Source organism: Saimiri boliviensis, chromosome 11 (genome assembly GCF_048565385.1).
Source record: "Saimiri boliviensis isolate mSaiBol1 chromosome 11, mSaiBol1.pri, whole genome shotgun sequence".
NCBI classification, from domain to species: domain Eukaryota; kingdom Metazoa; phylum Chordata; class Mammalia; order Primates; family Cebidae; genus Saimiri; species Saimiri boliviensis.
The window spans coordinates 10,578,591-10,714,334 of record NC_133459.1 but is presented as its reverse complement, the minus strand read 5'-3'; the positions used below and the strand labels follow the sequence as shown (position 1 = coordinate 10,714,334).

Here is a 135,744-nt window from a genome sequence, read left to right as displayed (position 1 = left end):
CATTTTGGGACAACTGTTAAACCAGTACTGTTGAAGACTTGCTGTAGGGTGTAGCAGGGAGATCCCGTAAGCGCAGAGGCGGGAGCAAAAGGCCTCAGCCTATTTCTATATAAATAATGAAGAAAAAAGCAACTAGAAATATAACCCTAGTAGTTATTAGTTATTCATCTGTGATCTTAGTTATTCATAGGTGATCTTAATTCTTTTACTAATGCCTCTCAGGTCGGAAGTGTGAACCCGGGGTGATGGTGTGAAATGAATGACGCGAAGGCAAGATGCTCTAAGCCCTCTGTCACGCCCGCTGGGAAAGCGCCTGCTGTTTAGCCAGCTAGGGAAAGAGATGTCCAAAATGGCCGAGACATCTCCTTCTTGGGGAAGTTTGGAGAAAACTCAGCTTCTCCAAGCTCTTGCGGTAGGCCTGACGGCTGTCAGGGACACCGGCAGACATCCGGGGGCTTAACTGTCTCTGTGTGGTGCTGTGCTTCAGTGGTCACGTTCCATGGCTACTCTCACGTTCTACTTCTGCACCTGGTTCCTTTTTTCTTAGAAAAGATAATCAGTCATAGTAATATAAGTCTTAATGTTTTACTTCTTTCTTGATAAGTATGGAAAAGGCGCTGATGCATTATGCTCCTTACTTCACTTCGTGTGCCAGAAATTCCTGAGCCCGCCCGGCGCGGTGGCTCAAGCCTGTAATCCCAGCACTTTGAGAGGCCGAGGCGGGTGGATTACCAGGTTGAGAGATCGAGACCATCCTGGTTAACATGGTGAAACCCCGTCTCTACTAAAAATACAAAAAAATTAACTGGGCATGGTGGCGCGTGCCTGTAATCCCAGCTACTCAGGAGGCTGAGGCAGGAGAATTGCTTGAAACCAGGAGGCGGAGGTTGCAGTGAGCCGAGATCACGCCATTGCACTCCAGCCTGGGTAACAAGAGCAAAACTCCGTCTCAAAAAAAAAAAAAAAGAAAAGAAATTCCTGAGCCCATACCTGAATGACACGTGATGTACTTGACCCTATCACTGCCATGCCCTATCCACCCTGTCCCCAGTCTCCGACCACCAAGACCACGCCCTACCTACCCTGCCCCCAGATTTGCAACTCAATAAAAGTGAGAGCATCCTGGCATACGGGGCCACTTGTGGTCTCTGAGGGGTAGCAGCGTATCCCTGGGCTCAAACTCTCCTTTCTCTCGCGGCGGATCCCTGGGCCCAAACTCTCCTTTCTCTATCTCTGTGTCTTGTGTCTTTTATTTCTACAATTTCTTGTCTTCGCACCAGCTGGGAGCGGCTCACAGAACCCTGTAGGGCTGGACCCTACAGTAGGGTTATTGCCATGGGGTGAGGGTTTGGGCCCAACTCGGAATACAACAAGGACCAAGGTTGGATTTGTTAAATCAAAGAGCAGAGTGAGGGAGCCAGGGGGTGGAAGATTCCTAGGGGGATACATCAAGGATCCGGGAGTTCTCCCTAACTTAGCAGGACTCTTGCCGAAACTGGTTCATGCAGGCTCAGGCCCAGCAAGGACAGGCAGACACAGAAGTTCAAGGTCGAGGGCTAGTCAAGGGGAGGACTCAGAGGAGTGCAAAAATGGTTTGGTCTAGGAGAGAACAGTGCCTGGCGAGTAGTAAATGGGCAGGACACACAAGCTTTTGTTGCTATTATCAACACACAAGGAGGCTGGGCAAAGTAGCTCAAGCCTGTTATCCCAGCACTTTGAGAAGCCAAGGAAGCTGGATCACCTGAGCTGGGGAGTTCGAGCCAGCCTGGCCAACATGGTGAAATCCTGTCTCTACTAAAAATACAAAAATTAGCAGGGCATGGTGGCGCATGCCTGCAGTCCCAGCTACTCAGGAGGCTGAGGCACGACAATGGCTTGAACTAGGAGGCTGCAGTGAGCTGAGATCATGCCATTGCACTCTAGCCTGGGTGATAGAGTGAGACCTTGGCTCAAAAAAAAAAAAAAAAAAAAAAAAAAAAAAAAAAAACAACCTGAGAAGCCAAATTGATAGGAGCCCACTTTAATCAACATACCAAAAGTTTTAGAAAACTCTAGCTGAAAAACTATAAGAAATTCCTCCCCTAATTGTGCATGAGGAAAGAAAGGGCTATCTCCTGCCTCACCTAGCCCTTCTCTTAAAGATTGTTGCACTGGGCGCCGTGGCTCAAGCCTGTAATCCCAGCACTTTGGGAGGCCGAGGCGGGTGGATCACGAGGTCAAGAGATCGAGACCATCCTGGTCAACATATTGAAACCTCATCTCTACTAAAAATACAAAAAATTAGCTGGGCATGGTGGCGCATGCCTGTAATCCCAGCTACTCAGGAGGCTGAGGCAGGAGAATTGCCTGAGCCCAGGAGGTAGAGGTTGCAGTGAGCCGAGATCGCGCCATTGCACTCCAGCCTGGGTAACGAGCGAAACTCTGTCTCAAAAAAAAAAAAAAAAAAAAAAAAAAAAAGATTGTTGACCACCACACCCCCAACCACACCCCAACAAGAACATTAATCCGCCCTACCTCCAGGCCCTTCCCAACATCACCTTTCCTTTAGAGAACATCAGCTTCTGTTAGTATCACCTGGGTATGGACACCTTCAGGGTACACCTGAGTGCTCGGTCTTGCTCCTAGGATGGGGGAAACCAGGTGGGAACCCACAAAACTGCCTGGGTGAGTCTTTGGATAACATCAAGACCCAGACCGAGCACAGTGGCTCATGCCTGTGATCCCAGCACTGTGGGAGGCCGAGGCGGGCAGATCATGAGGTCAGGAGTTCAAGACAAGCCTGACCAACATGGTGAAACCCTGTCTCTATTAAAAATACAAAAATTAGCCAGGTGTGGTGGTGGGCGTCTGCAATCTCAGCTACTCGGGAGGCTGAGGCAGGAGAATCACTTGAACCCAGGAGGCAGAGGTTGCAGTGAGCCGAGATTGAGCCACTGCACTCCAGGCTAGGCAGCAGAGCAAGACTCCACCTCAAAAAGAAAAAAGAAAGAAAGAAAAAAGATGTATATATTTATAACTCAAGACCCATAGTCTCTTAAGATCCAAAGAAAGGGTTTCTCTGGATGGGTGAGGAGAGTTTTGCAGGCTGCAGGGCCCATAAGCCTAATTTACTGCCCCCTTAAGAGGCACAGATGCCCCCAGTCTAGGGGGAAGGGCCATCCAACAACTGCCATTGTAATGAGGAGTGGGTTAGAGAGCAGCCAGATGGCTACATCCAGTGTGATTTAGGACTGGATGCTATTATTGTTACTTCATTATTGATAATTAATTATTGTTATTAGTAAAGTACTTAGAAGAGTGTAATTTCTCAGCAAGTGGTCAATACTAGAATATTATGTTGTTATTATTTATCAGTTTTTTTTTTTTTTTGAGGTGGAGTCTCACTCTGTCGCCCAGGCTGGAGTATAGTGGTGAGATCTCAGCTCATCACAACCTCTGTCTCTTGGGTTCAAGCGATTCTCCTGCCTCAGCCTCCTGAGTAGCTGGGATTACAGGTGTGTGCCACCATGCCCCGCTGATTTTTGTATTTTTAGTAGAGATGGGGTTTTGCCATGTTGGCCAGGCTGGTCTCAAACTTCTGATCTCAGGTGATCCACTCACCTCAGCTTCCCAAAGTGCTGGGATTTCAGGCATGAGCCATTGCACCTGGCCTGATCAATTTCCTTTTAAAAAAACATTTGCCATATACTCCAGATTCTAGAAGGATTTAATCCAAGACTTTAGGTATATAATAAAATTGTGATCACTTTGTAAGGAGAAAATGCAAAAACAGGCCAGGCGCAGTGGCTCAAACCACACCTGTAATCCTAACACTTTGAGAGGCTGAGCCCAGTGGATTTTTTTTTGAGATGGAGTTTCGCTCTTGTAACCCAGGCTGGAGTGCAATGGCGCGATCTCGGCTCACCGCAACCTCCGCCTCCTGGGTTCAGGCAATTCTCCTGCCTCAGCCTCCTAACTAGCTGGGATTACAGGCATGTGCCACCATGCCCAGCTAATTTTTTGTATTTTTAGTAGAGATGGGATTTCACCATGTTGACCAGGATGTTCTTGATCTCTTGACCTCGTGATCCACCCGCCTCGGCCTCCCAAAGTGCTGGGATTACAGGCTTGAGCCACCGCGCCCGGCCAATTTTTTTTTGCTATCTGGGCTCACTGCAAACTTACCTCCCGGGTTCAAGCAATTCTCGTGCCTCAGCCTCCCGAGTAGCTGGGATGCCCACCACCATGTCCGGCTAATTTTTGTATTTTTTTTTTTTTTGCAATCTACAAACACTTTATTAGCAAAAGGAGTAAGTGCAGCATGAGAGAAAGAGAGGCTTTTCCTTCCCCTCAAGGGTATCTTCGCCGCTTCCCAAGGGGCAGGTCAGCATGGAATTTTTGTATTTTTAATAGAGACGGGGTTTCACCATGTTGCCCAGGCTGGTCTCAAACTCCTAGGCTCAAGTGATCTACCTGCCTTGGCTTCCCAAAGTGCTGGGATTACAGACATGAGCCACCATGCCCCTTGCCAAAGGAAGAATTCTTGTTCTGTGTCTGCCTCAGGTGAGAGGAAGGGGCTGGACACAGGAGGTCAGGAGGCAGTCACAGAGACCTTGCTTTTGAGACCTCCAATCTTCTTTAGTTCACAGTACTTAGCATGCTAAAGCGCCAGATATTGGGGTGACCTTTACTGAGCCCCAACAGTAGTTATTGTGTGACAGTGTGAAAGTGCTTCATAGTGGGCTGGGCATGGTGGCTCATGCCTATAATCACAGCACTTTGGGAGGTTGAGGCAGGTGGATCACTTGAGGTCAGGAGTTCATGACCAGCCTAGCCAATGTGGTGAAACCCCGTCTCTATTAAAAATACAAAAATTACCTGGGCATAGTGGTGGACGCCTGTAATCCCAGCTACTTGAGAGGCTGAGGGAATTGTTTGAACCCGGGAGGTGGAGGTTGCAGTGAGCCAAGATTGAACCCGGCATTCCAGCCTGGGCGATGGAGTGAGACCCTGTCTCAAAAAAACAAAAAAGAAAGAAAAAGAAACTGCTTCATAGTAAATGCTCACAACTCTATGGCAGGTCTGTTCTTATCCCTGTTTACACTAACGCGATTGAAATCAACACAAGTGAAGCATCTTGCGCTGCTGGAACTGGGGTGGGACCCAGGAGGCCTGGCTCCGGGACCCTGACGTTTAACCACAGAGCAGGAAAATCCAGCCAGAGCTGAAATGAGAAGGATAGAGCGAAGCAAGGAGGGGAAGACATGCTGGATCAGCAGGCAGCACAAGGCTGGGTCTGTGGAATGTCCCCGTGGCTCAGACACTGACACTGTATTCATCTTGACCAGCTGGAGCCAGAGGCAGAGGGAGGAGGGCATGAGAAGACCCAGCTGGCTGGGCGGGCTGGGCCGGCTGGCAGGGAGGGGATGGGAAGCCCGGAGAAACAAAGAAAGTGAAACTGTCGGTGTCCTCAAAGGAGCCCGAGTTCCTGCCACGACCTATTCTTGGCTATGGAAGGACATAACAGACCCCCACGTGGCATTCACAAGGCTTTGGGTCATATATTGAGTGAGTACAGACACTCCCCAATTTACAATGCTCTGACATGATTTTTCTGCTTTCCCACGGTGTGAAATCCATCTCTGTTTGGTAGAAACCCTATTTCCAGTCTCCACTTTAACTGTTCTGTTTTTCACTTTCAGTATTGTGTTCAGTAAATTCCACAGGGTTTTCAGCACTTTATTATAAAAGAGGTTTGTTTTCATGATTCTGCACAACCACAGGCTAACGTTAAGTGTTCTGAGCATGTTTAAGGTAGACTAGACTTAGCTGTGATCTGCATTAGGTTAGGTGTAGTCAATGTATTTTCTTTTGTTTTTTGTTTTTTTTGAGCCAGGGTCCTGTTCCGTCACCCAGACTGGAATACAGTGGTGCAATCTTGGCTCACTGCAGCCTCCAACTCAGGCGTCCCCAAACTTTTTACACAGGGGGCCAGTTCACTGTCCCTCAGACCGTTGGAGGGCCGCCACATACTGTGCTCCTCTCACTGACCACCAGTGAAAGAGGTGCCCCTTCCTGAGGTACGGCGGGGGGCCGGATAAATGGCCTCAGGGGGCCGTAGTTTGGGGACGCCTGCTCCAACTCCTGGGCTCAAGTGATCCTCCCACCTCAGGCTCCCAAGCAGACGGAATTGCAGGCTCACACCACCATGCCCAGATAATTTTGCTTTAAAAAAATGTCTTTTGTGTGGGGGCGAGTTCTCATTATGTTGCCCAGGCTGGTCTCAAACATCTGGGCTCAAGCAATACCCACTCCTCGGCCTCCCAAAGTGCTGGGATTACAGGCATGAGCCACCTGACCTGGCCTGAGTGCATTTTGGATTTACTGTATTTTCGATTTAGGATGGGTTTATGAGGATGCAACCCCATTGTAAGTTGGGGAGCACCTGCACACTTTTGGAATTCAAGTTTAAATTTTTCACAACCTGTCTGTCTCAGTCAAGTTTGATATTTGTATCTTCAATAAAGAAACTGACATGTAGGATAGATTCATTCATTCATTCGTTCATACATTCAGCAAATAGTTATTGAACACCTACCTGGGCAAATACCTGTGAGTGAAAAAGCCACACATGCCTGCTAGAAAGCGGAGCCCTCAGGCCAAGTATAGTGGCTCATGCCTGTCATCCCAGCACTTTGGGAGGCCAACGCTGGTGGATCACCTGCGGTCAGGAGTTCAAGAACAGCCTGGCCAAGATGGTGAAACCCTGTCTCTACTAATAACACAAAAATTAGCCAGGTGTGGTGGCACACGCCTGTAATCCCAGCTACTTGGGAGGCTGAGGCAGGAGAATCGCTTGAACCTGGGAGACAGAGGTTGCAATGACCTGAGATCATGCCATTGTACTCCAGGCTGGGCGACAAGAGTGAAATTCCATCTCAAAAAAAAAAAGAAAACAGAGCCCACCGCAAGAAGCCTATCAGAGAAGGGCCCTTTACTGGCACAGGAATTGTCAGTGGGATTCTGTCTAGAGCCCCTTCCTGTGATGTTTCCTTTCAGCTTGTCACAAACACACTGACTCTGTGTTTCTGGCCTAAGGCCTAAGGCCCTTCAGGGCTGGGGAAGGCCTGGGTGTTTTGTTGGGCGGTCATTGTCCTTCCTGTCTGGACACATTCTCTCAGGCGCTGAGGGCCAGCTACCATGAGCAGCAAGGCAGAAAACGGAGGCAGGAGAGGGGGAAGGAACCCAGTGGAACAGGATTGGAGTCGGGTGGCTTGGTGGCTCTGCTGAGCTCCCAGACTTAATCTCCTGCCCTTCTGCCCAATCTCTGGTTGATGACAAGATTCTCTCTCTCTCTCTTTTTTTTTCTTTCTTTTTCCGAGGCAGAGTTTTACTCTTTTTGCCCAGGCTGGAGTGCAATGGCATGATCTCAGCTCACTGCAACTTCCACCTCCCAGGTTCAAGTGATTCTCCTGCCTCAGCCTTCCGAATAGCTGGGACTACAGGCACGTGCCACCATACCCGGCTAATTTTTTGTAGAGGTGGGCTTTCTCCGTGTTAGTCAGGCTGGTCTTGAACTCCCAACCTCAGGTGATTCACCTACCTCGGCTTCCCAAAGTGCTGGGATTACAGGCATGAGCCACCGTACCTGGCCAATGCCAAGATTCTCAAAGCATCAAATACCATTATGACTTGTTAGCACCATCGGCCATGTCCACACCCCATTCACTCACAGCTAGGAGGGAAATGTCCTGGGGGGATGTGGGCATGAAGGGACTCAATGTGGTTGGTTCTTCTATTTCCTTCTTCCTGTGTTTTCTGGAGGAGCCTGGACACTGCTGGGAGGTGTGAGACCCCCACTTCCCTGCTTTAGAGGAGACATCTGTTTTTTTTTTTTTAATTTTTATTTTTTTATTTTTTGGTAGCTGGTATGTAGCTAGGAGACATTTGTTTCTGTGACTACTTAAAACTAATGAGGGCTGATTCTGAACAATTTGTCCCGATGGCACAGAATTCAAACTTACAGCAGCATCGCTTGCTGACACTTATGGACCCCAGCCAGACTCCATAAATACTCCTCCTTGAGCTTTAAAACACAGGAAACCATGCCTAATGTTCCGACTACTCTGCCACCTCATCGGGGTCCTATGAAAATTACTGCAGGTTAAGAATGATCCTGGCCGGGCGCGGTGGCTCAAGCCTGTAATCCCAGCACTTTGGGAGGCCGAGGCGGGTGGATCACGAGGTCGAGAGATCGAGACCATCCTGGTCAACATGGTGAAACCCCGTCTCTACTAAAAGTGCAAAAAATTAGCTGGGCATGGTGGCACGTGCCTGTAGTCCCAGCTACTCAGGAGGCTGAGGCAGGAGAATTGCCTGAGCCCAGGAGGCGGAGGTTGCGGTGAGCCGAGATCGCGCCATTGCACTCCAGCCCGGGTAACAAGAGCGAAACTCCGTCTCCAAAAAAAAAAAAAAAAACAAAAAAACAAAAAAACAAAAAAACAAAACAAAACAAAACAAAAAGAATGATCCTGGCCAGGCCTTCCTAAACATGTGGCAATAGTGCCCTGTCCCTCTAGAGAGAGACCCCTGTGCTCAGAGAACCCATCAAAATGCCCCATGGAACCCTCGGCGATTGTGGAAAAGGCAGAAAAGGAAATCGCCTGTGGCCTGTTGGAGTCCAGGAAGCTGTGGTTGTGTTAGAAACCGCCCAGAATGACAGCGGAAGTAGGAGGCTGTTGCCCAAGAGGAAGGAGCGCACACCGTGCTACACTCCAATCCTCTGACCTACAATATTTCTTTCAACCCCTGCTGCATACAGCAGCAATCCTCTTATTTTATTATGTGTGTGTGTGTGTGTGTGTGTGTGCACGTTTGCGGGTGCAGGTTTGTGTGTGTGCGCGTGCACGTGTGTGCAGGTGTGTGCAGGTGTGTGTCCACGTGTGTGCAGATGCGTGTGTGTTCACGTGTGCCTGTATATGTGTGCGCACGCGGGTGTGGGTACGTGTGTGCACATGCATGCATGTGTGCCCACATGTGTGTACATGCGTGTGCGAGTGTGTCCACTGTGTGCATGTGTGTGCGGATGCATGTATGTCCGCTGTGTTTGTGTGGGTATGGGTGTGTGCACGTGTGCAGTTGCCTTTGTGTGTATGTACGTGTGTGTGTGTTTGTGGGTGTGTGTACACATGTGTGGGTGTGTGTGTGCATGTGTGTGCATGGGTGTGTGTGTATCCATGTGCATGTGTGCGGGTGTATATGCGTGTGCATCTCTGTGTGTGTGCAGGTGTATGTGTGTACACGTGCAGGTGTGTGTGCAGGTGTGTGTGTGCATGTCTGTGTATGTGCACGTATGTGCATGTGTGTGCATCTGTGTGTGTGCATGTGTGTGCGAATATGTTTGCAGATGTGTGTGCATGTGTGTGTGGTTGCGTGTGTGTGCACGTGCCCATGTGCATGCGTGTGGGTACATGTATGTGCGCATGTGCGGGTGTCTGCAGGTACCTGCATGTTCATGTGTGTGCATCTGCATGTGTGTGCATGTGCATGCTCACGTGCTTTCCTCAACTCTGAGTACCTTGTTCAGAGCTCACCTCCAGCCACTGTCCCAGGCCCTGCCTGGAGCGAGCCTCCATGTGTGCTGCCTGCTTTCTGCCTGCCATGGCCTGTCCTGCTGTGACATAACTGCAGGCTGCTTCCTCCTTCTCCATTCGTTCTTCCATCTTTCCACATGGATGCTGCTGGAATTCCAAAGGAGGCATTAGAGGGCTCTGGTGCATTTGAGTGGTGGCTCAGATACACAGAGGAGGCCTGTCGTGGCGTCTGAGCCCTATCTGCCGTGGGGTTTATCTTTGGTGTTTGCTTTCACTGCTCTTGGGCTTCACTGGCGGTGGCTTTCATGTCTGACTCTGCTGCAGGCTCTTCGAGGTCTCATCTTCCTTGCAGCGGGTCAGTGGCCATAGGGAGAGAGATGAGAAGAATGAGGAAGTGGGTGGAGGAGGGCAGGCTGCCTCCACTGGCTCTCTTTGTGTGTTGGGGGAGGTGTGATGAAGGGATAGGAGCAGCTCCGTTTAGCCATTTGCTGACCCAAGCAGGCATCCATTTGCATCCCTCCCCACCCCAGCCCACCCCAAATTGCAATTTCATGTCCTGACACTGAGTAGACCCTGCTCTGAGCCCACCATGGCATGTGTGTCCATGCTCATGACCAGGGTTGGCCGCTGCTACAATGAGGCTCAAGCTGCCCAACAGAGTGAGGAAGCCCAGAGCTTCATGACCCACCACGGTCAACTCTGCTGCACATCTAGGCACCGGGATCTGAGTTCCAGAAAGCTCCATGATGGTCAATTTCATGTGTCAGCTTGGGCAAGTTCTAGTACCCAGGTTTTCAGTCAAAGATGAAGGTAGGTGTGTAGGAAGCCATCTGTAGTCAGCTGACTTGAAGGAAAGAAGGGTACCCCTGAGGATGTGGTGGGCCTCATCCAATCAGTTGAAGGCCTTAAGAACAAAAACTGGTTGCTGGGTGCGGTGGCTGATGTGGGCGGATCGCCTGACGTCAGGGATTCGAGACCAGCCTGACCAACATGGTGAAACCCCATCTCTACTACTAAAAATACAAAGAAAAATAGCTGGGTGTGGTGGTGGGTGCCTATAATCCCAGCTACTTGAGAGGCTGAGGCAGGAGAATCACTTGAACCTGGGAGGTGGAGGTTGTAGTGAGCCGAGATCATACCACTGCACTCCAGCCTGGGCATCAGAGCAAGACTCTGTCTCAAAAAAACAAAAACAAAAAAACCCTGAGGTCTTGGGAGAAGAAATTCAGCCTCAAGACTGCAACATTAACTCCTGCCTGAGTTTCTGGCCTGCCAGCCTGTCCTACTGATTACAAACTTGCCAGTCCCAACAATCATGTGAGCCAATTCCTTAAATCTTTACATATAGTCATGCTTTGGTTAACACAGGGATACATTTGGAGAAATGTGTCCATTAGGCAATTTCGTTGTGCAAACATCATAATATTACACAGCACAAACATCGTAGTGTGTATTACACAAACCTAGATGCTGAAGCCTCCTATCCACCTAGGCTCTCTGAGATAGCCTATTGCTTTGGGGCCAAGAACCTTGCACAGTATGTTACCGTACTGAAGACTGCAGTCAACTGTGAGGCAACGGTGAGTATTTGTGTATCAAAACATATACAGATATAGAAAAGGTACAGTAAAAGTGTGGTATGATAATCTAACGAAGGCTGGGCACGACGGCTCATGTATCACCACGATAAGAGATGTTCTTCCTGGCGTAATCCCAGCACTTTGGGAGACTGAGGCAGGAAGTTCTCTGAGGCCAGGAGTTTGAGGCCAGCCTGGGCAACAGAGCGAGACCCCATTCTCTACCAAAAAAAATACAATAATTAGCCAGGCTGATTATTGATGCATGCCTGTAGCCCTAACTCCTTAGAAGGCTGAGGCAGAAGGATCATTTGAGCCCAAGAGTTTGAGGCTGCAATGAACCAGGATTGTGCCAGTATACAACCTAGACATAGAGGCAGATTCTGTCTCAAAAATAAAACAAAACAAAATAATCTTTTTTTTTTCTCAGACCAAAACAAAATAATCTTATGAGAACACTGATATATGTGTGATTTGTAGTTGATCGAAAAAAATTTTTTTTTTTTTGTGAGACGGAGTTTCGCTCTTGCTACCCAGGCTGGAGTGCAATGGCGCGATCTCGGTTCACCGCAACCTCCGCCCCCTGGGTTCAGGCAATTCTCCTGCCTCAGCCTCCTGAGTAGCTGGGATTACAGGCATGCGCCACCATGCCCAGCTAATTTTTTGTATTTTTAGTAGAGACGGGGTTTCACCATGTTGACCAGGATGGTCTCGATCTCTCGACCTCGTGATCCACCCGCCTCGGCCTCCCAAAGTGCTGGGATTATAGGCTTGAGCCACCGCATCCGGCGACCGAAATGTTTATATGGCACATGACAGCATATATACATATATGAGATATATAAATACATAGCTATTTTAAGACATATAAATATAAATATCCAGTTGTTTCTGTTTCTCTGGAGAACCCTGACTGATCCACCCCAGTGCAGCCACCTGCCCCCCCAACAAAGGGCTGTACCCGGCCACTGGAACAGAGAGCTGACACCCTGTGGCCTTGGGCTTGACTGACCCTAACCCCTTATCTCAGCACTGTTCTGACCCTTATTAGTAGAAATGGGTTCCAGTGGACATCCCAGGACAGAGGAGTTTGACTTGAACACGCACGCCCAGCATGCCTTTCTGTAACCTTTGACCCAGAAGTCAGCAGTACAGACTAGGGATCAGCAAGCTACAGGTCCTGGACCCAATCCGGCCCACTGCCCTTTTGTGTAAATAAAGTTTTATTGGAACACAGCTGTGCTCACTCATTTGCATGCATCTGTTTCTGTGTGATCCATGGCTGCTTTCATGCCACGATGGCAGAGTTGAGTAGTGGCAGAGAGGGCCTATTGGAGGGAGACAGGCGTTCATGGCTCATATCCTCGGAAGCATCCCCCGTGGGAGCTCCTCTAGCCACCTGGGGCTATGTGGGGAAGACTGGGAGTTCTCAGATTTGGTGCAGCAGTTCTCAGACTTGAGTTTCAACTGTGCAGATTCCCAAGCCCACGCCTAGAATTCTGAGTCAGAAGCCCAGGTTGGGGGTCTCAGAAACCTGGGCTTGCTCTCCACAGGATTCTGATGCTGGGGGTCCGATGACCATGTTTTAGGAAACCCTGGGATTTGGGAAGCCTGGTTTTCCCTGTCCTGACTAGGCAGAGAGACCCCTGCAGGGATGGACACCAGGCCCTTAGGGCGCCCCACCTTTGAGGTCAGCACAGCCCCCAGGGGTGTCTGGGCCCCACCTTGGCTTTAGGATCAAGGCCACAGGGAGATCTAACAGCCTGCCCGAGGAAGCCCTGGTCAGCAGAGCTGGGTGGCACTGGCTGGAACTGCCGCCACGATAAGAGATGTTCTTCCTGGCTCCAAGCCAAGCCACCCCCTCACCAGTTCACACCTTTTCCCAACCTCCACCTCCTGGGTTCAAGGGATTCTCCTGCCTCAGCCTCCTGAGTAGCTGGGACTACAGGCATGTGCCACCATGCCCAACTAATTTTTGTATTTTTAGTAGAGATGGAGTTTCACCATGTTGGTCAGGCTGGTCCTGAACCCCTGACCTCAGGTGATCCGCCCACCTCAGCCTCCCAAAGTGCTGGGATTACAGGTGTGAGCCACTGTGCCCAGCCCTCCTTTCTTATCTTGCTGGAGTCCCGTGTCTGCTCTTCCTTGCACTCAGCCACCCTGGCTCGGAAGGAAGCTGCTGGGGACCAGCCTGCTGCGTCCTACCTCAGAATCTCTTTGGAACCTCAGCTGCCCCAATCCTAAAATGGGTAGGGAGATATAAGTCTGGGACTCTGGCTGGATGCAGTGGCTCATGCCTGCCATCCTAGCACTTCGAGAGGCCAAGGCTGGCAGATCACCTGAGGTCAGAAGTTTGAGATCAGCCTGGCCAACGTGGTGAAACCCCATCTCTACCAAAAATACAAAAATTAGCTGGGTGTGGTGGCACACGATTGTAGTCCTAGCTACTCCGGAGGCTGAGGCATAAGAATTGCTTGAACCTGGGAGGCGGAGGTTGCAGTGAACCGAGATCGTGCCACTACACTCCAGCCTGGGTGACCAATCAAGACTCATCTCAAAAAATAAAATAAAATAAAATCTGGGACTCACAGTCAAGAGGTCTGGCTAAGGGATTTTGATGAGGACCAGGTGAGGGTAGGTAAATGCTCAATCCGGTGTGTTGAGAAGTCCTGAGGGGGACAGCAGGTTTAGAGTCCCCTCCAAATGGCCCCGTAGAGCTCACTACCACCACAGACAAACCATATGCTGGAGGAACGGAGAGACGCTGGGTGGGCTTATTAACAATCTTCTCTTTATTTACAGCTCAAGAGCACATGCAACATGACATCATGGGACCACAAGGGCCTGGCACCTCCCCCTCCCACTGCTGCTCCCGAACTTTAAGAGGAACTACAACGCCCCAGGAAATTTCCTAAGAGTCAGAAAACCCTACACTGAGGGTCCCAGGCCAAGGTGCTTCACTTCATTTCCTCCAAAAATAAAGACCAGCTGCAGCCCCGGAGCGCTGAGCCTCAGAGCCTGGGGTTTCTCATTGCTGGTAATTAGCTAGGCAAACCAGGTCTCAGATTTGCCAACTCACACCTGAATGCAAATACCCCGAGTTATCCGAATGCCCCTGACCACCCCACATTTCTGTTTGCCTCTTCACATCCTAGACCTGTGATTCTCAAACTCCTTCGTGCCCAAGAATGACCCGGAGAACTTGTGAAAAGCCAAATGGCTGGGTCCCAGCCCCAAAGATCCTGGCTCAGCACGATGGTGGGGCCCAAGATTCTGCATTTCTTTCTGTTTTTTGTCTTTTTTTTTTTTTTTTTTTTTTTTTTTTGAGACAGGGTCTTGCTCTGTCGCCCAAGCTTTAGTGCAGTGGCGCGATCATGGCTCACTTCAGCCTGGACCTCCTGAGCTCAAGCGATCCTCCCACCTCAGCCTGGAGAGTAGCTTGAACTGCAGTGTGCACCATCATGCCCTGCTAATCTTATTTTTCGCAGAGATGAGGTCCCCCTATGTTGCCCAGACTAAGATTCTGAGTTTCTACCAGGCTCCTGGGTGCTGTCGCCCGCCCGGGACCGTAATCTGAGTGTCTAAGGTCTAGAAAGCTTCTTGCACCCAGAAGCCTCCCGGCCATGGATCCTGCATCAGACCACTTGTTTTGACTTAGAATTCAGAAAATACACTCCCTGCAATAGAAGCCCCTGGTTCTGCAAACCGCCCTTCCCTGCCGACCTCCTCCCCAGGAAAGACACATTGCCTGTGAGAGTGAAGATTACCACGGAATTGGCAGGGCACAATCCCACCCCGTGAAACCCCCCAGTGAAGACCCACAATGCTTTGCTTCTCTGGCCTCTCCACTGTCTGTCCCAGCACAGTTTTCCTGGCTCTTCTGTCGTTTTATGAACATGTTCCGCACAGGTTTCACGTATGCTGTCTCTCCAGCTGCAAAGGGAACCCCACTGCAGGGGCCCGTGAGTCCTCCACCTCCATGTTAGGTTTTGTTGGGTGAGTTAAATGTGGCTTGAAATAAGGACCCACCTGCAGCAGCCTGCTTGTAGAAGGGGTTGTGGCTTTAGGATTTACTCTGTGGCTTGATCACTCCTCAAGGGGCTGTGAAACTGTCATTTTTCCTCAAGACTTGGCCCTCATGTCATTGCACGCTCAGCCTATTCCCAGCAAGATGGAAAACACTCTTGGTGTCTCCAGACGAACCACGGAAAGGCGGCCCTGTGGGAACAGCAGTGTGACTCTAGCCAGAGGAGCGCAGGGGAGCTCAGGCCACGGGCCCAGCAGCCATTGCTTTCCACTTGGCCTCCTGCTCAGCTCCCCACCATGCCCAGGGTATCTTTTTAGCTTCCTGCACCTATTTTATTGCAAAGCCAGTTACTCCTCCAGCCCTGCCTCAGTGCCTGGAATCTGCACATGCTGCTAAGGGCTGAGGCCAGAACAGTTTTCCAAACCTCTTTGACGATGGAAACCGCGCCGCCCTTTCTAAAGCAGCATCTCATGGTCCCGGTGTTCTATGGAACAGACTTTGGTGAAACAGCTTGAATGGTGACTTAGAAATGACCTCAGGGGGCCAGGTGCGGTGGCTCACGCCTGTAATCTCAGCACTTTGGGAGGCCGAGACGGGTGGATCACGAGGTCAAGAGATCGAGACCATCCTGGTCAATATAGTGAAACCCCGTCTCTACTAAAAAATACAAAAATTAGCTGGGCATGATGGCGCACGCCTGTAGTCCCAGCTACTTGGGAGGCTGAGGCAGGAGAATTGCTTAAACCCAGGAGACGGAGGTTGCGGTGAGCCGAGATCACACCATTGCACTCCAGCCTGGGTAACAAGAGTGAAACTCCATCTCAAAAAAAAAAAGAAAAAAAAGAAATGACCTCAGGGGCTGGGCACGGTGTCTCAAGCCTGTAATCCCAGCACTTTGGGAGGCCGAGGTGGGTAGATCACAAGGTCAAGAGATCGAGACCATCCTGGTCAACATGGTGAAACCCCGTCTCTACTAAAAATACAAAAAAATTAGCTCGGCATGGTGGCACGTGCCTGTAATCCCAGCTACTCAGGAGGCTGAGGCAGGAGAATTGCCTGAACCCAGGAGGCGGAGGTTGCGGTGAGCTGAGATCGCGCCATTGCACTCCAGCCTGAGTAACTAGAGCTAAACTCCGTCTCGGGGGAAAAAAAAAAAAAAAAAGGAAGAAAAGAAATGACCTCAGGGAATGTGATGGGTCATCGTCAAAGAATTCTGCATTCACAGGTCCGGCACGGTAGCTCACGCCTATAATCCCAGCACTTTGGGAGGCTAAAGCAGATGGATCATCTGAGGTCAGAAGTTCGAGGCCAGCCTGGCCAACATGATGAAACCCCGTCTCTACTAAAAATACAAAAATTAACCAAATGTGGTGGCACGCTTGCCTGTAATCTCAGCTACTTGGAAGGTTGAGGCAGGAGAATCGCTTGAACCTGGGAGGCAGAAGTTGCAGTGAGTCAAGATCGTGCCATAGCACCCCAGCCTGGGCAACATGAGTGAAACTCTGTCTCAATAATAATAATAATAATAATTATGCATTCACTACTCACAACACCCCTATGAAGGAAGAGTTATTATCTCCATTTTACAGATGAAAAAAATCAAGGCACAGAGACCTTAAGAAACTTTCCTAAGGTTGCCAAGGTGGTGAGAGGCGGAATAGGCAGATTTATCACCAGCTGCACTGCTACAGATGGAAGGGGAGAGCAGCAGTCCTCAGCCCCACCTGCACCTGGAGTTACCTGGGGGAAAATCTATGAAGCCAGACCAAACAAAACAGAAGCTTTGGGGGTGGGCCCCAGGCCTTTAAATGTTCCCACATGCCACATGCAGCCAAGGTTGAGAGCGAGTAGGCTTGAGCAGGGGTTAGCAAACTGTGGCCCTCGGGCCAAATCTGCCCACTGCCTGTTTTTGTGTAGCTGGCAAGCTAAGAGTGGTCTTGGCACTTTTAAATGGTTTTAGAAAATCAAAATATTAATATTTTGTGGCTGGGCATGGTGGCTCACACCTGTAATCCCAGCACTTTGGGAAGCCAAGGCAGGCGGATCACTGAGGTTAAGAGTTCAAGATTAGCCTGGCCAACATGGTAAAACCGCATCTCTAGTAAAAATACAAAAATTAACCAGGTGTGGTGGCACACACCTGTAATCCCAGCTACTTAGGAGGCTGAGGCAAGAGAATTGCTTGAAGCCGGGAGGCAGAGGTTGCAGTGAGCTGAGATAGGGGCACCGCACTCTAGCCTGGGCAGCAGAGCGAAACTCCACTTCCAAAAGAAAAAAAAAAGAATAAAAAGAGAATAATATTTTGTGACATGCGAAAATTATATGGAATTCAAAAGTGTGTCCATAAGAGTTTTCCTGGAGCACAGCCATGGATTCCTTACACACCGTCTGTCACTGCTTCGAGCTACGGCAGAGCTGAGTAGCTGTAGTGAAGATCAGACGGCCTGCAAAGCCTAAAATATTTATTTGGCTCTTCACAGTAAAAGTTTGCTCAACCCTGGAGTAGAGGATATTGGCTTCTGTACAAACAACAGAAATTTAAGATAGACCTAAGGAAGAACTTCCTGGCAGAGAGGTTGGTTAAACACTTGAGAGGGCTTTGGGATTCCCAGCTCTGGAGTTGAGAGGATTCCACCCACCCCATCCCTCTCTGGAAATGCCAAATAGAGACAACTAGGGCAAAGAGATCGGCCTTGAATTTCCAACCATGGAACGGCCCTGGCCGGCAGTGACAGTTACAGATGAAAAAATCAAGGCACGTGCATCTCCATGGATGATGTCCTAGGACCATCTAACAGCCGTCCCTAAGACATAGCAATGCTGGGTTTTCTTCCCACAGTACTCCTTAGGGTTCTCGCCCCACAGAACCAGCAGTCTCCAGTCAGGCACTTAATGTGAGGCACACACAGCATGTGGGTTGTCTGGTCTCAAGTACGAAACTATGAAACCCCATCTTTACTAAAAACACAAAAATTAGCTGGGCATGGTGGCAGGTTCCTGTAATCCCAGCTACTCAGGAGGCTGAGGCAGGAGAATCGCTTGAACCCAGGAGGTGGAGGTTGCAGTGAGCCGAGATCACGCCATGGCACTCCAGCCTGGGTGACAGAGTGAGACTACGAAACTGGCAGATCTCCCTTTTAAAATTTTTTAGTTTTTTGTTTTTTTGGTGTCTCACTCTGTCACCCAGGCTGGAGTGCAATGGCACGATCTCAGCTCATTGCAACCTCCACCTCCTGTGATCAAGTGATTCTCCTGCCTCAGCCTCCTGAGTAGCTGAGATTACAGGCACCTGCCAACCCCAGAGATGGGGTTTTACCATGTTTGCCAGGCTGGTCTTGAACTCCTGATCTCAAGTGATCTGCCTACCTTAGCCTCCCAAAGTGCTGGGATTTCAGGCATGAGCCTTCGTGCCCGGCATTAATTTTTGTATTTTTGGTAGAGACAGGGTTTTGCTGTGTTGGCCAGGCCGTTCTCAAACTCCTGACCTCAAGTGATCCGCCCACCTGGACCTCCCACAGTGCTGGGATTACAAGCATGAGCCATTGTGCCCCGCCATATCTGCCTTTCAGCTAGCCTGCTTTGATCTCCCAGTTCCCTTGCCCTCTCTGCTCCTCCTCGAAAGATTCCCATGCCCATCAAACTTGGACAGAGTCAGAACAAGCGTATTTAATTTCTTCTAGATCTGCCTGCTTTCCCTGGTGCCTGACCCCGACCCTGGCTGATTTTCCCAGTGCAGTAAACATCCCTGGCATCTTATGGGCGTGATCCAGGCCAGTGAGGAATTTGGCCAGGAAAGGCTTTTGTCATTTGCAACCTGGTTTGCCCTGGAACAGAGGGCTGGCCAGAAGTGAGATGCCAAGTATGGGGGAGGAGGGTTAAATGGTTCTCCTGAAGTGGCCTGAAGCCAGATCTGCTGGGACAGATGTTCTGGGTAGGCACTGTGGGTCTGGCCTGTTAGGGACAGTTAGCTTCAGATAGCACCTCATTTTCAGGGAGCCTCAACCTCCCAGTGGGCTCTGCTCCAAAAATATGGGGTGGTTTTGTGGTCCTGGAAATCACTACACTGTATGCAAAGTGGGTAAACATGGGCAATATGTGTGGGTTTTTTCGAGTCCATGCTTACATCAGAACCTCTAGGGTGGAAGCTCTCCAGAAAACTAACATGCCCATCCCAGGACTGGATGAGCAGGACCATAGGGATATAAAGTGCAACACGATTCTTTTCCCCAAACACTTCATATCCCAGGATGTCAGCTATCGGACCACAGGGATCAATCTGCCCAACTTATTCCTGCAAGCAAGTATGTGCTTAAGGTCCAGTTTTTGTTTTGTTTTTAAACATGATACACCTTTGTCCAGGGAAGGCAGAGAACTGTCAAGTTATTCCAGCCACAGAAGAAGGGACTACCAGGGTGCGAGCCTCTCTTGCCAAAAGGCTTGGTGGATCTGGAAGAAATTCTTGGTTGTGGAGAGGGAAGAACGTGGGCCTTGGAGCTGGAAAGCCTTGGCCCAGATTCAGTTCCTTGTACTTCCCGGGACCTGTCAGTGAGATCCCTGGACCAGCAGCATCGCATGCCTTGGGAGCTTGTTAGAGCACAGAGCCCAGTGAGTCGATGTGCGTGTGTGTGGTTTTTTTTGAGACAGAGTTTCACTCTTGTTCCCCAAGCTGGAGTACCGTGGTGCCATCTCTGCTCACTGCAACCTCCACCTCCCAGGTTCAAGCGATTCTGGTGCCTCAGCCTCCATGTAGCTGTAATTAAAGGCGTATGTCACCACGCCTGGCTAATTTTTGTATTTTTAGTAGAGATAGGGCTTTACCATGTTGGCCAGGCTGGTCTGGAACTCCTGACCTCAGGTGATCCACCCGCCTCACCTCCCAAAGTGTTGGGATTACGGGGTGAGCCACCATGCCCAGCCAGATATACATTTTTAACTGGACCACCACGTTACTCTTAGCATGTTCAGGTTTGAGAAGCATTGACCTGGGAGTCTGGACAAGTCACGTCAAACAACTCCAGCGTGCCTCAGGGTCCTCACCTGTGGCATGGTGATAATACCTACTTAAAAATGTCGTTGTGATACTTCAATGAGATAAAGTAATCCGGGGCTTAGCACTGTGCTAAGCCCTGGATTACACAGTACATAGGAGGTGTTCCATATTCCTCTCCTGCCAGTGGACCTACTTTCGGGGAGTTTAAATTTCTTTTCCACTCTCAAAAACGCCTCTTGGGTTTTGAACCTGAAGCTGTTGCAGTGCTGGAATCGGACAGTAGAGGGCACTCTCGGCATTTGCCATCACGGAGAACAGGACACGCGGGATGGAGGCTGCGTGGGTCCAGACTGTGGGTGTGCAGGTGCTGCGGGCCGGCTGCTGGGCGTCCATCCAGGTCGTTCGCGGAGCGGCTCCGCTCCTGAGGTTGAGTGTCCTGGGCCTGAGCCTGCAGCCTCAGCCATCCGTTCCCCTACTTGATCTCCCATTGCTAGTTATAAACAAATCGCCCAGCTTGTGCAAACTTCCTGGGCTCAGTCCCCAGTCCCGCGGGGTGCTAGACGTTGATGAAGGATCCCCGGTCGCCGTTGGCCGTCTCGGGCTCCACGCAGCGCCCTTTCCTCCGTGTAACCCTGCGGTTCCGGTGGAATTTGGCATAGCAGCGCAGCCCTGGGAGAAGGGAGGCAAGGAGGTCAGAGGCGCAGAGGGCTGGAGTCCTCCCATTTCTTCCCCTGCATGCTCTGGGGCCCGCCAGCTCTCTCCCGCCTTCTTTTTTTTTTTCTTTCTTTCTAGACGAAGTCTCACTCTGTCGCCCAGACTGGAGTGCAGTGGCAAGATTTCAGCTCACTGCGACCTCTACCTCCTGGGTTCAAGCAATACTCCTGCCTCAGCCTCCTGAGTAGCTGGGATTTACAGGCATGTGCCACCATGCCAGGCTACTTTTTGTGTGTGTGTTTTTAGTAGAGAGGGGGTTTCACCATGTTGGCCAGGCTGATCTTGAACTCCTGACCTTGTGATCCTCCCGCCTTGGCCTCCCAAAGTGTTGGGATTACAGGCGTGAGCCATCACACCCAGCCTCTCCTGGCTTTTTTATTGTGTCCTGCAACCCACCCAGCCTCCTCATGGCAGCCCCATTGAGCTTAAAAGACTCATTCCTCTGGGACGGGAGGAATGAACACGGAAGGAGCATGGAGAGGACTCAGGGCAGCGAAAATATTCTGTGTCACATGTAATGATGGGACATGGCATGCATTTGTCAAAACCCATAGAATGCACTGCAGTGAACCCTAACCTACACGATGACTTCAGTTAGTAATAATAATCTATCACTATTGGTTTGTCAAGCAACACATGTACCACAGGAGGCCAGGTGCGGTGGCTCACGTCTGTAATCCCAGCACTTTGGAAGGTGGAGATGGGCAGATCACTTGAGGTCAGGAGTTTGAGACCAGCCTGGCCAACATGGTGAAACACTGTCTCTACTAAAAAAGTTCAAAAACTAGCCAGGCGTGGTGGTAGGCACCTGTAATCCCAGCTACTCGGGAGGCTGAGGCAGGAGAATCACTTGAACCCGGGAGGCGGAGATTGCAGTGAGCTGAGGTGGCGCCACTGCACTCCAGCCTGGGCAACAGTGTAAGACTTTGTCTCAAAAACAAAACAAAACAAATGTACCACAGGACGGCAAGATTTTTCTTTTTCTTTTCTTTTCTTTTTTTTTTTTTTTTGAGACGGAGCCTTACTCTGTCGCCCAGGCTGGAGTGCAATGGTGCAATCTGAGCTCACTGCAACCTCCACCTCCTGGGTTCAAGCAATTCTCCTGCCTCAGCCTCCCAAGTAGCTGGGATTACAGGCACCCACCACCAGGCCTGGCTAATTTTTTGAATTGTTAGTAGAGATGGGGTTTCACCACGTTGGCCAGGATGGTCTTGAACTCCTGACCTCAGCTGATCTACCCGCCTCGGCCTCCCAAAGTGCTGGGATTACAGGTGTGAGCCACTGCGCCCAGCTTCAAGATGTTATTAATAGGGGAAACTGTGTGCAGGGGCAAAGAAGGTATATGAGAACGCCATAGTCTGTGCAATTTTTCTAGAAAACTGCTCAAAAAATAAAGTCCACAGGGTGTGATGGCTCACACCGGTAATCCCGGCATTTTGAAAGACTGCGGTGGGAGGATTGCTTGAGCCCAGGAGTTCCAGACCAGCCTCAGCAACATAGGGAGACTCCATATCTACAGAAAATGTAAAAATTAGCCAAGCATTGTGGCACACGCCTGTAGTCCCAACTACAGAAGAGGCTAACGTCAGAGGATCCCTTGAGTCCAGGAGTTTGAGGCTGCAGTGAGCCTTGATTGTGCCACTGTATTTCAGCCTGGGCAACACAGTGAGATGCTGCCTCAGAAAAGTTAAAAAATAAAATACACACATAAATTCAATTAAAAAGTCTATAATTTTGTAAAATTGAAAAGGAAAAAGTTTAGTAATCTTTTTAAGTGGCTTAAATTCTGCTCTTCCCTGCAAAACCTTCATGGCTCTCCACTGCTTTTTTTTTTTTAATTTTAATTTTTTGAAACGGAGTTTCACTCTTGTCACCTAGGCTGGAGTGCAGTGGCACCATCCTGGGTCACTGCAACCTCTGCCTCCTGGGTTCAAGTGATTCTCCTGCCTCAGCTTCCCAAGAAGATGGGATTACAAGCATACACCACCACACCCAGCTAATTTTGTACTTTTTTAGTAGAGATGGGGTTTCACCATGTTGGGGAGGCTGGTCATGAAATCCTGGCCTCAAATGATCTGTCTGCCTCAGCCTCCCAAAGTGATGGGATTACAGCTGTGAGCCACTGCACCTGCCCTCCATTTCTTTTTTCTTTTTTTCAGACAAGGTCTTGCTCTGTCTCCGGGACTGGAGTGAGTGGTAAGATCTCAGCTCACTGCAACTTCTGCCTCCTGGGCTCACGTGATCCTCCCTGCTTCAGCCTCCCAAGTAGCAGGTACCACAGGTGTGCGCCACCACACTCAGCTTTTTTTTTTTTTTTTTTTTTTTTGTATTTTTAGTAGAGATGGGGCTTTTCCATGTTGGTCAGGTTGATCTCCAACTCCCAGCCTCAGGTGATCCACCCACCTCGGCCTCCCAAAGTCCTGGAATTAAAGGTATGAACCAACCCGTCTGGCCTCCAGTGCCCACTTCTGTCTACACTTTCTAAAACAACTGCAGGACTCATTAGCATATTATTATCTTTTTTTTTTTTTTTTTTTTTTGAAACAGAGTCTCGCTCTGTCGCCCACGCTGGAGTGCAGTGGTGCTATCTTGGCTCACCACAACCTCTGCCTCCCGGGTTCAAGCGATTCTCCTGCCTCTGCCTCTGGAGCAGCTGGGACTACAGGCGAGTGCCACCACACCTGGCTAATTTTTTTTTTTTTGTATGTTTAGTAGAGATAGGGTTTCACCATGTTAGCCGGTCTCGATCTCCTGATCCTGTGATCCACCCACCTTGGCCTCCCCAAGTGCTGGGATTACAGGCGTGAGCCACCATGCCCAGTCAAGAGCATTTGTCTTTCAGATATACACATTAAAATATTCGCAGATGAGCGCCGGGCGCGGTGGCTCAAGCCTGTAATCCCAGCACTTTGGGAGGCCGAGGCGGGTGGATCACGAGGTTGAGAGATTGAGACCATCCTGGTCAACATGGTGAAACCCCGTCTCTACTAAAAGTGCAAAAAATTAGCTGGGCATGGTGGCACGTGCCTGTAATCCCAGCTACTCAGGAGGCTGAGGCAGGAGAATTGCCTGAGCCCAGGAGGTGGAGGTTGCGGTGAGCCGAGATCATGCCATTGCACTCCAGCCTGGGTAACAAGAGCGAAACTCCGTGTCAAAAAAAAAAAAAAAAAAAAAAAAAAAATTCACAGATGAAGAGAATGTAAGCTCTCAGGAGTTGCTTACAAATCATGTCAGAACAAGGAAAGTGGGTAAGAGGTGACAGACTGATCACGAGTTAGTATCTGCCGAAGCAGAGTGATGAGCAATGGGCGTTCATTAGACTATTCTGACTACTTCAGTATATATTGGAAACTTTGCAGAATACAAAATTTAAACTGGCCCGGTGTGGTGGCTCATGCCTGTAGTCCCAGAACTTTGGGAGGCCAAGGCAGGTAGATCACTTGAGGTCAGGAGTTTGAGACCAGCCTGGGCAACATGGCGAACCCCACCTCTACCAAAAATACGAAAATTAGCTGGCCTGGTGGCGCAGGCCTGTAATCTGAGCTACTGGAGGGGCTGAGATGGGAAGACCACCTAAGCCTGGGAGGCAGAGGTTGCAGTGAGCCAAAACTGCACCCCTGCACTCCAGCCTGGGTGTCAGAGTAAAACCCTGTCTCAAACAAACAACACCTGAAACTATTCCCCCCACTTTCCTGGCTGTGTCAGTTTGAGCATCATGAAGCTTTCTGTGCCCCAGTTTGCTTATTTGTGTCGTGGGGATCATCATAGCCCCTTTCTAGGGGTGACCATGGGGATTTCAGTAAAAAAGTGCTCAGCACAGAGCCAGCACACCTAGGCGAGGTGGGGGCACGGAGGAGTTAAAGAGGCAGCTGGTCAAGTGCATCCTTCCCAGGGTCATGCTGGGAAACCCACCCCACCCGTTATCACACTTGGAATGCCTCCCCTGGGATAGAATTTGGGTGTGAAAGCGGCGGCCTTCTGAAGCTGGATCTAATTTAAAGAGATGTGCTCCTCCCTCCTCCCTCCTCCCTCCTCCCTCCTCCCTCCTCTAGATAGTGGGAGATCGCGCCAGCTTGTATTTCAAAAGTTGAGAAAAGCAAATCTCAGAAACGATGCCAAGAATTGGGACTAAATGAGTTCACAGATTGGGAAGGCACGGATAAAGCTGTTCTTGCTCACGTCTTCAGCTCCCGAGGGATTCTCCCACCTACTCCCCCACCGCAGGCCCGCGATCCCCCCTCTGCTGGGAAAGCCTGTCCCCAACTCAGTGCAGAGCCAGCGTCGAGAAAGGGAGGCTTTGTGCTTCTCAGAGCCCGGGGAGCCCCCTGCAAAGGAGTCTGGACCCACCTTCCACACACATGCAGTCGTCGAAGCATTTGTTGTTGAGGCCTCGGTTGTGGGGTGTGCAGAGATGCTCCCGCAGGTCGCAGCAAGTCCCTGCCAACACAGAGACACACGCAGTCAGCCAAGCCGAGCCGCCCCTCCCCAAAGCCCTGCACTCGTTCCCACTGGACAAGAGATCCATCATCTCCGTGGCAGGCTGTGCCTGGCGGGGTGGGCCATCTGGTGTGCAAGGCGCCTGGGTGGAACCACAGACGGATGTCATGGCCAAGGCCCCCCAAGGGCTGGCGGCAGAGACCCCAGCTGCCTCAGCTAGGCAACTGATTGATCGTGGGAAGAGCGAAGGTGGTGTGACAGAGCGGACTGAAAGCTGGGGGCTGCCAGGTGTGGAGTCAGCTCAGAGCTGGGAGGGGTCTCGGGATCCCCGACACCAACGTCTTCTTTTGACAGATGGGGAAACTGAAGCCCTGGGCACCTGCCATGAAGCCAGCTCCCAGGCGACTGACCAGTCCGCCCAAACGCGGGCCTTTTCTTTGAGCCCAGGGTGAAAACAATAGTTTGGGAATGAAGCAGCCTGTCAGGGAGCCGGTGGTCTGCCTTCTACGATGCTAACTGCTGGTTTGGTTACTGTTTTGTGGAATATTCTGGTCATCTATCTAACAGTCGTGGTGCCATGGAGGTGTGCCACTCGGATCTCTCCCGGGGAAAGCGCTTGCTGGTGGCCTCCAGCTGGTAGCAGCTTCAAGGCCACCTTGGCCCACAGCAGGCTGTTCCCCACAGCCCCTGCCAATGACTGGCACGGGGTTTCTGGGGCCCCGGCCGTTTCTGCTCAGGATGGACCTTATCTAACAGGCCACTACTGGGCTGGAGCGCCCATCACACCCCCAAGACCTTGCATGATGTCTGAAGCATCCTCCGTCCGATCCAGCCTCTTCCCACTTTCCTCATTCGAAAGTGTTTTCCACCCCCAGCCCACCCCAAAATAAATCTTCAGCACTTTTTGTTTTGTTTTGTTGAGACAGGGTCTTGTTCTATCACCCAAGCTGGAGGGCAGTGGGACGATCACATCTCACTGTAGACTTGACCGCCCAGGCTCAAGTGATCCTCCTGCCTCAGCCTCCCGAGTAGCTGGAACCACAGGCACACACCAGCAAGCCCAGCTAAGTTTTAAAATTATTATTATTTGCAGAGACGGAGTCTTCCCGTGTTGGCCGGGCTAGTCTTGAACTCCTGTGCTCAAGTGATCCTCCCGCCTCGGCCTCCCATAGTGCTGGGATTACAGGCATTTGACACTACGCCCAGCCTCACACTTCTGACTTACTTCAGTATCTGCTTCCTGGAGGACCTGACGGACCCTCAAGGACTAAGGGTTTAGGGCATTAGTTCCAATGTCCGACTTCTTGTTTTTAGACTGTCTCCATGGGGACAGCTGCTGAACAGTGAGGATGTCACCAAAGCATCCTCAGAACACCCGGCAGTGCAGTGAGGGGACAAGGCATTAAACTCTGCCTGGTGTCAGGAGGAAGAGGGCGAGAGGATCATCCGATTCGAGGCAGTGTGGGGCTGTGGTGGACAGGCTTTCCAGCCAGGCTGACCCAGGTTGGAGCCACTTCTTAACTGTGTGACCCTGGGCAAGACTGCCCCTCTGGGGCTCCATCACCTGGCTTGAAAACTGGGTTGTTGTGAGTAACGTATTGTTGTTTATGTTTTTGAGACTGAGTTTCTCTCTTGTTGCCCAGGTTGGAGTGCAGTGGTGTGATCCTAGCTCACTGCAACCTCCGCCTCCCAGGTTCAAGTGATTGAATCTCCTGTCTCAGCCTCCGGAGTAGCTGGGATTACAGGCATGAGCCACCATGCCCAGCTAATTTTTTTTTTTTTAGTTGGAGTTTCGCTGTTGTTACCCAGGCTGGAGTGCAATGGTGCGATCTTAGCTCACCACAACTTCCGCCTCCTGGATTCAAGCAATTCTCCTGCCTCAGCCTCCCGAGTAGCTGGGACTACAGGCACATGCCACCATGCCCAGCTAATTTTTGTATTTTTAGTAGAGATGGGGTTTCGCCATGTTGGCCGGGCTGGTCTCGAACACCTGACCTCAGGTGATTCACCCAACTCGGCCTCCCAAAGTGCTGAGATTACAGGCATGAGCCACCGTGCCTGGCTGTGAGTAATGTATTAAATGAATTAATGTCCGATGGTAACTCTCAGGAAAGTGGCAGCTGTTGTTATTATTAATCATCCATGAAGGGTCAAGGATCCTCAGGTTCTGCACACATGGGAACCCCTACTCCCACCCAGGTTTCCTCCCAGCACCCAGCCTGGTGCCTTGAATGTGGGTGCTGGCTGGTACCTGGCAGGCAGTCTTGGTGATGGTCGCACGGATCCCCTTCAGCTGGTGATGTTTCGTTACCGTCACTGGAGAGCTTTCCCCGGTGTTTCTCTGGGGACAAGAAGATCTGTCATCAGAAGCTAGGGCCCAATAGAGCAGAGGTTGAGCACAGGGACTCAGGTGTTGGAGTGCCCATACCACCGCCCTACCGTGTGGCTTGGATAAGGCACTATACCCCTCTCTCTCTGCCTCAGTTTTCTCTCCTCTAAAATGGGCTCCACAGTACTATAGACCTAACAGGTATTTTCCCCCAGGGTAACGTGAGTGGAAACAAGGAAGTGTGTGGCACATGATAAGCACGTGACAGCATTCTACATTCCAAGCAGCGTTTCCACGTTGGACTCCGTGCTCTCCCTCTCCCCGAGTCCCAGCTTTGGACATCTGAAGATGAAACAGGGCTCACTGGGGCCCCCACCTCAGCAGATGGTGCTGGAGGGCGTCCAGGCATGGAAGGTGATGGGGCAGGTGGGCATACCTTTCTTCTTTGCAGAGGGCCAGCCATCAGGTTTTAAGTCTTCATAATCAGTCCAGTCGAACAAGGCCATGTCCAGCGTGGGCATCACCTCCCCGTCAGGCCTGGGCTGTGCCTGCCGGAGGCAGTGGAGAAGGCGGGTGTTGGATCCTTCAAATCCATGGATGCAGGAGTGTGGGGTGCCAAGGCCAGAGGCCAAAGGAGACACTTCTCAGAGGCCACCTCATCCTCTGCTGGGCAGCCTGGAGTCTCAGCCCGAGGACATAAAGACGGCTGTCTGAGGCTCCTGTTCCAACAGCCACTAGGGTCATTCCCTCCCTATGTCCCTATGCAGCCATTACTCAAGAGAGCTCATGCAGACACACACAGGCAAATTACCCACCAGGCCCTCTGAGGAGGGGCAGAGGCCACCCACAGGGTGGGAAGGCAATTGTGTTTTGGTTTTTTTTTTTTTTTTGAGACAGTCTTGTTCTGTTGTCCAGGCTGGAGTGCAGTGGTGCAATCTTGGCTCACTGCAACCTCCACCTCCCGGGTTCAAGTGGTTCTCTTGCCTCAGTCTCCTGAGTAGCTGGGACTATAGGCGTGTGCCACCACACCTGGCTAATTTTTTGTATTTTTAGGAGAGACAGGGTTCCACTGTGTTAGCCAGGATGGTCTCGATCTCCTGCCAATGTGATCCACCCGCTTCAGCCTCCCAAAGTGCTAGGATTACAGGCATGAGCCACCGCGTTTGGCAGTGAAGGCAGTCTTGCTTGCTCACAGTCTTTAAGCCCACAAAGAGGGAGGTGGGTGTAGCCCAGCCACTCACTGGACCTTCCTATCTCTTCCTCTCCCTGCAGAGGTTACCAGCTCTCCGCGGCACCATTGAGGCCACAACCAGGGCTCAGTCCCACTCACAGCCTGGGCCAGTGGCCCCAGGAATGCAGAAGGCTAGAGGTCATGGCTGGATCTATACACGGGCATGTACGGGCACGTGTGCGCACGAGGTCATGGGCAGGAGCTGCACCTTCTAGGCTGTTCTGCAGGGGGGCTTGAACGACGAGATGGATAACCATGTATTCGTGGGAAACTGTCTGCAGCTTTCTCACAATCTCAAGGGAGTGCAAGACCCCAAAAAAGGATAAGAAAGATCTGCTGCTGCCGAGCGCGGTGGCTCAAGCCTGTAATCCCAGCACTTTGGGAGGCCAAGGCGGGTGGATCACGAGGTCAAGAGATCGAGACCATCCTGGTCAACATGGTGAAACCCCGTCTGTACTAAAAATACAAAAAATTAGCTGGGCATGGTGGCGCGTGCCTGTAATCCCAGCTACTCAGGAGGCTGAGGCAGGAGAATTGACTGAACCCAGGAGGCGGAGGTTGCGGTGAGCCGAGATCGTGCCATTGCACTCCAGCCTGGGTAACAAGAGCGAAACTCCGTCTCAAAAAAAGAAAGATCTGCTGCTAAAAAAAGTTTTATTTATTTTGTACTTTTGTAGAGACGGGGTTTCACCATGTTGACCAGGCTGGTCTCACACTCCTGACCGCAGGTGATCTGCCCGCCTCGGCCTCCCAAAGTGCTGGGATTATAGGCGTGAGCCACCCACTGCATCTGGCCTATTTCTTTTTTATGTATTCTTATATATTATTGATCCTTTTAAATAATTGTATTTGGAAAACCTTTCAAAGCCACAGAAGAGGCGCAAGAACGATGCAGTAAGCTCCTGTAACCCCCTTCCAGAGTCACCGGTGGGGAGTGTTTTTGCCACATTTCCTCGCTTACTTTCTCTCCACATATTTTTTTCCCTTGAGACAGCGTCTTACTCTGTCACCCAGGCTGGAGTGCAGTGGTGCGATCATGGTTCACTGCAGCCCTGACCTCCTGGGCTCAAGCGATCCTCTCACCTCAGCCTCCCCAGTAGCTGGGACCACAGGCATACACCCTTATGCCTGGCTAATTTTTAAAAAGTTTTGTAGACACGGGGTCTCACTATGTTGCCCAGGATAATCTCGAATTCCTGGGCTCAAGTGACCCTCCGCCTTGGCCTTCAACAGTGTTGGAATTACAGGCTCACACCCGGCCCACGTGTCTTTGTTAAAGATCTGATGCAGATGGGTCCCAGTGGTAGCTAATGCTTATTAAATCTGGGTCTTGAGGACATGTTTTTTTTTTTTTTTTTTTTTTTTTGAGACGGAGTTTCGCTCTTGTTACCCAGGCTGGAGTGCAATGGCGCGATCTCGGCTCACCGCAACCTCCGCCTCCTGGGTTCAGGCAATTCTCCTGCCTCAGCCTCCTGAGTAGCTGGGATTACAGGCACGCGCCACCATGCCCAGCTGATTTTATATATATATATATATATATTTTTTTTTTTTTTTAGTAGAGACGGGGTTTCACCATGTTGACCAGGATGGTCTCGATCTCTTGATCTCGTGATCCACCTGCCTTGGCCTCCCAAAGTGCTGGGATTACAGGCTTGAGCCACCGCACCCGGCCAAGGACATGGTTTTAAAAATCATCACTATTGGCTGGGCACAGTGGCTCACGCCTGTAATACCAGCACTTTGGGAGGCCAAAGTGGGCAGATCACGAGGTCAGGAGATTGAGGTCAACTGACCAACATAATGAAATCCCATCTCTGCTAAAAATACAAAACTTAGCCAGGTGTGATGGCACGCGCCTATAGTCCCAGCTACTTGGGAGGCTGAGGCAGGAGAATTGCTTGAACCTGGGAGGCAGAAGTTGATGCGAGCCAAGATCACGCCGCTGCACTCCAGCCCAGGCGACAGATTGAGACTCCGTCCGCCCCCCACAAAAAAATTAAAAATCACCATTATTATGCTTCATGCTCCTCTGTATGCAGAAAGCTCCTCCCCAGGCCTCGCTGCTCTCCACGCAGACACCAGCGTGCAGAACTGCCACTTGTCTCCTTGGCTGTCCCTAGAGTGGCCCCCGGGACCACTTTGCCCTGGACAATGTCAGCCTCTTGTCAGGATGGAGCACCCGCCAGGGCTGGAGCTAGACTGGATGGGCAGCATGAGATCTGGTTTCAATCTAAGTTCCGTGGCCTCTTGCTCCCATGCCTCGGTCTCCCTATGTGCACTAAGAGGGCTTTCCATGACATGGGCTCAGGAACCCTTCCGGCTCCGAGGCTGTTTGGGGACCCCTTACCTGGGGCCGCAGGGAGGTGATGGGCAGGACCAGGGACTCTTCTGTGGCAGGTGCTGCCTCAAAGGTGGTGAGGAAGAACATGGTGGGGGCCAGGCTGGTGGAGGATTCCTCCATGGCCGCGTCCAGCGCCTGGGCTTCGGAGAGCTCTGCCTTCTTCATCAGGGAGCTGGGACCTCGAACCAACGCTCGGCCTGAGACACAGGGCGGGGAGCACAGGGGCTGCATCTGCTTGCTGCCTCGTGGCAGCCTATAGTAGAACCCACGTTTTATGCTGCAAACCCGGAGGCAGCAGGGACCATGTGACAAGGCCTTGTTTGGGCCCCACCCCTGCTTCCTACTCTTCTCAGGACGGGGAGATGGGGAACTCGGAGGAAAATGTCTTGGAAGAACTTACGGTGTCACTGGGGAGACAGCCCAGGGATTCTCCCTGTAAAGCAACATTCCAGCAAGTCCAAGTCCATGACTCGCTCTGTCCCCAGGCTGGAGTCCAGTGACGTGATCTCAGCTCACTGCAACCTCTGCCTCCAGGGTTCAAGTGATTCTCCCACCTCAGCCTCCTGAGTAGCCGGGATTACAGGCATGTGCCACCATACCTGGCTAATTTTTGTATTTTTGGTAGAGATGGGGTTTCTCCATGTTGCCCAGGCTAGCCTAGAACTCCTGGCCTCAAGTGACCTGCCTGCCTCAGCCTCCCGAAGTGCTGGGATTACAGGCATGAGCCACCATGCCTGGCCTGGCCTGAGGGGTCACAGCCAGTTGTCAGCAGACCAGGGCCTAGCCCGCAGACCTTCTCTGTTCCTGCCTCCTCACCCTATCAAATCTCCCAGGAGGCCCTGGAGCTGGGGGAGCAGGAACCCCCTGTGTGCCCTCCAGCCATTCTCAAGGGTGCCAGTGTCCTCCCCTGAAAGCTCACACAGGTGACCCCAGGAGTGGGAGGCTGAAAGTCGAGGCTGGGGACCACGACTGACCTCAGCTCACCTGGGGGGTTCTCAGTAGGCCTTGCAGGGAAGCCAGCCCCAGTCGTTTGCACAAGAAGGGGCATTGAGGCTCCGTTGCCTTCCTGCCAAAGAACTCTGCCATTGCGTTTGTGGCACTCGGCATGCCCCTAGAGGCAGTCTTGTCACATAGAGAGCTTGGAAGCCCAGTTCCTTGGCTTAGGGCCAGGCAAGGCTGGGAGGAGCCACTTGCGTAGAGCTAATGGGTACCGGGAGTGGGGAGCCTGGGCCAGCAGGGGGCAGGCTCACTCCCAGGGGATGTGGGGTAAATGTTAAGGAAGGTGGGAAGGGCTGGGGGACACCCAGATGAACGAGGCAGAGGCAGGAGGGGTAGGCAAGTGACGCCCCTTCTGGAGTCACCTGCGTCCGGGTTGGAGGCCACTGATTTGGCATCAGGAGGGAGCTGGGATGAACCAGAACAACAGGCCGGGCGCAGTGGCTCACGCCTGTAATCCCAGCACTTTGGGAGGCTGAGGTGGGCAGATCGCTTGAGGTCTGGAGATCAAGACCAGCCTGACCAACATGGAGAAACCCCATCCTACTAAAAATACAAAATTAGCCAGGCGTGGTGGTGCATGCCTATAATCCCAGCTACTCGATAGGCTGAGGCAGGAGAATCGCTTGAACCCAGGAGGTGGAGTTTGCAGTGAGCCCAGACTGCACCACTGCACTCCAGCCTGGGTGACAAGAGTGAAACTCCGTCTCAAAAAAAAAAAAAAACAAAAAACAAAAACAGAACAACAACTGCTCACGGCCCTGCCAGCTGAGCTCCAAGCATCCCACTAATCAAGTCTCTGCAACTACACTGAAGGTAGACGGGACCAGTGTCCTCACTTTTCAGAGGGGAAACTGAGGAACAGACAGATAACTTGCCCAGGCCCACACCCGAGTAAGTGGTGGAGACAGGACATGATCTCAGGCAGACCTGGCTTCAGGGTCTAGGCTCTTACCCCTACCCGATGCTTCAGAGTTGAGTAAGGAATACGCTTGGAGGGCATGGAACTGTTCCATCTCTACTCAGAACTTAAAGCAGGAGAAATTTAGGTCAGATACAAAGTAGAACATCCTGATTCAGGAGGATGATCTGCTGATAAGATAGATTCTATTGCAACACATCCTCCTCGCCTTCCCATGCTCCAACCCCAGGCTTCTCCCAGCCTCCTCCCCTTACCAGGTCCCTCTGGCTTCAGGGACACCTCTTCTCTCCTCTGAATGTCCTCCCAGAGACCTCACACCTCTGGCCCTTCCCTGCATCCTTTCCCGCTCCCCTTAGTCCACGGCAGGAAGCCCCCCCATCCCCACCCCTCCCAGCTCTCCAGCTACCTCGGTGCAGCCTCAGCCTGTCCCTGTGCCGCCTGTGCTCCCTGCTGCGTTTCCTGGCCCTCTCCCAACCTGGAGGTCGGTTCTCCTTCTCGGGGTAAGGCAATGCCAGCCCCAGGAGCAGGTCCTTGTCCCGCAGGAGGCCTGCAGGACTCTGCTCAGGCAGCGGCACCTCAGCCTCTGGCAGCCTGGAGGCCTGCTTGGTGGCGGTGACCACAGCCTCATCCTGGGCCTGGCTGGGTAGGCTTGGGCCCCACTCCTTCTTGCCCTGGCCCCGCCGGCGGTGGTGGCTGGTCTGAGGCGTCCATAGTGCTGGGCCTGGGAGGTCGATGTGATTCTCAGGGAGGTTCCGAGCAGGGGTCCCAGGTGCAAGGGCGCCTGCCAGGCTCAGCTCCAGGGGCAGCAGGAGGGCAAGGAACAGCATGGGGGCGGTGTGGATGGCAGACCCAGCCATTGGCTCCTCCCTGCAAGAAAAGCAGCACCATAAACACTCAGCCCCTCTTTGTCCCCTCACTCAAATTAAAGCTCAGTTTATCTCCACAGCCACTGAAGGGGATTTTGCCCCCCCGGGGACATGTGGCAACGCCTGGAGACATATTTTAGTTGTCAAAACTGGGGAGTGCAGTTGCGGGGGTGGCTCACGTCTGTAATCCCAGCACTTTGGGAGGCTGAGGTGGGCGGTTCATAAGGTTAGGAGATCAAGACCATCCTGGCTAACATGGTGAAATCTCGTCTCTACTAAAAATATAAAAAATTAGCCGGATATGGTGGTGGGTGCCTGTAATCCCAGCTACTCAGGAGGCTGAGCCAGGAGAATCGCTTGAACCTGGGAGGTGGAGGTTGCAGTGAGCCAAGATCACACCACTGCACTCCAGCCTGGGTGACAGAGTTAGACTTCGTCTCAAAAACAACAACAACAACAACAGCTGGACGTGCTACTGGCATGTAGAGGCTCGAGGCGGGGGGTGCTGCTAGATGCCCGACAGTGTGCAGGACGGCCCCCAAACCAAGAATCATCGAGCCAGAAAGACAACAGGGCCGAGGCTGAGAGCCCCCAGCTTCAATCGTGTCATCGACATTCCAGATTAGTCTAGAATTCCTTTCTCTGTACAAACCTCTGCCCCTTGCCAAGTTCCCTAGAAGGGAACTGAGTCCCTCAGAGCCCAGAAATCTGCCTCTAGCCCCTGAGACTTGACTCAGTGCCTAATTCCACACAAATGGAGTCAAAGCCCGTGAGCACAGGCTGTAGGCAGAACTCCCCTTAAGTGCTTTGTGTGGATTCATGTCACCTCGCCTTTTCAACAGCTCTCTGAAATGGCTCCTGTTATTTTCCCCATTTTTCTGAAGTGGTAATGAAGGCTCTGAGAGTCAAGTCACACCTAGTAAGTAGCACTGTGTCGTTTCTGTCCTGAGCCCTGGACCCCCGTGGCTGTCCCAGGATGACCTCACTCAGCCTTTTTCTTCTCCCACGATGAGCTCTGAGGCCCCAGAATGTTCTGACACTGTCCCTTCTTTGGGCTGAGAGACTTTGGGGACAGCTTTGCAGACTTGGCTCCGATCCCTGAAGGGTGGCATGAGCCAACCCCACCTGCCCTCAGGACAGCCCCCTCAGGGGACCCAGTGTCCTCCCTCACACTGAAGGGAGAAGCTGTAGCTTCGGGGACAGTGGGGGTGTCTTTTGGACTCTGGACACCCCTGGCCCCTGTATGCCACCCGAAGCGGCTCCCCCATGAACCCCCCTCCACTGCACCAGCCTCACCCACCCTGGACCTGGGCACCGGCTTAGCCGGGCTAATTGAATTTTTATGGCCTCTCACGTATTCCACTAGGCTGGCAAGGGTGCTTACACCATCTTTTCTTTGTGATTTGTGGTCGTATAATTGCCTAGGGCTGAGGAAAGGTTCATGGGCCTGGGACATTTCCCTGCTTCCCGGCGCCTCTCCCTGCGGCCCCCATGCTGGCGGGCCCACCCCTGTGTCACCTTAGCCCACCCCAAGAGAGGGTAGTAGGGCAGCGAAACTGCTGTGCCCTGGAAGCTCTGAGCAGGCTCACCCGAGGAGAGGGGAGGGAGGAAACACCTCCTCCAGCCTCTCAGCATCTGTGGTGGCTTCACCCAGCTCTGCCTCCATCCAGGCCTGGCATGTCCTGGTCCCCTGGGAGCCTGGGCCCCGGCCTCCGCTGCCCACAGCTCGGCTCTTCCTAGAGCCATGGGCGGAGACAAGGAGTTGACCATCACTCTCCATCTTGTCCCCTATCCTGGGATCCGCCTGAAGATCCCGGGTGAGGCTTGGTGAAGTGCATGGGACCGTGGGACCCTGGGACAGGCTTGTTGTGACAACCCTGTCCTTCGTCACACCTGCATCCATTCCTAAGGCCACAGCCCCTTCGCTTCAGTCCCTGCTACTGTCCTAGTCACCTCACCAGCAACGCAAGTCTCTGCCCCCCTGCCTTGCCTCCAGCCCTTCCCTAACAAGTGCCCCTGAAGCCGGAGCTCAGGAAGCTGGGCCTGTGCCCGCCTCCCCTCTCCCCTGCCATTCCTGAGGTGGGGGGAAGGGCCCACTTGAAAGCCCTGTCGGCCGGGCGCGGTGGCTCAAGCCTGTAATCCCAGCACTTTGGGAGGCCGAGGCGGGCGGATAACCTGAGGTCAGGAATTTGAGGCCAGCCTGGCCAACATGGTGAAACCCCATCTCTACTAAAAATAAAAAAATTAGATGGGCATAATGGCGTGCGCCTGTAATCCCAGCTACTGGGGAGGCTGAGGCAGGAGAATTGCTTGAATCTGGAGGTGGAAGTTGCAGCAAGCCAAGATTGTGCCACTGTACTCCAGCCTGGGCAATAGACTCAAAAAAAAAAAAAAAAAGAGAGAATTTATATCTCAGCCGATCATAAATAAATCTCCAGGATGTATGAGTGTGTTGTGAGCATCTGGCATGTGTGTGTGAGTGCATGTGTGAACGTGTGTGGGTGTGTTGTGATCATGTGTGAGTGTGAATAGATGTAGGTATGTACGTGTGTGTTGTAAGTGTATGTGAGGGAGTGTTAGCATGTGTGTGTGGGTGTGAGCATGTGTGTGTGTTGTGAGCATGTGTGAGCATGAGTGTGCAGGTGTGTGAACGTGTGAGTGAGCATATGTGACTGTGTGTATGTGTTGTGAGCTTATGTGTGGGTGTGTGAGCATGTGTGCTAGTGTGAGGGTGTGTGTGTGTGTGTGAGCTTATGTGTGGGTGTTGTGAGCATGTGTGATCGAGAATATGTGTGCGGGTGTGTTTGTGTGTGTGAACTATTGTGTGCGAGTGTGTGTTGTGAGCATGTGTGAGCGTGACTGAGTGGGCATGGGAGTACGTGTGAACATGTGTGTGTGAGCTTGTGGACTGTGTGTGAGAATGTGTGTTGTGAGCATATGTGTGTGCACAAGCGTGTTTGTGAGCATGTGTGTGGAGTATGTGCAATAGTGTGTGTGAGATGGAGGAGGGGCTGGGGGAAGCCTGCGCAGGCCCCTCTCTCCAACCCAAGGATTTGTACACAGCTCTTGGCACAGCCCAGCAGTGGAGGTGCCAGCCTGGCAGGGAGCCCCTCAGGAAACATGGGCGGCTACAGAAGTTGTGCCAAGGATCCAGAGCGACCAAGGGCTCCCATCCATTTCTGTCACTCGGGAAGCCAGTTGGAGGCTGTGTCACAAAGCACCAGGCAACCAGGCGGAAGGAGGAGGCAGCCCCCCTCTGTCTCCCCACAGCCCGTGGTTCTGCCCCCGGCCGGCCGGGTTGCTCACAAAGCCTGCGCTGCCCGCCCGGGTTTGCTCCCTGCAGCCGCAGCCGGACACAGTCAGCAGCCCGGGGTCGCCCTGGGCAGAGCTGCTGAGGGACGGCAGGAACATCCACAACCCAGAGACGGCCCCTTTCACTACTGAGGTCTGTTAGTGAATCATTAAAAACAAAAAAATTAAAGCAAAAGCAATCACAATTGTAGGAGCTGCTGCCCCGGAGCAGCTGGGAAGCCCAGGCCCTTCCCCGTTTCTTTCTTTCATCCACATCTCATTTATCCTCTCGACTGCCCTGTACATCAGGGAGACTTTTCCATATTTTTAAAGTGACGAAACCCAGGCTCTAGGGATTGGTGCGGGGATGTAAGCCACGAATCCAAGATGGCACAACTGGGAAGTGGCAAAGCCCATCCCAAGCCTGGGGTTCTCCTGGCACCCAGCACACACGGGACATGGTTCTTGTCCCCATTGCCCTGGGGCCACCTGCCTCCCCCACGCAGCTGCTCATCCTCGTGGTAAGAGGCATCTTTGTCCTTGAGTGCTGTCAGGGACCAGGAGGCCCCAGGAGCTGGGACACAGACACTAACCAGGGAGAGGAAGGGGCTTATCTCAAGCCTCCATTCTGCCCCCCATCCTAGGGGAGAGTTGGAGAGCTGTCTCCATCCAGAGGCCGCAGGAAAGCAGCCTCATCGTATGCAAACGAAGGCGATGAATCCAGTCTGGAGTCTGCTTTGATTCCTGGGCCCTCCCCCACAACAGCCTTGCATTTAGGGGCCAGGAGACTGGGGGGGATCCTGCCCTGCCTGCCTGAGGGACAACTGTGGAGCTTGGCCACAGGCTTCTCAGGACAGCTGTCGGACCAGCATTCCTGCTGTGCGGATCAGCCTTCCTGTTGCATATGGGCTGGGGGGAGCAAGTCACGGCTGGCCAATGTGGGCCCAATGGGAATCCTGGGTCAGGGATATCAGTGATGCTGGGATGGTGAGGGAAGATTATGGTGTGAAGCACACAACCCCCCACTGGGAGAACAGGAGCCCATCAACCTCCCTCCGTTTCCCCGAGTCTGCTCCTCATGTGCCAGAGACACATTGGTGCCACCGTATTTTGGCAGGAACGTTTCAGGGGTTCTGTAAGCATCTGATTCTAGCTTCACTTTAAAAATATATTTTAAAAATTATTTTGAAAACTGTAGTAAAAATAACAGACACTCTTGAATGCATTCCCTACCCAATTTGAACATGAGCTTCTGGTTCACTGAAGAGTATTCCAGGGATGTAAGGTGAGCAGTTTCAAAGACCGGCTGCCATTTGCAGCTACTTAATTGCATGCACCAGGATTTTCTGGACATGAACAATCAAAGCCAGTTAGAAGGGCAGCCTCGTATCCATGAGTGTAACAGATATCCATTACATTATTTTATATTGCTGAGAACAGCTTTTTTTTCTCATTGGTTTACTTGATATTTATTTATTTAGAAACAGAGTCTCACTCTGTCACCCAGGCTAGAGTGCGGTGGCACAATCTCAGCTCACTGCAACCTCGGCCTCCCGGGTTCAAGCAATTCTCTTGCCTCAGCCTCAGGCGTAGCTGAGACTACAGGCACTGTCACCATGCCCAGCTAATTTGTGTTTTTAGTAGGGACAGGATTTTGCCATGTTAGCCAGGCTGGTCTTGAACTCCAGACCTCAAGTAATCCACCTGTCTTGGGCTCCCAAAGTGCTGGGATAACAGGTGTAAGCCACCACACCCAGATGATTCATTTGTTTATTTAGAGATAGAGTTTCACTCTTGTTGCCCGGGCTGGAGTACAATGGTGTGATCTCGGTTCACTGCAACCCCTGCCTCCCGGGTTCAAGCAACTCTCCTGCCTCAGCCTCCTGAATAGCTGGGGTTACAGGCGCCTGCCACCACACCCGGCTAATTTTTGTATTTTAGTAGAGACGGGGTTTCACCATGTCTCTTGACCTTGTGATCCGCCTCCTAGGTTTAAACAATTCTCTTGACTCAGCTTCCTGAATGGCTGCAAAGCACCACACCCTGCTAACTCTTTAAGTCTTGTATTTTTAGTAGAGGTGGGGTTTCATGATGTTGGCTACGCTGGTCTTGAACTCCTGACCTAAGGTGATCCGCCTGCCTTGACCTCCCAAAATGCTGGGATTACAGGCATGAGCATCACGCCTGGCTTGAGCCACCAAACCAGGTGGTTTTCTTTAAAATAAGTAAATATTAGTCTTGGCTACTTGGGAGGCTGAAGCAGGAGGATCCCTTGAGACCAGGAATTTGAGTTCAGTCTGGACAACATAGTAAATTCCTGTCTCTAAAAAAAATCTTTTTAACAAAAATTAAACTAAGTTATTATTATTGTTGTTGTTATTGTTTTTACACTCCAGACTGGAGTGCAGTGGCGCGATCTCGGCTCACCGCAACCTCCGCCTCCCAGAGTCAAGTGATTCTCCTGCCTCAGCCTCCTGAGTAGCTGGGATTATAGGCACGTGCCACCAGGCCTGGCTAATTTTTGTATTTTTAGTAGAGATGGGGTTTCACTATGTTGGCCAGGCTGATCTCGAACTCCTGACCTTGCGATCCGCCCGCCTCAGACTCCCAAAGTGCTGGGATTACAGGCATGAGACACCGTGCCTGGCCTTAAACTAAGTAATTATTATAAATTGGGGCAAAGCAGTGATTGCACAGAATCTACATGGGAGAGGCCAAAGAGAGTTAGTTGGATGGCAGGTAGGGCTTAAAGTTGCGTCTGCATAAAATACAGAAAGTTTTGATTTGGGGAAAGGAATTACTGGTGGTGGTGGGGTGCGATGCTGCTTATAAAACACTGTTTCGTGGGTTTTCTGTATGGGATTATAGGTCAAATCTCATTTGGGAAAAGATTTGCACTACTCAAAATGTTTCTTTTCGGCAGGGAGTAGGCCCATTGAACCATGGGTTAGGTGGTCTCAAAGGCCCAGTCTCGTCTGCCAAGGGAGCCTGAGAATTTATGATCCATGAGGACCTGACTTCTCCATCTGTCTGTTTAACTGCCAGCCTCCTATGGGGAGAGGTGACAGATCATGTCTAGTAGGGTCTGGACTGAGCCGCCGGGGGCTAGGGACACAATCTCCTTCCCTTCTGGATACTCCCAGCCTAGCAGCTCTGTGGGGTGGAATTATCTCCCCAGACTCAGGACTCAGTAGTGCTGAGGACACATTTTGCTGAATGCAAGAATCATCTCAGATTTTATTTGTAGTTCCAGGAATATCTTAAGATGGCTTTTGTTTGTTTGTTTGTAGATGGGGTCTCTGCTCTGTCATACAGGCTGGAGTAGAGGGGTACCATCAGAGCTCACTGTAGCCTCAACCTCTCCAGCTCAAGCGATCTTCCTGCCACAGTCTCCTAAGTAGCTGCAATGGCAGCCACATACCATCATGCCAGACTAATTTTTTTCCTGTCTTTAGTTGAGGGGAGGTCTCCCTAAGTTGCCCAGGTTGGTCTCGAAGTCCTGGCCTCAAGTGGTCCTCCCAACTTGGCCTCACAAAGTGCTGGAATTACAGGCGTGAGCCACCGTGCCCAACAACTGCTTTAACTTGAAATTGATCTGCCCAACTTTTCCCTCTGTTACTCCTCATCACTCACATGGACACTTCCTGGAATGGCAGGAATTGGAGATGTTTGGTGCAGTCCCAAAGCCCCATCTGCTCTTAGCAGTGTGGCCACTCTGCAGTCAGCCCCAGCTCCAGTTAGGGCATCCTGGAGCCCCTGACGCCCTAGGAGCAGAGGTCTGTTTTCTTTAGATGGAGCTGACACCCCCAGGGCTGGAAAATGGGTAATTTTCTTGTTCAGTCAAAACAGTCATATCCTACATGAGAGTCGGGGAGCCACTGTGTGGATTCTAAATTCATTCCTGGGCTGGGCTCTTCCCAAGGTAAGCTGGGACAAGAGTGGTCTAACCCCGCTCCTGACCCCTCCCCACATCTCCTGGCTCGTTGGGGTAGGAGAGAGCCAGGTCATGCCTTAGAGGACGCTACAACTGTGAGGGGACCCAGCCCCTGCCCGCAGGGTGCTCTCAGTCTAAGCCAGAAGCAGCCCTTGCCCTGAGGACCCTCCTGTCTAGCAGAAGAGATACAGTTGCTGTCCTCAGGAACTTCCCAGTCTGATAAAAGAGGCACAGCTCTGGCCTTGGGAGGGTCCCACAACATGGAGCTTCTGATCTGCCAGCAAAGACACAGTCCTTGTCTCCAGGTGTCCCCACTGATAGAGGAGGCACGGTCCTGGTGAGAGGCCACAGGTCTAATGAGAGGTGGAGGCCCAGACATCACTGTTACAGATTCCAGCTCACAATGGCAGCCCAAACCCACTGAGCTGAGTCATGGGAGGCCCTCCCTGAGCAGTGCAGAAGCTAGACAACTTGGGCAAGGTTCTTAACCTCTCTGGGCCTCAGTTTCCTCTCTTGTAAAATGCCAGCTGTTGTGAGGATTGAAGAGTAAAGGTCTTTTTTTGGTTTTGTTTTATTTTTATTTTTTGAGACGGAATCTCATTCTGTTCCCCAAGCTGGAGTGCAATGACGTGATATCGGCTCATTGCTGAGATCTAGTCACTGTTCTAGGCCCAGAGCTTTCTTTACGTGTATTATTTAACCTGACCCTTTGATGTAGGTAATTTTTTCTTTCTTTTTTTTTTTTTTTTTTTTTGAGACAGAGTCTCACTCTGTCCCCCAGTCTGGAGTACAGTGGTGCAATCTCGCTCAAGTTCCACCTCCCAGGCTCAAGTGATTCTCCTGCCTCCACCTCTCAAGTAGCTGGGATTACAGGAATGCAATACCAAGCCCAGCTATTTTTTTTTTTTTTTTTTTTTTCCTGAGATGGAGTTTTGCATTTGTTGCCCAGGCTGGAGTGAGATGGCGTGATGTCGGCTCACTGTAACCTCTGCCTCCCAGGTTCAAGTGATTCTCCTGCCTCAGTCTCCCGAGTAGCTGGGATTACATGCCAACATGCCCAGCTACTTTTTGTATTTTTAATAGAGATGGGTTTTATCATGTTGGCCAGGCTGGTCTCGAACTCCTGACCTCATGATCTGCCCACTTTGGCTTCCCAAAGTGCTGGGATTATAGGCGTATGCCACCACATGCCCAGCAATTTTTTTTTTTAAGTAGAGACAAGGTTTCACCATGTTGGCTAGGCTGGTCTCAAACTCTTGACCTCAAGCGGTCATTTTGGGAGGCCCGCCTTGGCCTCCCAAAGTGCTGAGATTACAGGTCTGAGCTACCGTGCCTGGCGGGGGAGGAAAGGTTTATAGAGTGAACGGGACACAGCGAGGGTGAAATAACTGTAGTTGTTGTTACTACGGGAAAGGGAGACAGAGGGAGTAAGGTGGTGGGCGGGGGTGTATGTGGGTGTGTGTGGGTGTGTGTGGGGTTTGGGGGGGGCCGGGAGTTTTCTGGAAGCATTTGTACATCTGTGCCTGAGTGTGCAAAGGGGCAGGCGCAGGTGGCTGTGTCCTCTGTCCTTGGTGGGGGTGATCGATGGCAGGGCAGGACCGTCCTAGGCCAGCCTGGAGTGGACCATTGTCTTGGCAAATGAGGTTTGGCTTCCCCACAGGGGCAGCTCCATCTGCTTTTATTTTCCCATAGCAGCCTTGGGATTTCCCACCCACCCCAGGCCTCACACCTTAAAAAACCTGGGTGGGACGGGCTCCTCAGAGGCCTTCAGCTTTCTGCTCTCCTCGCCCAGTGCTCCCTGCTCACCTGAGCTGAGTCCTACCTCCTGCTACATTACAGGTACTTGCAGCGCCTCTTCCTCCTCTCTAGGCCATTTATGGGTGGAGGGAAGCAAGCCTCAGCCCCCACATTCCTCAAACTTCACTATCTTGGTACCCAGACCATTTAGCTCTGGCAGAGGCTGGTGTGGAATGGACAGACTCCTGGAGTCTGGCTCCAGCACTTAGTGGCTGTGTGACCCTGAGCAAGTCAATTAACCTCTCTGGGCTTCATTTCCACATCTGAGAAATGGATATGTTTGTTTGGGTATTAGCTACTGTTCTAGGCCCAGAGCTTTATATGCATTATCTAATTTGACCCTTTGAAGTAGATAATTTTTTTTTTTTTTTTTTTAAGGCAGAGTCTCACTCTGCCAGGTTGGCATGCAGTGGTGCAATCTCAGCTCACTGCAACCTGTGCCTCCCGGGTTCAAGCTATTCTCCTACCTCAGCCTCCTGAGTAGCTGGGATCACAGGCATGCACCACTATGTCCAGATAATTTTTGATTTGTTTGTTTGTTTGTTTTAAGTAGAGAAGGGTTTCACCATGTTGGCCAGGCTGGTTTCGAACTCTTGGCCTCAAGTGATCCAACCACCTTAGCTTCCCAAAGTGCTGAGATTGCAGGTGTGAGCCTGAAATGGATAATATTTTTTCAGATGATAATAGCAACAATGGCTGTGTAGGAACATTAAGACAATGACCCAAGGGACTTGCCCAAGGTCGCCTAGTAGAGCAAGTGATAGAGCTGGGATTCGAACCCACAGCCATCTGACTCATGGGACTCATCATCCCTGCTCCGTCACATTCCAGACTGCTCCTCATGCTGCCATTCAGTAACCAACACCAGTGCAGCTGCTGTGAGTCTAGCGTAGGTGGCATGAGCTGGGGCCTGACCCAGAGCCTGGCACAGAGTGAACACTTGAACACCGTAAGGCCCACAATGAGCTCCTTTCAGTTGCTCTGTGTTCTAGCAGGAGCCTCATCCCTCATAACTGCCCCTTCAAATCTATCCCATCAAGAGAAGTCATGGTGTTGGGGCATGGGGGGTTGCCAAGCTGGGACCTGGGGTGGCAGAGCCTCTAATAGCAAGGATTCAACCATCCTCTCACAGCCTTCCTCTTCCTGGGGACCATCGGCCACAGCGGCTCACCCCTGAGAGGAAAGGGAGGGCTGGAGTGGGGCAAACAGAGGGCCAGGGAGCTAGAGAGAGGCAGCTCCAACCCAATGGGCCAGAGCAGGGGTGCTCCTACGACCTGCCCCCGCCACACCTGCCCATGCCTCTGAGGGAAATTGCTGATCTTCCCAGGCTGTGTCGTCAGGGAGGCCGGGGTCCCTGCTCCGTCACCTTCCTGGTTGACACAAGCAAAGAAACTTCCTCCAGGTCCTGTAGCTGCTGAGTGATCAGCTAGGTTTCAAACCCAATCTGCATGGCTGGGGTGAGCCACTCCCTCTCTGGTCTCTGTTTCCGCCCCTATAATCAGGCACAGAGACCACCCGCATCTTCCAGAGTGACACAGAGCCTCGGTACAGGGATTTCCAGGCAACTTGCTCTCCCTCCAACTTCCCCAGCCAGCTCTACCCTGGCCTGACCAGCAGGACCCAGCAGAACTAAGCAAAACACTGGGCCTTTCAATGTTCAGTTCATTCCTGTGCCTTTGACCAGGAATCACATTCAATATAACAGGTGTGCACAGAGCCCCTACTGCACGCCGGGCACTGGGACCATAAGCAGAAGGGACCCAGCCCCCACCCAGGGAGGAGCAGACCCCTCCTAGATAGGGATCATTCGGTGCAGACCAAAAGGACAGAGAGGCAAGGGAGTGAGGAGGGCTTCCCACAGGAGGGGACATCAGACCTCCTTGGTCAGCAAGGACAGAAGGGCTGAAATCAAACATGGGGCAGGGCAGAAAGAGCCCTAGCAAAAGCTCAGAGGACGGGCAGTGGAGATGGTCAGCTCTCCATCGTGGCTGCCACCTGGGACGCAGAGGGGGCAATGCTAGGAGGAAGGCAGGACAGCGCTGGGCTGGGCTGAGGTCTCTGTAGTTAACTGAGTAGCCACAGGGAGCCACTGAGGGGTGTGGGTTGGGGGAAGGGGGTGAATTGAACAGTGGGGAGGAAGGCAGAGGAGGGGGTAGGGAGGAGCTGAGCAAGGTTCTGGAGCCTCTGAGTTGGCAGGGGGCAGAGATGGTACAAAGGGCCAGGTTTACCAAAGCAGGGCCTGTCTGCCAGGCAGGATTTCGACCAGGAGCCTGGATGGGAGATGTTGCGGGGATATCCGGTCTTTCTTGCCGCTAAAGAGAAAGGCTCCAGTTGCCAGCCCTGGCTGTGGCTGAAACCAGAACTCAGCCAGAGGAGCCTGGAACCTGCCAGCTGAGGGGTTTCCCTCTTCTGAACTTGCCTTCATTAAGACACTCAGGCCATGTCACTGCCAGGCTCCTGGAATGGTGTGTCACCTGTTATGACAACCTAGGCCATGGTCAGGGGGCTTGGGCACACAGCAGGTCTAGGAGCCAGCAAGACGATTCTCCAGAGGAAAGGAAATGGCCTGTGAGCCGGTGTCGCTATAAAAGACATCCGCCCAAGACCGAGGTTCAGAATTGGGGGTGAGTCATGGGACGCCTTCTGATGGGCAACACCAGCGCAGCCACACTGATCTCACTTCGAAAAAAGTGAACCTTTGGCCCTGATTGTTTTAACTGATTTTAGGACAAGCAAAGAGGAGGAGGAGAAAGAAGGGTGCTTGCAAGGGTGTGGACGCCTGTATGGGCACGAGGGGGTGATGGGGATGGGACAGGAAGTGTGATGGGGGAAGAGGCTGTGGCTGGGGGCTTACTCTGAAGTGTCTCTAAGCCTTAACTTTGAGATCCATTTCTGCCGAGTCCCCTATCCCCACCCCACCCCAGGTCTGTAGACTCCTCTCCCCTCCCCCACGGGCGTGCGAACCAGCACCAGGCTGCACCCCACTATTTCCACACACATCCCTTTAGGTAGGGACTAGCGCCATCCCTGTTTTGTGACAGGAACACTGAGACTCAGAGAGGTGCATTCCTTTGTCCAGGATCACTCTTAGAACCCCACGTGCCTGACCCCAGACGCATGGTACTGAACCGGTTCCAAACACCGTGTGTCACCGGGCTGAAGGTGGGCAGCATGGAGAGGGCACACTAGGCAGGGAAGGCCCCCGCGGGGAGAGGGAGGCCCAGGGAGCACCCAGCCCAGGAAGGCCAGGAGGACTTGGCGGGAAACCCCGGCCCTCTCTCATCTCATATCCAGGCCAGGAAGGCGGCTGAGACCTTTGGCAAGCGGACGGAGAAATGCCAAAAGCCGGTGATGGAGAGCGGGAGGGACAGAGCGGGAGGCCATAGGAGAAAGACCAGCGCCGTCGGGGGTGCCAGGCTGAGTACTGGCCTGGGCCCAGAAGGGAGGGCGCGGGGCCACCAGCGGTGCTGGTTCTGGGAGCACTCAGCGCCCCCGCCCCGGCCACACACCCCAGCCCCCAGGGCAGCCTCGATAGGGGCGGGAGGGCACGCCCTCCAGCTCTGCCCGGGGCTCAGGGAGTCTTCGAAGGCTTGTTCCTACAGTGGCGGACTGGGGTCTCCCGCTTGAGAGACCACCCGGAGAATCAGAGACAGAGAGACAAAGGGAGACTGGGTCCCGGAGAGAGAAGACTAGTGCAGAGGGGGCGAGTGGGTGCGAACCGGGACCCCAAGTGGGCGGCGAGGAGGCTCGGGAGGCCGGGTGTCAGAGCTTGGAAAAGTGGGCGTCCAGCTGCAGGTGGACGGACGGGGAGACCGGGAGTAGAGCCAGGGGCCGCGGGGAAACGCGGCGAGGAGCGGAGGCGGCTGAAGGACTGGCGCATGGACAGGTCCGAGGGCTGGGAAGGAAGCAGCAACCTCACCTCCAGCCTCGGGACCCCGCGCACCCCGCCCCTGGGCGCGCCAGGTAGCCCACCTTTGTCCGGGCTCGCAGCCAGGTGCGGCGAGAGGGGCGGGGCCAGGGGCGGGCCGAGGCCGTGCCTTACCTGTCCGGCCGGCGGGGAGGGGGCGGAGGGGCGCGGGGCCGAGCGCAGCCGAGGGCGAGTCGCGGAACGGGGACGGCGTGGAGAGGTGCGCGGGCGGCGGGAGGATGTGCCCAGGCTGAGCGGGGCTGGAAGGAAGGGGGGAGTGGGCGGGCAGGAGGGAAGGGGGCGGGAGCGCGGGGAGGGAACGGAGGAGGGGCGGCGGGCGGCGGGCGGCGGGCCCGACTGCCCCCAGCCGAGGGGCAGCCCCGGGGCCGGGCCCCGCGCGCTCCCGGCCAGCGCGCCCTCGCCAGCTGCGCTCGGCGTTCCGGGCCCGCTCCCCAGAGGCCTAGGCGCCGCCGCCGCGAGGGCGCGGGGCAGACAAAGGAGGCAGACAAAGGCAGGCGCAGCCCAGCGGCCGTGCGGGCACCGGGCGAGGCGGGCCCACTCCTCCCGGTGCGTAAGAGCCGCCTCGGCGCGGCCCAGGGCGCGTGGGACGGGAGGGGCTCTGGCAGCGGTGGCGCATCTGGAGTGGCCCCGCGGGGGGCGGGCGACAAAGGACCGCGGCGGGGTGTCCTCGGTGGACCCCAACAATGGAGCGAGGCTGCGCGCGAGGCTGCGGCCGCGTCTGGCCGGGCAGGGCCCGGGTCCGCAAAAGGATTATTCCGCTTAGGCTGTCAAAAGGGACGGAAGAAATGCCTAGGGCGGGGGAGGCGGTACTGGGAAAGGCTGGGCCTTTGTAGCCGCAGAAAGTGCGCAGAATGGGCGGGCAGGGTTCTCTGAGAGGTCGCTCCTGGATGTGGGGGTACAAAGGGTCTCCAAAGTGCTACCAGCTCACCTGGGGCGCCAGTGGCACACCTGTGCCCACTTTCCCGACAGGAAAGGGAGAAAGTCTCCCCAAGACACACACACACAGACACACACACAAACACACACACACGCACACGCGGCCCGCCTCACGCCACGCCCCGTCCAAAGCCTGTCTGAAGCTTCTCTGTCCGGTCCGACCTGGACAAAGCCAGCGCTGGGGCCAGCTCATCCATCACCGCGCGGGGCACCGTGTCCTGACGACCCTGGGAGTCTGGGAATGCTGGGTTATGGGTCCCGTGGCTCCCATAACTCACGACGGGGTCAGTGGGGCCACAGACTCTGCAAACATCAAAGAGCGATGGGGACGGACTCCCATACGTGGGTAGCAGCGCTCCCACCTGGGGCCCTGAGCTCGCCAGGTGGCTTCCATCTCGACTGTTTTCTTCTTTCCACAGCGTGTGGCAAATTATAACTTAAAGGTTTAAGAACACAGTTCTGCTGCATGTCTGTGTTCCTCTTCTGCTGCCGTCCCCTGTGGCCTCAGGCGAGTCGCCTAACCTCTGAGCTCATGATTACACCCAACTGTCAGGGTTCCAGGATTGAAAGCAGTGTCCTGTGTAAAGAGATCAAGTTTCTAAGGTCTGGAGCATATGAAATGCTCCCGAAAACTTAGCTGCCATTGTTACCGTGATATTACTCGCCTGGTGGGCGCCAGGATGGATTGATGAGAACACTGGACTGTTTATTCACTGGAAGGCTTGAGTCACCCATCCCGTAAATACCTGTTGAGCACCTACTGTGTGCCGGCACCGGAGCTACAGTAGTAAACAACATGGACAAGAATTCCTGCTCCGGGCCGGGCGCGGTGGCTCAAACCTGTAATCCCAGCACTTTGGGAGGCCGAGGCGGGTGGATCACGAGGTCAAGAGATCCAGACCATCCTGGTCAACATGGTGAAACCCCGTCTCTACTAAAAATACAAAAAATTAGCTGGGCATAGTGGGGCGTGCCTGTAATCCCAGCTACTCAGTAGGCTGTAATCCAGCCTGTAATCCCAGCTACTCAGGAGGCCGAGGCAGGAGAATTGCCTGAACCCAGGAGGCGGAGGTTGCGGTGAGCCGAGATCGCGCCATTGCACTCCAGCCTGGGTAACAAGAGCGAAACTCCTTCTCAAAAAAAAAAAAAAAAAAAAAAAAAGGAATTCCTGCTCCGATGGAGCTCAGATTCTAGTGAAGGAGACAGAAGATAAGTGAACAAATAAATGTAAATGATGTCAGGTGGTGATTAGTGTTGTGAAGAAAAGTAAAGGACATTACAAAGCATGAAGGGATGAGGTGCTGTTTTACAGAAAGTCGTTGGGAAGGGCCTCTTTGGTGGGGCAATTCTTTTGGTAAAGGAAAGGAGGTAATGAGCCATGTGATTGTGAGGAGAAGACTAATGCAGGCAGAAGAGCCAGTGCAAAGGTCCTGGGGCAGAATTGTGCTTGGTATATTTGGGGAAGGAGAAGTGTCAGGCTGGAACAGAGCGAGGTGACATCAGAGAGGGAGCTGGGATTGGACCATGTTGTTACTGGAAAGGGGTCCCGATCCAGACCTCAGGTGAGGGTTCTTGGATCTCACACAAGAAAGAATTCAGGGCGAGTCCATAGAGTAAAAAGTTTATTAAGAAAGTAGAGGAGGTATAAACTAGTGAGAAAAAAATAAAAGATAAAATAAAAAAAGAAAGGAGCCGGGCGCGGTGGCTCAAGCCTGTAATCCCAGCACTTTGGGAGGCCGAGGCGGGTGGATCACGAGGTCAAGAGATCGAGACCAGCCTGGTCAACATGGTGAAACCCCGTCTCTACTAAAAATACAAAAAATCAGCTGGGCATGGTGGCGCGTGCCTGTAATCCCAGCTACTCAGGAGGCTGAGGCAGGAGAATTGCCTGAACCCAGGAGGCGGAGGTTGCGGTGAGCCGAGATCGCGCCATTGCACTCCAGCCTGGGTAACAAGAGCAAAAACTCCGTCTCAAAAAAAAAAAAAAAAAAAAGAAAAAGAAAAAAAAGAAAGGAAAGCTGGGCGCTGTAGCTCACGACTGTAATCCCAGCACTTTGGGAGGCCAATGCAGGCAGATCACCTGAGATTGGGAGTTTGAGGCCAGCCTGACCCACATGGACAAACCCTGTCTCTACTAAAAATACAAAATTAGCCAAGTGTGGTGGCACACACCTGTAATCCCAGCTGCTTGGGAGGCTGAGACAGGAGAATTGCTTGAATCCGGGAGACAGAGGTGGCAGTGAGCCGATATCGCACCACTGCATTCCAGCCTGGGCAAAGAGAGTGAAATTATGTCTCAAAAAAAAGAATAAGAAAGTAGAGGAATAAAAAGAATAGCGACTCCATAGACAGCATAGCACCGAGAGCTGCTGGTTGCCCATTTTATGGTTATTTCTTTTTCTTTTCTTTCTTTTTTTTTTTTTTTTTTTAAGATGGAGTCTCATTCTGTCACCCAGGCTGGAATGCAGTGGTGCCATCTTGGCTCACTGCAACCTCCGCCCCCCAGTTCAAGTGATTCTCCTGCCTCAGCCTCCCAAATAGCTGGGATTACAGGCTCCTGCCACTGCACCTGGCTAATTTTTGTATTTTTGGTAGAGACGGGGTTTCAACATCTTGGCCAGGCTGGTCTTGAACTCCTGACCTTGTGATCTATCCGCCTTGGCCTCCCAAAGTGCTGGGATTACAGGCATGAGCCACTGCACCTAGCAGTTATTTCTTGATGATATGCTAAACAAGGGGTGGATTATTCATGCCTTCCCTTAAAATTTTTTTTTTTTCTTTGAGACAGTCTCACTTTGTTGCCCAGGTTGGTAGAGCGGCACGATATTGGCTCACTGCAATCTCTTCTTCCCGGGTTCAAGCAATTCTCATGCCTCAGCCTCCCAATTAGCTGGGATTACAGGCACACACCACTATGCCCGGCTTACTATTTTTTATTTTTAGTAGAGACAGGGTTTTGCCATGTTGCCCAGGCTGGTCTCAAACTCCTAACCTCAGGTCATCTGCCTACCACAGCCTCCCAAAGTGCTAGAATTACAGGTGTGAGCCACTGTGCAAGGCCTTTGCTTCCCCTTTTTAGATCATATAGGGTGACTTCCTGACATTGCCATGGAATTTGTAAACTGTCATGGCGCCGGTGGGAGTGTAGCAGTGAGGATGACCAGAGGTAGCTCTCATGGCCATCTTGGTTTTGGTGGGTTTTGACAGGCTTCCTTACTGTAAACTGTTTTAGCAGCAAGGTCTTTGTGACCTGTATCTTGTGCTGATCTCCATTCTCACCCTGTGACTTAGAATGCCTAACCATCTGGGAATGCGGCCCAGTAAGTCTCAAACTCATGTTACCCTGCTCCTACTCAAGATGGGGTCGCTCTTGTTCGGATACCCCTGACATTACGAGCCTGCAAAGGCCACGGCGTGGGCTTGAGCTGTTTAGCGGCGCCATGAGCAGAGCAGAGACATGATCCGACTTAGGTTTTTAGCAGGTTTGCTGATTCCTAAGACTGGGAATAATTTACGGTGGGACAAGGGTGAAAACAGGAGACCAGCTAAGAACTGCGGCAGAGAAGAGACAATGGTCACCCGGGCCTGGGTGAGGGGGCAGTGGGCAGTGGGCATAATTTGAGTCATTGAGGATAGAGCCGTGGCCCAGCATTCATGAGCCAGGAGTGAAACCTTGGAGTCTCTGGATGAAGTGCTGCTGCTGTGACTGTCCCCGGGCTGGGTGATCTTTCAATGTGCTTGGACCTGGGGTGATACAGTAGGCAAAGGTGGATGTTAGGAGAGGCCTGGACTCCTATCCCATCCAGGTTATGGCAACTTTGGGGCCTCCGTTTCCTTGTCTGTAAAATGAAGTACCTGAGGCCGGGCACAGTGGCTCATGCCTGTAATCCCAGCACTATGGGAGGCTGAAGTGGGCAGATCACTTGAGGTCAGGAGTTCGAAACCAGCCAGGCTAACATGGCGAAACCCCGTCTCTACTTAAAAAAATACAAAAACTATCTGGGCATAGTGGCGGGTGCCTGTAATCCCAGTTACTCGGGAGGCTGAGGCAGGAGAATTGCTTGAACCTGGGAGGCAGAGGTTGCAGTGAGCTGAGATGATGCCACTGCATTCCAGCCTGAGTGACAGAGGGAGACTCCACATCAAAAAAAAAAAAAAAAAAAAAGGACAGATATTTGAGTGGCCAAAGTAGACTCCAATATTCATCAGCTGATGACTGGATAAGCAGATGTGGTGTGTCCATACACAGGAGTATTTAGGTCTACAAAGGAATAAAGGTTCAATACATGACTCAACCTGGATGAATCTTGAAAACATTATGCTAAGTGGAACAAGCCAGACATAAAAGACCATATTTTGTATGATTCCATTTATATGAAATGTTCAGTATTGGTAAGTCCAGGTCAGGCGCAGTGGCTCATGCCTGTAATCCCGACACTTTGGGAGGCCGAGGTGGGTGGATCACCTGAAGTCAGGAGTTCGAGACCAGCCTGGCGAACATGGCAAAACCCTGTTTCTACTAAAAATTTAAAAATTAGCCAAGCATGATGGCAGGTGCCTGTAGTCCCAGCTACTTGGGAGGCTGAGACAGGAGAATCACTTGAACCCGGGAGGCAGAGGTTGCATTGAGCTGAGATTGCACCACTACAGTCCAGCCTTGGTGGCAGAGAAAGACTGCATCTAAAAAAAAAAAAAAAAAAAAAAGCCGGGCGCGGTGGCTCAAGCCTGTAATCCCAGCACTTTGGGAGGCCGAGGCGGGTGGATCATGAGGTCAAGAGATCGAAACCATCCTGGTCAACATGGTGAAACCCCGTCTCTACTAAAAATACAAAAAATTAGCTGGGCATGGTGGCACGTGCCTGTAATCCCAGCTACTCAGGAGGCTGAGGCAGGAGAATTGCCTGAACCCAGGAGGCGGAGGTTGCAGTGAGCCGAGATTGCGCCATTGCACTCCAGCCTGGGTAACAAGAGCGAAACTCCTTCTCAAAAAAAAAAAAAAAAAAAAAAAAAAAAAAATTAGCTGGGTGTGGTGACACAGACCTGTGGTCCCAGCAGCTATTGTGGAGGCTGAGGTGGGGGTATCACTTGAGTCCAGAAGGTTAAGGCTTCAGTGAGCTGTGATTGCATCACTGCATTCCAGCCTAGGTGACAGAGTAAGGCTCTGTCTCCAAAAAATAAAATTCACAAATAAAAAAATTGGACAGCCCATAGGTCAGAAAGTAGATTAGTGGTTTACGAATTAATGTACCTGGCGGCACACTTTGGGCATCAGCAACCCTTCTTAAGACATGGAGAGTGATGAAAATGTTCTGAATTAGAGGGCAGTGATGCACAACTTTGTGACTATACTGAAAACCACTGAATTGCACCCAGTGAAAGGGTGAACTTTATGATTCGTGAAGTATATATCAATAGAGTCTTTTTTTGTTTTTTTGTTTTTTTTTAAGTGGTAGTTTAACTGGATCAGAAGTTCTTACCTTGTGGTCCAGGATGGCTTCAGAATATCTGGACACTCCTGGCATTGTATAAGACATTTAGAGTCTCAGGCTGGGTGCAGTGGCTCGCACCTGTAATCCCAGCACTTTGAGAGGCCGAGGCGGGCACATCAGTTGGAGTCAGGAGTTTGAGACCAGCCTGGCCGATATGGTGAAACCCTGTCTCTACTAAAAGGACAAAAGAATTAGCTGGGCATGGTGGCGCATGCCTGTAGTCCCAGCTACTTGGGATACTGAGGCAGGAGAATTGCTTGAACCTGGGAGGCAAAGGTTGCAGTGGGCTGAGATCGTGCCATTGCACTCCAGCCTGGGTGACAAGAGTGAGACTCTGTCTCAAAAAATACATCTTGTGTCTCGGATAGAAGCTCAGGTTTAAGAACATATGACCAGGCTAGGTGCAGTGGCTCATGCCAGTAATCCCAGAGCTTTAGGAGGCTGAGGCAGGAACTCCGGAGCCCAAATGTTCAAGACCAGCCTGGGTAACACATTGAGACCCTGTCTCTATGAATAAAGAAAAGAGCAGATGATCCTGATCACTGAGGGGTCAGCAACACTGGGGAATCAGTAGACCCCTACAGAGGGAATGGTGTGTGAGGGGTTTGCTCTGGCTAAAGTGTTGGAAGCCATCTCAGGTCAACTGTCCAGGTCGGGCCTTACACCAGGAGGCCAGGTGAGATGGGAGAGGAGCCGTCTGCCGGAAGCCCTTGCCTTTAGGCATCTTCTTCCATGATCCTGTGTGTCCTCCCTAGGGCACCTTGGGAGTTGCCTGCTGCCCTGCAAAATGGAAATGGGGCCATGGGGGTGCCGCTAAGGATGGTTTGGATGGGGTTTTGAAAAGCGTGAGAGCTTGTCCAGAGTGTTTGCTCTGGGGGCTTAAATAGTATATGTAGAGCTTAAGATCATGGTCATAACAGCCATTAATCGGCCATTTATGTGCCAGGCCTTGTGCACTTTTTATTTATTTATTTTGAGACGGAGTTTCGCTCCTGTCACCCAGGCTGGAGTGCAATGGCATAATCTCGGCTCACCACAACCTCCGCCTCCCGGATTCAAGCGATTCTCCTGCCTCAGCCTCCTGAGTAGCTGATATTACAGGCATGCGCCACCACCCCTGGCTAATTTTTTGTACTTTTAGTAGAGATGGCATTTCTCTATGTCGGTCAGGCTGGTCTCGAACTCCTGACTCCTACTGATGTGCCTGCCTTGGCCTCCCAAAGTGCTGGGATTACAAGTGTGAGCCACCTCACCTGGCCTTATTTGTTTATTTTTTGAGACAGAGTCTCACTTTGTCACCTAAGTTGGAGCGCAGTGGTACAAACATGGCTCACTGCAGCCTTGACATCCCTGGCTCAAGTGATCCCCCCACTTCAGCTCCCACTTTGCTTGTTCAGGGCAAACACTCTGGACAAGCTGTCACACTTTTCAAAACCCCATCCAAACCATCCTTAGCAGTACTCCCATGGCCCCATTTCTATTTCCCAAGGTAGCTACAAATGCATGCCACCATGCTCAGCTATTTTTTATGTATTTTTTGTAGAGTTTTTGCCATGTTGCCCAGGCTGGTCTTGAACTCCTGAGCTCGAGCGGTCCATCCACTTAGGCTTCCCAAAAAGCTGGGAATATAGTTGAGAGCCACCGTGCCTGGCTTTGTGCACTTTATATTTTTATAAATATGAACATAAACATTTGCTCTTGGCTCAATCCTATGAAATTGGAACAACCATCATCCCATTTTACAGATGAGTAAACTGAGGATTAGAGAAAGAAGGGCCTCACAGCTGGTTAAGGGGCAGCACTGGGGAGAGAAGCAGCACGCTGGACATAAAAGCAGGTCCAGTGGGTGCTGGGGACACCCTGTGAAACATGCCATAGCCCTTGCTTTTGTTTTTGAAAAAAGCTTTTCTCTGCATAGCCACAACCCAGACACTGAAGTTGGTGTTTTTTGCTCCTTATCTAGACTCAGTTGGGATTCAAGTCAGGCAAGTGGCGATAAGCCACTTTCATTCCTCTGTCATTCATTCTTTCATTCACTCATTTAACACACATTCACTGAGAACCTGAATTTGGGCTGGGTGTTGTAACTCAAGACTGTAATCTCAGCATTTTGGGAGTGAGACAGGAAGATCACTTGAGCCCAGGAGTTCGAGACCAGCCTAGGCAACATGGTGAGACCCTGCCTCCACAAAAATTTTGAAAAATTAGCCAAGTGTGGTGGTGTACACCTATAATCCTAGCTACTCAGGGAGCTGAGGTAGGAGGCTCCCTGGAGCCCAGGAGTTTCAGGTTGCAGTGAGCTATGATTGCCCCACTGCACTCTATGCTAGTTGACAAGGAGAGACCCTGTCTCTGGAAAAAGAGAGAGAGGGGAGAGAGAGAGAGAGAGAGAGAGAGAGAGAGAGAGAGAGAGAGAGAGAGAGAGAGAGAGAGAGAACCTGAATTTGGCCAGGCACAGTACTGAAATAATGAATGAGGCTGGGTCCCTGCCCAGGGATATTGCCATTGGATGGGCCTGACCATCAGGGTGTTGGGGGATCGTCACCAGGCTATGTGTGACTCACTCTGTATGTCCCCCGTACCCCATGGGATTGGTGTCCTGGGAACCTTAGGCAGGGCAGGAGATGATTCATTCTGCCATAAGCCTGGTGGGGATGGGAGGGGTCTGGAAACCTCATCACCTGGTTCATTCACAGTGTGTGTGTTCCATAAACCCCAGCAGTCCCCAGCAGTCCCCAGCAGTCCCCAGCAGTCCTCCCCTGTCCATGCAGGTCTTGTCTTTGCTGGGCTGGCACTTAAGGCTCACCTTCTCAGTTTCCACTTCAGTGTCTTTTGGGAGTAATTTTCCCTCTATGCCATCACAGATCCTCAGGGACCTGCTCTAGTTGGCAAATAAGCTCTTGCTCCTCCTAAACACCCATCCTTCCTTCCCAGCCGCCCTCCTACATATTGTTATTACGGTGAAAAATATGCAAATAACTTTCAACAACAGTCTCCCAGCAGACGGGTGTTCAAAAATGTAATAAATTAACCCCATAATGGGCTGGGCATGGTGGCTCAAGCCTGTAATCCCAGCACTTTGGGAGGCCGAGGCGGGTGGATCACGAGGTCAAGAGATCGAGACCCTCCTGGTCAGCATGGTGAAACCCCGTCTCTACTAAAAATACAAATCAGCTGGGCATGGTGGTGCGTGCCTGTAATCCCAGCTACTCAGGAGGCTGAGGCAGGAGAATTGCCTGAACCCAGGAGGCGGAGGTTGCAGTGAGCCGAGATCGCACCATTGCACTCCAGCCTGGGTAAGGAGTGAAACTCCGTCTCAAAAAAAAAAAAAAAATTAACCCCATAATGTAATCTGGATCCTGTGACCATCCATCATGCTGATGCGATTAAGATATGAAAACCAGATGCTGAAGAGCCCGTGGATGGAGTCCAGGCAGAGCTCCCCCGATGGTCCCATGCTGACACGACCCCCTGCCCCTGCCCCGCCCTCATGGAACCTGAGGCCATCAGAGGTTTAGGGAACATCTGTCTGGCCTGTTCATTTCACTAATGAGACCTAAGCCTTTTGGGGGTTTGGGGTCAGAACTGTTTGAATCCCTCCCCATCTGCTTCTTAGCCCACCTTCCTTCTTTTTGTGATTGGTTGTGAATCCAAGGCTCCAAACACAAACATGTTTTTTAAATTGCAATAATTTTCGGTTACATGGATAAGTTCCTTAGTGGTGATTGCTGAGATTTTGGTGCACCCATCACCTGAGCAGTGTACACTGTACCCAATATGTAGTCTTTTAATTTTTTGTGTGAGACAGGTCTTGCTCTGTCGCCAGGCTGGAGTGTAGTTGCACAATCTCGGCTCACTGCAACCTCTGTCTACCGGGTTCAAGCGATTCTCCTGCCGAACTAAGCCTCCCAAGTAGCTGGGATTACAGGCATGCTCCACCATGCCCAGCTAATTTTTGTACTTTTAGTAGAGATGCAGTTTCACCATGTTAGCCAGGATGGTCTTGATCTCTTGACCTTGTGATCCGCCCACCTCGGCCTCTCAAAGTGCTGGGATTACAGGTGTGAGCCACCAGGCCCAGCCCAATATGTAGTCTTTTATCCCTCACCTCCCCACCCTTCTCCTAGAGTCCCCCAAAGTCCATTATGACATTCCCATACCTTTGTATCCTCATATCTTAGCTCCCACTTATAAGTGAGAACATACAATATTTGCAAACCCAGGTGTTTTTATCCACCGGTTTCTAGTTGACAGGGTGGGTACCCCAGTGTCAAGAGCTGTTGGAACCTCAGTTTTCCCAAGGAAAAATGAGGGTTGGGATTATGTCCTCCAAGGTGTTTCTGATGTTCTTACCTGTGTGTGTCAGGAGTTCTCTGGGTGGCTTGCACTGTGTCTTCCCAGGGCAGAGGGCTGGGGCTGGGAGCCCATGTAGGGAACGCCTGACTTGAGCCCCCATGCCCCTCACACTGTGTCCCGAAGGCCATCAGGGGAGTCATTCAGCTGTCAGTTTCCCCACCCCGGGCCCCAGTCGGAAGGGCTCCTTTGCAAGGAGTTGCCCCCTATGACTGCCACTGCTGTCACCAATGCAAAAGCTGCTTAAACAGCCTCCAGAGAGGGAAAGGAAAGAGCCTCGGTTTCCCCAGTTCTGCAATGACTCAATCTCAAGGAGCCATGGGACACTGCCTCTAAGCCAGCGAGCGCTCAGCCAGCTGTGTGTGGAAATGGCATGATGTGGGCAGGGTCCCCAGGTCCTGAGAAGGGTTGCTATGCCCAGCATGTGCTGCCAAGTGCATCAGTTTCCTAAGACAAAATCATCCATCCCTGTGGGTTGAGCATCACAGCTTTACAAAATGCAGATATTCTCTGGGAACAGTCCAAACCTCTGTGGCGATTCCCACACTTTGCTGGGCATCCGGGCCCCTGCGGAGCTTGTTAAAGGGCCAGCGCCCTGCTGTGCACCCCACCTCCATCAGGTTGCTCTGGGCAGTGGGGCAGCTGTGATTAATGGGCTCCTGGGGGATTCTGATGCAGATTTCCTAGGACTGCATTTGAAGAAATGTTTTGCTGACATTCCTAGCTTAATGGATTACTTACAGGTTACTTTTTCTCTCCGAATTGGAAGTCTGGAAATGCAGGTTTGAAGGCATCTGGTTGTGGGGGAGGGATCCAGGTCTCCTATAATGAGCTGTAAACGATAAACAAGTCTGGCTAGATCTGTGTCCAAACAGACGACGGGACTACTAACAAGCTCTTAACATCCCTGGAGGTCACAGGCAAAGTCCTCTTGGCTTCTGGTCCTGACTTGTTGCCCACTCACTCTGTGGCTGCTTCTCGGATCTGAGTTTTCTCACTTGTAAAACAAGGGGGCTGAAGATCACTGGACGCCCTGGTGTCAGCAGAGGCATCAGAGCTGGGTTTGTAGTCCCACTGTATGATTTTGTCGAAGTAGAGAACGACTCTGGGCCTGTTTAACCATCTGTAAAGTGGGACTATAAAATGGAGACTTAGCTGCTAGGGTTAATTAGAGAATTAAAGAAATCAGTGTTTGACACATAAGAAGTGCTCAATGTTAGTAAATATTTTTTATTATTTTGATAATATCATCATCTCTGAGGGCCCTTTCAGGACTTCAGGCCGAGTCCATGCCCCTGGGGGACTTCGGAGCCGTAAAATGTAGTGGAAGGAGGCACCTCAGCCAGCGCCCACCCCATCAGCTGGGAGACTTGGGCAGGGTATTCGCCCTTGTGCACCTCGCTTGACTCATCTGTATAAAGGGAACAGTCACAGTAACTGCCGCATGGAGTTACTCCGAGGACTTAGTGAGATAATCCACGGACACACTTAGTCCAGTGCCCAGCACTCGGCTGCAGCCCCACAAAGGTCAGCTATTGCTATGAAACGCAGGACGGGAAGGGTTCATCCTCTTGGGCGGTCAGCCAGGCGGCATTTAGGTTCTCGGTGGGGGCGGGGCGGGGGCGGCCCCAGTGCACGCCCCCTTTTTAAAAATTTTTAAAATTTCACCCGGGTCTTGACAACCGGTGCACCCCTGTCTTCCCCTGTTCCCTCCCCCGAGCCAGAGGATTCGCTTTTGGTGGTCAGCTGCAGAAATGGTGACTCGGGCTAGCTCACTTGCGGCTGCCCTTAGTCCCCAGCTGCGCCCTCCCTCTGGTCCTCCCCAGCCACCCCTATCCGCCCTTTCTGGCGCCTGCTAGAACGAGAGAAGTGCCCTCTGGGGGAAGATACGTAGCGATCGGATGCGACTTGGAGATCAACCTTGTGTTTTCTTCGCGCCCACCGGAAGTCAAAGGGAGGTGGTGCCTTGGGTCTCAGCCCCTCCCCGTCGCCGGGGCCCGCCCCCCGGAGCCCCGCCCCGCCCCCGCAGGCGGAACCGCCCGGTGCCAGCCTGGGTTTGGTCCGGCGGGAATGGGCGCGGCCTGGGCGGGGCGGGAAAGTGGGCGTGGCCTGAACGTCGGGCTCTAGGACCCGCCGGAACTCCGCGAACGTCACCGAGCGGCGCCGAGGCCCCGGGTTGAGCGGGAGGCGCGATCCGTCCGATCGGTGGCTTCCCGCGGCGGGGCCGGGCTCGATCCCGGGCGGGAACCGAGCCCAGAGCCGGTACCGGGGTAAAGGGAGAGGGGGCGGGGTTCGCCCCGGGAGGGATCCGCCGGGCAGGGGTCGGGGTCTTATTCCAGCCCAGCTTTGCTTTCCCGGTGTCCCGCTTTGCGCTCCCGGCACTGCGCATCCAGCTGTTTCCCTCTGCGTCCGCGGCCCTGTCCTTTCCGCGGGCACCGCTGTAGTCTTTCCTGCCCCTCGGGCGGCGGGGCGAGGGAGCGCGGGCGGTCAGTGGATTGAGGCTGATGCCCTCAAACACGGACGCCAGCGTGGGGGTGGGGGTCCTTCCCAGCTGTCCTGAGCCTGTGCGGAGCGGGAGGTCCTGCCCCAGTTCCCACAGACTGTGGGCAGGGAAAAGGCGGCGGAGGCGGGCGAGTTCTGGGCTCCTGAGTCTCTGGAACTACCCCCTGCCCTTGCCCCACCACCCAGGTAGCGGGAAGGATGACCACGCTCACACGACAGGACCTCAACTTTGGCCAAGGTAGGGAGGTCGGACCTGCGGGCCCCGGGGGGCGGGGGGCGTCTGGGCCTGCGGGCTGCGCGGAGCGCACCACCGGCTTGTGCCCCCTGCAGTGGTGGCCGATGTGCTCTGCGAGTTTCTGGAGGTGGCCGTGCATCTCATCCTCTACGTGCGCGAGGTCTACCCGGTGGGCATCTTCCAGAAACGCAAGAAGTACAACGTGCCGGTCCAGGTGAGGCGCGTCCCAGAACCACAGAGTGGGTACAGGGTGGACTTTTAAAAACTCTTCGGGCCGGGCGCGGTGGCTCACACCTATAATCCCAGCACTTTGGGAGGCGAGACGGGTGGATCACGAGGTCAAGAGATCGAGACCGTCCTGGTTAACATGGTGAAACCCCGTCTCTATTAAAAATACAAAAATTAGCTGGGCATGGTGGCACACGCCGGTAGTCCCAGCTTCTCGGGAGGCTGAGGCAGGAGAATTACTTGAACCCAGGAGATGGAGGTTGTGGTGAGCCGAGATCGCGCCATTGCACTCCAGCCTGGGTAACAAGAGCGAAACTCCGTCTCAAAAAAACAAAAACAAAAACAAAAAAACTCTTCGGTCGGGCGTCGGGCGTGGTGGCTTACTCCTGTAATCCCAGCACTTTGGGAGGCTGAGGCAGGCGAGTACCTGAGGTCGGGAGTTTGAGACCAGCCTGACAAACATGGTGAAACCCCGCCTCTTCTAAAAATACAAAAATTAGCCGGCCGTGATAGCTAATGCCTGTAATCCCAGCTACTCGGGAGGCTGAGGCAGGAGAATGGCTTGAACCGGGGAGGCAGAGGTTGCGGTGAGCCGAGATTGTGCCATTGCACGCCAGCCTGGGTGCAAAGAGTGAAACTCCGTCTCAAAAAAACAAAAACAAAAAATCTCTTCCACTTCTGGCCATCTCATTCCCCAGGGCTCTGCCCTTGCCTTCCAGTTCCAAAGTAGGGTTGCCTACCCACCCCACAGAAGGGAATTTCCCTTGCCAGAAGTTAGGGACCAGGCCTGATAAGAGTTACCCTGGGGGCATGGTTGCACTTTGAAAGAGCTCCTGAAGCTGGTGAACCTTGGTGTGAGGAGGGGATTTCCAAAAACCTCCAACACCTCCTTACCATTTACTGTGAACTCTGTCTGCTAAAAGGCAGACAGAGCAAAAGGCAGACAGAGCAGTGTGCATGGCACTGTATCAGTCCCTAGAAGTGCCTGTCTCTCGAAGGCACTCAGGAAACATGAGAATAAGTGGTAGAAGCTTAAAGGACATCCAGATGGTCCCGGCTTCAAGTCCCCATACCACCATTGTTTTTTCACTTCCAGTATAGTTTTCAAGATGTTACGTGAGATATTCAGCACTTTATTTATTTATATTTTTTTGAGACAGAGTTTCGCTCCTGTTACCCAGGCTGGAGTGCAATGGCGTGATCTCGGCTCACTGCAACCTCTGCCTCCTGAGTTCAGGCAATTCTCCTGCCTCAGCCTCCTGAGTAGTTGGGATTACAGGCACGCGCCACCATGCCCAGCTAATTTTTTGTATTTTTAGTAGAGATGGGGTTTCGCCATGTTGACCAGGATGGTCTCGATCTCTTGACCTCGTGATCCACCCGCCTCGACCTCCCAAAGTGCTGGGATTACAGGCTTGAGCCACCGCGCCCGGCCCTTTATTTTTTATTTTATGAGACAGAGTCTTGCTCTGTTGCCCTCGCTGGAGTGCAGTGATGTGATCTTGGCTCACTGCAACCTCGCCTCCCAGGGCCAAGTGATTCTCCTGCCTCAGTGTCCCGAGTAGCTGGGATTACAGTCGTGTGCCACCACACCTGGCTAATTTTTGTATTTTTAGTAGAAACGGGGTTTCTCCATGTTAGTCAGGCTGGTCTTGAACTCTTGACCTCAGGTGATCTCCAACCTTGACCTCCCAAAGTGCTGGAATTACAGGCGTGAGCACTTTATTACGAAGTAGGTTTTGTGTTAGATAATCCCGCCCAACTGTGGGCTAATGTAAGTGTTTTGAGTGTGTTTAGGTAGGCTTGGCTAAGCTGTGATGTTCGGTAGGTTACATGTATTAAATACATTTTCCACTGCTGATATTTGATGGGTTTATCCAAACACAATCCTATAGTAACTTGAGAGTCACGTTTACAGGGAAAAGGAAAAAGAATTGATACTTACTGAATACTCACTGTCTGCTAGGCACTGACCTCATTTAAATCCTCACTTTTTGTTTTTGAGATCTTCATAGATGAAGTGATTGAAGCTCAGAAAAGTTAAGAATTTGCCTGAGCCCACACAGCTCCTTAGTTCTTAACTTTTGAAAGCTGATTACATTTTCTTGGATCCTTTTCCTGGAAAAATGCCCAAGTGCACAAAGATGTAACTTTAGGGTCTTTTCAGACTCTGGAGGAATCCATGGGCCCCACATAAGAACCCCTAATGCTATATTAAATGCTCATGTTTGGATTGAATTCTTTTTTTTTTTTTTGAGACGGAGTTTCGCTCTTGTTACCCAGGCTGGAGTGCAATGGCGCGATCTCAGCTCACAGCAACCTCCGCCTCCTGGGTTCAGGCAATTCTCCTGCCTCTGCCTCCTGAGTAGCTGGGATTACAGGCACGTGCCACCATGCCCAGCTAATTTTTTGTATTTTTAGTAGAGATGGGGTTTCACCATGTTGACCAGGATGGTCTCAATCTCCTGACCTCGTGATCCACCTGCCTCGGCCTCCCAAAGTGCTGGGATTACAGGCGTGAGCCACCACGCCCAGCGGATTGAATTCTTATGTTTTTTTTTTTTTTTAATGGAATCTCGCTCTGTCACCCAGGCTGGAGTGCAATGGCTCGATCTTGGCTCACTGCAATCTCCACCTCCTGGGTTCAAGCGATTCTCCTGCCTCAGCTTCCTGAGTAGCTGGGATCACAGGTGCCACCAAACCTGGCCTATTTTTGTGTGTTTTTTTTTTTTTTTTTTTTTTTTTTTTTTTTTTTTTTGAGACGGAGTTTCGCTCTTGTTACCCAGGCTGGAGTGCAATGGTGCGATCTCGGCTCACCACAACCTCCGCCTCCTGGGTTCAGGCAATTCTCCTGCCTCAGCCTCCTGAGTAGCTGGGATTACAGGCATGCACCACCATGCCCAGCTAATTTTTTGTATTTTTAGTAGAGACGGGGTTTCACCATGTTGACCAGGATGGTCTCGATCTCTTGACCTCATGATCCACCCTCCTCTGCCTCCCAAAGTGCTGGGATTACAGGCGTGAGCCACCGCGCCCGGCCTATTTTTGTGTTTTTAGTAGAGATGGGGTTTTGCCATTTCGGCCAGGCTGGTCTGAAACTCCTGACATCAAGTGATTCACCCGCCTCAGCCTCTCAAACTGCTAGGATAATAGGAGTGAGCCACCGGGCCCAGCCTGAATCTTATCTTCTAACTTCTTTCTCCATGGATAAATTCACAGCTCTAAGTCTCATGAGGGAAAGTGGGGTTTCCTGGGTAGGGGCCCTAGAAAGCTGCTGACAGGAGGCAGACTTGAGCCCCTGGTGGTGTTGGGCGGTTTCCCTGTCTGTGCTTTGAGGCTCACTGGCAGCGTGTTGTGTGCAGATGTCCTGCCATCCGGAGCTGAATCAGTATATCCAGGACACGCTGCACTGCGTCAAGCCACTCCTGGAGAAGGTAAGGGGGCACTGGGCCTCCCAGCCACCTCACCCCATGCTCACCCCTGTCCCTCTATGCTCACAGGTCCAACTCTGGGATGGGGCGATGCTAGGATTCTGTGGGGCCCTCTTGGCTCTAATACCCAGAAGCCTGCACCCTGCACTCTGGAGACCATCCCAATCCAGGGACAGGCCCCAAGGCATGTGGGCCACGTTGAGGGTGCCTTGGGCCTGGGAGCCTGGGTTGGTGGAGCTGGCTCTGAGTAGGGGCTACCCCAAGAGGGTTCTGGGTTTTCATACCCATGCCTTGTTCTCTACCCTAAATGTTCTGTCTGGGCTGAACGCCTCAGGGTTTCTTCCCCATCTAGTCCTGATCTCAGACTTCCTGGGACCTTCCCCATAGGCTGAGAGGATTCTCAGCCTGTGCCACTCACGTCAGAGGGTGCCAACTTCTCAAACCTGCTGTCTGGGCTCTTGGGGCTCCCTTGCCTAGCAGCCAAGCAGGGCTGTGACCTGGCCGTTTCCCATCCTTCCTTGGGCAGGGGGGTGGAGGTGGGGTGGTGGAGTGGGGGTGGGGTGCCTGGCTCTGCAGTGGGGAATTCCTCTCCTTGCAGAATGATGTGGAAAAAGTAGTGGTGGTGATTTTGGATAAAGAGCACCGCCCAGTGGAGAAATTCGTCTTTGAGATCACCCAGCCTCCACTGCTGTCCATCAGGTGGGCTGTCCCTTCCCCTCGCCTGCTAGCTGGTGTCAGGTCTGCCTCTGGCAACACACCCACCCCTTTAAGGCAGCCCTTGAATACCTTGGTAAAGGGCTGGGAGGAGAAAGGGCAAGATGCGCCAGCCTGACAAGGGGACAGCCTGTGAGCAGCTGAGATGGGTCCAGAGAGATGACATGACCTACCCAGGGTCACCTGAGTTGGGGCAGAGCTCAGGACACAGAACCAGTTTCCCGCCTTCCCAGGCAAGTGCCCAGTCAACTGGAAGTTGACCTCTGGCACGTGTGTTAGTTGGTCAACTGCATGCTTTTGATGGTGACATCAGGGCACTGGAATCTGGCACCAACCTGTTCCCATGGGCTGTGTGGCCTCAGGGAAGCCCTTTCCCCTCCTGGCTTGGTGTCCTGGTTCTCTGGCTGCACGTGAAAACCACATAGGGAGGCCTCCTCGGACCTCCCCCTCACTGCCTGCCCAGTGGGATTGGGCATTGCTTTTATACTCCCTTGCTGGTTGGAATTATGTGGATCAGATAGGGAGCTGGGCCCTAGGCAACCAACACTCTCAGAGGCACTGGAGGGGCTCCGTACCCACGTCTGCATCCAAGGTCAATTGCCCGTGGTGGGGGGGAGGGCGCCAGTGTGACGGGAAGACCTCCTCTCATTCCCAGCTCAGACTCCCTGTTGTCGCACGTGGAGCAGCTGCTCCGAGCCTTCATCCTGAAGATCAGCGTGTGCGATGCCGTCCTGGACCACAACCCCCCAGGTGTGTCCTCTCCCCACCCTCTCTTCCCTGGGCATTCCCATGGTTATCTTGGGTTGGTCTGTGTTCCCAGGTCCATGTTTGCTGCTCTGAGCCTCATCTCTTCCTGAGAGTCCACCTCCTTTGGGAAGCCCCCCGATTGACTCCACCTGGCTTCCATCTCCCTATTGACTGGGCCTTTTCTTAGCACTTGTTTTGCACTCTGCTCTGGGGGGCTGCCGAGCCAGCAAGGGAAGGGGGAAGTGGCAGGCACCGGGGCGGCAGGGGAGCCTCCACCAGCCTCTTGCCTCTCCAGGCTGTACCTTCACAGTCCTGGTGCACACGAGAGAAGCCGCCACTCGCAACATGGAGAAGATCCAGGTCATCAAGGTGAGGGGAGGCGGGTCGACCTGGGCGCAGGCTCTGGAAACTTGATGCTGAAGTTCCAGGCGGGGCAGGGGTGTTGCCTGTGGCCAGCTTCTCATTACGTTGGGGCAGCAGCGCCTGCACCCAGCAGGTCCTCAGGCCTGGCCACTGTTCCATCTGGGCACTTGGGATAGTGAGGAGCCCAGGTGTAGCCACCGGCTGGGGTCCCCAGCTCACCCTGGCTCTTCTGAAGTGGGGGCTCTCTGGAGGGGGCCTAGGTGCTTGTTCATCACTTGGTTTCTATGGACTTGGCCTCTGTCGGGGGTGGGGGGTCCTGGGGTCTGCATTACCAATAGCTCCCTAGTGATTCTGAGGCTCAGGTTGGAGGTGAGAGCAGGCCAGGGCCCCGCCCCCCCATCACCCCCCCGACCTTTGTCCCTTCTCTAGGATTTCCCCTGGATCCTGGCGGATGAGCAGGATGTCCACATGCATGACCCCCGGCTGATACCACTGAAAACCATGACGTCGGACATTTTAAAGGTGAGCTTTGTGGGGACCCGGGGGGCTTTATTTAGGGAATGCTTAGGAAGCGAGGCCCGGTGCTGAGGCCCTGCTAGAGGGCTTGGAGGGGAGGAGGAGGGAATGCCGGGTAGAAAGCTCCTCCCATCTCTACCCTTCTTCACCTCGGCTATGGCCACGAGGCTCCACCCTTGGCGGAGATCCGCCCACCAGGGGCTTCTGGGTCCTCCAGCAGAGATGTCCTGGCTGTCTCACTGACCGTGGCTGCTTGCTTGTGTCCATCAGATGCAGCTTTACGTGGAAGAGCGCGCTCATAAAGGCAGCTGAGGGGGCACCTGCCACCCCACTGATGCCCGAACTGTCAGACTTTGGGGGATCCCCACCTAGGGCAGTGCTGCATGGCTGCCCTGATTCCAAGTGCTCTTATCGCCTCTGTGTGTGGACCGCCCACCCCAGCCTGGGGCCGCTCAGGTCTACTTGGAGGATGCCTCCCCCAGGGGGGCAGTGAGGATGCCGTGACCTCGACTTCTCAGCCTCCTGGGGTTCCGCCGGCCAACACTGTCTGTCTCAAATACTGTGCTGTGAGTTGTTTCAATAAAGGGGCCCCAAGGGCTGGCCTGAGCTGAGCTGTCACTAACCGGAGTGGGAGGGACAGGTATCAGGTATGGCCAGGGTAACCTCGGGGAGGGGCTGCTTCTCCACCAAAATGCCAGGGACCCCCCTCCCCACTCCGAAAACCAACCCCAGGCTCGTTTTACTGAAAACATTCATTACAGCAAAACGTCAGAGCTATGTGACAGTACATTAAGTTTCCACAAGCGGATAGGGTTGAACCGGGGGCAGAAGCCCCTGGTACAGGGACTTCACTGCCCACCCCAACCTCTGGCTGACCCGGACACAGGATGGATGGCTGTCAGATTGGGAGAACAACTTTGCAGGGCGATGGGGCAGCCTCCTCCTCCCTGTGCTTCTGCCCCGGCGGAGCCTCGGAGGAGGCCGGGTTCCTGGTCCTCTGGTGGCTGATGACGATGCTGCTGTTGGTGACTCGGGGCCCGTACCAGCCTGCCCAGTACTGGGTGTCCTGGCCCCCGTGCCGGAAGAGGATGTAGCGGACGCCTGGAGGGTAGTCCGAGAAAGTGTGGGAGACCTGCAGGGAGGAGGGGGAGGAAGTGACCACCGGGGCGGGGGAAGGGATGGAAGGAGCCAGGCTCTCTCAGGGAGCTGCCCAGGCTAGAAGGCAACAGCTCCAGGCCAGAGAGCAGGGGCTCCCTGGGCCCTGAGGCTGCCCTTGCTTCCTGGCATCCTGGCCCTGGGAGGAGTGGGTGGAGAGCAAGGGGTAAGGCCTCACCTCTCTCCATGCGGCATCGTTCCACTGTTCGAGGGTCACAGATGGGGGCTCGAAGGAAGCCAACACGAAGTAGTCAGCCGAGGCCAGGTACACCTTAAGTTGATAGGTGCAGCCACAGTCGGCTCTGGCGGCAAACCTGGTGGGGGGGTGAGAGCCCTGCATCCAAGCCATCGAGGGCTGGCCCCGGGGGTGGGGGCAGGCGGGACCTACACACTGGAGCTCGGAGCTTTATTTCCAATCGACCAACACTGCTCTGCCTGCAAGGCACAACTGGCTTCAGCGCTCCCTGTGTCCCTCTGTGGTCCGCGGGGAGCAGCCTGTCCATGCTGGCGTCAGTTACCCCATCTGAGATAAGGGACTCTTTTGGGCATCCTACTAAAGATGTGACCTCAAAAAGCAAAAGACCTTCCAGAGGCCAGGTCTGTCCAAGTCATGTCACCTGCACTTACAGTGGACCAGGCCGTGGATTCAGTGGGAGAGTCAAGGGGATGGCCTGTGTGATGGGACGGGCACAGAGCTCACCTTCTGCTCAGCCCAGCCACCCCTCCCCTGCAGCTCTGCACACCCCTCCAGCCTCGCCCCTTTATCCTCAGCGTGGTGGCCCTGGGGCCTGCCTAGAACTGGGGTCCTGCTCCTGCCACCGGCCAAGCCAGCGCCTTGCACAGTTCTGTGCACAGAGTAGGAGCTCAAAAACGGATGAATAGGGAAAGGGGCATGGGAGGCGGGTAGGCCAGGGGGTCTGGGGGTTTCCACCTGGTCCAGAGAGGGCTGGCCAAGGTAGGCAGATCACTTGAGGTCAGGAATTTGAAACCAGCCTGGCCAACACGGTGAAACCCTGTCTCTACTAAACATATTTTTAAAAATAGCTGGGCATGGTGGTGGGTGCCTATAATCCCAGGTACTCGGGAGGCTGAGGCAGGAGAATCGCTTGAATCTGGGAAATGGAAGTTGCAATGAGCTGAGATCCTACCACTGCACGCCAGCCTGGGCAACAGAGTAACTCCATCTCAAAAAAAAAAAAAAAAAAAAAAAAGTGCCTGTCAGTGACAACGCACCTGGGGGCCTCAGTCTCCGCATCTGCACACTGGGGCTACTGAGTCCTGCTGAGCATGTCACAGGGTGGTAGGGAGGCCAGGAGGTGCTGCTGGGTGAACACATGCTGGGTCTGGGTGCAGAGTGGGGACAGGCCAGGGCTACCTGGCTCTAGGACACTGCTGGGCACAGTGGGCACTTGCTACAGGTTGTCTCACCCAGCCTGACAGTAAGAGGAGGCTGTAGAGTGTGGGAATGCAGGCCCTGGGCCCTACTCACCAGTCCTTAACCACAATGTCTGGCCTGAACGTGTCCAGTAGCTCCTTCCAGTAGCCGTTGGCTACAAGGTCCACCAGCTGGGACTTGAGGCACATCCTGGGGAGCAGAGTCGAGGGCTTGTGTGCCTGGGTGTGCTCTGCATGGCCCTCCCTCACCCAAGCCTCGGCAGCCCCATGAATGCAGGGAGGTGGTCTGGGGACCTTGGGTATCCCTTGGCTGCTGCAGGACAGGCACTGGCTGGGGCTGACTCTGGCTCCTACTCCAGTGCAGGCCCGTGAGAAACCTAAGGAGGGAGTTTGACCCACTTGTGCCTGGGTGGCATCTGATCCCAGTCCAAAGGCCCAGTGTTCCAGGGCACTCTTGTAAACCCAAGTTCTTAGCTTAGGGACGGACAGCTGTAGACAGCCCTGGCTTATCTTAACCGCCCCATGGACTCCTGGCTTGCTTCAGTGATCCCCACCCCCACTGCCCATGAACAGTCACTGAGTTACTCCTGGAAGCAGTAACTCTGGGCCACTTCCCTTGAGCTTCACAGAGAGGCCTTCCCGTAGGAAGACTTTGCCTGAGACTTGGCAAAGGTGTCCTGACTGTCTGTCCCCTCCACGCAAGCCTGGTAGGTTCAGTTTGCCTTACTCATAGGATGTGACAAAATACTTCTTGACTTTGCGGTCAGGAAAATCTGTCCCGTGGTCTCCAGGGAGGCTCTCCACCTTCCAGTAGTTGCCACCTTCGGTATCGATTTGCCATGCTAACATACCCTCTAGGAGGAACAGAAGTGGAGGTGAGACCCCTCACTTCCCCATCTGGTCCTGGGAGGGTGGGAAGGAAGGTGGTTGGCATTAGTGACCCTCATGGGAGGCAGGACTTCCTCATGCTCAGGTCTCTGGGGCTGTGGACACCAAAGGGTTAACCAGCGTGTTCCTTATCAAGGGCATTGTGTAGCCAAGGTCAGTGCCCCACCAGTCCAAGTGTACCCCAACTGCACCTTGGAGCACCCCTACAAAGCACCCCTCCAACACATTCCCACCGTATCAGCTCTGATCTGACACTATTGGGCAGCCTCCAGGTCCCTTGGAAGGGATGCTCTGTCCCTCCCACTCAGTCCCAAACTGGCCTCACTCCTAACACGAAGCTGGAGAAAAGAATGTGTTACTTGGCTGGGTGTAGTGGCTCATGCCTGTAGCCCCAGCACTTTGGGAAGGCGAGGTGGGCGGATCATGAGGTCAAGAGATCGAGACCATCCTGATCAACATGATGAAACCTTGTCTCTACTAAAAGGAAAAAAAAAATTCAAAAATTAGCTGGGTGTGGTGGCACGTACCTGTAGTCCCAGCTACTCAGGAGATTGAGGCAGAAGAATTGCTTGAATCTGGGAGGTGGAGGTTGCAGTGAGCTGAGATCGTGCCACTGCATTCCAACCTGGCCACAGAGCGAGACTCCGTCTCAAAAAAAAAAAAAAGGATACAAACCCTTCCTCTCATCGTGTTGCAGTGGAACTCTGGGAAGTACCCAAGTATTAGTTCTCAAAAATTAAACTACAAGGGGCCTGTGAAAGTACTGTCTCGAAGACTAATGTGAGGTCGGGCACAGTGGCTCACACCTGCAATCCCAGCACTTTGGGAGGCCAACCCAGGAGTTCAAGACCAGCCTGGGGAACATGGCAAGGCCCTGTCTTTTTTTTTTTATAAGTAAAAGATTTAAAGAAGGCTAACATGCGTTCATCCCAACACAGGCTGCTTACTTGACCCCGATGACACCCCACATGGGTGAGGCCCTTTGTTAACTACATAACTCAGATTGGAGGCCCTAGAGGACGGGTTTGTGGGTTTGTCGTTGGGTCATGGGAACCTGATTCCCATAGGGCTCAGATGGCCTCTGCCCAGGGCAAGAGTGCTAAGTGGAGGAACAGGTGTCCTCTGCGCTGGTGCTGTGGTAACATTCATGGGTGAACCTCCATTAGGTGGGCTCCATGGGTTCAGGGGAGCAGTCACCCTCTTCACAGCGGACTTAGAGAACCTTAGAAAACAACGGTGCTGCTCTACCGAGGCTGCACAGACCATCGCCGGGGCACTTTTCAAACGGTTAGCTCGCTCCCGCTCCAGGAGCCCGCTATTCTCCAGGGGCTCTCCAGTCCCCAGTAGAGAGCCAGGAGAGTAATGCAGAAATCCAGGAGCCAGGCTGGTGCTGAACCAGCAGGGCTTGACTGAGCACTTCGGCTCCGGGCAGGGCGGGCTGCAAGGCCAGCTCTGTCAGCGAGCAGCTTAGCCTGGCAGCTTTGAGTGGAATCTGGGGCAGGCAGAGGAACTGAGTGGGGCACTGCCTATGGGGCCTCTGGGATTTGGGGCAGGGAGAGTTTGAGGCCTTTATCTGTCAGGACCAAACCGTGGAAGCTGGGCAGTTGTACCTCTTTGGGGAAGTCACTCATGTTAGAACCAAAGCTCCTCATTTATACAGTAGAGTCCACCCTAATTGTCTTGGCATCTCCCAGGATCCCTTTTTTTTTTTTTTTTTTTTTTTTTTTTAAAGATAGAGTCTCGCTCTGTCACCTAGGCTGGAGTGCAGTGGTGTGATCTCGGCTCACCGCAACCTCCACCTCCCAGGTTCAAGCGGTGCTCCTGCCTCAGCCTCCCAAGTGGTTGGGAGGCGCCTACAACCATGCTCGGCTAATTTTTGTATTTTTAGTAAAGATGGGTTTTACCATGTTGGCCAAGCTGGTCTCGAACTCCTGACCTCAAGTGATCTGCCCACCTCGGCCTCCCAAAGTGCTGGGATTACGGGCGTGAGCCACTGCACCTTGCCTATTTGTTTTATTTTTTAATTATTTTTTTTAGCGACAGGGTCTTGCTCTGTTGCCCAGGCTGGGGTGCAGTGGCACAACCTTGGCTCACTGCAACCTCCACCTCCCAGGTTCAAGTGATTCTCCTGCCTCAGCCTCCCGAGGAGCTGAGATTGCAGGCACCTGCCACCATGCCTGGCTAATTTTTTCGTATGTTTGTAAAGGTGGGGTTTCACCACGTTGGCCAAGCTGGTCTCGAACGCCTGACCTCAAGTACTCCACCCACCTCAGCCTCCCAACGTGCTGGGATTACATTCGTGAGCCACCACGACCAGTGAAAAATGCTACAGGGCATGAAATGGGGGTGCTATGCTAGAGATGGGAGTGCTGTTTTTAGATTGCGAGGACAGGGCAGGTCTCTGAATTGAGACCTGAAGGATGAGAAGGAACCAAGGGAAGGAGGGGGGTGTTTAGGGTTAGAGAACATTCCAGGTAGTGTGGGAATTGCACATGCTAAGGCCCGAGGATGGGAAGGAGCCTCCGCCCCGCCCCACCCCCCACCCCACCCCCACACCACCTTCGGCGCATGGGTTTCGCAGGAGGTTCCTCTGCAGGCTCCTTAGGAAGTAGCAGATCTTCCAGTCCTCCACGGGCTGGTCCCAGTCCTTGGTGATGAAGCCGTCTTGCAGACACTTGCGCTTCCAGAGGATCATGAGGTCAATGACGTCCCGCCAGAGGCTGCAGACAGGGCGGCAGTTCCGCAGCAGCTGGCGGGCGGGCACATGCACGAACAGCTCCAGCAGGACATTCTCCGGCAGCTCGTTAATGCTGGCTGGGGCTGCGGTGGGGTGGGGAGCATCCATGGCCTGTGGGGGATCAGTAGTGGTTACGAGCCTGATCAGGGAGGTAGGCCCTCAGGCCCCCAGGGAACCAGGCCAGGGACTCCTCTCTAACCCTGCATTAGCCAGGTGTGGTGGTGCACTCCTGGAGTCCCAGCTACATGGGAGGCTCAGGTAGAGGATCTCTTGAGCCTGGGAGTTCAAGGCTGCAGTGAGCTATGATCATGCCACTGCACTCCTGCCTGGGCAGCTGACCAAGACCCTGGCTCAAAAACACAAAACAAAAAACCCCACAAAAGAGTATTTCCGAGGCTGAGGGTCCTTCCAGTAAACAGCAGGCCCTCAATGGAAAGAGTAGTCATAGGACACACATTCAGAAGAGTGCAATAAATATACTAAAGACTTTAGAGACACATTTTTAAAAAGGCCCGTCCCCAGTTAAACAAAGATAGCTTAATTTGAAAGCCAGTGGGCTGAATGGACTAAGATTTTGTGGAGGCCACACTTGTCTGTGAGTTCTGTGAGGGTTTGGTGATTGCTGTTATTTTAATGCTCTGGATTCACTATTAGAATATACAATCTTTTTTTTTTTTTTTTTTTTTTTTTTTTTGAGAGTCTCACTCTGTCACCCAGGCTGGAGTACAGTGGCTCGATCTTGGCTCACTGCAACCTCGGCCTCCCAGGTTCAAGCGATTCTCCTGCCTCAGCCTCCTCAGTAGCTGGACTACACGTGTGTAGCACCATGCCTGGCTAATTTTTTGTATTTTTAGAAGAGATGGGGTTTCACCGTGTTAGCCAGGGTGGTCTTGATCTCCTGATCTTGTGACCTGCCCACCTTGGCCTCCCAAAGTGCTGGGATTACAGGCGTGAGCCACTGCACCCGGCCAGAATATAAAACCATTTTTATATCCCAGACTCATTAATGTTCATTCAGTGGTGGGCTAGCGCTGAGAAACCACCACCTTTCTCCTCAGCAGCTCACTTTTGCCTGCAAGTCAGATGTGATAAAACAACCCAGTAGGAAGCCCCCACAGCACCCGACTGGGCTGCTTTGGGTGTCAGGCCAGATTTCCACCTGGAGATTGCCGGAAAACAAACGGATGAAGGGTGCCTGGGAAGACTGCCTGGGTTCCAATCCTGGCCTGCAGTGACTAGCTGGGAAGCTGTGAAAAGGAGGGGGTAACTGTCCCGACCCGGAAGGGCCAGGAGGACCAAGTGGGGCACAGAGCTTCCGTCAGCATTGCCGCCAGCACAAACCTGCCCACAACACTGTCCTCCCTCTGCCTCTGTACTGTACTTGGGTTCCGGAAAACTTCAAGTTAGTGCCACGGCCCTGGCCTGAATCTCTTACCTGGGGGGACCTGGTTAGTCCCCTAACGGGATCCCAGGCACTTGCCCCAGGTAGGTGGGGGTGGGCTGGCAGCCAGGGCGTTGCACTGTCACCCAGGTGGGCCCCGTCTGCTTATGCACGAGGAGAGAATGTTTTCTACCTACAAGCAGAAAAACAGAAACTTGCTGGCCTCTTTTTTTTTTTTTTTTTTTTTTTTTTTTTAGACAGAGTTTCGCTCTTGTCACTCGGCTGGAGTGTCATGGTGTGATCTCAGCTCAGTGCAACCTCCGCCTCCTGGGTTCAAGTGATTCTCCTGCCTCAGCCTCCCAAGTACCTGCCACCATGCCCGGCTAATTTTTATATTTTTAGTAGAGACAGGTTTCACCATGTTGGCCAGGCTGGTCTTGAACTCCTGACCTCAGGTGATCCACCCACCTTGGCCTTCCAAAGTGTAGGGATTACAGGCGTGAGCCACCACACCCAGCCTTTTGCTGACCTCTTCTGATTTTTCATAGAGGCTTGGCTAAAGCAGCAGTTCATAGAGAGCTCCCACCCCAGAAAACAGGAGGGTGGGTGCATGCTGGCTCCTGGTCATGGAAGAACATTTTAGCACGGCAGAGCAAAGCAAACAGGTGAGGTACTTGTGTCTTGTGAAAAATACTTTGCAACCTTGGCAGTTCAGGGACTTCCTGTTTCTATAAATAGTGAAAAAATTAGCCGGGCATAGTGGCGAGGTGCCTGTGGTCCCAGCTACTTGGGAAGCTACGGTGTAAGGATCTTCTGAGCCCAGGAGGTCAAGGTGGCAGTGGCCCACAGGTGTGAGCCACCGCACCTGGCCCCTCAGAGTTTTTTTTTTTTTTTTTTTTGAGACAGAGTTTCGCTCTTGTTACCCAGGCTGGAGTGCAATGGCGCGATCTTGGCTCACCGCAACCTCCGCCTCCTGGGCTCAGGCAATTCTCCTGCCTCAGCCTCCTGAGTAGCTGGGATTACATGCACGCGCCACCATGCCCAGCTAATTTTTTGTATTTTTAGTAGAGACGGGGTTTCACTATGTTGACCAGCATGGTCTCGATCTCTTGACCTCGTGATCCACCCACCTCGGCCTCCCAAAGTGCTGGGATTACAGGCTTGAGCTACTGTGCCCGGCCAGAGGTTTTTTTACCTTAAGAGTCCATGAGGCCTGCTGAGGTCACACGCTAGGGAAGGAAGGAGCCCGCTAGCCTGTGAGCCATGACTGGGCCATGGCACTCCAGCCTGGGCAACAGAGCAAGACCGCCTCAAAAAAAAAAAAAAAAAAAAAAAAAAAGGAAAAATGTTTTGATGGAAAAAACCCAATGTGGTCAAGTCTTCTAAGTGTTGAGAAGCAACTGTAAGCATTTGAAAAAAAAAAAAAAAAAAAAAAGTGAAACTGGCTGGGCGCTGTGGCTCATGCCTGTAATCCTAGCATTTTGGGAGGCAGAGGTGGGTGGATCACCTGAGGTCAGGAGTTCAAGACCAGCCTGGCCATCATGGTGAAATCCCACCTTTAAAAAAATAAAAATTTAAAAATTTAAAAAAAAAGAAAAGAAAAAAAAAGTAAAACTTGTCAATTAAAAATGCTTGTAGTCTGGGCAACATAGCGAGTCTCTTCTCCCTAGAAAAAAAGAAATTAGGCCAGGCGCCGCAATGGCTCATGCCTGTAATCCCAGCACTTCGGGAGATTGAGGCAGATGGATCACAAGGTCATGAGTTCGAGACCAGCCTGGCCAATATGGTGAAACCCAGTCTCTACTAAAAATACAAAAATTAGCCAGACATGGTGGTGGGCGCCTGTATTTCCAGCCACTCAGGAGGCTGAGGCAGGAGAATCGCTTAAACCCCAGAAGCGGAGGTTGGAGTGCGCTGAGATCGCCCCACTGCACTCCAGCCTTGGTGACAGAGCAAGACTCTGTCTCAAAGAAAGAAAAAAACAAATCAGCTAGGCCTCGTGGCGTGAGCCTGTAGTCTCAGCTACTCAGGAGGCTGAGGTAGGAGGATTGCTTGAGACCAGAAGTCCAGGCTGCAGTGAGCCCTCATCGGGCGACTGCACTCCAGCCTGGGTGACAGGGCAAGACTCTGCCTACAAAATATGAATAAAATAAATAAATGCTGGCAACTTCTAAAGGCACTGTCTAGACTGTAGACCAAATAAAAGCCACTGGGCTCCAAGCTAGAGGTGTCTAGGCACCAATGGCTTTCCACCGTGGTGACCGAAGTCTGGTCTCTGGCTGTCGGCGTTTTCTTGCGCCCCCGCCCGAGGCATTTTGTGGAGGGGGAAGTCCACGCCAACCCTAGGAAGTCCCGTCACACCGACTGGGGTCCCCAAGTGTCTGGCCTGGAGTCCGGTGCTCGCCTTCTCCGCGCCCACCCTCCCAGCAAGCCCTCGGGGCGCTCTTACTTCCTCGGTTTCTCAGAAACAGAAACTGTGGCGGAGGAAAGGCAGCCGCCGGATTTCGCAGGCGCGTGGGAGCCTGGAGGTCCCCCCGACCGTTCTCCGAACCCGGCGCCGGCCTCGGGATGTGACTGGGAGGGCCGCCGCTGCAGCGCTGCCGCCTGGGCGGTCCCGGAGCCAGGCCCCCCGTCGGAGTCCCGGCTCAGCGGCCCGCGCCCCACCGCCCCCGGCCGCGCGGACCAGCACCCACGGGCTGCGTGAACGCTCCGGTGCCGGCGACCCGAGTCCCCGACTCCGGCACAGCGGCGGAGCTCCCGGTCGGCCCCAGCGTAAGGCCTCGGCCGCGGCGTAGTTGCGTCACGCGCCGCGCTCGGTCCCCACCCGAGTCCCGGCCCCGCCCGGCCCCGCCCCGCCCCGCCCCCTCGCCCCGGGAAGACGAACCTGGGGTCCCCGGGACTTGCGCCCTGGCGGCGGCCGGCCTGCGTGTCCTGAAGCTGAGTCTCCACCTCCAGGCGGCGGGCAGCTCAGCAACGGCACCCGCTTCCTCCACAGGGCAAGTCCCCGGACCCTACGGCAGCTCCCCCGACCCTCCCTGGAGGCGGGAGCTGAGCACTGGGCTCCAGAGGGTCCTTCCTAGGGCGTCACCTCCGTAGGCCTCAGAGGTTAAAAAAAAAAAAAAAAGCCGTGAGGGACCGGGCGTGGTGACTCTCGCAGTGGGAGGCCAAGGCGGGTGGATCGCTTGAGGTCAGGAGTTCGAGACCATCCTGGTCAACATGGTGAAACCCCGTCTCTACTAAAAATACAAAAAAATTAGCTGGGCGTGGTGGCGCGCGCCTGTAGTCCCAGCTACTCGGGAGGCTGAGGCAGGAGAATTGCTTGAACCCGGGAGGCGGAGACTGCAGTGAGCCGAGGTCGTGCCACTGCACTCCAGCCTGGCGCCTGATGACAGACTGAAACTCTGTCTCCAAAAAAAAAATTATATATATATATATATAAAAGCAGGCCGTGGTGGCACATGTCTGTAATCCCAGCTACTCCGGAGGCTGAGCCGGGAGAATCGATCTTGAACCTGGGAGGCTGCAGTGAGCCGAGACTGTACCACTGCAGTCCTTGTCGCTTGGGCGACAAAGCAAGACCTTGTCTCAAAAAACAAAAACCTCTGTTTTTTTGTCAGGATTAAGTTCATGAATTTCTTCCAACAGTCAACAAATATTTAGCAAGCACCTTGTTCAGGCCACCACCACGGGTTGTGCAGGCTGTGCACTGCACAAGGGGACTGGCCCAGGCTGAATTAATTGCAGTCAGGGTTGCATCTTCTCCGTGGAAGGCCGTCCTTCTGCAGTTTGCCATGGGCTGGTGGGTGGTGACCCCACCCTGGCCCTTATCTAGCTCACCCTTGATTGAGATAACTAAATGTAAGTTGTACTTACTGAGACCAGTATTAGTCCATGTTCACAATGACATAAGGAAATACCTGAGACTGGGTAATTTATAAAGGAATGAGGTTTAATTGACACAGTTCCACATGGCTGGGGAAGCCTCAAGAAACTTACAATTATGGTGGAAGGTGAAGGGGAAGCAATGACCTTCTTCACATGGTGGCAGGAGGGAGCCGGGGAAATCGGCACGTGTAAAACCATCAGATCTCGTGAGAGCTCAGCCACTATCATGAGAACATCATGGGGAAAACCGCCCCCATAATCCAATCATTTCCCACCAGGTCTCTCCTTAAACACCTGGAATTACCATTCAAGGTAAAATCTGGGTGGGGAACACAAAACTTAACCATATCAAGCACCTACTGTGTGTCAGGCACCATTCTAAATGCTTCGGCTTCATCCAACGTAAAGCTCTTGGCAAACAGTAACACCGGGAGGCAGTGCCTGGGTGGCACTGCTGGTCTGGCATGAGGTGGACTCAAAGGCTGCCCAGAGATGTCCACCCAATCCCAACCCCAGCCTGTGGCTGGGCCTCCAGAGGTAGCCAGCAGTACTGGATGGCTACCAGGTGAGACACCTGCAGCACCCTGAGGGGTCTGTCCCATGAACCTGCTTCTGTGATGGCCTGGTTCCTGAAATGTCAACCCCTTTGTACCTTAGACAGAAGCCACACCATTGGACCATCTGCAGATCCGGGCAGGACTGCCTAAAGTCTGCCTTTCCTTCCAGAAACCACAGGGCACAGGTTAGGCTGGGCACACCTTTTATTTGGCTGCATGCAGTAGGGTGAGGTCAGGAGAACACGGCTGTCCTTCCAACAGGACAAGAGGTGAGTTCCAAGGGTGGCTGAGTGGGATTAGAGAGGTCCTGGGAATGGCAGCTCTAGGGGTGGGGTGGGGGCTTGGAATGCTCTCCAAGCCAGAGGGGGCCTTGCCTGGATCTGGGAGGTGGACAGGCGATCCTTCGAAACCCCTACCGCGCTCATCCAGGGCTCACGTGTCCGGCTGTCAGCATCAGGTCCTGTCCTGCTCCCCACCTGCCCTGGGACATCCTGTGCAGGATTACCTCCGTCCTCTGGGAACTTGACCCCTACCTGCTACCCATCTAGCTTCTGGGGCTTCACTGATGGTGAGGACGGTCCACACCCATCCTGGACCCCACCCCACCCTGGGTCTGCCCATCTCAGACCAGGCCTGAGCCTCCGAGCCAACCCACCTCTTCTGAGTAGGCAGGCAGAGCCAGAGACTGCAAGCAGCAGATGGGGCAGAGCACAGCCCATGAGCCCGCCCTCCACGTCCCAGATCAGTCTGAGTTACACGGTCACCTCCCTGCACCTGCACCATGAGGGCAGCTGCAAGCTTGCCAGATGTGTTTCCTGTCCCTGCTCTGAGGGTCTTCAAGGAACACAGGGAGAATGGTCCCAGGACAGGGAGGGAGAGAGATCCAGGATGGCCTCCAAGCTCAACTTTCTGAGGGGCCCAGGGGAACACCCTGCGCCTCCCACATCTCAGGATGCTCTGTCTCTGAAAGGGGCCTATGCAGGCTTCCCTGGCCATTATTCATCAAGAGGGCTACCCACACTAAGAGGCTCCACAAAGAAGAGGTGGCTGGGGGCAAGAGTGAAGTCAGAGGTCTGGGGATGCCTGGCCACCACCTCCCCTTCCCAAGCCCAGCCCTTTTCTGACAACAGTTGTTTACCAGTCAGGGTTCAGCAGATGGGGGCTCAGGGGGTGTCAGGGCAGCGGGGGCCTGATGGTGATGCTGCTGTTGGTGACCCTCGGGCCGTACCAGCCGGCCCAGTAGTGAGTGTCCACGCCGCCGTGCTGAAACCAGATGTAGCGGACGCCGGGCGGGTAGTTGGAGAACGTGTGGGAGACCTGGTGGGGCAGGCAGAGTGGGGAGAGAGGTCAAGGGAGCTGACTCGGGCTGGGTGTGGTGCCTTACACCTGGAATCCCAGTACTTTGGAAGGCGGAGGTGGGAGGATTGTTTGAGTCCAGGAGTTTGTGACCAGTCTGGTTGCAAACCAGAGATAGTGAGGTACCATCTCTACAAGAAAAAAAAAAAATTAGCCAGGCATGGTGGCGTGTGCCCATAGTCCAAGGCAGGCTGAGGTAGCAGTACAGGTTGAGGCAGGAGGTCAAGGCTGCAGTGAGCTGTGATCACGCTACTGCACTCCAGCCTGGGCAACAGAGACCCTGTTTCTGAAATACAAAAGAAATTAAAGAAAATGAGCCTTGGGCCGGGCGCAGTGGCTCACGCCTGTAATCCCAGCACTTTGGGAGGCTGAGGCAGGCGGATCACGAGGTCAAGAGATCGAGACCATCCTGGTCAACATAGTGAAACCCCGTCTCTACTAAAAATACAAAAAATTAGCTGGGCATGGTGGCGCGTGCCTGTAATCCCAGCTACTCAGGAGGCTGAGGCAGGAGAATCGCCTGAACCCACGAGGCGGAGGTTGCGGTGAGCCGAGATCGCGCCATTGCACTCCAGCCTGGGTAGCAAGAGTGAAACTCCGTCTCAAAAAGAAAAAAAAGAAAAGAAAATGAGCCTTAAAAAAAAAAAAAGGCGTTGGGGTTGGGGGAGCTGACCCTGAGTGTGGCGCTGCCTGAGGTGGGGCAGGGGAACAAGAAGTGGCTGAGTTCTTGGTGCTGGACCAGAATTCAGCAGAATGGAGTTCTAGCTCTAGCTCTGTGATTTTGAGCAGACCACTGTCTTTCCCCGTGCCTCAGTTTCCTCATCTGTAAAATGGAGCAAAATCCTGCTGGTATACTCCGTGGGATTGTCATTCATTCAGCCCAAAGAAATGGAAAGAAATTGCAAGCTGCCAAGGATATCCCATACCCTTATCACAGGGCACATGTATCATTTACGTTAAAATTAAGTAAAATTGGGTGAAATAGAAAAGGTATTCAGTTGCACTTGGAACTGGCTCTTACTAACTGTCCAGTGGTCACATGTAGCTACTGGCTACCTTACTGGGTAGCGTAGACAGAGACCATTTCTACCACTACAGAAAGTTCTACTGGATAAGGCTGGGGTGACAGACGATGGCCAGCAGGCCCACTGCCTGCTTTTATAAATAAAGTTTTACTGGAACACAGCCACGTCCATTTGTTTCCATGTTGTCTAGAGCTGTGGAGAGTTGAGCAGTTGTGACAGACAGTGTGACTTGCGAAATCTAACATATTCATATCAGCCCTTTTAAGAAAGCATTTGCTAGGGCTGGGTACAGTGGCTCATGCCTGCAGTTCCAGCACTTTGGAGGCTGAGGTGGGAGGATGCCTTGAGGCCAGGAGTTCAAGATCCGCCTGGGCAACAAAGCAAAACTCTGTTTCTACAAAAAAAAAAAAAAATTCTTTTAATTAGCTGGGTGTGGTGGCAGCACCTGCATTCCCAGCTACTAAGGAGGCTGAGGCAAGAAGACGGCGTGAGCCTAAGAGTTTGAGGCTGCGGTGATATCAGTGAATGTGCCACTGCACTCCAGCTTGGGTGACAGAGACCCTGTCCCTAAAAATAAGTAAATTAAAACAAATTTGCTGACCCAAGTCTAGAAAACAATAATAATCAATATTAGTAATTACTAACTGTCAACCTTTTGGATTTTTTTTGAGATGGAGTTTTGCTCTTTTTGCCCAGGCTAGAGTGCAGTGGCACAATCTTGGCTCACTGCAACCTCCACCTCCGGGTTCAAGCAATTCTCCTGCCTCTGCCTCCCGAGTAGCTGAGATTACAGGCATGTGCCACCACACCTGGCTAATTTTGTGTTTTTAGTAGAGACAGGGTTTCTCCATATTGGCCAGGCTGATCTCAAACTCCTGACCTCAGGTGATCTGGCCTCCTTGGCCTCCCAAAGTGTTGGGATTACAGGCGTGAGCCACCACACCTGGCCAACGTTTTGAAATATTTTTTGGCTCTGGCTTCACCAGCGTCATTTCATCATTTCTTTCGGAGCTCTATGAGGGAAACACTATATACCCGTTTTATAGAAGCGGTGAGTGAAGCCCAGAGCATTGGAAGCACAGGTGAGAAAGCGCAGAGCTTGGATCTGAACCTCGGCCCATCTGACTGCAGCCTCGGCCTTGGATGATCTGCCTCTGCCTCTGCCTCTGCCTCTGCCTCCCAGACCCACGCACCTCCCTCCACTTGGCATCGCTCTTCTGCTGGATGGTCGCCGGGTCTGGCTGGAAGGTCCCCAGAGGCGCGTGAGCGGACGACAGGAGCTGAACGCACAGCTGGTACTTTGACCCGCAGTCTGGCCTGGCTGCGAACCTGCAGGGAGTGGGAGGGCCCATCAGGGCCTCGAAGATTGGGGGCAGGGCGGGGGTGGGGCGCCTGAGTGGCATGCCCCCACCCCAGACCCTCGCCCCAGGCACTCACCAGTCCTTGACCTCGATGTCCGGCCGTGTGTTATCCATCAGCTCCTCCCAATACCCTTCAGCCTTGAGGTCCACCACCTGGGACTTGAGGCAGGTGCTGGGGGCAGGCAGAGGGGTGGGAGGGGCTGGGGCCCACCACTAGGGCAGTGAGGGTCTAGGACTGCCCCTTCCTGGGGTAGGAGAGACCCCAGGATAAACTGATTTGGGCTTTCCCCGACCCCAAGTCCCCGAATCTTACTAATATGAAGTCACGAAGTATTTCTTGACCTTGTCATTGGGGAATTCCTTCCTCTGGTCTTTCGAGAGATCCTCCACCTTCCACTCATCACCTCCATTCACATCGAGGCTCCAGAATTCGAACCCCTCTAGTGGAAAAGCAGAGTTCACACTGAAAGGAAGCCCCTCTGTGGCCACCTTCTCCCCATCCCCCTTCCTCCCTGCTCCTCTGCTTGCATCTTGGCGGCTGCCCTCAAGCCCTGTGCTGTGGGACGCTGAGGATCACAGTGCCCACTGAGTATTAGGTGCTTCCTGTGTCAAAGGCACAGGGAGGTGATTTCCCTGGGGGCCCTGAGACACTTGGTGATGCGAATGGCCAGACCCCTTCTGTGATGGAGAACAACACTATGATGTGGGCCAGATAGACATGGGTCTAATCCCAGCTTGACCAGTACTTGGCTATGTGACCTTGGGCCAATTGCTTTTCCTCTCTAAGCTTTGGTTGTCTCCTCTGTAAGCTGGAGTAAGAACAGGGGCTGGGAAGCTTTTTGGCTTTCAGACTACATACTATTTCTACTGCATGGTTTTTTGTTGTTTCTTCTTCTTTTTTTATGACCCTTTAAAAATGTAAAAATGATCCTTTTTTTTTTCTTTTTTTTTGAGACGGAGTTTCGCTCTTGTTAGCCAGGCTGGAGTGCAATGGCGCGATCTCGGCTCACCGCAACCTCCGCCTCCTGGGTTCAGGCGATTCTCCTGCCTCAGCCTCCTGAGTAGCTGGGATTACAGACACGCGCCACCATGCCCAGCTAATTTTTTGTATTTTTAGTAGAGACGGGGTTTCACTATGTTGACCAGGATGGTCTCGATCTCTTGACCTCATGATCCACCCACCTCCGCCTCCCAAAGTGCTGGGATTACAGGCGTGAGCCACCGCGCCCAGCTTCCTTTTTTTTTTTTTGAGACGGAGTTTCGCTCTTGTTACCCAGGCTGGAGTGCAATGGTGCAATCTCGGCTTACTGCAACCTCTACCTCCCGGGTTCAAGCAATTCTCCTGCTTCAGCCTCCCGACTCGCTGGGGTTATATTGCCTGCCAATATACCACGCCTAGCTAAATTTTTGTATTTTTAGTAGAGACAGGGTTTCACCATGTTGGCCAGGCTGGTCTTGAACTCCTGACCTCAAGGTGATCCGCCCGCCTTGGCTTCCCAAAGTGCTAGGACTACAGACATGAGCCACCGTGCCTGGCATAAAACAATTCTTAATGCCTTAGCCAGATTTGGCTCATGCACAGCTTGGAGGAGCTGTTTTATTACCCTTTTGCTCCAGAATTTGGTCATGTTGCGGAAAACGAGGTCCCCATCCCATCTCAGTGTCTACCTGACAACCCAGCAAACGAGGAGCTGTAGAAGCCTTGCTTTACCTGTTGTAACATATTGGGAAGAAGGCTGGATGTCCCATTCTTCTCCCACAAGCAAAACCCCTTTGGCCCTCTAGGGACTGTGTCAGTAGGACCAACCCTGGAGCCTGGGAACAAATTATAGGTCTGACCTTCCTGGCCTTGTGTTGCGTTTTTTTTGTTTTTTGTTTTTTTTTGAGACAGAGTCTTGCTCTGTTGCCCAGACTGGAGCGCAGTGGCCCTGGCTGGGTCTTGAGAAGAATTCGTCCCAGTTGGCCAACATTTCCTTTCCTAGGAAAGGTCACTGAATAAATAATCTTAAGAGTAGAATAAGAGGCTGGGCACAGTGGCTCACATGTGTAATCCCAGCACTTAGTGGGGCGAAGGCAGGCACATCACTTGAGGCCAGGAGTTTGAGACCAGCCTGGTCAACATGGTGAAACCCCGTCTCTACTAAATATACATAAAATTAGCTGGGTGTGTTACAGGCAGGCACCTGTAATCCCAGCTGCTCAGGAGGCTGAGGCAGGAGAATCACTTGAACCTGGGAGGCAAAGGTTGCAGTGAGCCAAGATTGCACCATTGCACTCCAGCCTGGGCAACAGAGTGAGACTCTGTCTCAAAAAAATACAAAAAGAACAACAAAAAACCCCCAAAATAATTAGCCAGGTGTAATGGCGCATGCCTGTAATCCCAACTACTTGGGAGGCTGGGGCAGGAGAATTGCTTGAACCCAGGAGATAGAGGTTACAGTGAGCCAAGATTGCTCCACTGCACTCCAGCCTGGGTGACAGAGTGAAACTCCATCTCAAAAAAAGAGAGAGGAAAAAAAAAAAAAACAATAAGAAACACCACTCTTGGCCTCAGTCTGCCCATCTGAAAAATGTGTGCACTATCAGTACCCACCTCTTCGGGCAACTGTGAGAGGAGAAAGGAGTTAAACCATCCAAGTACCCGGCTTATACTAAGGGCTCAGTACAGATTACTGGTGTCATGGCAGTGTGTGTACTGGCGGCATGGCAGACCCAGCCTGTATCCCACCTTCAGCGCACGGGTTGTGCAGGAGGTTCCTGTGCAGGCTCCGAAGGAAGTAGAAGATCTTCCAGTCAGCCACAGGCTGGTCCCAGTCCTCGGTGATGAAGCCCTCTCGCAAGCATTTGCGTTTCCAGAGGGTCACCAGGTCGATGAGGTCCCGCCAGAGGCTGCAGACCAGGCGGCAGTTCACAAGCAGCTGGCGGGCCGGCACGTGCGTGAACAGCTCCAGCAGGATGTTCTCCGGCAGCTCGTTGATGTTTCCCACGGCCATGGCTGGTGGTTTCTGGACACCCTCCTGTGGCTGTTGAAAAGCTATGCTGCAGGCCTCATCCCTCATCCCTGCTCTGCCCTTTATCTCAGGAGACTCATGGTGTCTCTCCCAGCCTCAGTTTCCTTCTCTGCAAATGGGTGCTTTACCTCCAGGGGTCACTGGGGCCGTCCAAGGGGCTTGGGACACATCAGGTGCTCTAATAAAAGCGGAGCTGTCATTTTTTTTCTCTGGCCTCCCACAGGAGGTGGAAAGCAGTGCCCAAGGTCAAACAAACATAAAGGTAGAGGGGGCAGGAGCCCGGATCTTCTGTGATTCCGGGGCCAGCCTTTTTCAGTGGGCCAGACAGCCATTAATGGGGCTGTAATTCGCAGGCCGGCAGAGCACCGCAGGCCTCCTGTGCCGTCACCATCCTCTCTCCCATCCTCGGAACGTGATGGGAGGAGGGCGCTAATTATCACTGCCTCTCGCGGAGGTCCAAAAGGCTGCAGCCAGCTTCTCAAGATCTCAGAAGAAAAGACCTGCCTAGCTGGGAGTGACAAGAGGGTCGGCGACAGGGAAAGGCCCTTTCTACCTCCCCACCCCCACCCCGAGCCCCGCGGTTGGGCTCCTCCTGCCTCAAGTCCGCCAGCGCGCCTGCAGCCTCCGCTTCCCACGCTGTGCTTTAAGATGTCCCCCTCGCCCAAAGTCTGGGCTCGGACGCCTGCACATCGGTGGCGACCCCAGCCCGGGTTCGCGGCCGCGTAGCGCGGCCTGGGCCTGGTCGGTGCCAGGCCTTCCTCGGCAACTGCGGCGCGACTGGGAACCCAGGAGCCCACCCGGCAGCCCCCGCCGGGCCGCACCCCCTCCCCAGCGCCCCCCGTGCCCCCTCCCGCCAGTCACCTGCGCTCGGCCGCCGCGGCACTATCCGCTCAGCCTCCCGGGCTTCACCAACTGGGCCTGCGCTCGCCCGGGAAGTTGGCCCCGCCCCAGACCGCCAGGCCCCGCCCCCTCGCCCTGCTCCGCGCAGCGCTGCGCGGGGCCAGGGACGTGCCCCCGACCGCAGCGTAGGAAAATTACCTGGGCTGGGGGGGGTGGGGCGGAAAGCGCCTCCTACCCCCCGACTCCATCTGGGCCACCCGCCCCGCACCCTCAGCCTGACCCGACCTCTCCCTGCCTCCCCTCGCCGCCTCCTCCCAGCAGCCCTCCAGGAGTTAGCTGGGAGATGCCCCATATCGGACCCCTCCCCAATTTAACATAATCCAACTCCTGACCTTTCCCAGCCTCCTGGGTCCGCTGAGGAACCTGCGGCCCCGGGCCTCGGGCCGGCTGCTGGGACTGCGGGGCCGCCGGGCGCCCGGCCAGAGGCGGGGCGGGGCGGGGCGGGGGCCTTTAAGAGGCGCGGCCGCGGGGACCGACCCAGACGCGGACTGCGCCGGGACTCGCCGCCCCGGGACTCACGCAGCCTGCAGCGCTCCGGCTCCTCCTCTAGCGACCGCCCTCCGCAGCGATGGACGGAGACGGTGACCCAGGTAGCCGCCGCCTGCACCGCTCGCTGCGGCGGGGAGGGGAGACGGGGTCGGCGGGCGAGCGCCGCACGGAGGGGCGTCAGAGAGCGAGGGGGCCCCCGAGACCCGGCGGGCAAACTTTCACGCCAGCAAAGTCCTAGAGGCGGTCTTCAAAGAGCACATCTCTCTGCTACCTCGGTCTGGCGGGAGGCCATGAGAGGCGACCGGCAGGGAGGGAGGACTCCTGGGTCCCATCTAGCCAGGAAGTAGCACCAGAGGACCCCCACATTCCCGCCTTCCAGCTTTCTGTCTGGCGGGGGCCTGGGAAGCGTCTGGGACAGAGGTTGCGAGCCTTTTCTTCCATCAGCTCTGCCATGTGCCAGCTCTGGCTCTGGGGCCGCCTGAATCCCCGTGGATTCCTTGGGGTCCCTGGCCTGGCCTCACCTATCCCTGCCTTCCTCCTGAGCGCTCTTGCCTGGAGGGGCTTCCCCTCCCCGGGGTGGTGAGATGCCCAGTGAGGACCGGGCCAGCGGTGAGGGAGCGTTGGGGGCAGCTCTGGCTGGTGCTCTGGGCCCTCCCAGAGTGCCCAGTCATCCTCTCTGGCACCCAAGACCCCCCACCCCCATACCTCCAATTCCCTGTTAGGCCTGCTGAGTCAGGATGGGAACAAGACCTGCCTGCAGACAGCCACCACTCTTTCCTCATCAGGTCCAGCTGGGGGTGGGCATTGCTTGGGGTAGGTGGTGGCAAACAGACTGATGGAAGCTCAGGCCCCCAATACCACCCCCCAACTCCAGCGGTGAAAATACCAGCACCTGCAGCCCTTGCTCCCAATCCCTGGCCTTCTGGCCACACCCTCTGTAGGGCTACAGAACTGGCTCCTGCTTTTTGCCAGGGCTCAGCTATTCCCTGGACTCTGGGGCCCAATCCAGGTGAGCGAATCAGCCTCGCAGGCAGGCAGCTTCCACGAGCCAGATAACTTTCCGCCAGCTACAATGTGGGGAGTTGTGTGTGCAAGAGAGAGGGTGGGGGGAACTGTAACTGGATCTGGGGCCTCCAGTGCCAGGCCCCGGGGCCAGGACAGGGGACTGGGTGAAGTGCACCTTTCGGGGAGCATCAGGTGTCCACTGGGGCCAGGGCCGGGGAGGGGGAGGACTGGAGAGGTGAGGACACTGGGCCCAGCTCCCCAGAGAGCTGAGGGCATTCGCATGGGCAGGTGATGTGGCTTCAGGCCTGGCCTTTTCCTCTGTCTTCCCGCTGTTCTGTGATGTGGTCTGGGGGAAGCCATTGAGCCCCTTTTGTTCCCCCTTGCCTCTTTGTCAAAGGGGCAGGTGTAAATCCTCACATCATAAAGATGTGGCCAAAAAAAAAAAAAACAAAACAAAACTAACAAGGAAGAAGTGCTGTGTTCAGTGAGGTTCACTCAGGAAGACTGAGGACTCACTGTGTGCTCTGGGCTCTGAAAAAGCTCTCAAGGGCCTGACTGTGTGTTGGGCAGGGAGGTGAGGCTGCATGTGAGGACGTTAGGGGCTGGCGGGCCTGGAGACTTGGGTCTGGGCCCTGCCACCTGTCCCCTTCCCTAGTGCCTGGACTGTGCCCACCACTGCCTTGGCTCTCCGGGCCTAGCCCTCAGGAACTCTGCGTTCGTAGATCTGAGAGCTGTGGTCTCCCTGATCACCCAGAGTGGCCCTGTCTCCTCACTGGCTCTCCCTCATCCAGGCATCTGGGGCACTCGGTGTCCATTTACTCAGGGCTGTGACAGCCCAGCTGAAGCCGACTGGGATCCAAAAGACAGTCCAGCTGCCGCGGTGACATCTGCCTACCTCTTTACAATTCAGAATGCCCTCACCTCCCTCCTCAGGGGATTTGGACATCTGTCCTGTCTGTATGGCCTGGCACAACGATTACCCCCATTTTATAGATGAGAAAACTGAGGGCCAGGGGAGGAGAAAGAAGAGGTGGAGAAAGCGTCCTTCCCCAAGCCCCTATGTCCTCTCCTTGCTTGATACAGTTTCTTTTAATGAGTCCCTCCTCATCCCCAAGTCACACAAAGCCTGAAGGCCTCAGGTCCCATGTCCCCTTCCTTAAATCCTGGCAATGTGTCCTTCAACAAGTCACTTCATCCCTGAGCCTGAGCATTTGCACTTGCAAAGTTAAAATCCTGGCCTGGGTGTGGTGGAGCATGACTGTAATCCCAGCACTTTGGGAGGCTGAGGCAGGAGGATTGCTTGAGTCTAGGAGTTGGAGGCCAGCCTGGGCAACATAGTGAGACTGCATCTTTAAAAAGAAAAGTTGGCTGGGCGAGATGGCTCACTCCTGTAATCCCAGCACTTTGGGAGGCCGAGGCGGGTGGATCACGAGGTCAAGAGATCGAGACCATCCTGGTCAACATGGTGAAACCCCGTCTCTACTAAAAATACAAAAAATTAGCTGGGTATGGTGGCACATGCCTGTAATCCCAGCTACTCAGGAGGCTGAGGCAGGAGAATCGCCTGAACCCAGGAGGCGGAGGTTACGGTGAGCCGAGACCACACCATTGCACTCCAGCCTGGGTAACAAGAGCGAAACTCCATCTCAAAAAAACAAAAAACAAACAAACAAAAACAAAAATTAGCCAGGCGTGGTGGCACATGCCTATAATCCCAGCTACTTGGGAGGCTGAGGCAGAAGAATCACTTGAACCGGGAGGCAGAGGTTGCAGTGAGTAGAGATTGCACCACTGCTCTCCAGCCTGGATGACAGAGCAAGATTCCATCTCAAAACAAAAACAAAAACAAAAAAACCAGAAAAGTCAAAATCCTAACACTGCCTACTAATTCAGTGAATTATTTTGTGGAGGCTGTGATGATTTAAGATGGCTCTGGAGTCAGACTGTCTGGGTTCAAATCCAGGCTCCAACCACTGATTAGCCATGTGATCCTGGGCTGTTTCACCTCTTTGTGCCTTAGTTTCCTCATCAGTGAAATAAGGACCGCAGGCCGGGTGCCATGGCTTATGCCTGTAATCCCAGCACTTTGGGAGGCTAAGGTGGGCGGATCACCTGAGGTCGAGAGTTTGAGACCAGCGTCACCAACATGGAGAAACCCCGTCTCTATTAAAAGTACAAAAAATTAGCTGGGCGTGGTGGCACTTGGCTGTAATCCCAGCTACTTGGGAAGCTGAGGCAGGAGAATTGCTTGAATCTAGGAGGCAGAGGTTACGGTGAGCCGAGATCATGCCATTGAACTCCAGCCTGAAAAACAAGAGTGAAACTCCAGCTCAAAAAAAAAAAAAAGAAAAGAAAAGAAAAGAAAAAATAAAGGACAGCAATAAGAGCAACCTCAAATAATATGAGGATTTACTTTTACTTTCTGGTTTTTTTGTTTGTTTGTTTGTTTTTTTTGGTTGGTTGTTTTTTTTTTCAGACGGAGTCTCTGTCTCCCAGGCTGGAGTGCAGTGGCACGATCTTGGCTGACTGCAACCTCCGCCTCCTGGGTTCAAGCGATTCTCCTCCTTCAGCCTCCTAAAAGTAGCTGGGATTACAGGCGCGCACCGCTATGCCTGGCTAAAGTTTTTACATATTTTTAGTAGAGACAGGGTTTCACAATGTTGGTCAGGCTGGTCTCGAACTCCTGACCTTGTGATCTGCTTGTCTCAGCCTCCCAAAGTGCTGGGATTACAGGCAAGAGCCACGGTGCCCAGCTGGTATGAGAATTTAAAGAGCAAATGAAGTTGAAATGCTTTGGACAGTCCCTAACACTTGCTGAGCAGCCCAACACATGAGCTGACAACACACCGGGCAAGGTGCCAGATGCCAGGCACAGGGCATGAAGCTGTGTGTTTTCCAGTCCATGTTCTGGCCCTCATGAGGCCAAAGACAGGTGTTTATCACAGGATCACACCCCAGGAAAAAAAGCTAGGAATGGCTGTGTGTGTGTGTGTGTGGGGGGGCGTGTCATGGGAGAAGTCCCAGAAGGCTTCCTGAGGAGGTGAGGGGAGCAGGGATCTCAGATTGTGCTTGGGAGAATGAAAGGAGTTCCTGTGTGTAAGGGTTAGGGCAGTGCTATAGATAGACGTCATTGATAATAATAATATGATCCTTGCTGCTATGTATCTGCCCAAGCCTGGAGTTGACTGGTCCAACTGAGGAAACAGGCACCTCTTTGGACTTGGGGGCTGATCCAGGGTTGGTGTGTGGCCCTGTGGCCCTCCTCCTTGGACACCAGTCTGGAGTCATGGAATCTCCAGCCCCAGCTGTGGATTGTCCCACGGTGGGTGGGGAGGATACAGGTACATTGCAGTCCTGGGGCATGGAGGGGACAGCGTGGGGGAGTCACAGCCCCCCACCCACCCCTACCTGCAGAGAGCGTGGGCCAGCCGGAGGAGGCAAGCCCGGAGGAGCAGCCGGAGGAGGTGAGCGCCGAGGAGGAGCGGCCGGAGGACCAGGAGGAGGAGGAGGAGGCTGCGACTGCGTACCTGGACGAGCTGCCCGAGCCGCTGCTGCTGCGCGTGCTGGCCGCGCTCCCGGCCGCCGAGCTGGTGCAGGCCTGCCGCCTGGTGTGCCTGCGCTGGAAGGAGCTGGTGGACGGCGCCCCGCTGTGGCTGCTCAAGTGCCAGCAGGAGGGGCTGGTGCCCGAGGGTGGCGCGGAGGAGGAGCGCGACCACTGGCAGCGGTTCTACTTCCTAAGCAAGCGGCGCCGCAACCTGCTGCGCAACCCGTGCGGGGAAGGTGAGAGGCCGGCGCCGGCAAGCTCAGCTTCCCCTGCTGCGAAAAGGGCGAAACGGCGCCGGCTGGCTTTGAGGGAGGAATGGGAGAAAGCGCCTGGCTAGGTGCCAGCACTGGGTAGCCCCAAGGCTGTCTATTACTATGGCTGTCTGGCCGTCTGCGCCCTGGGGTCTCTCTCCCGGGTCCTCCCACCCTCAGCCAGCTGGGGCAGGGCGGGATGGGAGACACGCCTCCCGGGAGGCAGATTCAGACAGTGCCCACTGGTCCACCCTCTCATTCATCATCTGCCCACCCCGACACCAAGTGCCGCCTTTGCCATGCCCCTCTCCACATAGTGGCAAGAGCCAGCCCTCCACAGCCTTAGCAGGGACTGGGTGACCAGGGTGGGGCTGTCGTGTCCCTACAGAGGACTTGGAGGGCTGGTGTGACGTGCAGCATGGTGGGGACGGCTGGAGGGTGGAGGAGCTGCCTGGAGACAGTGGGGTGGAGTTCACCCATGATGAGAGCGTCAAGAAGTACTTCGCCTCCTCCTTTGAGTAAGGAGAAGGGGGTGGAGGAGGGGGGTGGCGGGGAGGGCGTTCGCTCTGTCCTAACTCCAGTTCTCCCAGGTGGTGCCGCAAAGCACAGCTCATTGACCTGCAGGCCGAGGGCTACTGGGAGGAGCTGCTGGATACGACTCAGCCGGCCATCGTGGTGAAGGACTGGTGAGAGGGTCCTGGGGTGGCAGGGCAGGGAGGAGCGGGGTAAGGCAGAGGGGTGAGCCAACTGGGGACCTCCAACCCCCACCCGGAGTGCTGCCTCCCCACTGCAGGGGTTGAGGCCACGTGGGCCACGGATCTGCAAGGGTTGACAGCTTCTGAGTTTTCACGAGAACCTGGAAACCCACCTCCCCTCCTGAGTTTTAAATGTTGGCAAATATATGCACATATATATGTTTGTATATATGTAATGTATATATTTCAAAGTCAGTCTGCGGTCCAACCAAAGGAGACTCTGGACGGGCGTCAGCCCCAGGCTGGGATCTGGCCGACCTGGAATTTAGTCCTTTTGTTTGGCTCTTGGGCTGTCACTTTCCTTATCTGTAAGCTGGGAGCACTGGCAGTACTGGCCGACAGGGATGCTGGGCGCTCAGGAGGACTTCTGTGGAAATCCCCATCTCCAGGGGGAGATCAGCAGTGCTGAGGCCATGCCCCCCGCCACCCGCCCCACCTCGCTCTCTCCCTCTGGTCAGGTACTCTGGCCGCAGCGACGCTGGCTGCCTCTACGAGCTCACCGTGAAGCTACTGTCGGAGCACGAGGATGTGCTGGCCGAATTCAACAGCGGGCAGGTGGCAGTGCCCCAAGACAGTGACGGCGGAGGCTGGATGGAAGTAAGTCAGGGGAGGGGCGTGGTCCGGACACGAGGGGCGTGGCTTTAGGAGACCCCGCCCACGGCGCTCCGGGGCACGGGGCTGCGGTACTCACCGGGTGGTGCAGAGAGCTCTGAATACCGCGGAGAAACCGAGAGGGGTGGGAGTGTGCCGGGATGGGGCGGCAGGAGAGGCATCGGGACCTCGGAGGCTGACTCTCGCTACCTCCGCCCCCAGATCTCCCACACCTTCACTGACTACGGGCCGGGCGTCCGCTTCGTCCGCTTCGAGCACGGGGGGCAGGACTCCGTCTACTGGAAGGGCTGGTTCGGGGCCCGGGTGACCAACAGCAGCGTGTGGGTAGAACCCTGAGCAGCCCTGCCTCCACCCTCCCCCGGCTGCCTGGAGGGGCACAGGCCGGGGAGAGATAGGCGTTCACTTAGTCCATAGCGTCCTCACCTTCCCCAGACCACACACACCCTCTTGCTCCAAGCCCAGCCCCAGAGCGGAACGGTGCGGGAGTTTTGTTGGCATAGGTTTGCTTAGATAGCCGGCTTCTAGAATGTAGATCCGGGAGGGTGTGGGCTTGACGGGACCCACTGCTGAATCCCCTGCACGTAAGCACAGTGCCTGCCACAAAGTGGGCTCTCAATAAATATTACTTGTCCAAGGAAGGAGTGGATGAACAAGTGGCTCAACGAACACTGCTCCCTTCCCGTCCTTTTCTGTCTCCTGAGGGCCCCCGGCCCAGCCTGGAAAAATACTTGGTGGGACTCCAGCTGCTCTGGTTTCCAGCGGCCCTTGGCCAGTATGGAGCCAGCTGGGCCCAGCCAGGCCAGGCAGGACAAAGCTGGGATTGTGAGAGTGAGGAGGGGTGAGCTGGGACTGGCGCCTGACAGACACCCAAGCTGCCCAGAGGCCAGAAGAGGGCGTGTCAGGGGGGCTGCCCTCCAGGCCTCTCTTGGTCCAGCGATTATCCTAGGCTTCGCTACCATCCCCCATCCTTTACTACATGCAGAGTGGGGTAGGGGGTGTACCAGTTCTCAGGGCCTGGGTGACCAATAGCAGCATGTGAGTAGAGTCCTGAGCGGCCCTGCCTCCACCCTCCCCCAGCTGCCTGGAGGGGCAGAGGCCAGGAGTAGATAGGCGTGAGTCCACAGCATCCTCACTTTCCCCAAGCCTCCACAGCCCTTCATCAAGCTGGGCCCCTAGGACAAGGTGTCAATTCCTTTAATTGGTAACTGGGGTGGGTGTGAACTGTGCTCAGGTCTAGAGTATGGGTTCTCTTGGGCCCAGGGATGGAGGTGAGGGGCCTGGGGTGGGGGATGGGAAGTGGGGGTGAGGAAGCACAGAAAGGATTGCTTTGGGGTTTCTCTTAGTTCTTGCCTATTCCCTGCTGTCCCTCCTGGAGTCATTAGCATCTGGTCTCTTTGGCCGTCTTCCAAGCCTGGTCCAGGCTGGCCCTGGCATTGGCTTTGGGGAGGGGAAGAGGAGAGGAGGGGAGGGTGTCGTGCTGGACTCTGTGCTCCAGCACTCCTTCCGGCCAACCCAGCCCCTTCCAAAGACTGTCCGCCGCCGGTCCTGGGGGCAGGTGTTTGAAGGGCCTGGAACCCTCTGCCCTCCTCTCCTGAAATGGAGACCAATAAAATCACTGAGAGCCTCCAGCTTTGCTTTGGTTCTGAACCCGGATGCTACCTGCTGGTCTTGTGGGACTGCAGTGTTGAAGCTGGGGCCTGCCTGCAATTGTTCATTCATTCACTCATTCATTTGCTTACACTTCCCAGAGCCCCAGCCCCAGCCCAGGTCATGTGTGGGGCCCTGAAGTTACAGCTGGGAGTAAGAGACTTCACAGGAAGAATCGGCAGCCCAGCCACATGAAGGGTGGGAGGGGGGCCAGTGTCCTGGGCCCTCCAGTGCAGTGGTGGAGACGCAGTCCCTGCTCTGGGGGCATCCAAAGTTTGACAGGGGAGACAAAACCGTGACTTCAAAAAACTCTTTCAAGGGAGCGGCATAGCTGCTTCTGCAAGGACACCCTCCGCCCCGTCTAGGGGATTTTAGTCTGGTGGGGAAGGCACAGTCCATGCTCGCCTGAGCTGCCAGTCAGACAAAGGAACTGATGCCTTGCCCCTGGGGCCCAGCTTGTTGAAGGGCTATGGAGGAGCAGACTCACCCCATGAGCTCCCGTGCTTAGGGGTGGGCGTGTGGGGGAGCCAGGTTAAGAGCAGATGGGGTGAGTGGGAAGGGGATTGGAGCCTGCACTGGGCTGTGGGAGAAAATGAGGTGGAGACCGGTTGTGGGCATGAGGGGCCAGGGGGGCAGGTAGGGGTGCCTGTGAGGACTGGAGGTCGGTGCAGGAATGGGGGGTATGGGAGGGGCTGCAGGTGGAGGGGAGCACCCCTGAGTTTCAAGTACCTATGGGGCATTCAGGAAAGAGACCCATGGAGAGTGGGGCCCGGGGCTGCGGATGCAGATGTAGGAGTTGCAGTGCCTGTAGCCAGCAGCCAAAGCCAAGGGTGCAGTGAGGGTGGGAGCAGGCGTGGAGTGAGGCGGGAGAGGCCTCTGGGCTCACAATGGACTGACCAGGGACAGGGGAAGCAGGGCAGCCAGGAAGGCAGGGGGAGGGGTGGGAGGAGGGTGCAAGACCAGAAGGCCACCTCCAGCCAAAAGCTGGAGGAAGGAGCCAGAAGTCCAGAGGCTCTGGGCCTGCTGTGGTCTCTCTCCAGGGCCTGGGGCTGTCAGAGGAAACCTGGGAGCCTCAGACTCACTCTCCCTGTCATTAGAGGGGCATTGGACAGGCCAGTGGTGTGTAGTTCAGGAAGACAAGACAACTGCTTCTCAGCCTTCCAAGGGCTGGGCAAGGCCGGCCAGAAGGCTCCCTGGGCATAGGGCACTTCCTATCACACCACCTACAGTCCAGTCAGAGGTGGGACAGGGGAGAGGGTATGGCCATCCCTCTTAGTTTCCTGGCAAGTGACACAGGGTAACTGGAGAGGCACAAGCTCCCATCCAGGTACATCTGGCTCCTAAGCGAGTAGTGAGTGCTCTTAACTCCTCTCAGCGTTACTGTCCCCTACCCTGGAGGACAGAGCTGGACCCACGTGTAAACATAGGACTGCAGATACCAGCTGCCTGGAAGGAAAAACCTGTGTGCCATCCATCCAGCAGGGGGCGCCTCAGGGCTGTCTCTGGAATAGCGGGGACAGTTGAAGCCAGAGACAGCAGTTAGGGCTTTCTTGTCCGCTAAGACCCTTTCTATTTTTTATTTAAAAATTGAAAATTCTTTTTTAGAGACAGGGGTCTCACTCGGTCACTCAGGCTGGAATGCAGTGGTGCGATCGTGGATCACTTGCAGCCTCAATTTTCTGGGCTCAAGCAATCCTACCACCTCAGCCTCCTGAGTAGCTGGGACTGCAGGCATGTGCCACCACACCAGGCTAATTTTTACTTTTTGCAGAGATGGTTTGTACGCTGTGTTTGCCAGGCAGGTCTCAAACTCCTGGCCTCAAGCAATCCTCGTGCCTCAGCCTCCCAAAGTGCTGGGATTACAGAACTGAGCCACTGTGCCCGGCAAATTAATATCAATTTGATATTAATTGAGCACCTACTACATGTAAGATAGGGACAAAACAAAGTGTCTACTCTCTTGGAATATACAGTCTAGATGGTGACATGTAACACAAGCAACTAAATGAGTGAACCAGATAATTGCCCACATGAGTTAGCACTTCATCAGTGTACCAAGCACTACTCTAAAAGCTTTGTATAAATTTATCATAATAACCTCATGAAGTGGCAACTGATTACTTCCATTTTTACAGATGAGAAAATTGGGCTGGGCGAGGTGGCTCACGCCTGTAATCCCAGCACTTTGGGAGGCCAAGGTGGGTGGATCACCTGAGGTCAGGAGTTTGAGACCAGCCTGGGCAACATGGTGAAACCCTGTCTCTACTAAAAATACACAAAAATTAAAAATTAGCCGGGTGTGGTGGTGTGCACCTGTTATCCCAGCTACTTGAGAGGCTGAGACAGGAGAATGTCTTGACCCCAGGAGGTGCATTACTCTGTAGTAATGGGTGCCATTACTCCAGGCAGAAGGAGCCAAGATCAAACTGCTGCGCTCCAGCCTGGGCAAGAAGAGCCAAACTCTGTCTAAAAAAAAAAAAAAAAAAAAAAATTGAATCACAGAGAGATTAGGCAACTTGTCTGAGGTCACACAGCTAAGAAGCGATGGAACTGGAATTTTTCTTTTTTTTCTTTTTTGATACAGAATCTTGCTCTGTCGCCCAGGCTGGAGTGCAGAGACATGATCTCTGCTCACTGCAACCCTCTGCCTCCTGGGTTCAAGTGATTCTCCTGCCTCAGCCTCCCAAGTAGCTGGGATTACAGGCACCAGCCACTACTGTCTAATTTTTTTTTTTTTTTTTTTTTTGTGTGTTTTTAGTAGAGACGGAGTTTCACCATGTTGGCCAGACTGGTTTCAAACTCCTGACCTCACATGATCTGCCTGACTTGGCTTCCCAAAGCACTAGGATTGCAGGCATGAGCCACCATGCCCAGCCAGAACTGGACTTCTGCTCAGCCACTTAGGCACTTGATCTCTGTAGTGTAGAGAGTGAGGGTAGGAATGCTACTTTGGTCAAGGTGATCAGGGAGGACCTCTCTGAGGGTGACTTTTTTTTTTTTTTTTTTTTTTGAGACCGAGTCTTTGTCACCCTGGCTGGAGTGCAGTGGTATGATCTCAGTTCACTGCAACCTCCACTTTCCAGATTCAAGCAATTCCTGTGTCTCAGCCTCCCAAGTAGCTGGGATTAGAGGTGCGCACCACCATGCCCACCTCTAGTCCCAGCTACTTGGGAGGCTGAGACACAGCCTCTTTCTTCTTCTTTTTTAATAGAGATGAGGTCTCACCATGTTGGCTAGGCTGGTCTTGAACTCCTGGCCTCAAGTGATCTGCCTGCCTTGGCCTTCCGAAGGGCTGGGATTGCAAGTGTGAGCCACCGAGCCTGGCTGGAAGTGACACTTGAATCACATGATGATGAGAAACCAGCCATTCAGATCTGGGGAAAGAGCATGGCAGGGGCAGCATGTGCAAAGGCTCCGAGGTGGGAATGAGCTTATTCACAGATCAGAAAGGCAGCCAGGATGGCTGGGGCGGTGAGCTTGGAGATGCAGATAGGTGACCCAGAAAGTTTCCTGAGGACTTACTATGCGCTCTGCCCTATGGGATATAATTGCTCTAGGAAGCATATGATATCGTTTCCATTAAGGAATAACCTTTGCTTTGTTCAATAGGAGGTAGGGATGGCGGTGGGGTGGGGGGGGCGCGGGTTGGACATCAGCTGCTGACAATCTTGTTGATGAAACCAAATTTCCCAAGAGTAGCAGGAGGATCAGGATGACGATGATGATGGTGGTGATGCTGATGGCAGCACTGATGGCGATACAGGCATTTGCTGGGGACCTAGAGTGCCAAGTTGTGTGCCAAGTGCATGGCTCATTTAATCTGCACAGTGGCCCTCTGGTAAATACAGGTTCCCATGTTATAGGTAACAGAGCTAAGACCCAGAGATGCTGGGTAGCTTGCTGGGGTCATACAATGAGTAAGGAGTTGAAGTTGGCTTTCTAGCTTAAATCTTTTTTAAAAAAATTGACGTTGTTTATGTGTATATAGACTTTATTAATATTTTCACAGAGCAAAGCAAACATTTTCAGTTGGCAGGAGGTAAAGAGGGGAGTTGTGGTTTTTTTTTTCGTTTTGTTTTGTTTTTTTTTTTTTTGAGATGGAGTCTCGCTCTGTCGTCCTGGTTAGAGTGCGGTAACACAATCTCAGCTCACTAAAACCTCCGTCTCCCAGGTCCAGGCGTTTCTTCTGGCTCACCAGGTTAAGTCTTAATGACTTTGCTGGGGTACAGAATCAGAAGTGGCCACATGCTGGGGGGACAGAGCAAGGACAGAAGCTGGGGGCTCCCAGGTGAGGAAGAGCAGAGAGTTGGAGATGACGTGGGCTCTGGAGTGTCTGTGTGTACCATTACCCCAGGCAGAAGGAGGGATGCTAGGTGTTTGGGGACTATTTTGGCTAAGTGGTCAGGGAAGGTAAAATGAATTTCCTCTTAGATTTCTCAGCAGAAACTTCTGTTTAGCAATTTTGTAATGGAAAAGTCCCCCTTCTCCTTTCTGATTTCTTTTCTTTTTCTTTTTTTTTTTTTTTGGTGGAGGGGAGAGTCTCGCTCTGTTGCCAGGCTGGAGTGCAGTGGTAAAATCTCGGCTCGCTGCAGCCTCCACCTCCCGAGTTCAAGCAATTCTCCTGCCTCAGTCTCCCGAGAAGCTGGGACTACAGGTGCGTGCCACCATGCCCAGCTAATTTTTGTATTTTTAGTAGAGACAGGGTTTCAACCATGTTGGTCAGGCTGGTCTCAAACTCCTGACCCCTGACCTCATGATCCTCCCGCCTTATTTTCCCAAGGTGTTGGTATTACGGTGTGAGCCACCGCGCTTGACCCGTGATTTCTTTACCTTAAAAATCTGGATTTTTGTGAACATGGAGTATTCAGTTGTGGACATAGAGGGAGGGAAGGGCCAATTCCTCCAAGTACCACTAGGTGTCAGCATTGTCAAGGCTTTCCCTAAGCTGGGTCTGTCCTGCCCTTTTCTCTGCAGAGGAAGAGGCCTCAGAAAAGTCGAATTTGAATCCAAAGCTCAGTCTGTTTCCATTGCTTGAGGCTGAGCCTGGGTCCTCAGGTCCTGGGATCTGGAGCTGCTCTGACCCCAGAGGCTCTATAAGAAACATTTAGGCTGGGGCTCCGAGGACTCGGAGGCCCCTGGGTCTCGCCCCAGGCCACACAGCAAGGGTTTTGCACGGCTGGAATCCCCTCCAGAGCTGGGCCCCTCCCAACTAGGAAGGGCTGGCGGTCTCCTGGGATTGAGCCCCAAGTGGATCTGGGAGTCTAGAGCCCCCTGCCAAGTCCCTTTCCGCCTTGGCGCAGTCCTGGGGCACACTTGAGGTCCTGAGCCTGCAGTGAACACAGAACACCCAGGCAGATCCAATCCCGAGCTCCTGGTGAGTAATGACTTTGCTGTTTCCCTCGCCCCCCCACCGTAAATTAAACCTAATCTTGTGTTGACTCTGCTGAACAAGGGGAATAATGAAGAAGATTAAGATGAGATGGTATTCATTTTCCTCCAACAAAAGCCAATTAATCGTCAGCAGGATTACTGCCCGGAGCCAGGAGCTGCTTGCTATGAGCTCTGTAGACAGGATGGAACAGGGCTGGGGGCCATTTGCTAGTGCTGCAGCTGGGGTCAGCTGGTCATGCAGCAGGAAAGATTGCAGGTAGATGTTAGGGAGAACTGCCTGGATGAAGGAGTGGGCTGGTGTCAAGGAGGAGGGTGCGAAGAGCTTGGAATCACCTACAGAAGTGATGTTTCTAAGTCGTGGAGGGGAACTCTGTGGAAGTTCCTGGCCACCTGACCATGTGCATCCCAGGCCCCCTGGGACTTTCCTCTGCCTGTCTGCAGTCTCCTTTGATCAGTAAAGCTGCATTCAGGGGTCTCTGCCCTCCCCGCTACTCTGCTTTTATTCCTCCGTTTCTCTCCCAGGAATCAGGGAGGCCATTTGTCTAGGGTTAACAGCATGGGTTTGGAGACAGAAACATGGCTGGGTGTGGTGGCTCACGCCTGTAATCCCAGCACTTTGGAAGGCGGAGGGGGGCGGATCACTTGAGGCCAGGAGTTCCAGACTAGCCTGGGCAACATGGTGAAACCCCATTTCTACCAAAAATACAAAAAAAAAAAAAAATTAGCTGAGTGTGGTGGCGTATGCCTGTAGTGCCAGCTACTCGGGAGGCTGAGGCATGAGAATCACTTGAACCTGGGAGATGGAGGTTGCAGAGCTGAGCTCCAACCACGGCACTCTAGCCTGGGCGACAGAGTGAGATTCTCTCTCTCAAAAAAACAAAACGAAACAACAACAACAAAAAACAACAAAAATTAGAGACAGAAACACTTGGGTTTCACCTGGCTTTGCCCCTTGTCCTCAACCGCACAAATGGAACCTACAGTTCCCACCTGCCAACCTGGCTTGATGCTCCTAGTCACTAATGTGCCTCAAGTTCCCTGCACCCACCGGATTCTCGGAACCAGACAGTGAAGCTGAATGGAGCACCTGACTGCTGCGGGCCATTGCTGAAAGGTGAGGGAGCCGACGTTTGTTGGTCTCTTGTCTTATCCCATCCACTGCCTGCAGCAGCCTCCTCGGAGGCTTTATTTTGTCATCACAATTTATTGAAGAGGGAGCCGAGGCTCAGAGAGGTGGGGCTCTTGGCTGAGGTCACCAAGCTGCAGGCTGCAGAGCGAGCCAGGACCGGGCTTCTGTCACCGCGGCCCCCAAAGCTCGAGCCCTTTCCCGGTCTGCACGTTGCTTCCTGCGTATGGGAGGCATTCAGTGCGTGCTGACCGGATGAATGAAACGCTCATCAAGTGCTATTTCTGGTCCAGTAAGTTCTGTTTCAGACTCTCCCACATCCCGATAACTCCCAGAAGTAAATGGATTGTGTGTGATTCGTGAAATTCTTCTTGGTAATTCTTGGCAACTCACCCGTTCTACTATGAAGAAAACTCCACCCTCCCACCCAGATCTAAGAGTTTGCTTCATTTACTTGGGTTGATGAGGTTTTTTAAATAATTTTTTGAGCATGGCAGAAGGATCCGCAAAGTCCTGTTTGTTAGTCTCTGGTATCTCACACATGCTGAGCACTCGCCATGTGATAGGTGTGTTCAAAACATCACTTGCATATGGTTTAATCCTCCAAGCACAAGCCCATCTATGTGCTGTTATTCCCATTTCAGAGGCTGAGCTAAAACTGAGGCCCAGAGATGTGCATTCTCACCCCAGGTCACACAGCAAGGGCTTTGCATGGAGGGAATCCCCTCCAGAGCTGCCTCCCCCTGGCCCTCTACCCCCGCCTCCACCGACAGGCTTTCCTGGGTGAAGTGATTCTCGTCCCCTGTGGGGGACAGGCTTGTGGTGGAGGGCATGAGCTTCAGGGTTTAGTTGGAACTGGTGGAGTTTTCTGTGTCCACAAATCATACACTTATTTCAGCCTCAGGAATCGATCTTTGGTTCATATGTGAAAGGTTTTACCATTTAAGCTTTTTTTTTTTTTTTTTTTTTTTTGAGATGAAGTCTCTCTCTGTTGCCCAGGCTGGAGTGCAGTGGAACGATCGTGGCTCACTGCAACCTCCACCTGCAGAGTTGAGGCGATTCTCCTACCTCAGCCTCCAAGTAGCTGAGATTACAGGCATGTACCACCAGATCTGGCTATTTTTTTGTATTTTTAGTAGAGACAAGGTTTCACCATGTTGGACAGACTGGTCTTGAACTCCTGACCTCAAGTGATCCACCCACCTTGGCTGCCCAAAGTGTTGGTATTATAGGCATGAGCCACTGTGCCTGGCCACTTAAGCATTTATTGAACACCTTCTGCATGCCAGCACCTTGTTATTCTTTGAGGATACAACAGTGAACCATTGGGGTCCTTGTCCTCTGGGAGCTCACAGACTAAAGGTGGAGAAGGATCTGGGTTCCCAGTTCTGACCCTCCCTGACTGTGTGACCTTGGCCGAGTCAGTGCCTCAGTTTTCACAACCGTAAAATGGGGATGATTTTGTTACTTACCTGATAGGATTGTTATGAGAATCAAATGAATTAATAGTGGTAAGACACTTAGATCAAAGCCTGCACATACAAGATGATACATACAAGTTTGGTAAATAAATGGACAAGTCTGGTAACTATAGTGTAATAGTAAACGGGTGGTGAGGGGAAGCCTACTGAATTTTAGAGGAGGGATATCTAACACAGACCTTGATCTGGGAAGGCTTCCTGGAGGAGGAACATGGACTCTTGACCCAAGTGATGGTGGGAGGGTGAATTACTTCCCTAGCCAGCTCATAGCTTCCTGGGCTGTCAGTGGGGGCTGTGGTACTAACTGGCCTTTTCCCAGGGCTTACTGTCATAATTTATCAATGTGCTAAGCACTGTGGCAGCATCTGGATTCGAATAGAAATCTGTGTCCTCAGGGACCCATGATTGAGGGGCGGGAGGAGAGGGTCCTGAATATGTTCCGAGACAGAAGAACAGGCCTCAGCTGCTGTGGGCAGAGTGCAGGGAGGTCTCGAGCGGGGCGGGGTATAGAGAGACCCCCAAAGCTTCAGAAAGACAAAGATGTCTTTGAGAAAAAGAAAATGGAAAAAAAAAAAAAAGCAAAAAAAGGAAGGGGGAAGCCGGCAGGGAAAATGATTTTCTCGGCTGGTATTTCTTGGGGAATTAAATCTTGTTTTTCGTCACCACTGAGTGGAATAATCCAATCTATTAAAGCAGAAGCCCCGCTCCTATCTATTGCTATGACTTTGACCTAACAGTCTCAGGTCTGCATTTGGAATCAGACCATCCCAGGGAGGGAGAGGAGGAGGGAGGAGGCATGAGCCCCTTGGATCAATTACTTTCCTCTCCGACACTGGAAAAATGAATTATTCCCCGAAAAGCAGGCACCTCATCTGCTGAATTCTGCACTGCAGAGCTGGCAGAGTTCTACCAAATTGAATTGGGTGTTTGAGAGACATTTAAAACCAAGTGGGTGGGTGTGTCTCACAGCCACTGGGGCTTCTGTTAGCTGGGGCTGAGAAAGCCCCCCACCTCTGGGGTAGGGGACAAAAGGTAGTAGCCATGCTTCCTGCCCCAGGGACCCCCAGCACTCTGCAGGGGCGAGATGTTTTTGTTCCCAGCCTGAGGCTCAGAGAAGTGAGGTTGCTTGTCTGAGGCCACACAGTGAGCTGGTAACCATAGCAACCTGTCACCTTTATGTCCCTGTCCTCTTCGTCCTGCTGAAAATGTCCCCCACCTTCCCAGGGAACCCCAGGTGGAGAAGTTGGAGTTGGGAGCTATCCTCTCTGGAGCACTGCTTCTGCATGTCCATAGCCGTGTGACCCGGGGCAAGTAGCTTTCCCTCTCGAGGCCACTGTTTGCTGATCCAGAAAATAGTGCTAACTACAGTTCCTGTAGTGTTTGCTACTCTGTCAGATACAAAATGCAGAAAAGCAATTTCAAGTGTTTTAATCCAAAAGCAAAGGTTTTGGCTCATGTGAAGGAGAAGCTCAGTGTGGATTTCTGGCAATCTTCTTCCAGGTACAGCTGGATCCAGAGGCCCCCAGCAGTGTATTCAGAACTCGGGTTTTCTCTGTCTCTCAGCTCTGTGTGGCTTCATCCCAGGCAGGCTCACTCCAGAAGGGGCCAGGCACCCCCCAGGCCTGTGTCCTCCCAGCATTAAGTTCAGTGGATTCACATGCCCACCTCTGAGCCAGTTGCTGTGGCTAGAGGCCTGGTACCCTGGTGGGCAAGGCTCAGGGTGGAGTCATTCAGTGAGAACCGCGTGGCTGACGGAAGAGTACAGAGGGCACTGGGCCAAAAACTTAACACAGAGCCCCACCCCTCGCAGGTTTCACGTGGATAAATTCACCTGGGTGCTTGCCACAGGAGGAATGCTCGGTCAGTCATGGCTCTGCGGACAGTGACTGCTTCTGTTCGCACTGAGGGGCTGCCACGTGCTCCTGGGCAGGGTGTGAGGGACCGTCCCTGCCTCCCTCATGGCCTCGCACTGCCTCTGCTCCCATCTCCAGGCCTGGCTTCAATCCTCTTTCTGGCCAGGAGTCCCCAGGGAAGGGGGGCATTCCTCACCCCACACAGCCTGGGAGCTGCAGAGGCTGCAATTTCACTAATGATGTGGGGAAGAGGGGAAAGACTAGCCCGCGAGGGAGCTATTTTAGCTGAAGAACCACCCCCTTGGATTTGAGCAGGTTTTTCAGGGATAATGAGCTGGGGCCAAGGGAGTTGCCAGGGAGGGAGGCGGCTGTGTCTGGTCCAGGCTCTGGTTCTAGAGGGGGTGGAGGTCTGGCCAGGGAGAGAGGAGCGGGGGGCCACGGAGGGTGCAGTGGGGGCTCTGTGCCCGAGTTGAGAAGCGCTCACTGGCTCACCCCACAGATGCACTGCCCACTCTGTGTCACCCCACTCTCCTTACGTAGGAAAGATCCCCAGTGGCCAAGATGATCTTGCCAAGCTTTATCACGTCCAGCCCGTACTGTGAGAACACTGTGCCTCTGTTTTATTTTCCCCTGACGTAGAGTCATGTCATGCTATTGCAGTTGCCTCTTTTTTTTTTTTTTTTTTTTTTTTTTTAAAGACAGAAACTTGCTCTGTCACCCAGACTGGAGTGCAGTGGCGTGATCTCGGCTCACCGCAACCTCTGCCTCCCGGGTTCAAGCAATGCTCCTGCCTCAGCCTCCCGAGTAGCTGGGACTACAGGCGCATGCCACTGTAAACTTACAGACTGGGAGATACTGTTTTCATCAGATTCCAGGCCACAGCCCTCATGCCTCCGACCCCATCCCTCCATTTCTAATGTCTTTGGGAGAACATTCATCCAGTCGGTCAGCTTTGAGGTAGACTGCAGCTCTAGGCCTGACCTGATACACTGGGGGGATTGCTGGTTTTCTCTGGGCCTTAGTGAGCCAGGCTGTAATGTGAAGGGGATAATCCCTGTCTTTTCCCCGCTCAGTGCTAATTCCACCTGGGAAAAAGTTATCTGGGGCCGGGAGCGGTGGCTCACGCCTGTAATCCCAGCACTTTGGGAGGCCAAGGCTGGTGGATCACGAGGTCAAGAGACTGAGACCATCCTGGCCAACACGGTGAAACCCCGTCTCTACCAAAAATACAAAAAAATCAGCCGGGCATGGTGGCACGTGTCTGTGGTCCCAGCTACTCGGGAGGCTGAGGTGGAAGAATCACTTGAACCCAGGAGGCGGAGGTTGCAGTGAGCCAAGATTGCGCCACTGCACTCCAGCCTGGTGACAGAGCAAGACTCCGTCTCAAAACAACAACAACAACAACAAGAATAAAAATTAAAAAAAGAAAGCAAAAGTTATCTGGGGGCAAAGAGACGGGCACTCCCTGCAGATGTACACTAAGCGGCCGCATGAGATTTCTGCAAAGTCAGCATCCCCCGCAAATGCTGGAAGTCAGCACACTGTGGCTGGAGGAGACAGCCCATCCACACTTTGTCCAGAACCCAAAAGAAGAGCAGGGACCGACGTGGCACAACAGACACCACCGACACAACTTGCCAGAGCCCAGCAGCTGCCCTTCTGCTTACCTGAAGCAGGGAGTTTCCCGTGTCCACAGGGGCTGGAGGTGAGGGACCAGCAATGCTTTTCCTTTGGGTGACTTTGCCCCCGAGCCCTGGGTTTTAGTCACTTTGGGATGTGGGGAAGCAGAACTTTAGGAAAAGATTTGGTCATGTGCCCCTCAAATCACCTGCAGCAGCTGCCTTGGGGTGGGGAGCATTTTCAGAGCAGGCCCCCCAGGCGAGGTGGTGGGAAGGAGACCGTGTGGAATCCCGCCGAGAGAGGGGTGCTTCAGCCCTGCGGACAGCGCCCCGCCAGCCTCTGAGACCCAGAGACCCAAGCAGTGAGGAGTGGGGATCCTGAACGCAAGAGCCCCAAGTGGGCAGGGCGGCCCAGTCCCTGGCCTCAGGGAAGGAGAGAGGGGAGGCACAAAGATTATCAGCACTTCCGTCAGTCAGCGCTGGTGCTGGACGCTTTAATACATTACCCGCCTCGGCCTCCTCTTCATTCTTACTTTACAGTAAAGAGAGCAGAGGCTCCGGAAGGCTGAATAGGCTGCCCGGGCCACATAGCTACTTAGCGATAGAGCGTGGGCTTCTGTCCAAGTTCATCTGGCTCCAGCATCTCCCTCTTTGTCTCTCTAAGCAGATGGGAGAGGCGCAGCCTTTAAACTCTCATGGCAACCATGGCCCCAGAGCTGCTGGCCTCTGTGGCTGGGAGGCTGGATCTGCATTTGTGTGTGGTTTTGTGAGTGCTTCTGGGTGTGCACGAGGGTGAATTTGGTGGACTGTGACTGTTTACAGGAGGCTGTGTGAGTCCCCGTGGGAGCTGGAAGATGAGAGGTGGTGTCACACCTCAAAGACCCTCCCTCCTCCCTCCTCCTGGAGGGAGGCCTAGAATTCACTGGCCTTTTTTTTTTTTTTTTTTTTTTAAGCGCTTAAAGAACAGACCAGAACTGATAGCTAAATTAAACCTGCTGAGAGCGCCTGTTTAATTGAAAATGCCATCTGTAATTTAAATGTCAGAATCGGGATGGTTATTACAGGCGCCTTGAAGACTGGGGCTCATTTCGCAGTTTCAAAACAGACCGGGAAAAGCAGCAAATGGACCATGGCCTGCAGTGTCGTGAAGCGATTAATAACTTCCCTGGTCCCGCTGAGCTCCGGCTCCCACTATAGAGGGAGTACGGCTGGGAGCTGGGAGCTTGGGGCTGGGGCTCCGGGACTCCGCCTCCTGCCTTCCACGCCTCTTCGCCACCCTCCATGCAGCCTCAGGGCAACCATCGCAAAGGGTGAAGCTTATCCTGTCTCACCTCAGGGTCTCCCTGGCATTTCTGGAATGAAGCCCTAACCTCTTAGTCTGGCATTCAAGGCCTCTGGAAGGCAAGGCCCTGCCTCCTTCTTGAGGTTCAGTGCCTGCCACTGGCTGCTGCAGGCATCCTGAAGCCCACCAGGCCTTTGCACAAGCCAAGTCCTCTGCCTGGACAGCCATTGCTTTCCCTATCCACCGGAGCACAAGGTATCATTCATGATTCAGCCCCCGCGTCACCGCTTTCAGGAAGCCTTCCTTGAGTGCCCATGCCTCCCCAGGCCAGATTAAGTGTCTCCTTGTCTCCCACGGCCCCTTGTTCGCCTTCATAGCTGACTTACCCTGGGGCTGTCTATGCGCCACTCTCTGTATGCTGCAAGCCCCTTAAGGACAGTGCCAGTGCCTTATTCTTCCGAGATCCAGGGATCTGCCCTGAACAATGTCAATGGCTAACATTTATTGAGCACCTGCTATGTAGCAGCACTGTCATTAGTCCCATCAACATATTTTTTCCATGAACCATACATGAGACTTAACAGTAGTCCTTTTTTTTTTTTTTTTTTTTTTTTTTTTTTTTTGAGACGGAGTTTCGCTCTTGTTACCCAGGCTGGAGTGCAATGGCACGATCTCGGCTCACCGCAACCTCCGCCTCCTGGGTTCAGGCAATTCTCCTGCCTCAGCCTCCTGAGTAGCTGGGATTATAGGCACGTGCCACCATGCCCAGCTAATTTTTTGTATTTTTAGTAGAGACGGGGTTTCACCATGTTGACCAGGTTGGTCTCGATCTCTCGACCTTGTGATCCACCCGCCTCGGCCTCCCAAAGTGCTGGGATTACAGACTTGAGCCACCGCGCCCGGCCCTTTTTTTTTTTTTTTTTTTTAAACAGAGTCTAGGCCTTCTGTGGTGGCTCACACCTGTAATCTCAGCACTTTTGGAGGCCGAGGTGGGCCAATCATTTGAGGTCAAGAGTTCGAGACCAGTCTGGTCAACATGGTGAAGCCCTATCTCTACTAAAAATACAAACATTAGCTGGGCTTGGTGACATGCGCCTGTAATCCCAGCTACTCGGGAGGCTGAGGCAGAAGAATTGACTGAATCGGCAGGAGGAGCTTGCAGTGAGCCGAGATAGTGCCACTGCACTCCACTCGGGGTGACAGAGCAAGTCTTACTCTGTCATCTAGACTGGAGAGCAATGGTACAATCTTGGCTCACTGCAACTTCTGCCTCCCGGGTTCAAGTGATCTGCCTGCCTCAGCCTCCCCAGTAGCTGGGATTACAGGTGCATGTCACCACACCATTACAATTTTTGTATTTTTAGTAGAGACGGGGTTTTGCCATGTTGGCTAGGCTGGTCTTGAATGCCCGACCTCAAGTGATCTGCCCGCCTCAACCTCCCAAAGTGCTGGGATTACGGGCAGGAGCCACTGCACCCAGCCTAGTCCCATTTTTTGAGATGAAAAAATGGCAGCATGGAGGGTGACTTGTCACAAGCCCAATGGCTATCAGTGGCAGAACTGGGACTTGGAGGGAGGCAGCCTGTCTCCAGATGTCAGGCTCTTAACCGCTGTGCCATAATGCCTCATTCAGGGCCCTCCTCGTGGAGAATATTTGCTCATTGAGCACATAAAGGGCTCATCGTGTGTGTCCCATCCCTGCCTGGGGAGGAGATGCCATAGCAAAGTGATCCAAAGAGAGCCAAGCCAACCCCCACCAGATGAACTTCCTGTCCCTGGGCCTCAGGCCCTGGTGCTTCTTTCTTGCATTAGAGGCTTTCAAGAGGGGGGATCCCTTTGCCAAGGCCCCAGAGCTTCAAGGGGGTCCTTCCCCTTTTCCCCCATAGACAACTCCCTGCCGGCCCTGTGCTCTGTCTGTAATCCCCGATCGCACTTAACGGGGCAGTGAGGTGCAGGGGGATACCCTGGTTGGTGCCCCAGCTTTGCTACTTACAGCCTCCATAAGCAGCAAACGTCTCACCTCCTGACCTCGCTGTCTTCATCTCTGAAATGTGGTCCTAATCATACCTAACTCACAGCGCCAAAGATTAAAGGAGACCGTGGAGGTGCCGTGCTTAGCAGAGGCACACAGCAAAGGTCCAGCATAAGATAGCTCTTCCCTCCCTCCCTCCCTCCCTCCCTCCTTCCCTCTTTCCTTCCTTTTTCTCTCTCCAAGCCCATGTCCTAGGTCTGTGCCTACTCAGTGTTACTGGGCCCCCAACTTCCAATATTAGGGCATTTTTAACTGCTTAGTGGAAAGAGAGCTGCCAAGATCACACTTTTGCCCTGCGTCTGATGCCGCCGGCATGGCGCTCTCAGCATGGCCCCAGTCTCCCAGCGCACTCCCGGCTTCCGCCCCGGCCCACAGCCCATCTCCGTGTTCTTTCTGCCCTCTGTCCTGCTCCATCCTTGACCTGTTCTTCTCTGGGGTTGTCATTCAGCCATTTATTCCCTCAGCCGAGAGAAAAACACGGAAACTTCCTCCTAATTAGATGGTTTCCGTCTCTCCAGGTCTTCACTTCTTGCGTGTTCTCGACTTGTTAGAGGAAATCGTATATCGACTTTGGTATTGATTTGCATAATTCAGATATAATTAGGAGAAGGATTTGCCGGAGTGGCAGGCACTGGGATTGGTGCTGCTGACCTTGGGGAGAGCTTAGAACTGGGCCTTTGACTCTTACCAAGTTCACGTTTCCTTTCTCTGCAAAGCCCTGTAGACACCAGTCCCCCGAGCTTTACTCTTCCCTGAGGTTTTAAGGCAACAGAGAAGGCCCTCTTGTCCCAGAGTGTCCCCTTGCCCACCCCAGCATCTGGAATTCTGACCATGAGAGCTGTCCTGAGGGGCCTGCTGGGGATGCTGAAAGACATCGGACTGTCCTGGAGGTCAGCAGCCACAGGGGTCGGCTTGCACGTGATGCCCACCTCAGGGTAGTGTCATCTTGACAGCTGGAGGAAGGGAAAAAAAAAAAAAAAACAACAACCCAAGCCCAAGCAGTGCTGGAAGCAAGAGACATTAGTGTGATCCAGTGAATTATATTGCTGCCGTGATAAGAAGTGCTGCTACATCCTTGGAAAGATTAGGAACATAACGAGCCAGAGAAACAGATGAAAAATGCACCCCATACCTGTTCTGTTTGTAGCCATTTCTTCATGCCTTTATTTATTCATCTGTTCATTCAGCAAGTATTTATCGAGGGGCTATTATGTGCCAGGTCATTCAGCAAGTATTTATCGAGGGGCTATTATGTGCCAGGCACATAAAAGAATTAGAAGGTAGGCCGGGCATTGTGGCTCACGCATGTAATCTCAGTGCTTTGAAAGGCCGAGGTGGGTGAATCACGAGGTCAGGAGTTCAAGACCAGCCTGACCAATATGGTGAAATCCCATCTCTACCAAAAATACAAAAATTAGCCAGCGTGGTATTGTGCCTGTAGTTCCAGCTACTTGGTAGGCTGAGGCAGGAGAATCGCTTGAAACTTGGAGGCGGGGGTTGCAGTGAGCCGAGATCGAGCCACTGCACTCTGGCCTGGGTGACAGAGTAAGACTCCATCCCAAAAAAAGAAAAAAAGAAAAGAATTAAGAGACCAAGCCTGGTGGTTCAAGCCTGTAATCTTAGCACCTGGGGAGGCCAAGGTGGGATGATCGCTTGAGCAAAGGAGTTTGAGACTCCTGGGTGAAACCTCATCTCTACAAAAAATTTTTAAAAATAGCCAAGCATAGGGGTACATGCCAGTGGTCACAACTACTTGCGAGCCTGAGATGGGAGGATTGCTTGAGCCCATGAGGTTGAGGCCGCAGTGAGCCGAGTTCATGCTCCGTACTCCAGCCTACATGACAGAGGGAGACCCTGTCTAAAAACAAACAGGCAAATAAAAGAATTAGGTGTTCACCTTGGGAATGGGGATGTGATCTCAGATAATTGTTATTGGTGAATTTGGTTCCCATCCACCCCAGCCTAGGTGGGTGGATTTGGGTCCAGGATTCACAGCCTGGGAGGCAGGCTCTGGAGGACTCATGCCCAGAAGACCATACAATGCCTGCTTTGAATCATGCCTCTGTCTGTTTCACCTGTGAGCTGGCACTGTCCCAGGAAGGCCCCTGACAGCACAGGGCTGGGGTGGGAGCAAGGGACATTCCTATCCACAATGACCACCCTGGGGTGGGGTGAGGAACACTCCCCATCAGGTGAGCTTCCCAGGAAGCAGCATGATGGGTGGGGGTTTCTCTCCACGTGCACCCTGCCCCTACTCCTGCCCCGATGTGACCCCTCCTCCTTCCATACAGCCCCTGCCAAGTGGCCCTCACCAGAAGCCACAGCCAATTTCCCCAGGGAGCAATCTCCAGGGCACTGATTTACTCGTTAGCTGTCACCATGGGCCCTGAATTATCACGTCTCTTCCCTGGGAAAGGATATTAGAGGCTGAGATGGGAAGGGCTAGGGCAGCATGATATTTATTTCCCAGGCATTTGCTGCCATGAATCACGGGGCTGTCTCTAACCTGCTCTTACACAGCACCGCAGGCCCGTCCGCAGGCCCCAAGACACTTCCCAGGGTCCCAGGGGGCAGCTTGCCTGGCAATCCATTCCAGAGCCCGACCAGCGATTCAGGCTGCCTGTCAGGGGTGCTTCGCAGGGGACGCTGAGAGAGTGGAGGAGGCAGTCACCCTCTGTTTGGGAAGAACTCCATGATTCATTCATTCCTTCATTCATCTGGGAAACATTTATTGAACATCTGCTGCTTCCTGCTGTGCAGTGGGCTAGGGGCTGGGCAAACAGGGGTGAACCAGCCAAGCCTGGTCCTGTCCTTGGGAGGATAAGTGGCGTTTCCTTTTCCATCTTTCTGCTCCCACCCAGGAGGCAAGATTGTTCTGAACTCTGGCTGGGGGAGGGGGCGGGAATAGATCTCTACATTCTCTGTGCTTCTCTCATCCCAGTGGGACTCTCATCCCAGTCCCTACCCCATCCCACGTAGGCCCAGATGATTGAGCAAGATAATTCAGTCCCTGAATGCTGCATTGATATTTCCCAGCAATGTCCCACGACTCCCCTGCTTTCCCCGAGTGGGAGAAGGAAATCCTTGCTTTTTCAACCCCAACTCTTGTCGGCCCTTCCCCATGGCCACTTACATTATCCCACTTCACCCTCACTGTGCAGATGAGGAGATGTGCTCCAGGTCACCCTGAAAGCAGCAGTGTGCTGCAGTGGGCTGTAGCAGTATGCCTCTCCTTCCGATACTTCAGGCTGGTGGTGTGAAATCGACGGAGGTGGGAGTATTTACACCATGGAAATGGGCAGGTGCTTCAATCAGGGCATTTCCCCTTTGCAGGGTTACTTGCTCAGCGTGGACCAGCGGACCACTGCACCCAGAAGCTTTGGCTGATGCGCTTCTTTGGAGCAGCCGCAGAGGATGGCTCACACTGGAGCAGCAAAATACATCCCTGCTGCTTGTGGAAGATCTGAAGAATTGTAACATGAATTCCCATTGGGGAGTCAGGAGTTTTCAGCCCCAGCATGGCCACTTTTTAACATCACAGGTTGCTTTAACAGTCGGATGTGGTGCCCTGCCACCTTTCTCTCCTGTACCCAGGTTGATGATGGAGCTAAGGCCTTGCTGCTAACTGAGGTCTCACTCAAGGTTAGTGGTGCCTTTATTGGTATGAATGATAGCTTTTTCCTGGGCTCTGAGAACAAGGCAGGAATCTGGCCGGGGATGGGGGCAGTGCACTGAGTTCCCCCACCCCCAAGAGATAAACACATATGTGTCCTCTAGGATACATTTTTCCTATGCTGGTGTCTTTTGTTCCTCCCTCATCCTTCTGGTCAAAGCTTAAGCGTCGTCCCCTCAAGAAGACCCTGACCATCCTAGCTACAGTGTGTTTCTCTGCCCCACCGTTCTCTTTTAGTTTGTTTTCTGTTGACTTACATCTTCGTCTGTTTCTTTCACTAGAATACAAGCTCCATGAGTGGGAAAATGAGGCAAGAGAGGCTTAGTTTTTTTTTTTTTTTTTTTGAGATGGAGTCTTACTGTGTCAGGCAGGCTGGCATGCAGTGGTGTGATCTCAGCACGCCACAACCTCTGTCTCCTGGGTTCAAGTGATTCTTGTGCTTCAGCCTTCTGAGTAACTGGGATTATAGGCACGTGCCACCATGCCTGGCTAATTTCTGTATTTTCAGTAGAGATGGGGTTTTGCCGTATTGGCCAGGCTGGTCTCAAACTCCCGACCTCAGGTGATCTGCACACCTTAGACTCCCAAAGTGCTGAGATTACAGGCAGTTTGCAACTTCTGATACTTCTCGTTCATCCTCTCCTCCCTGTGACCTCCTAGTGCCTGACCTGGGAAGACTTTAACCATAGCTGATTTCCCCTAATGCATCTGCCCATCGGATGCCGGACGAGAGGGTCTGAGCCAGGGTTTGGTCTCTGGACTTAAAGTCAGAGCCCTGATTCTGCATGCTGGTTTTGGTGCTTACTGGCCATGGGGCTACAGGGAAGGGACAGAAACCACAGCCTGGAACAGAAACTGCAGGAGCAAATGGCACCCACTCCCTACTGGCCCCTACCCCAGCCCTCCCAGGTACAATTTCCCAGCCACTCTAAGGCTTTCCTGCCTAAAACAACAACAACAACAACAACAACAACAATAATAATAATAATAATAATAATAATGCTTTCTGGCGAGGCACGGTATTTCAGGACTGTAATCCCAGCACTTTGGGAGGTCAAGGTTGGTGGATCACCTGAGGTCAGGAATTCAAGACCAGCCTGGCCAACATGGCAAAAACCCATCTCTCCTAAAAATACAAAAATTAGCTGGGCATGGTGGCACATGCTTATAATCCCAGCTACTTGGGAGGCTGAGGCAGGAGAACCTTGAACTGCTTGAACCCAGGGGGCAGAGGTTGCAGTGAGCCAGGAGGATTTCTTCACTTCACTCCAGCGTTGGGCGAAAGAGCGACACACTCTGTCTCAAAAAAAAAAAAAAAAAAAAAAAAAGCTTTTCATTGCAAAAAATTCAGAAAATGCAGAACAATATTAAGGCAAAATAAAAGGCATTTTTTTTTTTTGAGACAGAGTTTCGCTCTTGTTACCCAGGCTGGAGTGCAATGGCGCGATCTCGGCTCACCGCAACCTCTGCCTCCTGGGTTCAGGCAATTCTCCTGCCTCAGCCTCCTGAGTAGCTGGGATTACAGGCACGTGCCACCATGCCCAGCTAATTGTTTGTATTTGTAGTAGAGACGGGGTTTCACCATGTTGACCAGGATGGTCTCGAACACCTGACCTGGTGATCCACTCGCCTCGGCCTCCCAAAGTGCTGGGATTACAGGCTTGAGCCACCGCGCCCGGCCAAAAGGCATCTTTTAGATGAGAGAGAACCACGTTGACTTTCCTCCTTTCTTGTCCTGTATCAGCCCCGCCCACCTAAGCTCAAGACTCTGCCTCCTCTGGTAATTATACGTAGCATTAAAACTGCCTCCTGGACCGAGTTATTACTTCCAAGAATAATAGTCTCTGTTACTACAAGAAACTAATTAACAGCATGCAATGAGGGGGAAAAATTCAATTAATTAGTGGCTTAATAAGTGCTCACAATGGCTCTGGGCTTGACTTGGGCATTGGGATGGGAGGCATGGAGACCCCCAGAGCGCTGGGGGTGAGGGGCTGAAGAGGTGGGGGAGAGCACACGGCTTGGGAATGGGTGGGATCCTGTGGGAACCTGAGAAGCCCAGAGAGCCTAGTCAAAGAGGAAAGAACCCTGTTTGTTTCTGTTTCTGTCTGTTTTTTGCAGACCCCTCCTGAGCTGAGGCTCTCAGTCTTACTGGTAACACTGGGTGGGGAGGGGTCCTTGGTCTGGTGTTATCCCAGTGCGGTGGTTTGGCAGGTGCAGGGAAGTGAGGAAAGACTTGCTTTTTTCTGTCCTGCAGGCTGGGAAGGGGAGGTGGGCACACGGGTGTCCTCTTCTCCGTCACAGCCCCTGCCCATCCCACCCCTTGGGGTCCTCCTAGCTCTCAGCCAGAGTCTTGGAGTGAGTTCTGACATTGCTCCTCCTCCCACCTGGCAGAAACTCTTGTGGCTGCTCCCTGCTAAGTGGTTCCCCTGCTTCCCTTCCTCACCCTCACTCCCACCCCATCATCTCCTCCACCACACCCTGGAGGGGGCTCCTGCAGAGATGTGCCAGGTGTCCACCCCTTCTCCTACAGCCCGTCCAACACCCAGAAGCCGCTGGGATCTGACCCCGGCACCCCTGGGGAATACGACGAGGTCAGGCCCCTGCTTTGAGCCATGAAGCCCCGGCTAGGCTGGCACTGGCTCCTCTTCCAGGCTCTCTGTGCCCCCAGCACTGCATCTGCTTTGAGTTACTTGAGTGAGGCAAATGCGGATTTGCCAAACACCAATGGCTCTCAGGGCTTGGGGACTTCTAGTGCACAGATCCCTACCCAGGCCCTGAGAGGGGCCCTAGCATCCCGTCCGCACCATCGTGTGTTTGTAAAATTTGCGGATGTTGATGATGTGAACTGAAGTCCATGAAGACCGACCGTACCATTGTCTCTGTCCACTCAGACTTCCTGCCTCCACAGAGTGAGCAGGTGAAATGGGATTGATCAGAATGCCTGCGTTTGGAGGTGCGTTCGTTTCTGACGGCCGCTATAACAAATGACCACAAACACAGTGGTTTCTGCAACACGAACGGATTAATTTACAGCTCTGCAAGTCCAAAGTGGGTCTAAAATCAAGGTGTCAGCCCGGCTGCATTCCCTTCTGGAGGCTTTAAAAGGAAATTTATGTCCATGCCTCTTCCGGCTTCCAGAGGCCACCTGCATTCCTTGGTGTGTGACCCTGACCCTCATCTATGTTGAACTGGGTCCTTCTCATACTGCTCTGTCTCTGATTCTCTCTCTTCTCTCTCTCTTCCACTTACTGTTTTTTGAGACAGAGTCTCACTCTTGCCCAGGCTGGAGTGCAGTGGTGCGATCTTGGCTCACTGCATCCTCCACCTCCCAGGTTCAAGTGACTCTTATGCCTCAGCCTCCTGAGTAGCTGGGATTACAGGTGTGTGCTACCACACCCAGCTCATTTTTGTATTTTTAGTAGAGATGGAGTTTTGCTATGTTGGCCAGGCTTGAACTCCTGGCCTCAAATGATCCACCTGCTTTGGCCCCCAAAGTGCCGGGATTACAGGCATAAGCCACTGTGCCCAGCCACTCTCTTCCACTTTTAAGGACTCTTATGATGACTTTGGGCCCACCTGGTTCATCCAGGATAGTCTCCTTATTTTAAAGTCAGTTGGTGAGCAGCTTCAACTCCCTTTGTCATATAACCTAATATAGTCACAGGTTCTGGGGGTTGGGGAATAGACAATTTTGGGGGGCCATTATTCTGCCAGCCACAGTAAGGCACAAACCTGTCGCAGCTCTACAGATAAATTGTGTGTGTGTGTGTGTGTGTGCGCACACGTGTGAGCGTGTGTGAGAAGACATGTTTTGTGCATCCTACATAACAAAATGTATTACATATGTATGTATATATACATATATACACATGTATGTGTGTGGGTATGAATGTATGCATATGTTTTTTTTCTGTTTTTGAGACGCGGTCTCATTTTGTTGCCCAGGCTGGAGTGCAGAGGTACGATCACGGCTCACAGCAGCCTCGATCTCTCAGGTGCAAATGATCCTCCCACCTCAGCCTCCCAAGTGTAATATTACTAGCTGGGATCACAGGAGTGTGTCACAACCACTGGCTAATTTATATGTGTATATTTCACTCAGCCATGCTGGAGGAATGATCTATCCTCTCTCTAGAAAATGATAATTACAAAATCTTGGCAGTTGAAGGGGGAACCCAAAAGAATATACAGCCAAAAAATATAGGAAGAAATATAGGTTTCTTGAGCAGTTAATCAAAATATATTTCAAAATGTATTTTAAATGTAATTTGTAACACTTTTTCCTTCTAAATAAGCATGAACTTTCATGCCTAATTTTACATTCTTTTAAAAAAATCTGGTGCGCAGTGGCTCAAGCCTGTAATCCCAGCACTTTTTAAAAATTTTCAATATTTTATTTTTTACTAACAAATAATTTTACACACCGTGGAATACTATGCAGCCATACAAAGGATGAGTTCATGTCATTTGCAGGGACATAGATGAAACTGAAAACTATCACTCTCAGCAATCCCAGCACTTTGGGTGGCCGAGGCAAGAAAGTCGCTTGAGCTCAGGAGCTTGAGACCAGCCTGGACAATATAGTGAGACCCCATCTGTACAAAAAAATTTAAAAGCAATTATCCAGGTGTGGCAGTGCACGCTTGTAGTCCCAGCTACTCAACAGGCTGAGGTGGGAGGATCACTTGAGCCTGGGAGGTGGAGGCTGTAGTGAGCTGCGATCGTGCCACTACACTCCAGCCTGGGTGGAATGAGACCCTGTCTCAAAAAAACCCACAAAACCACAGCCTAGGATTGTCTGCTGCTCCCGCCCCAGGGCCTTTGCGCATGCCCTCCTCTGTGTTGACAGCGCTCCATGTCTCCTCCATTCTCTTGTCTTGGCTTAACCCTCAGACTTGAACTCAAGCTTTAGTGCTCCACAAACATCTCTCATGTGTCCCCTTCCCCAACATGGTTGGCTCCTGGACCTCTGCTTTGTGGCTCGTCTACAGTGATAACTCCGTATTCGTGAACTTGCCTGTTGCCGTGTCCCTGTTGGAATGCCAGCCCCATGATCTTGCCTGTCTTGCTGCTGCTTTCCCAGTGATGGGCACAGAGGCCAGCACACAGTAGGTCCTCAATAAACACATGCAAAATGAGAGGATGAGTACAAGGGTGGGTGAATGGTGTTCTCAGGGCGGGAGGGAGGGGGAATGCTCCTGAACGCACGTACCCACCCCGGGTCCCACTGCTCTCGTGTGCTGCAGCTGGGATTCAGACTCAGAAGCTTCCTGTGTCAAATTCGTCTCTCCCACCACCCTGTACATTGAAGGCCAATGGTCATGTGATGGATGCCTAAGTGATGGGTGGCAGAGGCGTGTGTCAGTAAGTCCTAAGGCAGGAAGTTGGTGAGGAGCTAAGCTGGATTAAATGGTGGGGTGATAGGGACCCAATGCTGGTTCTGGAGCACCGGCAGCGGTTCTGGCCTGCCCCTGTGGGAGTCTGTCCTGGAGAAGAGTCCCCGACCTGGCCCCAGTCAGCTGGGACCAGCCCCTGGAACTACCGTCTGCCTGGCTGCACCGCCCTGCCTTCCCACGGCCCCTCCGTTAAGCCTACCGAAGCCAGCTGCCGTGGGCTGGCCACTTCCAGAGGGAGGCCGAGGAGGCGTTTATTGAATTTATGATTTAAATTTATTACAATTCTAATCCCATTATGGGTTCCCTTTTGTCTGCAGCCTACACAATAGTGCAGTTTAATTATGGCCAAGCAAGATTTCCCCTAGTCAGGGGACCTTTCCTGCCAGTCCTGGTGGCCTCCTGGTTGCTTGAGGGGTGGTGGGGGGAGGTAGGGAGGCGCACGGTGGAGAAGGAGGGGCTCGCTGGTGCCCGGGACTGGCAGGTGGCTGCAGCCCTGTCTGCAGTCGGCATGTATGCTGTGCAGGACGTGTGGCGATACCTAGTGAGTGGTAATCAGGACTGCAGCATGCGGCTGTGCTGGACGAGCAGTGTGCAACGTGCACAGCTGTGCAGACACAGACAGCCTTGGGTTAGCCAGAGATAGGCAGGTCCTGGAAGTAGGAGGGAGGGGACCCTAAGGGACATGGAGGGTATGTGTATCAAAGACTCCAGGAAATGACTGTCTTGGGGTGGGTCTAAGACTCTACTGCCCGCTCAGAAAAAGGAATGTCTCCCAGGTGGCTTCAGTGGTGGGGTGATAGGGAGCCACTGCTGGTTCTGGAGCACGGCCAGCAGTCGTGGCCTGCCCTCGTGGGAGTCTGCTCCGGAGAAGGGTCCCCAGAGGGAGGCCCACACAGAGGGAATGGTCACAGAGTGGAGAGAAAAATATGGTAAGACAGGGGTTGGGGTCAGGTGCTGCTCCCAGCTTTGCCAGGAGTCCCGGTGTGACCTTAGGTCACGTTGAGCCTCCCTGGGATGCTCCTTCTTCGACTGGGAAATGAGCAGAATCCAGACCCCACCTAGACATGGAAGGACAGCGTAGCTGGGCCAGATGTGAAATGGAGGAGGGGCAAGGAGGCTCAGCACCCAACTGGGGCTCCCTGTGCCCAGGCGAAGGTGAGGGGCCCAGACCTGGTCCTAGAGCTCGAGGACTGCTGGAAGCATCAGGAATACTGGGAGGGGCAAAAAGCCTTGCCCGTGGTCAGGGAGCCCTTGCAAAGAGAGACCCAGCATCTTGCCTCGGTTCCTTCATCCATAAAATGGGCACGAGAACAACCCCAGCCCTACCTCCCCCACAGGTAGGAAGGGCATGCTGACCATGTTGGCAGACAGGGCTTGATGAGGCCAAGCAGAGAGCAGCATTCCTAGCTCTCTGGGCCTCAGTCTCCTCATCTGTAACTGATGGGTTAGAACCAGATGACCTCCAGGAATCCTTTCAGCTTGGACATTTACAGCACTGATGATTAAGCAGGGAAGGCTTCCTGGAGGAGTCAGTGTGTAGGAAAGGGAAGGGTTAAGCTTTCTGCAGATCTACAGGCCCCAAATCTTGACTCCTGAAGAAGCAGATGAGCATGAAGGCAGCCCGAGGGAGGCGGCAGCCTGGTGTCGGGGTTGACAACTCAGACACGCAGGGGAGCAGAGCAAGTGACTTCAATGAGTGAGGCAGACAGGGTGTAATCTGACACGGAGTGGTGGGGACTGTGGCAAGCTGGAACAGCACGTTCCAGGTAACGGGGCAACCATTTCGCTGCTCCGGTGATTGTTGCCATGTGAGGGTGCTGTTCTTGGGCTGTGAGATGGACTCAGTCTTTGCAAGTCTCCCCGTCTATAAAATGGGCATAGTATGAATAATTTCCTAACTGATTTGGTGTAAGGACTAAATGAGCTAAGAAATGCAAAATGTCTATTAGTAGAACAATGCCTGGCATACAGTGAGTGGCAATGACTTTGCACTGACAATGACTAGGATTGTTGTCATTCTGCACAAAAGGCCAGATAGCTTCCTCCCCTGGTTCCGACACACTCCTGGCAGGAAGCTGGGGAGCGTCTAATCATTGTAGAGCAGTTGTTTGGGGTCTTCAGGGCCATGGGCTTCCCTGACTGCTGGTGGGCTTGGCTTGAACGGCTCCAGCAGATGAGAAACGTTTGTGATCCAGACAGAAAGCAGATGCCGGAAACGCTGCTGCCAACAGAACGCTTTGAGTCACCTGGACCCCCTTCATAGAGGGTTCTATTTTATGTTGGTAGGTTATTCTGAGATATGCACATTTGCAGGAAGGATTTGTCAGGCTTCGCTGGGCTGAGAGAGTGGCCACTGAAGGGCTTGGAAGAGGCGGAGTCACATGGCGAGGCATGGAAACGATGCCAGTTGAAGGGGCCCAACTGTGAGCCTAAAAGAGATTCCCAGCTGTGTCCAAGGACGAGGAGGGAGAATTAGGAGCGTGGGTGACAGGAAAATTGTCTAGCCAGTCCTCTCCACCACATGCATTCTTAATTCAGCCAGGGCTGGAAGAAAGAGACAGTGTGCCTGACTACGTGTGCATAGCTGGCGTGCATGTGTGTGGCGTGTGCCTGTCCACCTCCTCCAAGACACACTCCTTGGTTAACACCAGCTGGTCCGGATGACACCTTCACCTGTTCTTGACTGCCAGCTCTGGATTATTGGAAAACCAGATGCATGTGCTAGGGCAAGGCATTTGCCTTGCTGTGCCTTGGTTTACCGATCTGAAGAGTAGCAAGATAATCCCAGCCCTACCTGCTCCAAAGGCCATCTAATGGTAGTGTTCTTGAAGGACTGTCTTTGGGTTTGAATGCAGCCTCTCTCATCTGCAGAGACCTCTGTAATTTCAAGGTTTTTTACACAATCACGTCTGATTCCAGATACGGTGAGGTCAACAGATTAGGAGACAATTGCCGTTGAAAAGACAGCTTGTTAGGCTTACAGATCCCAAGGGGAGGAGGCTTGTCCAGCCATGGGGAGGGCACAAAGGGACAGTCAGGAGGTAGAGGGAGGGGGAAATTGTGGACAAGAGTGTTTATTGCGGTTTCCATGAGAAGGAACGCATGAGGCAGAGCAAGCCGGCGTGGGGTTGGCTAGTGTGAATAATTTCATGGCTTCTGGGCTACAAAGCCTGCCCTAGCTGTCTGGTAGGTGACCCTGGAGTGATCACGGCAGGTGGATAGTGGTCCCAAGTGTAAGAGCCAGTAAAGGAACTAGTTGCGGGTAAGGACTCTGGATTGGTTGGTTTACATTTTCAAAGCAAATGGGCTCCTGGGCAAGTTGGTTGCTATCTCTAAGAATTTACCAGCTCTAACTGTCCAGGGTCACAAAGCCCCAGATGTCAAAGTATCAGAACAGAGAAAATAAAAGGCATGGTGGATACAGAGGGGTTGGTTGACTGGTCCAAGGTCACCCAGTTTGGGAGTGGAAGAGCCCAGGTGTTTTCACTCTTGGTCCAGGACAGGTCCCTGTGATCATCGGGTGGCTTCTCCCGAGATCCCATGCCTTCCTGATGGACAAGCGTCTCCTTAGACAGTCACAGGGACTGAGGGCAATGAAACGAATGTTCTGCCTCCCACTTTCTGCCCCCAAACAGGTCTGTCCCGGGACCTCTAGTCAGCACTCTTTTGGTTGAAAGTGATGAAAACTTCACCTTAAACAAGCTTAAGTCAAAAAGTGAGTTGATCGGCTCACGTAACTGGGTGTTCAGGTGTTTTCACAAAGCCTTCCTCCATGTGTTAGGAAAGAAGGCCAGTGGTAGCCCTAACCCTCACCCCTGTAACTTATTACCCAAAAGGAAGAGATTTCCTCCTTGCTGGGTTCAGATGTCAAATCTCTGATTGATCCTCTTAAGTTGGGTGTTCGTTCCTTTTTTTTTTTTCTTTTTTTGAGGCAGTCTTGCTCTATTGCCCAGGCTGAAGTGCAGTGGTGCAATCTTGGCTCACTGCAACCTCCACCTCCTGGGTTCAAGTGATTCTCCTGTCTCAGCCTCCTGAGTAGCTGGGATTACAGGCACATGCCACCATGCCCGACTAATTTTTTTATTTTTAGTAGAGATGGGGTTTCGCCATGTTGGCCACGGTGATCTCAAACTCCTGACCTCAGGTGATCTGCCCATCTTGGCCTCCCAAAGTTCTGGGATTACAGGCGAGCCACCGCGCCTGGCCCATGGTGTTCATTCTTGAGCCAATCAGTGTGATCAGGGGGATTAGAATTCTGGGCAGTCTGGCCTGATCTCACACCCACGCACTGTGTGTGTGTGTGCATGAGTGTGTGTGTCTGTGTGTGCATGAATGTGTCTGTGTGTGCATGAGTGTGTGTATGAATGTGTGTGCATAAGTGTGTCTGTGCATGAATGTGTGTGCATGAGTGTGTGTCTGTGTGCATGAGTGTGTGCATGAAGTGTCTGTGTGTGCATAAAGTGTGGGTGCAAGAATGTGTGTGCATGAGTGTGTGTGCATGAGTGTATGTCTGTGCATGAATGTGTGTGCATGAATGTGTGTGTCTGTATGCATGAGTGTGTGTGCATGTGTGTGTGCATGAATGTGTGTATGCACGAGTGTGTGTCTGCATGAATGTGTCTCTGTGTGCATGAGTGTGTCTGTGTGCATGTGTGTGTGTGCATGAGTGTGTCTATGTGTGCATGAGTGTGTGTGTGCATGAGTGTGTGTGCATGAATGTATCTGTGTGCATGAGTGTGTGTATGTCTGCATGAATATGTGTGCATGAATGTGTGTGTGCATGAGTGTGTGTGTGCATGAGTGTGTCTGTGTGCATGAGTGTGTGTGCATGAGTGTGTGTCTGTGTGCATGAGTGTGTGTGTCTGCATGTCTGCATGAATGTGTGTGTGCATGAGTGTGTCTGTGTGCATGTGTCTGTGCATGAAGTGTGTGTGTGCATGAGTGTGTCTGTGCATGAATGTGTGCATGAGTGTATGTGCATGAATGTGTGTGCATGAATGTGTGTATGCATGAGTGTGTGTGCATGAATGTGTGTGTGTGCATGTGTGTATGTCTACATGAATGTGTGTGTGCATGAGTGTGTGTGCATGAATGTGTGTGTGAATGAGTGTGTCTATGTGTGCATGAGTGTGTGTGTCTGTGTGTGCACGAGTGTGTGTGTGTTCCTATGATTATATTGTGTACAGCATTGTGATTAAGCCCCACCAGGACCTCATGGAATCGGGGAGAGACAGGCAGAAACAGGTGGCATCTGCCCCCAATTCAATGTTCTTTATTCCCATCCACCAATTTTCCACAAAGGTCTTGCTCTGTGTCAAGCACAACTTCCTGCCCTGAGCTGGAAGGACTTTCTTACCGTCTTCCCAAAATGTCTTACAGGAGGGCAAACTTCCTGGTCTAAGAGTCGGGACACTGGGGTTTGGGTCATTGCGCTGTCACTGAGTCACTCTGTGACCCAGAACAAACCCCCAAAGCCTCAGTGTTCCCATCTGGACAATGGGAGGGCTAGCCTCTGTGAGTGAAATGCTCTGAGCAAAGAGAGGTTCCCAAGCCTTCTTGCCAGAATGATGTGGGTCGGGACAGGGCTGTTAAAATACAGATTCCTGGGCCCTCCCCTGGACTTGCTGGATCACACTCTCTTGGGAGAGGGACCCAGGAAGCTATTATTTTTGAGGAGTGATTCCATTGTGAACCACCAATCTGGTTCACAACCTGGTGCTTGGGAACCACCGCCTAAGAAATCTGGTCCCTCACGAAATGGCTTGTTTCCATGTTGGTAGGTGGTCTAGGTGGGAAAAAACCAGGGCTCTTGGGCCTGAGAGCCAAGGTGGCTCCGCCTGGCACGCTGTCAAAGAAACTTGAGTTTGCTTCCCAGCTCTGTCACTCACTGGCTGGGCAACCCCGGGCAAGTTCATCAACCTCTCTGAGCCTCATTTTCTCACCTGTACTAAAATAGGGATGATGATGATGGTTATTATTCTTTTTTTTCTCACTCATGAGATATAAGTAGAAGTTAGTTTTTGTTGTTGTTATTATTATTATTTTGAGATAGGGGTCTTGCTTTGTTACACAGGCTGGAGTGCAGTATCGTGATCTTGGCTCACTGCAACCTCTGCCTCCAGGGTTCAAGCAATCCTCCCACCTCAGTCTCCCAAGTGGCTGAGATTATAAATTGGTCATGCACCACCACGCCCGACTAATTTTTGTATTTTTAGTAGAGACAGGGTTTCACCATGTTGCCCAGGCTGGTCTTGAACTCCTGGGCTCAAGTGATCCACCGGCCTCAGCCTCTTAAAGTGCTGGGATTACAGGCATGAGCCACTGTGCCTGACAATCAATGAATTGCTCTTTGAACCCAGGAAGAGGGTTCAAACCAGGGAGAGGGCCACACAGCGGGGCACTGTGAGGGCGGAGGAGAAGGCAGCTCTGGTGGAGGAGGGGGTTAGCCTGCAGGTGCCAGATGGCAGGCCCCCAGCTAATCTTCAGGATGGGTAGCAAACCACGAGCTCAGGAAGGAAGGGGAGAACGGGGCAGAAACGCTTCTGCTGGACAGCTAGAGAGAACCAGAGGATACTCTGGGGCGCCCTGCCACTGCCCGGCACAGTCCCGGGCTGCCCTTTCTGGATTAAATCCCAGCTCTGCCCTCAACAAAGTGAGCCTGGGCAAGCCACTCCCCTCTGTGCCCCAGTTTCCTCTCCTATAAAGTGGGGGATGCTAACAGCACCTCTCTCAGGGGGTCCTCAGTGGCACTTAGCAATTGTTGTTGCTGTTAATATTAGTGTGAGGTCCGTGCATGCTCGCAGTTCTCGGCAGGCCAGGGAGGCTGAGCTGCTGACTGGCCATGTGACTTTGTTGCCTGACCTCCCTGTGCCTCAGTTTCCTCTCTTCTGAAAGGAGGAGAATAGCGTCTACTTCATTCGAGTGTCTGCTGGGTTACTCCAGGTGAAGGCTTAGCATGGGGCCCCGCCCGTGGGAAGCACTCTAAAAAGCGCAGCTATTGTTGATGTTATTATTTATAGAGTTGAACTGGGTGAGGTATGTCAGTGGTGTTACTGACACACTTTCCAGGGGCCAGGTGGAGGTGGGTTCCAGACAATCCAGGCAGCGGTGGGGCAGTGATGTGGGTGACAGACAGGGGATCCTTGGGGCCTGGCAGGGAGCCACTGGAGCAGACGACCTGCAAGTCCCCAGGCCTGGATGCCTCCTCCCGGGGATCAGCAGAATTTGGTGTGTTTGGGTGAACCATCAGCTTTCCTGATGTTTGTGCCCTGGAGTAAGGCAAGCTCTGGCCTTTGGTCTCAAGGCCTGGGTTCGAGTTCTAGCCCTCGACCTTGACCAGGACTTGCCTTTGGCTAGTCTGAGCCTCAGCTTCCAAATCTGTGGTGTGTGATGGTGTCTTCTTCACCAGGATGCTGAGGGAGGAGAGGGCAGCGCGGAGAATGAGGACAGCAGAATCTGCTGTGCAAACAAAAGGGGCCGGGGGCCGGGGTGGCTCCGCCTGGAACGCTGTCAAAGAAACTTGAGTTTACTCCCCAACTCTGTCACTCACTGGCTGGGCAACCCTGGGCAAGTTCATTAATCTCTCTGAGCCTCATCTTCTCATCTGTACTAAAATATGGATAATGACGATGGTTATTATTATTATTTTGAGATAGGGGTCTCTCTGTGTTGCCCAGGCTGGAGTGCAGCGGCATGATCTTGGTTCACTGCAATCTCTGCCTCCGGGCTTCAAGCAATCCTCCCACTTCAGCCTCCCGAGTAGCTGGGACTATAAGTTAGTCATGTACTACCACACCTGACTAATTTTTGTGTTTTTAGCAGAGATGGGGTTTCTCCATGTTGCCCAGGCTGGTCTCGAACTCCTGGCTCAAGAGATCCCCTGGCCATGGCCTCCCAAAGTGCTGAGATGACAGGTATGAGTCACTGTGCCTCGCTGAAATATGGATTATTTTGTGAGGCTTGCAGGTTATTACGCTGAGGCTAAAAATGAGATACCATATGCCAAGTGTCTGGCAGTTAGAGGAGGGTGAGGCCAGGCTGGGCCACAGGGCTGGGCTGTGCGCGTGGGAGAAAACACTTCGTTCTTTCCTCTTCATCCCCTTCTCTCTTCCTCCTTGAGCCTCTAATCTCGCCTCTGCTTCTCCATTCACCGTCTCTGCTCTCTCCCTTCCGGCTTCCCTTGTAGTTTAAGATTAGACGTTATTGCTTCTGTCTTGAGAACACGGATGTGACACGCTGGTGGCTCTGCATATTTCTCCCTGCCAGCCTCAGCCCCAACATGATTGTGAACCCCGGATTCTGTTCACAGCTGCTGGGTCCTGCTCCTCACGTGGCCGTGTGGACCTGCAGCTACATGGGGGGATGTTTTTCCTTTTGATTTGTGCATCTTGCCTTCTTATTCCCAGTGCTAGATATGGTCTCCCCTCTTTTCCTGTGATGTTCAAGATTCTAATTAAGTGGAAGAGACTTTTACCCCTTACAATTCTCCAGTTATGAATAATGATACTGGCTCATAAATGAAAATTGCTTTTCTATTTAAATTCTGCGTGTTTTTTTTTTGTTATTTAAAAAAAGAAGGTATGAAACCAGGGCTCTTGGGTCATTTGCAAGTTATTAATTTCAAGCGGAGCTCTTAGCTAGCTTATTAACGGTGAGAGTATTATAGTCGAGTTAAATGGTGGGGATATTAATTACCTTGCAGGCTTTTATGCATGGAGAAATGGCTTGTTTCCATGTTGGTGGGTGGTCTAGGTGGGGAAACATGATTCCCCTTTTGGGAGGCTTGGCAGGAAGAGGGTCCTGGTGAGACGCTCTGTTGGTAGACACTTGGTCCCAAGAACGGGTGCCGGACCCTTTTCCTGGGACTACAGGATTCTGGGGCAAGGTGTCTGGGCACACTATGGTGCCTGTCAGGTGCCTCAAAGCTAGTGAGGCATTTCTTCCCAACACATAAGACCCCCTCCACTGATGACAGGTCAAGTGGAATTGGGTTGACATGGCAGAAGGAGACGTTTCTATCAATCCAGCATTCCTAAAGCCCTCAGTCATTTCATCTCTGTTTTGGTCATATCGACCTACTGCCTGTTCTATTATTTGCTTACTGTTTTTATTCTCATTGACTCACTTTGAAAAAATGAAATTTCCTTTAAAGGGAAACTTTATATCACCCCATAAATGGGAAACCAGCATTCCCGGTCATAAATTCAGAGCAACATAAAAATGAGTACATGACTATTAAAATAAAAAATGTCCACACATGCACCACCTGAAAGCGACGCCCACGTGGCCAGTGGTGCATTGACACCATGGAGAACCCGGATCATCCGGTGGAAGAAAGGGCTTCCCGGCCTGGTGGCCCTTGCAGCCTCAGGGCCAGCGTCAGGAGAGGGCAAGGGACCCATCCAGAGAACCAGTGTTCTCTGGGATCCTCCCAAACAGATCCAGCTGAAACCAGGAGGCCATAAGAAAAGAAGCAGAACTGGGGAATCTCTGTATATTTTGAGCTTTAGGGAACAACGTGGAAATGATACACAAATGGCAGGCCGGCTTGAATTTGTTCTCTCAGGCCAATGACTCGGGCGTGTCGCTAGTGGCTCCTGTTCTGGTCTGTCTCCTCTGGTCCCTGGGTTTCCATGAGCCATGCAGGAGCAAGGGGACTGTCCAGAGACCACTGGCCTGGGAGTCAGGATGGAGGCAGAGGGCTCTGCTGCTACATTGCCCTATGACCCTGGACAGACCCCTGGGCCTCTCTGGACCCCTGCTCTTTCACCGCTGCATGAGGGGGTTGAAGAAGATGCATCTGGGGACCGAGTGATAGTAAACTTGGTGTGTCACCCTGACTGGACCATGGTGCCCAGATAGTGGCCAATCCTTATCCTGGATATTTTTGTGAGAGAGTTTTCGGATGAGCTTAACATTCAAATCAGGAGGCTTTGAGGAAAGCAGATGGCCCTCCATCATGTGGGTGTGTTGTACCTGAGCAAGTTAGAAGGAAAGCACCATACTCTGAGTTCCAATTGAGAGTCCTTTATTGCTGGCGACCGAGAGTCAGCTTGGGCTCAAAATCTCTCAGCCCCGAGGAAGGGGCTTGATTCCTTTTTATACCTTGCTTAAGAAAGGGGAGGGGGAGCCTAGCTGACGCAGAATGTACAGAAGCAGAACAAGCAAGTTAGATAAGGAGGCTGGTAACTAGGAGGCAGGAGGTTCCCACGATTGTTGATTGCTGAGGAGAGTATATGCAGGTGGTTCCCATGATTGCCGGTTACCAAGGCAGGTATTTGGTACTTGCCATACAATCAATCAAGGGGGTATTCACAATAGCAAGCGGGCTTGCCAAGCAGGATATGTTTACAATGGTTATATACCTCTATAGTTCTAAGCACAACATGACCCAGCACAGGAGCATGACCCAGGTGTGCACTCAATGGCAGGAGGGGTGAGGCAGAGGTTAAGATGGAGTCTGTCTGGTTCTCAGCAAGATGGAGTCTGCCAGGCTAACACAGGGTAGGGTAGCACAGGTGGGCCTCACCCGGTCAGTTGAATGCCTGAATGGAACCAAAAACTGACCTTCCCTGAGCAAGAGGTAATTCTGCAGCAGAAGCCTTGGGACTCAAACTGCAGCATCGGCTCTTCTCTGGGTCTCCAACCTGCCAGCCACTGTATTAGTCTCCTCACACTGCTAGTAAAAACATACCCGAGACTGGGTAATTTATAAAGAAAAAGAGTTTTAATGGACTCACAGTTCCACGAGGCTGGGGAGGCCTCACAATCGTGGTGGAAGGCAAAGGAACAAAGGCATGTCTTCCACGGCAGCAGGCAAGAGGGAGCGTGTACCGCAGAACTCTGTTTTATAAAACCGTCGGATCTCCTGAGACTTATTCACTATCACAAGAGCAGTGGGGGAAAGACCTACCCCCACGATACCATTACCTCCCATGGGGTCCCTCCCATGACATGTTTGGATAACAGGAGCTACAATTCAAGATGAGATTTGGGTGGGGACACAGCCAAACCATATCACCCACCCTGCAAATTTTGGACTTGCCTGCCTCTGTAATCACGTGTGCCAAATTTCTCAAATCTTTCTCTCCCCACTCTCTGTCTCCCTACCCACCTATACCTGCATACACAGCCTATGTGTTTGTTTCTCTGTTGGGCCTGACCAATACAGACGCCCTTTAGCCACTGGCTCCTGTTGGCATGAGACAGAACAGATGCGCTCAGGGAGGGGACAGCAGCTGTTCGCCAGTTCCGTCAGCTTTTCCGCTGCCCCTGTGGAAACGTAAGAGAAAAACTCAGCTCAAAGTGACTTAAACCACACAGGGCTTTATGAGCGTGTGTCACCAGGAGTGCAGGGCTGAGGCATCCTCCAGCGTTATTTCACTCAGTAGCTCAATGGTATGAACAAGGCCCGATTATTTTTCCGTCTCTCCAGTCTTTTCTATTCCTGATGTTAGTTTTGATGAGAGGAGGGCTTCCCTCATGGTGGAAAAAGGGCTGCATAGTTCCAGACACACCTCCTAGTCCAAAAGGAGGGAGCTGTCCGTGTCCCAGAATCCCCACAAAAGTCCTTTCCCGAAGGAGTGCTGACTGGCCCCCTACCTCAGAGCCAGTACCTATGACCAGAGGAATGGCACAAAATGATCAGCTCAGACCTGGTTTATTTAGACTAATCGCTGTGGCAAGGGGCATGGAGCGTTTGGGGCTACTGTGGGTTCGCCGCACACAAACAGGGTGGTTGTTACACAGTGGATGTGTGTGTTTTGGGGGCCCACATAGATGCTGAGCTCGGAGGTGTTGCCCTGGCGGTCCCGACCCTATCCCTTTCACTTCTTCCCCCTCTACTTCCTTCCCCTCTCTTCTTCCCTCTCCTCTGTGCTCACAGGCTGTGGCCCCACCCTGGCGAGCTGCCCAGCACTCTGCGGGGGACCCCTGACACAGCCATACCGTTTGTATCTGCACAGGCTCATTCCTTCCCCTTCTGGAGAGACATTCCCCCATCCACTTCATTTGGTTGTGGGGACTGCTGCACCCCTGCACCTCCCCCTTCTTATACAACCATGAGATCCAGGTTGGGCCAATCAGACTTCTCTGGAATTTTGCTTCTCTCTTTCCTGTGAAGCCATTAGCTGGGATGTTGTGAGCTGGAGCTGTCTGCGGCCTCACCCTGCCCCTGCCACACGGAAGAAGCTGTGCGCAGAAGAGACAGAGGCAGAGAGAGGGCACTAAGAGGTCCAAGGATGTGCTTTATTCCCTGAATAAGCTTGTCTGAAGCCAATGCTATCACACCTGGCCTTTTCCATTACCAGAGCTGCTAGATGCCCTTCCCCTTGAACTAACCTGGTTGGGCTTTCGAGGCTTGTGACCAAAATCCCCTGAATGGCACACCAGCTTTCATTCCTCTATTAATTTAATCAATAGGCAACACTTCCTTTGAGCCAGGTAATTCTGGAAGATAGGTACTGTTTTTGTTTGTTTGTTTGTTTGTTTCGTTTCATTTTCTTGAGATGGAGTCTCGCTCTGTCTCCCAGGCTGGAGTGTGGTGGCGTAATCTTGGCTCACTGCAATCTCCGCCCCTTGGGTTCCAGGGATTTCCTGCCCCAGCTTCCTGAGTAGCTGGCACTACAGCATGTGCCGCCATGGCCAGCTAATTTGTTTATTTTTCAGTAGGTACTGTTACTATGCTGATTTCCTAAGTGGGGAACTGAGGCATGGAGAATTTTTTTTTTTTTTTTGAGTTGAAGTCTCCCAACTGTCACCAGGGTTGGAGTGCAGTGGTGCCATCTCGGCTCACTGCAACCTCTGCCTCCCAGGTTCAAGGGATTCTCTTGCCTCAGCCTCCTGAGTAGTGGGATTATAGGCGCATGCCACCCTGAGTAGTGGGATTATACATGCCCAGCTAATTTTTTGTATTTTTAGCAGAGATGGGGTTTCACTATGTTGTCCAGGCTGGTCTCAAATTCCTGACCTCATGATCCACCCACCTCAGCCTCCCAAAGTGCTGGGATTACAGGCATGAGCCACTGTGCCTGGCTGTCATGGAGAATTTAAGCCACTTCCCCGAGGTCATTCAGGGTCATTCAATTAGTAATAATGGCACTCGGATTAAACCTGTCTCTGTCTGATTCAAAACAGTCAGCTTGCTGAGGAGCTACTAGGAAGGTATCCAGGCACAGTCTGGCGAGAGGAGAGGCCGGCTTCTCCTAGACATTAATAATAATTATAATAACAACAGCAATGACAACAACATGTAATGAAGACTCTTGACGTGCCGGGGAGTATTCCAAACACTTCACATGGATTCTCCTCTTTAGGTGCTTACATATATATTTTTAATCCCCATTTTTTAGATAGAAAAAGGTTCAGAAAGATGAATTTGCCCAGAATCTTGCAGCTAGGAAGTGGCGGGTTGAGATTTTCCTTTGGCGACAATTTCCACTGGAGGGTCAGAGCCCGGGGCTGGGATTGGGTCTCTTCTATTCCTCAGGAGGGCAGAGCCTCTCAGGCCATGCTAGTGCCAAGCGCTGATGTTAAATGCCCGATGACCAGCCACGTGCCTTCTCCGTCCCCGGTCTTCAGAGCTGCTGGGTCAGGGGCCTGGCTGATTTCCCAAAAGCAGAGCCTCAAGGGTGGGTCATGACAGGGTATAAGTCACCCACAGTGTGACTCTCAAAGTGGCTTTTGTTTGTGTGTGACTGACTTCAAACAGCTGTGTCGGGGAGGGTGGGAGTGGTGGGGAGGGAGTGGGAGTGTGGAGGGGCTGGTGCCGAGAGCGCAGCTCCCCTTTGGGCTGGAGGCGCAATCTTAGGTTTGCTCTCTGGTGGCATCGGGCCCCTCACAGTGGTGCCCATCACCCCAAGTTTTCAGGGTTCCCATCTCTCAGAGCTGTTGCGGGGGGCAGCTAATCTATTGCCTGCACCATGTCCCTCTTGGTAAGAAGTGCATCATGACGGGAGCTTCTAGAGCCAATGTCAACCGTCTGTGGCAGTTGATTACTTTCAGTTTAGCCCTTGATTAAGCCTTGATATTTGCTTTTCCTTAAATTGCTTTAACTTTCCCACCTGATTTCAACCCCCTTGCCCTGAGTCTGCTCTGGTAGCCCGCACTTGACTGCAGGCCACACTTTTTGGGTTTCTCCTACGTACCCAGCCCTGAGTTGCTCAAGCACAGAGGATCCAAGCTGAACATGTGGACAGTGGCTCCGAGAACATGGCTCCCCTGCCTCAGCTCTGCACCGATGCTGCCTTGGCTGTCAGGGAAGCTGGTGGAGTGTCTCAGAGGCTTTCTAGGAAGCAGGGTGGGGCAGGCTGGGCTGTGAAAGCAACCACAACCACTGTGAAATGGCAGGGGCTCGCAGCAAGAAAAGCGTGTTCCTCACCCACTGACAGCCGTCCTGGGCCACGGGGGGGCTTTGCCTGTGTCTTTTCCCTCCAGGACTCAGGTCCTGGGTGGTGGGGCAGCCACTACCTTGAATGTTGTTGGCCACCCTGGTGCAGGGAGTCCCAGCACCTCTGGCACCAGCAATCGATTGCCTCCCCACCCCGCTCACACGTCCCTCTAGCTTACCAGTGCCTGGAGGAGAACCACCCTGATGACCACCCCAGCACCTGGAATCTAACGAGCATGAAACAGAAGCTGTTCTGGCCCAAGCCCAGTCTGCTCCCTCTTGACCAGTAGTGGCACCTTCCACCCACACGCTTAGGCCTGGGCTCCTTCCTGTTCCTTCCTTCCCTCCTCCCCGTGCAGCCCCATAGGGGAGCTGACTGGGCGCTCCCATCACCGCGGCCCCCGGTCTCTCACATGGGCGCCTGCAGCACTTCCTGCTGTGCTTCGTGATTCCAGGCTCCTGGCTGGTCGCTGACTCTCCAAGGGCAGTCAAAATCCTTTTCCTGCCTGGCGCGGTGGCTCAAGCCTGTAATCCCAGCACTTTGGGAGGCCGAGGCGGGTGGATCACAAGGTCGAGAGATCGAGACCATCCTGGTCAACATGGTGAAACCCCGTCTCTACTAAACATACAAAAAATTAGCTGGGCATGGTGGCACATGCCTGTAATCCCAGCTACTCAGGAGGCTGAGGCAGGAGAATTGCCTGAACCCAGGAGGCGGAGGTTGCGGTGAGCCGAGATTGCGCCATTGCACTCCAGTCTGGGTAACAAGAGCGAAACTCCGTCTCAAAAAAAAAAAAAAAAAAATCCTTTTCCCACATCCACTAAAAAAAATTTTTTTTTTTTTGAGACAGAATCTTACTCTTTCACCCAGATCGGAGTGCAGTGGCGTGATCTCAGCTCATTGCAACCTCTGCCACCCAGGCTCAAGTGATTCTTCTGCCTCAGCCTCCCAAGTAGCTAGGTGCACACCACCATGCCAGGCTGATTTTTGTATTTTTAGTAGAGATGGGGTTTCATCAGGTTGGCCAGGCTGGTATCAAATTCGTGACCTCAAGTGATCCACCCACCTCAGCCTTCCAAAGTACTGAAATTACAATCATGAGCCACCGCGCCCGGCCTAAAAAAACCTGTTTTTATTGAAACATGATTCCTGTAACATACAATTCACCTTGTTTATTTATTTTATTTTTTTTTGTGGAGGTGGAGTCTTGCTCTGTCGCCCAGGCTGGAGTGCAGTAGTGAGGTCTTGGCTCACTGCAACCTCCGCTCCCCCGTGGGTTCAAGCAGTTCGCCTGTCTCAGCCTCCCGAGTAGCTGGGATGACAGGCGCACGCCACCACACCAGGCAAATTTTTGTATTTTTAGCAGAGGTGGGGTTCCACCATGTTGATCCGACTGGTCTCGAACTCCTGACCTCAGGTGATCCACCCACATTGGCTTCCCAAAGTGCTGAGATTACAGATTCGGGCCACTGTGCCCAGCCTAAAATTCACTATTTTGAAGGGAACACTTCAGCCAGTTTTAGTACAGTCACTATGTTGTACAACCATCACTGCTAATTCCAGAACATTTCCATCCCCCCAGAAAGAAGACCTGTACCATTAACACTTGGTCCCACTCTCTCCTCTCCCAGCCCTTGGCAGCCACTGAGCTGCTGTCCCCATGGATTTGCCAATTCTGGGTATTTCATTTCATAAGTGGAGTCACACATGATGTGGCCTTGAGTGACTGGCTGCTTTCACCTATCATGGTGTTTCCAGGGTTCGCCCATGTTGCAACGTGCATCAGAACTTCATTCCTTTTGATGACTGGGTACTGTTTCATTGTGTGGACATACCACATGCTGTTAATCAAAAGGGTCTTTTTTGTTTCATTTTGAGACAGGGTCTTGCCCTGTCACCTAGGCTGGAGTGCAGTGGCACAATCATAGCTCACTACAGCCTTGGACTCCTGGGTTCAAGTCATCTTCTGAATAGCTGGGACCACAGTTGTGCTCACCATACCTGGCCAATTTTAAAAATTCTTATAGAGATGGGGTCTTGTTATGTTGCCCAGGCTGGTCTCAAAATCCTGGGCTCAGACGACCCTCTCACCTCAACCTCCCAAAGTGCTGGGATTATAGGCATGAGCCAATGTGCCCCACCCAAAAGGCTCTTTTAAAGGCAGGATCAGGTCTTACCATGTCCCCTCCCACAACTCTGTAATGGCTCCTCTGGCAGTGAGAGCAAACCCTACGCTCCTCTGCTTGTCCCAAGGCTCTGCAAGGCAGGCCCCTCCTGTGTCTGAGCTCCGCCTGCTTTGCTCCTGGTTGTCCTCTGGGATTCAGCTGCTCTGGCCTGGCTTACCCTTGAGCTGGTCAGACTCACAGCAGCTTCAGGACCTTGGCCAGAGGCCTCTGACGTCTGTATCTGAACTACTCACTCCTATCCTGTTTTGTTTGTTTTTACATTTTATTACGGACAACTTTCAGAGACGATACTGAAAGCCAGATCGAATACCGAAGCCCTTTCCCCAATGTATCATTGTGAAGCGAAACCCAGACATCTTGTCATTTATTCTGTCGATATTTTAGCATTATCTCTAAAAATATAAAAACTCTTCCTCAAAACATAACCGCAATGCTCTTATCAAACCTAAACAATAAACCTTATTCTGTTAATATCATCCAGCATATAGTGAGTGTTTGACTTTTCCCCACTGGCCCATACATTTTTTAAATGAAAGGTTTCCATTTATTTTTATGGAACTTTTACTTGGAACACTGTGGGTTCCTGCCCGTCTCCAGAATTAGGTGGCTTCTTAATGCAGATAAGTGTTCTTTTATTTTATGCGGCTGCCTTCTTTGTTCTGTAAGTTAACCTGTCATATTTTTCTTTCTCTCTCTCTGTCTCTCTCGCTCTCTGTCCTTGCAATTGACATGGTGAAGAAACTGAATTGCATATACTTTAGAGTTCCTGCTGTCTGGGTTTTGCTGATTGTATCTTCAATGCATCATGTAATATGTTCTCCTGTCCCTTGCTCCTGCAAAATGGCAGTGAGGTCTAGAGGCTTGATCACAGTCAGGTGAGACATTTAGCGAGAAG

At 52.8% G+C, this 135,744-nt stretch overlaps 5 protein-coding genes across 19 annotated transcripts; 2 read left to right on the top strand and 3 right to left on the bottom strand.

The window, feature by feature from the left end:
• Nucleotides 1–18,454: 18,454 nt before the first annotated feature.
• DRAXIN (dorsal inhibitory axon guidance protein) lies at nucleotides 18,455–33,999 on the bottom strand. The gene is made up of 6 exons (XM_010346517.3): nucleotides 33,543–33,999; nucleotides 31,225–31,415; nucleotides 28,083–28,194; nucleotides 27,569–27,658; nucleotides 25,228–25,317; nucleotides 18,455–20,835 (listed from the first exon to the last, which is right to left on the bottom strand). Exons 1-6 carry the CDS (start codon nucleotides 33,991–33,993, stop codon nucleotides 20,723–20,725), a joined length of 1,047 nt encoding a protein of 348 aa, XP_010344819.2. The 5' UTR covers nucleotides 33,994–33,999; the 3' UTR covers nucleotides 18,455–20,722.
• A 13,125-nt stretch (nucleotides 34,000–47,124) lies between these two features.
• On the top strand, nucleotides 47,125–67,072 carry MAD2L2 (mitotic arrest deficient 2 like 2). Of its 4 annotated transcripts, none has more exons than XM_039473635.2 (9): nucleotides 47,125–47,151; nucleotides 60,419–60,470; nucleotides 60,563–60,681; nucleotides 64,058–64,129; nucleotides 64,725–64,825; nucleotides 65,496–65,590; nucleotides 65,883–65,956; nucleotides 66,380–66,472; nucleotides 66,737–67,072. In XM_039473635.2, the coding sequence occupies exons 2-9, from the start codon at nucleotides 60,431–60,433 to the stop codon at nucleotides 66,776–66,778; spliced, it is 636 nt and encodes a 211-aa protein (XP_039329569.1). In that variant the 5' UTR covers nucleotides 47,125–47,151; nucleotides 60,419–60,430; the 3' UTR covers nucleotides 66,779–67,072. The 4 variants fall into 4 exon arrangements, with proteins under 4 accessions (XP_039329569.1, XP_039329568.1, XP_003936072.1 ...); XM_039473634.2 differs by lacking the exon at nucleotides 47,125–47,151 and adding an exon at nucleotides 47,305–47,498; XM_003936023.4 differs by lacking the exon at nucleotides 47,125–47,151 and adding an exon at nucleotides 59,870–59,992.
• A 162-nt stretch (nucleotides 67,073–67,234) lies between these two features.
• FBXO6 (F-box protein 6) lies at nucleotides 67,235–76,835 on the bottom strand. 2 transcript variants are annotated; one of them, XM_039473631.2, is made up of 7 exons: nucleotides 76,472–76,835; nucleotides 74,077–74,215; nucleotides 72,464–72,752; nucleotides 69,744–69,870; nucleotides 69,111–69,206; nucleotides 67,800–67,935; nucleotides 67,235–67,598 (listed from the first exon to the last, which is right to left on the bottom strand). In XM_039473631.2, the coding sequence occupies exons 3-7, from the start codon at nucleotides 72,747–72,749 to the stop codon at nucleotides 67,365–67,367; spliced, it is 879 nt and encodes a 292-aa protein (XP_039329565.1). In that variant the 5' UTR covers nucleotides 72,750–72,752; nucleotides 74,077–74,215; nucleotides 76,472–76,835; the 3' UTR covers nucleotides 67,235–67,364. The 2 variants fall into 2 exon arrangements, with proteins under 2 accessions (XP_039329565.1, XP_039329566.1); XM_039473632.2 differs by lacking the exon at nucleotides 74,077–74,215.
• A 1,815-nt stretch (nucleotides 76,836–78,650) lies between these two features.
• On the bottom strand, nucleotides 78,651–86,524 carry FBXO44 (F-box protein 44). 11 transcript variants are annotated; one of them, XM_010346519.3, is made up of 7 exons: nucleotides 86,079–86,170; nucleotides 84,935–85,229; nucleotides 82,520–82,646; nucleotides 82,283–82,378; nucleotides 82,039–82,174; nucleotides 79,603–79,781; nucleotides 78,651–78,955 (listed from the first exon to the last, which is right to left on the bottom strand). In XM_010346519.3, the coding sequence occupies exons 2-6, from the start codon at nucleotides 85,197–85,199 to the stop codon at nucleotides 79,638–79,640; spliced, it is 768 nt and encodes a 255-aa protein (XP_010344821.1). In that variant the 5' UTR covers nucleotides 85,200–85,229; nucleotides 86,079–86,170; the 3' UTR covers nucleotides 78,651–78,955; nucleotides 79,603–79,637. The 11 variants fall into 11 exon arrangements, with proteins under 11 accessions (XP_010344821.1, XP_010344822.1, XP_010344823.1 ...); XM_010346520.3 differs by having other exon boundaries at nucleotides 78,651–78,945; XM_010346521.3 differs by having other exon boundaries at nucleotides 78,651–78,940.
• Nucleotides 86,525–86,616: 92 nt separating this feature from the next.
• On the top strand, nucleotides 86,617–93,411 carry FBXO2 (F-box protein 2). Its single transcript, XM_003936022.4, has 6 exons — nucleotides 86,617–86,707; nucleotides 91,026–91,391; nucleotides 91,795–91,924; nucleotides 91,997–92,092; nucleotides 92,620–92,758; nucleotides 92,975–93,411. The coding sequence occupies exons 1-6, from the start codon at nucleotides 86,686–86,688 to the stop codon at nucleotides 93,107–93,109; spliced, it is 888 nt and encodes a 295-aa protein (XP_003936071.1). The 5' UTR covers nucleotides 86,617–86,685; the 3' UTR covers nucleotides 93,110–93,411.
• Nucleotides 93,412–135,744: the final 42,333 nt, after the last annotated feature.

Bases quoted from the DNA above. Each gene is read 5' to 3' on its own strand.
- DRAXIN (XM_010346517.3), bottom strand. From the start codon at position 33,993: ATGGCTGGGTCTGCCATCCACACCGCCCCCATGCTGTTCCTTGCCCTC. The intron at 28,195-31,224 runs GTAAGGGGTCCC...TGCCTCCGGCAG, and splicing joins TCACCTCCCTGCGGCCCCAG to GCACAGCCCAGGCCTGACGG. The intron at 27,659-28,082 runs GTATGCCCACCT...TCTTGTCCCCAG, and splicing joins GCCCTCTGCAAAGAAGAAAG to AGAAACACCGGGGAAAGCTC.
- MAD2L2 (XM_039473635.2), top strand. From the start codon at position 60,431: ATGACCACGCTCACACGACAGGACCTCAACTTTGGCCAAG. The intron at 60,682-64,057 runs GTGAGGCGCGTC...TGTTGTGTGCAG, and splicing joins AGTACAACGTGCCGGTCCAG to ATGTCCTGCCATCCGGAGCT. The intron at 65,957-66,379 runs GTGAGGGGAGGC...TCCCTTCTCTAG, and splicing joins AGAAGATCCAGGTCATCAAG to GATTTCCCCTGGATCCTGGC.
- FBXO6 (XM_039473631.2), bottom strand. From the start codon at position 72,749: ATGGATGCTCCCCACCCCACCGCAGCCCCAGCCAGCATTAACGAGCTG. The intron at 69,871-72,463 runs GTGGTGTGGGGG...TGTTCCTCCTAG, and splicing joins GCGAAACCCATGCGCCGAAG to AGGGTATGTTAGCATGGCAA. The intron at 69,207-69,743 runs GTAAGGCAAACT...TCTGCTCCCCAG, and splicing joins TATTTTGTCACATCCTATGA to GATGTGCCTCAAGTCCCAGC.
- FBXO44 (XM_039473637.2), bottom strand. From the start codon at position 85,199: ATGGCCGTGGGAAACATCAACGAGCTGCCGGAGAACATCCTGCTGGAG. The intron at 82,175-82,282 runs GTGAGTGCCTGG...CACTCCCTGCAG, and splicing joins GACATCGAGGTCAAGGACTG to GTTCGCAGCCAGGCCAGACT. The intron at 79,782-82,038 runs GTGCGTGGGTCT...CTGCCCCACCAG, and splicing joins GCGATGCCAAGTGGAGGGAG to GTCTCCCACACGTTCTCCAA.
- FBXO2 (XM_003936022.4), top strand. From the start codon at position 86,686: ATGGACGGAGACGGTGACCCAG. The intron at 86,708-91,025 runs GTAGCCGCCGCC...CCCTACCTGCAG, and splicing joins GGACGGAGACGGTGACCCAG to AGAGCGTGGGCCAGCCGGAG. The intron at 92,093-92,619 runs GTGAGAGGGTCC...CCCTCTGGTCAG, and splicing joins GCCATCGTGGTGAAGGACTG to GTACTCTGGCCGCAGCGACG.